A 144179-nucleotide genomic window follows, 5' to 3' on the forward strand; every position below is an offset into this window, starting at 1 on the left:
CCTAGTCCCAAAGAAGATTGAGATCAAGCATTAGAAAGGCCCAAAAAAATATGCAGATGAAACTAGAAGATACCATGCCTACCAAGAGATATGGTCAAAAAGGTAGCAAAGCAACACTTAGAGGACCATGTCAAAACGAAAGAGATGATAAAAAAGCATGAGATGGAAGGAAAAAGCAAAAAAAAAAGACAAAAACCACACTAAGGAGGGTTAAATAGTCTCAAAATAAAGTCTATTCATTTTAAGATGGTATATTTAGCCCACACTCTAGCAGGAGTGTGAGGTAAGCCATACCCTCAATAAAGGAAGGAGAGAAGAAAGATAGTGTCACATCAAGATAGAAAAATCACTAAGATTAAAGATATAATACCCCAAACCTAGGATACTAACTCCATTCCCATGCATAAGATCATGAAAACAAAGCAAAGGAATGTCAAAGAAAAAAAAATGAAATAAAATCCCAAAAGACACAAAACAAGGGTTAGTACAAAAGCCCAAATCAGCTAGTGAAAAAGACCTTAGCTAAGGGAACATCTCACTCACTATATCATATTTGGAATGATATTAAAAAGAATAAGAGATCACATAGGAAAGGAGCAAGCATCACAAAGGACTATATCCCCATGATTCTATCCTACCAACATGAAAGCATTGGAGAGGAAAAGGGAGTGATTATCTAGCCCAATAAGGTGTGTGTACCTTACTATGAATCACAAAAAGGAAGGATTGAATGGTCTAACAAGTTTGTATGCCCAATAGTCAAAAATAAAAATAAAAATTGAGATTAAATGGTCTAGCAGGTTTGTGTGCCATATAGTCAATATTGTATGCCCATCAATAGTTTATGCACACATGTGTATGTGTGTGTGTATCCACTAGTAGATTAAATTCCTAGTATCACCATAGAGTGTGTATGTATGGATGTTTTCTCAAAAGTGGATAAGTATCACTAATACCCATTGAGTATTTAGCAAAAACAAAAAAAAACAAAAAAAATTCATTGGGATGGAGAGATGCATTGAGGATTTATAAAATTTTCATGTGTTGCCCCTATATGTGAGATTTAGCATATGTGCTTGTGTGTGCAAAAGAGATGAAGCAGAAATACATATATTTGTGGATGACCTAGAATTCATACCAAGAGAACAAGGCTAAAGTACTCCAAACCATACTCAGAATCCATATTTGCTACCCCATAGTTGTCAAAAAAAACTAAGGAGGGCATATATATGCCCCCCTCCTTAGGATGACTATGAATCCATAGACATCTTAAGGAAGAGAAACAAGGATAACTACTTCTATCAACAAGGAGATACCCCCTAACAACAATGTATACCATAAACTTAGCAAAGAGTATTCACTCTCATAAGCTAAGTAAATAGATAAATTATGAAAGGATATGTCGCTAATGAGAAGAGGCCCTTGAAAGGAAGAGATATTGTGTAGAAGACATATACCTTCAAGAGGAGTTTCATGAACAAAGATACAACTTCAAGAAAAAGAAAGTAAGAAGAACAATAATGCCCCTATTCATCCCCTTGTGTATAGGTAAGATGGGGATCCTTGGAAGGATGACAAACTTTAAAGCATGTCGTAAGGGTAAATTTTAACTATGAACATAGGTTTACAAATAATGAAAGGGTGGTGATCAAGGACATGCACTACTTTTACACAAGAGAGAGCTATGATTAGGTCATAGAAAAAAATATCACATAATAAAGAGATTCTACTTTACTAGGGAGAGGAAGAATGTACAAAAGGCCCTCTTGCCCCAAGCATAAGACAAGAAAGAAAGCCTATGGTAAGAAAATGCCACAATATCTCATGAGATATGAAGATGTAGGCAAGAACCACTAGTTATGCACAAAACATCCTATAACCAACATAAATACTATAGAATAATGCCATACCATAAAGATATAAAATAAGAAACATCATACAATAACCAACTCTAAAAATCATAAAATAATAATGTAAATATCACATATGACATGAACTATAAATTATTATTAAATTAGGAACATTATAAACAAAGATATAAAAGGGCATTTGCTAGGAAAAAGACACAAGATCCTGGATGTAACAAAAATTATGCATAACCAAAGATTTAAAAAAAAAGAAAAAGTATCATAAAAGAATACAATCTATAGAGAAATAAGTGAAAAGATAAAGGAGAAACATATTATAACTATATCATGAAGAAATAAGATAAGAACATCCTTATAATATGCATAATATTAAGATTAAGTTGCACTTAATCAATGTAGACATATTAAAGAATATGCATCTCAAAGGATAAAAAGGATAAGGGAAATATATGTGACATGACATGATGAATAATAGAAGAGCTTGAATAAATGATAGATCTTCTCCTTAGATCCAAACTCCACTACCACCTTAAAGGAAGAAGTTTGATGCAAGAAGAAGATGCTTAGAATTGAATGCTTGAAGATACTCACTTGAAGAAGAATACATTGATTATGTGCTTTCTTGTGGCTGTCTTATGAAGATGAGCTATGAAAATGAAGCCCTCAAATCTCCTTATATACTAGTTTTTGGGAGGTAAAATAACTATCGCCAACTAGGGAACAATATAAATCAATTGATAAACTAAAATTCTTTTGGGCCCTGAACCCCGTAATTATGGGGGACAAAGTTGACTTGGTTGATCTTAACCACAACCAGGTTGACTTGAAGTCAACCTTGACTAGACTAGGTTGACCTAGTTGACCTAGTCCTAGAGACGGGCTATATAAGGCCCCAAAAAGACCCAGAAGGATGTGTAGATGAAATTGAAAGATAACGAGCCTACTAGGAGATATGGCCAAAAAGATAGCAAATAGACACTAACTCCCTAATCACTTATTTTCTTTTGGATGTCTTCTAAAGATGAGATATGAAAATGAAGCCATCAAGCCTCCTTATATACTAATTTTGGGTCAAGAAAATAACAACATCTGACTTGGGAACAATATAAATCAATTGGTAAACTTGAGATCTTTCGGGCCCTGAACCTTGCAATTATCGAGGACAAGGTCAACCTAGTCATCCTTAACCTAGACTAGTTCCTCTTGAGGTAAACCTTAACAAGACTAGATTGACTTGGTTGACCTAGTCCTAGAGAAGGGAGAGATCAGGCCTCAAAAAGACACTATAGGATGTGTAGATGAAACCGAAATATAAAAATCCTACTAGGAGATATGATAGGATTTTCTTCAATGACCAAACACCTCTAAATAAGTGAAATGATTTCCATAAAATATCTATTGAATATCAAAAAATCCTTGATAATCTCCTCTAATGAAGATCCTATGTCTATCACTCCCTCTAAATGTATCAAAAAGACCACAAATATGCTTCCTAGATAAACTTCATTGACATAGCGCAAACTATTAGAAGGCATACTTTTCTCTTTTCTAAAAATTCAAGTCTCACTGATAAGGAAACTCATTGCTAGAAATTTTCCCATGCTCTCCCAATGAAACCATTATCCACCTTCATAGCCAACCTCATCAAAAAAAATCCCAATGTAAGTCATTGGAGTAGCTAACAATATCAGCCTATGAGATTTTTTTCACCTCTAATAGTTAAGGATATTTTGATGAACCCATTGTGAAACCCACATTTATATCCACTTAAGACCAACTCCCAGAACTTGTACCAAAATTGACATCATAATGTTTATGTTGATGAGTTCCTCAATCAACGTGGTGTTCACTACATATTGGTATGACTTGTGTTGATGAACTCTGTCAAAATAGGAAGGTCTATCAAAGCACTTGTATTTTTTTCATCTTTTGGTAGTCATAGTTATGACAATGAAAACCATTAGAATAGCTCCCAACCTATTACTATAAAAGTAGATCAATTTATTTGTGAGTATGGTGATACCATAGCTTTATCTTTTTGAAATCAACCATGAATCCTATAAAGTCCTACAAGACTATATTAGTATAATGTGAGGAATATTACACTGACTTGAAGAATATCTTCTCTGCAATCTTCTCAATTAAAACCCTACTTGAAAAATGGGATTTGAGCATCTGATGGTGCAAAAAAATGATCAACAGTTATGAAGTTTAATGGTACAATAAGACATGATAAACCTGAGAAGATTGCCACTAGAAATATTAAATACATGCTTCTTAGGCTTTAAGCGAATATGATATAAAACAAATATATTTGAAGTTTTGAAAAAATAATAAAAATAGTCCTTAACTAATATTTTTTCAATATTATCATTGATAATGTTATAAACAAATTCATGGAAGTCAAGATTCATAGTCCATTGATAAGATGCACAAGCATTCTTTAAGACAAAAGGTGTTATATCACATAATACAATATTTCCAAGATGTTAATTGATTTTAATATTTATCAAGAATGTTGTGTAGGAATTTTTTATAAATTTAGAAGTCATTCATTAAAAATTTGTTTCACTAATATGATTGATTCAAAAGTTATATCAATGTTCATAGGAAGTAATCCCCAGCTGAATATTCATGTAGATCATTATTGCATAAACTACAATCGATCACTATCAAACTATAATCTTCGTCTGTATTTGAGAGGGGCAGCTCCCTCATATGGGTGTATTTGTGTTTTCATGTAATTTTCAGAAAAAAGTACCAAAGGAGAGAAAATAAAACTTAAAGAAGATATAAATATAAACCTCAATAGCAGACAACGACTACTACCAGAGATTCACAAATTACAACAATTAACAATGGGGGTTTTGAGAATAAATGTAAGACATCTCCTCTTAAGCACCTAATAAAACACTAATTTTGTGAATACGTTCCTTGTTAGGGGGTTAGATAGGTTGACTATGAGAGACATGATATTTTATGAGAGAGATAAGTGTTGGCCTCCTTGAGAGTATGGTTGTGAATCACATACGGGACTCCATGTGAAAGATTGATGTAATTGTATTTTATATGGGGATGTAATTAAGACAATTTCTAGAATTCTTGGATGTCCTTCCCTTCAATTAAAAAATGAAATTGTGAGAACCTACTTGAGGCTGACATATATCTTTTCACCTAATTTCATGAGTTTCCATTTGGTTAAATTAGGTGGACACATTACAAATTTAGAATCTTTCAGTCAACTAGTTACTTATTATGATAGTATAATTTGGTATTTTCCTTCTTGAGAATTATTGGAAACTGTATATGGAATATGTATGATGACAAAAGTTCTTATATGGTAACTTAATGATAGGTGTTAAAATGATTTTTTATGCAAGTATTTTAATAATATTATGTTGTAAGATGCCAAACTACTAAATTGTGAGGAGCTTTGATTGAATGGGTAAAAATGGGTTTTATATGTTATATGTTTTTTTGGTTTCTTCTTATAGTCTATGTGCTTATACTCAAGTGATTTTATGGAGGTGTACCTCATGTTATTATTTTTTTCCTCATGGTGATAATTGAGTATTTTAATGTTGTGTTATGGTTAATAGATTCACCTAGATGTTATAATATGATGAATATATTTTACATGGAAGAATCCTAGAAATAGAAATTTAGTTCATGTTATCTGAGCATGGTCCTAATGGGAATAAGTAGAAGTTATTATGATGCATCATGATTTGTATTGATGTTTGGTAGCTTCAGTTGGATAAACTATGAGACTGAACTCTCTCTCTCTCTCTCTCTCTCTCTCTCTCTCTCTCTCTCTCTCTCTCTCTCTCTCTCTCTCTCTCTCTCTCTCTCTCTCTCTCTCTCTCTCTCTCTCTCTCTCTCTCTCTCTCTCTATGTTAAATATATGAGATATTATATTGATCATTTGTCATTATATTAATTAGGTCATAATAAATAGACATGTCTCCTAAGGAAACACGTCTCTCCATGTATGTTTTGTAATCTAATTAAGAGTGAAATCACCACTATTGAAAAGCACGTGCCAATCAAACAATACTATTATGCAAGAAATCCTCTAAAAAATAAATGGTATCGTACCCTTATTTGAATATGTAAATCAAACTAGATACAGTAGTGATGGGATAGTTGTTGCACATAGAAGAATCTAACATAGGTCACAGGATTGTCATTCATGGACCAGCATGATTTTATTATGAACCTATTTTTGAATATCAAGTTGTAGATTCCTGAATGAAATGAAGAAATGAACAAAACACAATGATCATTCATCCAAAAAAGTAGTAGGGTCTAGGTCGACTTGAAGGGTTGGATTTCTGCAAGGTTGACATGTACCAAAGGCATTGTAACAAAGGTAAACCAGCTTCTCTAAGAAGCTCTCAGGGACTTATTTCTAGATCCGCATGCAAAAAATTTCTATCATGCTCCTACACACACAAAATGAAGGGTTTTTTTGTTTCTTGGATGAGGGCTTGTCTTGGTTAAGCCCTAGATTGAGAAATCAACCTTGAAATGAAATGTATTTGACAAAGTAAATTCTTGTATGTGATAGATCTGAATAATACCAAATAAGAGATGCAATTACCTTTAAAGATGCAATTGCATTTGAGATGTGATCAAGTATGTGAGGTAATAACTTTGACTCAAAGAAACTATAAGGAATTCAAAGAAACCAAAACCTCATGTATAGAAATATATGTGACATGTCATGATGAATAATAGAATATCTTGAATGAATGATAGATCTTCTCCTTTGAGCCAAACTCCACTACGACCTTGAAGGAAGAAGTTTGATGCAAGAAGAGATGCTTAGACTTGAATGATTAAAGATGCTCACTTCAAGAAGAATGCCTTGATTACTTGATTGCTTATGGATGTCCTCTAAGATGAGATATGAAAATGAATCCCTCAAGCCTCCTTATATACTAGTTTTTGGACAAGAAAATAACTTTGGCCGACTAGGGAACAATATTAATCAATTAGTAAACTTGAGGTCTTTTAGGCCCTAAATCTCATAATTACTAAGGACAAGGTTGAATTGGTTGACCTTAACCTCAACTAGATTAACTTAAGGTCAACCTTGACCAGACTAGGTCAACCTAGTCCTAGAGAAGGGAGAGATAAGGCCTCAAAAATACCCAAAAGGATGTGTAGATGAAACTGGAAGATAACAAGCCTACCAGGAGATATGGCCAAAAAGGTAGAAAAGAAACAATAACTCCTTGATTACTTATTTTCTAGTGGATGTCTTGTGAAGATGAGATGTGAAAATGAAGCCTTCAACCCTCTTGTAGAAAAATAACTTCAACCGACTGGGGAACAATATAAATCAATTGGTAAACTTGAGATCTTTTGAGCCCTCAACCCTACAATTCTTGGGAACAAGGTCAACCTAGTCCACCTTAACCTAGACCAGGTCAACTTTAGGTCAACATTGACCAGACTAATTTGACTTGGTTAACCTAGTCCTAGAGAAGGGAGAGATCAAGCCTTAGAGAGACCCTAAAGGATGTGTAGATGAAATTGGAAAATAACAATCCTAACAGGAGATATGATAGGAGTCTCTTCAATGATCAAATGCCTCTAAATAAATGAAATGATTTGCAAAAAAGAACTGATTGATATCATAAAAACCCTAAGAATCTCCTCTAATGTCGATCCTACGTATATCACCCCCTCTAAATGTATTGACAAGACCACAAATATGCTTCCTAGATAAACTTCATCGGCATAGCGCAAACTATTAGAAGGAATGATTTTATCTTTCTTAACAATTCAAGTCTCACAAATGAGGAAACTCATTGGTGAGAATTTTCCCATGCTCTCCCAATGTAACCATCATCCACCTTCATAGCCAACATTGTCAAAAAAAAATGCCAATGTAAGTCATTGGAATAACTAACAATATCAACCTATGAGATTTTGTTCCCTTTGATAGTTAAGGATATTTTGATGAACCCATTGTGAAACCCACACTTAGATCCATTGAAGACCAACTCCCTGATGTTGTACCAAAATTGACATCATAAGACTTATGTCAATGAACCTCAATCAGTGCATTGTTCACTGCACATTGGTATGACTTGTGTTTATGAACTCTATCAAAATATGAAGGTCTATGAAAGCACGTGTTTTTTTTTGTCTTCTGGTAGTCATAGTTATGAAAAAGAAAAACATTAGTGTAGCTCCCAACCTTTTAGTATAAAAGTGGTTCCTAAAATCTCGTGAACAATTTATTTGTGATTATGGTGATACCATAGATTTGTCTTGTTGAAATCAATCATGAATCCTATACAATCCTACAAGACTATATCAGTATAATGTGAGGAATATTACACTGACATTGTTGACCTTAAGAATCTCTTCTCTGCAATCTTCTCAACTAAAAACCTACTTGGAAAATGTGATTTGAGCATCTAATAGTGAAAAAAATGATCAACAATTATCAAGTTGTATAATACAATAAGACACAATAAACCTGAGAAGATTACCATTAGAAATGTCAAATACACACTTCTTAGGCTTTAAGGGCATATGATATAAAAAAAAATATGTTTGAAGTTAAGAAAATTTATGGAAATGGTCCTTAACTAATATATTGTCAATATTATCATTGAAAATGTTCTAAAAATTCATGGAAGCTAAGATTCATAGCCCATTGATAAGATGCACAAGCATTCTTTAAGCTGAAAGGAGTGATATCACATAATAGAATTTTCCCAAGATGTTAATTGATTGTAATATTTTTCAAGAGTGTTGTGTAGGATTTTTTTATAAATTGATAAGTCATCCATTAAAAATTAGTTGGACTGATATGATTGATTTAAAAGTTATATCAGTGCTCAAAGGAAGTCATCCCTAGCTAAATATTTATTTAAATCATTGTTGGATAGACTCCAATCAATCACTATCAAACTGTAATCACCCTCTCCATTTGAGAGGGGCAGCTCCCTCATATGAAGGGTATATTTGTGTTTTCATGTACTTTTCACCAGAAAATATAAAAGGAGAGAAAATAAAACTAAAAGAAGGTATGAATATAAACCTCAACAGCAGACATATGACTACTAATTGAGATTCACAAAAGACAAAAGTTAACAATGGGCATTTTGACAATATATGTAAGACCCCTCCTCTTAAGCACCTAATAAAACACTAAATTTGTGAAGGTGCTCCTTGTTAGGGGGTTAGATAGGTTGAGTATGTGAGACATGATATATTATGAGAGAGATAAGTGATGGTCTCCTTGAGTATATGGTTGTGAATCACATACTAGGCTCCATGAGAAAGATTGACGTAATTGAATTTTATGTGGGGAATGTAATTAAGACAATTTCTAGAATTCATGAATATCCTTCCCTTCATCAATTAAAAACAAAAATTTTAAGAACCTACTTGAGGCTGATATATAGCTCTTCACCTAATTTTATGGTTTTCCATTTGGTTAAATTAGGTGGACACAGTACAAATTTAGAATCTTTCTGTCAATTCAATTACTTATTATGATAGTACAATTTGATATTTTTCTTCTTGAGAATTGTTGGAAATTGTATATGGAATATGTTTTGTGACAAAAGTGCTTATATGGTAACTTAATGATAGGTGTTAAAAGTGATTTGTTATGGAAGTATTTTTATAAGAATATTATGTTGTAACATGCCAAACTACTAAATTGTGATAAGCTTTGATTGAAGGGTAGAAATGGGTATTATATGTTATATGTTTGTTTTAGTTGCTTTGTATGCTCTATATGCTTATGACTGGAAATTTTGAATGATTAGGGGATTGGAAAATTGAGTTGAGGATTTTCTAGTTCAATTACAATTGACAAGTGTATTGTAGAATTGAATTGTGAGTTGAAGTGTAATATGCATGCATCCTGATTAACTTATTCGAGTGATTTTATGGAGGTGTACCTTATGTTATTATTTTTTTCCTCATGGTGATAATTGAATATTTTAATGTTACATTATGGTTACTAGATTTTCATAGATGTTATGATGTGATGAATGTACTTTACATGGAAGAATCTTGGAAATGGAAATTTAGTTCATGTACTTGGTCCTAATGGGAATAAGTATAAGTGATTGTGATGCATTATGCTTTGTGTTGATGTTTGGTAGCTTTAGTTGGATAAAGTATGAGACTGAAGTGCTTATGTGTATGTGTGTGTTATATATGATATATTGTATAATTATTTGTTATTAAATTAATTAGGTTATAATGGATAGACATGTCTCATGAGGAGACACGTCTCTCCATGTCTATTCCATAATATAATTAAGATAGAAATCACTGCTATTGAAAAATACATACCAATAAGGTAGTGTTATTACATCTGCAAGCGATCCTCAGAAAAGTAATACGATATCAAAGCCTTACTTGCAAATGAAATCAAACTAGATACAATAGTGATGGGACAGTTTTTGTACACAAAAGAATCTAACACAAGTCACATGATCATTATTGGGGCGATGGCTACCTAGCCATATCGTTTGATATGGCTAGATGTATGGCAGGCGTCATATCCCATCCACCTCATTCTTCCATTTTAATTTATGTGCAATTGTACATTCCATCACTCACACACTTATTAATTGTGTCAGGTAAAAAGCTAAGTGTTCCTGTGATTAAGAAATGCATTTTGTTATAGTGAGTAAAAATACATTTTATTTTTTATTATTTAGATGTTGTGATAATTAAAATATTATATAGAAATAAATTTAAGTAAATAGAATGATTGTAGAATATTATATTTTATATAATTTTTCATTTGTTAAATAATCAAATGATATTATAAAAATTTATGAAATAAAATACATCTATTTTTATTAGTAATTTTTTATATTAAAAAAATAATCTATTTTTAGTTCGATTTTTATGTTATTCTTAGTGTTGTTATTTATTAATTTGTATTTGATATTATAATTTTTAAAACTTTACACGTTTAATTATTTAACATAGATTTATTTCTAATTATATTATTTATATATATATATAATACTCAATCAATTACAAATTTTTACTCTAAGAATCTTAATAAAAAAGAATTATTAGAAATACAAATATCTAAGACATCTTCAAATATTTTTGTAACTTTCACATGTTATGTATAGTAAAATAAATAAAATAAGATGGTATTAGACAACTTTTAATTCATAAAATAAATCTTTTAAAAAAAGTGTATTATAAATGGTTTATAATTTAGACTATAGTAGTTTTAAATGTATTTTAGATGTAGTAAAATAAGACAATAATCCATCCTTAAGTACCATATACTGAAATTCATTTATCATGTATTTAACATCATCTTTAGAATATCACAATATTTATATTGACATCACATTATCATGTTTAATATAAATAATATAGTATTTTAAAAAATACAAAATAAATTAAATTTAATATAAACATAATTATAAAAATTGATATATGTGTGCACTAAATTTACATTATAAGCATTGATTAAATAATTGATTTCAATTTAATTTAAATGTGTTATCAAAATATATATATATATATATGTAGTTCTCATATAAAGTATAATATAAATAAAAAAAATTTCAAAAGTAAGAGTGGACTAGCCACCATATATATATTTATAAATACTCGGATTCAAAGACTCATTCTGAAAGAATCGAGAAAGAAAACTCAGAATCCTCATCATTACATACATTAGAAGAGAACCTTGATTTAAGTTTTCCAACCAAAAAGATAAAGTCATATACAAGCAAAGTTGGTAACCAGCAAGACACAAAATATTGTCCAAAAACCCAAATTGAGTCGCTCCACTCCGAAGTGTCATTCCTCCAAAACTCCAAATTCCACCAAGAATTAATTATTTCTCCATATTTACAGTGTTCCCATGTGAATGGACCAGGCATCTTCCCAGCCCTCGGGAGGACCAAAAAAAACCAAAGAGTCTCATCTATCATTATCATATTGCCAATATTGAGTTAGTAGATACATATATAAATAAAATTATCAAAATTATGAAAAGCTAAATTATTTGTTAAATTATATATACTCTTATATGGTAACTTAGATTAAATGAAAATCATAAAAAAAAATTATCTTACATAAAACTATATTGAATATTTGAATTGATTAAATAATGCTACAACTTTATTATAATAATCTATATAATTTATGTGTGTGTATGAATTATTATTATTTTGAAAATAAGACTTAAACAATATTTTCTAAGCTTCAATATCATGATATATTTAAAAACTTAGATATTATTATTGCTAAATATTTTATATTCATTAAAACCATTATATAATATAATAAAAAATAAACATTTAAATACAATTATAAAATAACTTTTAGTCAAAAAAATTAGAACTTCTATGTTTTATGTTACTATTCATATATTATTTAAAATATCTAAAACAAAATTAAAATTCATATATCTACATCAGTACTATTAGGGGAGCCCATGAATCAATGTCAAAGGTACGGTGGCATAAGTCAACTAGAGCATGGATGGGTTTGTCGTCGTTTCTGATGAAGCCATAGCCATCCATCCATATCGATGGGTTGTCGTTGTCTACTTTTGTGTTATCATTTACTAAATAGTTGGTTGCATAGTCACTACTCATGGGGGCAGATGGTATGAGACATACATGCCATATATTTTAATTTAGGATTTAGTCATCGTCTAATAAGATCACCTTTGATGAACTAAAAGGATATATCATAGGAAAAATAAATATATTGGATGAGATGTATATATGGAAGATATAAGTCAATCAAGCAAAGGGAAAACAAGATAAAGAAATTTGCATATGTGTATTAGTTAGGTTGACATCCAATGGCGACACTTGCTTTGAAACCACCGTCGGTATGCCTCCTCCAGTTCTAGTCGATCATCACCCATGAAAGAAAGCTATGGGGTAACAAGTTAATTTGTTATTTTAAGGAAAGTTTATTACTTAATAAGTAAATAGAATTGATATTTAATATTGGTAGGGATAACTATTGAGTGTCTACTAATATTATTATAAACAATAATATGAGATTTAATATTGTGAATTAATTGATATGTTGCAAGATAATAATATAATTTATTATGATATTAATTGAGATGGATTTATATGTAGGCGTATGTGATTATAATATATCTATGGATATAATATGCTTATGGAAATAAATTATGATAATATATTAACAACTATATTGAATATTGGAATAAAATCAATAAGTATAGAATCAAGTTCTAATGCTCTTATATTACTATTACTAAGAATAATTATTCAAGGTAATTTTATTATTGTAAGAGTTATGTGCCTTGATCATTTCCTTTGAGAATGTCTTGCAGGAAGAGAGAGATTGATATTATAAGGGAGACTCGACACTTATCAAAGGCAACCTTGAAAGAGAGGGACTACCTTTGAAGATCTTGGTCGCACCGATTCAAAGGGAGTAGATCATGTCGAGATGGATTCTCCAGTGATCAATAAATTGTAGCAGCCAAGAGGACTACGATTCATGAATATACTTTGTGACTATTTAGGCCTAACCACTATGTACATCATGAGGAAGTGATGACTTCCAAATGATTATCACTTGCATTTGCAGAAGTTATTGAAAGGTGATGATCTCACAATAACTTAATATTCTATAATGATGGATATCTTACAATATCTATGGAGATCGAGATAGAGTATACTTTACATGGTGGATGTTCATATGGTAAGCATTATGAGAATGTGTGTGCACATACCTTATGAACATTTTGAGGACATGGTCAATGCTATGCAAGTTGATGTTTAGGAGGTCATTACATGGAGTACTTGGTGAATATTATATGAGAAGACATTTGGGAGGCCATTACTCATAGTACTTGGTGAATATCTTGCAACTCAAGTTCCAGGAGGTCATTGCTTAAAGAGTACATGATGAATGTCATATGAGATGACATTCAGAAGGCCATTACTCTTAATATCATTACTCGTGATATTTGGTGAATATCATATGTTGATATTATGGAGGCCAATACTCATGATATCAAATGTGATATCAAAATGGTGAATATATTTTGATTTAAAATATTCTTATATTACATTGAGATAATATATGGTCATGTTTTTATCCTCCCTAACCAAGAGGGAGTGTTCACATTCGATGGCTTTAGTTGGATAAACTATGAGACTAAAGTGCATATATATATATATATATATATATATATATATATATATATATATATATATATATATATATATAGAGAGAGAGAGAGAGAGAGAGAGATTATATAATATTTTGTTAGTACATTAATTAAGTTATAATCGATAGACATGTCTCATGAGGAGACATGTCTCTCCATGTCTATTACATAATATAATTGTTGACACAAGAGTTTGCACCCTTGTTTGAGGTATGACTTTCAAATGACCTTGTGTAACATGGAAACAACCTCTAAGTGTGGTACTTGCACTCTGAGGCCAAATCTTTAGAGAAGGTCGACCTCCTTACTATCAGGGTGCACGTAAACTACTACTTAAGAGGAAAAGGAAGAAGGAGAACAGAAATAGATGCAGAAAGGAAAAGGGAGGTGATGCACCAAGATAGAATTGTGGTTACAACTCTACCCACAACAGCACAAAATATGAATGAAATACTCAAAATACACTAAACTTGACTCCAATCTATATCCCAAAATGTAATGCAGGTTCAAAACTGGTGAAATGTTGAAAGGAAAGATAATTTTCACTATGCAACAATTGCCAACAGATTAAACACTACATGTAACTCTAAGAAATAGGAAAGAAACATTCAAAACAAGGAAAAATACATACACAAATCATGAATGGAAAGAAGACGTAAAAGTAGGAATTTCATTAATGGAAGGTAAAGAAATATAGTTGCAGAGCATAAGGCTACTGCCAAAATACAATAGAGAAGAACCTTGAAGAACATATTTAGAGCTACCTTTATAGATTTTAGGCATAACTATGATGTCTACATTGAGTTCAAACCCTGACCAAGGTGGAGTCAAGTTTTAAAGGAAGAAATAACTGAAGAATCAGAATGAAATCTTATCATGAAGTGTCATTTCCCACTGGAAGTGATAGGATGAGAGAAAAATAATTGCACCCAGCCACAAGAGATCAAATCACTAAAATCTAATCATATTATGCATTAACGACGCCTGGAGGGCATTGACGTCATAGAAACAGGTCCCAAGTAGTCACTCAGCATTGAATAACTAGACCTGATGGTGTGAAATGGCCACAAGAAGCTAATTCACGTCACTAGAGAAAAATGCGAGGAGGGATAACAGAATGTTTTATCCGCCCAAAACAAGCAGGTTTGACCATGGGGAGAATCTAATTTCCTCAAAAATGAACATTGATCATCGATGAAGGTTTTCTTCTCGAAAAAGAAATTGAGCATTGATCATTGTATCTATGTATTTATATATATGTATATGTATATGTATATGTATATTTATATATGTATGTATACATACATATGTATGTATGTATGTATACATACACACATATGTACATATACATGTATGTATATGTATGTACATATGTGTGTACGTATATATCATGCAGATATCTAGGATTTCGTTCTTGTGCCCTTCTGATCACTGCATTTCATTATCATGCCCTTGTGATCTCTACATCTCGTTAGCATTTCCTTTTAATCTATGCATTCCATTCATTTTATTGTACCTAGTATGATGACAGTTCTATAGGCATCTTTTGTCATGCCCTTGTGATCTCTATATCCCAAGTATCTATTGTTGTAGTTAATTTGGGCATCACTGTATGATTCATTATGTTATGAAGTACTAAACCCGGCAGTAACTTCTCCCATGTCTCTAGAAAACGTAGCATAGTTTCAGGGTCCCTTGGCTCCCAGGAATTTGTAGTAGCTATTCTCACTACTAGAAGAATAACTTCAGTGAAGAGTTGAGTGTAAGGAGTTGAAGAAGCAAGTTCTTCTTTTGTGTAAATTCCATAATCACGAGGCCCATTCCCTTGCAATGCAGAAGGATGACATAGTTCAATATGCAATCTCAATTCATATGCATACAACATCAGGTGGAGCTAAAAAAACCCAACAAGTTTGCATTTTTGTTAGAGGTTTGCATAGACATATTAAATAAATGTAAATATGTTGGGGTTTTTCAGCTCCTTATATTGTCCATGCATACAAAACACAGCTACACGTGCATTCTCAATATAGAGTGGAAGGATCTTATTTTGGATGAGACGAAAAAATGACATGCGTAGAAGATGGGAAATGATGTCACTTTTGCAGGTCTGGAACCTTTTTTTGTACTTTAAACATTGATCATTTCTTAAAGATTTTAGATGTTAACAAAGAATTTAAATGTTGGGGGGGCGAGGGCCAGGGCCAAATGAGCTTCCACCTTCATGTGGTTGGCCCTGATTAGTAAAGAATATTAAACTATTCTTGAAACCAATTGAATCTCAATATTAACCTATGATTGCATGACAATATTAGCCTATGATTGCATCATAGCTATTTAATGTTTGCTACCAAAATTTTGTTTTATTAATCCAACATGTCATCGCAATTGCGACAATTGGTTATTGATCCTGCAACATTCCTACCACTTGCCCATCCCAATTGCAACAGACATTTCTAACAGCTTGTCGTGGGGCCCATAGCATTTATGTTATACAGACATTGTAATTGCAATGGTGTCTTTGATAAATTTATGTCACAATTATTACAATGAAAATTAACAGTTTTCCAGAATAGTAGCCCAATTTACAACACTTGTAGTCATCGCAATTCTGACGATAACCATTGCCATTGCAACTTGCGACAGCAAAAGTCTAATGCTCATCCGACGAGGGCCAATTCTAACTAATGTTGGTTGGGCGACAAGTTGGCCCAAATATAGTAGTGAGTTAAGGAATTGAAGAAGTGGAGACACTATATTCTACCTAAGGAGTTTATTTTCTATGTTGATCATTCAAATTTGAAATATTTGCATAATCAAGGAAAATTGAATCAAAGACATTTGAAGTGGATCGAGATTTTATAGAGTTATGCATTTATTTTGAAACAAAAGAGTAGGAAGTATAATAGGGTTGCATATGTTCTTAGCAAGAGATAGTTTTTTTTGACAAAGATGCATATTGAGGTAGTTGGGTTCAAGGACCTCAATAATTTGTACCCAATGGATCATAGTTTGAGTGAAACTTGGAAAGCTTGTACAGAACATGTTAGACTTGAAAAAACAAAGTGGTTAGATTTCATCATCTAAGATGGAATGTTATTTGAAGGATTTCAATTGCGTATTCCAAGGAGTTCTATAAGGGAAAATCACATCAAGGAGAAGCATAGTGAAGGACTGGTTTGACATTTTGGTTGAGATAAAGTCATTGCTTTGGTTACTAAGAATTAATATGGGTTGATGTTGTTCATTCCCTACAAGAAGACTAATGATGTTGTTCATGTGGTTGAATTGTTTTTCAGAGAAGGGGTAAGACTACATGGTCTACAAAAGAGCATAGTTTTCAGTCGATACACCAAGTTTTATTGGATATTTTTGGCACACATTGTGGAAGAAGCTGAAGATAGATTTGAAGTTCAACTCATCACATCATCCACAAATTTATGAATGGACAAAGGTTGTGAGTAGGAGTATGGGGATCTTGTTGAGATGTTTCATTGGAGATAAGCCAATGGGATGGAATTTTATTTTACCATTGCAAAAATTACATATAATAATTTTGTCTATAAGATTATTGGTAAATCATTATTGTAGATTGTATATGGGAGTAGTCCCTAATATTCTTATGAATTAAGGAAGTAGGATAAAGGAGATATAAGTATTATGGAGGCTAAAGATTTTGTAGAACATTTGAAGAACATCCATGAAGAGGTGAGGAATCATATTACCAGGATGAATACACAATACATGGCTAAGGAAAATGAAAAAAAGAGGCATAAAGAATTGGAGATGAACTCATGGTTCATTTGAGGAAGAAGATATTTCTAGTAGGTACATATAACGAATTGAAAATGAAGAAGTTTGGACTATGTAAGATACTGAAGAAGCATGATTCAGGAAATTTCTATGAATTAGAATTGCCCTCTATACTAAATATTTCACTAGTGTTTAATATTGTAGATCTAACAGATTATCATGGAGGAGGCATTGAAGATGAGGTCACAGAAGTGGAGTGGAATGTTCAAGCAACTACTTTAGCTACAAAAGAGATTGAGTGTGTACTAGATCATGGTGTTGGAAGAAGCACAAGGAACATGATATATGAAGAATATTTGGTCATATAGAAAGGGTGACTAGGAGAAAATTCGTCATGGATGACAAGGGATGAGGTTAACTATTTTGGTTTTCTCTCAAAACTTGAGACATGGCAGGGTCACTTCTCAATTCACCCATGTGTCTAATGCAAAAGCATCCAGGGTGTAAGAGAAATCTTACATCACCAAAAAAAAAAAAAACTATTTATATCTTTCCAATAAGGGTCGTCCTAGTGTAGAGTTTAGTATAGAGTTGTTATTTGTGCAAACTTCAGTTATTTTTAGTAACTTGATCATAAGAGCTCAAAATTTTCTAATTTCATAGATCGAGGTTTATCTTAGATATATCTTCTTGCTAAATGAGTTTCATTGTCATATCATATGTATTGGTGAAAGTATTACAGATTTTCAATATGATTTTTTGGTATATAAAAACTTTAGGCTTAGTTTTGAAGGCCTAAACAGCTCTGAAATGAGGTCAAATCTTGAGTAATAGACGCTTGGGCAATCAACCATTGTGGTACAAAATTTGTCATTTTTGAAAAGGGGTTATAATAGCCAATCAAGTCAACAGTTTGTAAAGTTATGGTCACTAAGAGTTGGGCTACCCGAAAATATAATTTGTAAATTGTCTTGAGTTGATTCTATGTAATAAAATAATATAATTTTGCGTTGGTCAGCCTCGAGAGTTAGGGCTAAGTGTCTAGAACCTTCTCAGGTGGTGGAAAATGCCTATATAAAGAAGACTCGTAGGTTGCCTAAGGTAGTTTGGGTGGTAGTTCACAACTCTGTCATGAAAAATATTGTAAGGAGGGCGGCCATTTAGGTTTGCATATTATATTTCTAAATTTTGTAATTCCATGTTTGTGGAGATAATAAGACGCCAATAGGAATTTGAGGGGAGGGCACCCCATAGAATTGTAGGGGGGCGTTGAAGAAGTGGATCAGACCTCGGAAGGGTTTCCATTGACCAAGTGTACAAATTGTTATTTTTTATGTATTTATGTTATGTGTTTGTAGTATTAAGAGGAGCACCCCTCATCAAAAGTAAACATTAAACAATCATTCAACACATAAAACATCCACCCAACAATAACACCATATCTATCTCATGGGAACCCAATTAGGGTGCAAATCATAGTGTGAGAATGGCGCCCATAAATATTTGTACTCTTCTAGAATATTTTGTATTTAAAGCATGTTTGGTTAAGAGTTACAAAACATTATTAAATGCTACTTGGTTAAGGGTTTTCCCTAGAGACCTATTAAGGTTTTATACCCTATTAGGAGTAACCTTGTTAGAGAATTTTAAACACTCTTTTGAGAATGGCACCTGTTTAGAGGATTTACACTAGCCCTGTTCAGGCCACCTGATTAAGGGATTTTATTATCAAAATTGTTAGAGAGTGATAGGTAACAAATGATTTTTATTTTGCATTATTCATGCCTAATCAGATCCAATAAAGTTCCTCAACATACTAACATACCATATATATTCTTCAAATCTAATCCTTACTCAATATTGTATCTTCCTCTATGATCACAATGTCCTCTTTCCTTTGTTCTTCTTCACAACAACACTTAGTTACAATTTTCATCTTACATGCAATACCATCCTTCTTTTTTGTCTTCTCCTTAAATAGAAACTCCTCAATTACAAACCCTAAATCTAAAGCCAATGCTCGAGATTAAACTTAACAATCTTGATTATGTCATCCTTCTATTTCATAAGTTGACTACATCCTTGTAGAAACTTCTCCACGAATCCATCCTCAAACGTATTACCTTGATCCTTATGCCATTACCTCTTGCCTTGAACTATGCCTCAACCATCCAGCTATCAAATACATTTCACTCTTTCCACTAATAATTAAAACTTTAGAGTCACACCTCCAATCTTCATTAATTGTTCTTTGTTCACTGATAAGTATTCTCTATTTTCAATAAGCCTTTATTGTTTACCTATTTATCTTTCCATCATTTTGTTCCAATAAGCACTTTTCCTTTTTACCAATATGTCTAGTCTTCCTGTTCACTTTTCAATTTACCAATATGACTAAGGTCTTCCAATAAGATTCTTAGTTTACCAATAAGATACTTTACCTATTTCTCTATTTAGCTTACCTATTAGACTTTTCATGTCTACATCACTTCCAACTTGGAAAATCACTTTTACATAAACTTGTTATAGAGTGTTGTCTTCACTATCTTTTCAACATCTTCATGACCATATCCAACAATGAAATCAACTAATTATTTCATAGATATCAATCAAATCATTCGACTATCCATATGCCAAATAGTTTGACATCAATGACAATAGTATAACTAATTATCCTATTCCAATCATGTTCAAATTTGTATTGTATCATTATCAACAACATGATCAACTTATCCTAGCAATCAACATCATAATAAAACCACTAATCAGTTATGAAATCAATATAAGTACATTGGGATTCCTTTCGAGTACTTCCCCATTTCTCTTTTTGATGTAAGATAACATTAAAATTCCCTCCAAAAATGAAAGTGTGACAAAATAGTAGGCTTAAGTGTCATTCAGTCCCTTCCCATACCCTAAGCTTATCCCAATTTTTGACAGGTCCATAAACATTGATTAACTGGAATTAGAATTGTCTCTTTATACTTCCAATTATCCCACTCATCTAATTTCTTTTATTTTCTAATATTGAAAAGGTTATAAGCTATGGGTCCCAAATTATGGATGAACCCCCCAAGGAACCCTATTCCAAGATCCCTACCATATTAAGAATGCCTAGGTTTTTGTTAAAATTCTCTAATTCCTCTTGGTTTAGTTTGTCATAGTAGAAAGATTTATGCATTAGTTCCTAAGATGGATTTTTACTACCTTCTATGTGTTAGAGGCATTCATACCCCTAACATTCAAGGTACTGACTCTCATGGCTCCACAAAAAGGCCCTTTCACTTTCCTACCTTACTTAGAGATGTAATTTTTGTTTGGTTCTTTGCATTACCTACCTTGGACCTTAATTATGAAAGAAATTGTATACCCCTTTTCTTATAGGCTTTTCCATAATGAGGGGTTTCCTTACCTTGGTCCAAAATAACAATACCCAAGAGAGCATCCCCCTCCTCTTCCTCTCTCCTACTTAATCAATTACGTCTTCCTTTTAAGTTTTTCTTGTCCTTTATCTTCCTCCATTTCTATGATCTTAGAAATGAGTTCTTTATTATATTTCAGGATTTCATATTCATCAATCAAATCAATGATAATATTGTTTATAAGATTGTCTATTACCTCGTTATACAATTGTTCCAATCCTAATGCAACTTCCTTGTCTCTAACTCCTCCTTCTAGTTCAGCTCCTATGTCTCCCTTCCCCTCTAAAATTGCAAATTTTTGCATTGGGGTTTTTAAAACTCACATACAAAGGAGAACAAGACTTAAGATTTTTTAATTTTTGGGTGTTTAAGAATCAAGGAAACATTGTCCCAACTCTCACTAGAAATAATGTTGATATCAACATGTCATCAAACTAATGCCAATTAAATAAAATCACCCCACTCCATCTCCATCCAAAATATACTTTCCTCAACATTCACATACTACTGAAGTGTTGATGTAGTCAATGCCAAGTTAGGCAATGTTATATGATTCCAACTTGGGAAGCTATTTCTCAAAAGGAATCAAAGACTATGAAGACACTAATAAACAAAGCTATCATTGTCATATCAATAGAAATAGGTGATGTACTCCAAGTTAATGTGCAAATTTCATCACTGCTCAACCAAGGTATCTCTAGAGTGATTGACTATCCAAGAGAGACATATGTCAAAAAACCACCATCATTAAGAGTGTGATCAACCAGCTCAACTAAAAACTTTGCATTAGGCAACATGTGTCCATCAATAGCAATCGTATCAAATTGCATAAGTTCAACCATCATAAAAGAGATATCATCAGAATTATCATATACCATACTTGCATTATGTAGATAATTCACAGCAGGAATAGACTCATTACTTTCTTCATAACTATTAGTGGAAAAGTTATGAGAAAAATAGAGTATATTACTATTGTTCCCAGACTAAAAGTGATGACTAATTTTAGTATTTGGTTCACTTCCTATGGGATCTTCCTTGCTAGTTTAATGTGTATACACTTTTTCCTAAGAAGAAATAAGGATCTAAGGTAGTCTCCCCTCTATTGTCTTGTTTGTTCCTCATAATTGTAGTGACTGTAATTTTCCACAATTGTTGTCTTGATTGGGTAGCTCTACACAACCAATTTGCATTCAACCTCTAATAATACTCTATCTTTGTTGCCCCAAAGTACACAAAGTTTATTTTTTGATGGGGTGTATCACACACAACATCATTACTCATGCTTGCACCACATATGCCCTCAATGGTAGACTGTAACTCACTATCCTCTTGTTTAAATGTTGCCATATCTATAAGAAGAGAAGTTATGTCAATATTGACGAAATTCAAAATTATCAAATTTCCTTGGTGATGAATTCTTAGTTGATACAAGAACCTTTTCTTGTATGTTTCATGCTCAACCTTTATATTGTGAATGCCAATGTTTGATCGACTAGGAAAATCCTCTATCTGCAATCTATGCCTAGCAACCAATCCCTCATCAATAAGTGTGTGACACCATTATCAACAAGGCAGATCACACATTGTCCCTAAAGCACTCCAATCAGGGGAAAGGAATGAATCCTAGGTGCTTTTGAGAGTGAGGCAAGGAGTATATTGCACTTGGCTAATACACCTTTCTTTCCTAGCTCAAGCTATCAATTCTTATACTCACGCTTATCATTTTTATCCTCTAAACTGATATTATATGGTATATGTTCATGTTTCGCACTTGAATGCACCTCAATGAGATGTGTCTTGTCTTTCTCAAAACATCAATTCCAAGCTCCTTACACATGAATCAAAGTTTCCTCCTCAATTGATTGCTTGTATCATGATCCATCTTACTCTTAGGTTGTGTAGAGGACCTATGAGATGGCTCTATGCCTCTAGGAGGCTTCTTATCCTACTAATAAGTAGGTGATAGTGAAGTACCCATCTCAAGAGTAGTTTGAATAGCCTCCTCTAGGATCTTAGGCTCAAAAGCCATAACCCAATCCCATAAATTCTCATGTGAACCCTCAATAAATAGAATCACCACACATCTTGGAGGTATTTGTAGGACCATGACAACAATGCATTCAAACTCACTAATGAAAGTAGCAATGTATCAAGTTTGTCTCATTAATGCTAGATCTTTGTACTATAACTCCACATCTTTACAATCAAATCTAGTTATAAGTCGCTCTATAAAATCCTTATAAGAATGTACAAACCCACGGTTCCAGGTGACCAAACCATGGTGTCATCAATCATAAGCCAAACCCTCTAAGTGTAACACATAAAATTGTATATCCTCTTTCTTAAACATGGGCTTAAGTGAAAGGTATGTATCTAGTGTGTGCATCCAAGCTCATACACTAATCTTCTCGCTACCATCAAAAGGAGACAATGTAAGTTTGTCAACATTTGCTTATATATTCATTATATTTTTTTTGTTGTAAGCTTGCCCAAATTACTACAAGTCCACAATCTAAAAGAGACTCAAGCACAACCTTCTTTGTATCAACCATAAAATCTAACTCCATCCTCTTGAAAACTTGCATATATCTGCCAAGAGACTATAACCATTGGATGTCCAATAGTACATCAATCTCACCAAGATCTACAATACAAAAGTCATCTGTCAAGGTTTAATCTCCCATATGTATGCTAAGTCACATGGTCTTAATGTATCTCATTTAGAGCCTATTTGAAACTATCACCAATGACCTAGGAAAATCCTCTATCTACAATCTATGCCTAGTGACCAATCTCTCGTCAACAAGTGTGTGGCACCACTATCACTAAGGAAAGTCACATGTTGTCCCTGAAGCACTCTAATCAGGAAAAAGGGATGAAACCCGGGTACTCCTAAGAATGGGGCAAGAATTATATTGGACTTGTCAAAGACACCTTTCTCTCCTATCTCAACCTACTAAGTCTCATCCTTACCCTTATCGTTTTTGTCCTCTAAACCAATATCTAATGTGTGTTCGTCTTCCACACTTGAATGCACCTCAATATGATGGGTCTTGTCTTTCTTGACACATCAATGTTCAGCCCCTTACACATGAATCAAAGTTTCCTCAACACATTGCTTGATTCTTGATTTAACTTAGGAGGTGATACACTCTTAGGCTATGTAGACAACCTTTCAGATAGCTCTATGCCTTTGGGAGGCTTCTTATTCTACTAATAAGTAGGTGGTGGTGAAGTACCCATCTCAAGAGTAGTCTAAACAACCTCCTCTAAGATCTTAGGCTTAAAAGCCCTTACTCGACCCCAAAACCTCATGGAATGCCTCAATAAATAGCATCACCACACATCTTGGAGGTATCTCTAGGACCTTGACAACAATGCATTGAAACTCATTAATGCAAGCATCAACATATCTAGTCTGTCTCATCAATTCTAGGTCTTTGTAATATAACTCCACATCTTTACAATCAAATCTAGCTATCTTCTTAATCTACTAATAAGTAGGTGATGGTGAAGACCCATCTCAAGAGTAGTCTGGATAGCCTCCTCTAAGATCTTAGGCTTAAAACCCCTAACTCAACCCCATAACCTCATGTTATCCCTCAATAAATAGCATCACCACACATCTTGGAGGTATCTCTAGGACCATGAGAACAATGCATTGAAACTTATTAATGTAAGCATCAATATATCTAGTCTGTCTCATCAATTCTAGGTCTTTGTAATATAACTCCACATCTTTACAATCAAATATAGTTATAAGTTTCTCTATACACTCCCTACAAGAAAGTATTAACCCATGGTTCTAGGTGACCAAACGTTGGTGTCATCAATATTATAAGTCACGCCCTTTTAGTGTAACACATAAAATTGGATGCCCTCTGTCTTAGACATGGCCTTAAGGTAAAGGTATATATCAAGTTTGTGCACCAAGCTCGTGCACCAATCTTCCCGCTACCATCAAAAGGAGATAATGTAATCTTGTCAAATGTTCACTTAATATAAATATCCATTATGTTGTTGTGTGGCCATTCTATCTATCCTAGGCTCAAATTCCCCCTATGTTGTGCACAATACTAGAGTAGGGGGAAAGCATCTCTGACATATTTTTGAGGACTTGCCACTCATCCATAGCTACTATAGCCATGCCTGAAACTCAATATCATCCAATGGGGTCTATTGGTATATGCTCCTCTATGGGAGGGAAATATTTTTTTGAAGGCTTATTTGTTGTACATATGTATTTCATGTCTCGTCTAAGAGAGTCAATGCATGGTCATCGAAAGGAGCCTTGCTACTCCCACAATTGCTTGTAACCAAAATAGGCCTACTCCATTTGTCATGTCTACCACACCTATCTCTATGTCAAATCCAACTGATCAAGGGTAGGTTGGAACTTGTTTAATGCATGTACAATTTGTGATTGTTATCCACGAGCCCTAAGCAACTTTGAGTTTGGATCCTCTTGTTAGTTATGTCTTCCACTATGTTGAGGACACTTACTGCCATCATGAGTCACCTATACTTCTTGGATCTTTCATATTATAATCTACCTCTTCATGTGCTTTCTTTTAGGGCATAATACTTGTATGCCTCAAATATGTCTCGATGCATTAAAAGTTTAACTCAAAACCTTCTAGTTGGCAAGTTTATGCTCTAAAAACATTGAAAAATCCCTAATAGAATTTCTAAGATGATTTATGAAGTTTGTTTTCTCTCTTGTCTTTGGCCAGCAATAGCAATAAGGAATCTTTCTTGGGGATATAAGATTTTTTGATGTTTTTACTTTTTCTTGTTTTTTGTAAGTTTTTGAATGTGCATAGATAGATACACGCATATATGTATCTATGTGAGAGTGTAATTCAAATGCAACAGTTTGAATGATGGTTGGAACGATGAAATGGAAATACTTGGTAAATTCTGAAACTGAATGAATTACAATTAATAACACAAGCCCTAAATAGAAAATCCTGACTTTTATCTATGCTAAACTGAATTGTTCTTGCACAGTTGGGTGTATGATTAAACAGCAATCAATCTCTATAAATTTACTCCTACAAACTTCCAATCTGAATTTTGTGTTAGCGGATCTGCTGATAAGAGTCAGCGACATCTTATTTTTGCGTGATCTATTGTTGTTGTAGCTAAATGCCAAGCTAGGGAGTGACGTATACTCTTCTTAGAACTGTATGGCGGACTTACTAACACTCTGAGTGACTAAAATACTGCATGTATCACTAATCTGCCATTGTCATTGTTATTTTGGTCATAAACCAAGCTATTGCAAAATTATTTTTCTCCAAATATGAGTCAACTTTCCTAGAGTTGTAAGGCCCTTAAAGAACTGATTGCAATTCACAAAAACTACCACCAATACACAAATTTGCCACTTTGATAAATAATATGAATTTCTTTCAATCTAATCTATAAATACCTCCTGAAAACGTTCTAATTATACTCAAATAAAGACATTGTAGATCTTCAATTATAAGTTAGAATTTCATCAAATTCATACTTTCTTCAAGGGTTTTTGTCCTCAATCTGATTTTTGTTGCAACGGCTCCAACCCTCAAATAAAAAATGCTTGTGAGAAAATAATGACCTAAAGCACCCACTTTCTTAAAAATAGAGCAAGTGTCGCTAAGATTTTTTTGGAATATTTAAGAAGGGAAGTAGTCCCATGGATTTATGTGAATCCACTTCAAAAATATTAGCTCCTATATTCAAGGAAGTTGGTTTGTTTCAAGAATTTTAAAAATAAAAATTATATTTCTTCATAAATTTGTTTGGTGGGAAAATTAAGATTAGGTTATTGACAAATGGCAGAATTCTTCCCTAGGATGGTGGGGCTTGTTTACCGTATAGGGTAAGCTGATAGTTATTGCATTAAGAGACTATAATATGCCACAAAACAAGATAGTATTTTTCATATATGCAGAGTATACAATCACGAGTACAATGATGCTTCATAGTTCAATTCAGACGATGTACATATATCTCCTGAAAGGGTGACTCAACTATCACACGACCTTTTGGACACTAACTAATACCGTTGGCTGTAGTATAGCTTTTACCAACAATATCATCCCCCCCACAAGAAAAGTCAACAAAACTAAGAAGAACAAGGGTGTGTCCCTAGTGGAGCGGGTGTGGTAGTCATCCTCTGTGGCTATAACTCGTTCAGTTGTGCCTGCAACTCATGCACCTATTGCGTCCGGGTGTTCAAATCCACCTTAGCCTGCATATGAATCTCTAAAGCTCTCTTCATCATCTCAGTTATGTTTCAGAGCTCCACCTCTTTTGCATCTGACTCCATCTTTGTGTCCTCCAACTGAGATACAAATGTTTCCTTCTCTAATTCCCTCTCAGCAATGAGTATTGCCCACTCTACCTCCCAAGTTGACTGTTGCATGGCCAAACTGGCTTCTACTACGGCTAATCTGATAGTTGTCTCCTCCGGAGCCCTCCGTACTGCTATCTGACCTGCCTCACTCCTTCGTAGAATATAGTATGCATCTCAATACACTTGTACTATCTCTCGCATCAGGTTCGCAACTTTGCTCTCTACTACAAGCTCCTTAGCAGTCCACTCATGTCGCATCTCTAGAGTCTCTATGTTTGGCCATCCTCGTGCCTCGACACATATTGAAAAGGTCATTGGACATCCAACCCACATTAATGACAAAACCTGCTCCAATTCCTGCACCACTGCCTCCAATGCACGTGTCTACGTTGAAATCACTACTTGGCAACATCAAGTCATTGTGTCTGCTAAGTATGTCTTAACATCCTCCCCTGTAGCTGCCAAGGGGCCTAATGATGTGGGGTGCTTCATGGCCATCGCTGACAATATTGCTTCTAACATCCTCTCCGCAATACTTCTCGTTGGAGGTGGGGGTGGTAGCTCAACTACAATGGTAGTATTACTCTCCTATGGTGGAGCTAGAGGATCCACCTCTTGAGATACTTCTCTCTTAGGTGAGAGAGCACTAGTTGTCGACGCTACTGGTCTGATGTTGAATCTCTTACTCAAGTACGTGCGCAAGTCCTTCTCATTCAAGTCTTGTGCTATCGTACCCTCATTGGTAGCCAATAATGCATTATCTATAGTGACCACCACATCAGATCCAACTACCTCCAATCTAACTTGAAGTTCCCTCGAACTCTCAGGAACCTCCTTTGTTGGTATCTCCATCACCTCGTCTGGCAAGGTGGTAGGTGGTGATGGGTGCGACTCTCTCTGAATCATAGCTACGACATCCACAATGGTCAGGGTCCCTATAGGTACTGGCTGAGCCACAACTGTGACAAGGGTCATCACTACTGGTTGTTTGAATTATCCAAATCCTAGAATGTGTGCATTGTGTGTACCCATAGGGGCCAAATGTGTTGTCATGGACAGTGCCGGTCATGGAAATAGAAATGGTGCGGCGGTAATTACTTCAACCTCTTCGTCATCCTCTACATGCTCTTCCTCTTTGTTAATCTCACTATTGTCAACTGATATCTCCTATCGGTCACTATCTATATTCCCATGCTCTGAACTTGCATCCAACTCCTATCAAGGTTGTTGTTGGCCGATTGTGGCCTTTTGCCTACCTGATGTATCTAAATGTCGCCACTGCATGATGGGGGCCTCACCTAGTGCAAGCAGACCAGGCTTGACCTCCAACCTATCAAGAGGAATCATTTATGTTGTCGTATCTAGGAATAATCCAATAGCACGGTGGGACGTGTAGAATGTCTTGTGTTGTAGCGTCATGAACTCATACATTTGTTCCGCCAGTAATTCGGCCCAGTCATAGACCCTCTCGTTCATGATCACATTCATCGTTGCTACCTATGAAAAGGAGATATCAAACGCATGGCTTGATCCTATGGGCCTACTCTTAACCAGGTCCATGAGGAAATGCCAATGTTCTTCCTGGATGTTAAGACTTATTCAGTCCTTTGCCTTTTGAAGTGTCCATCAATGCTTCTTTTTCTGCCTGAGACAGTTCACCGCATACAATCTCTATCAGATGTGCCTTCACCTCTCGACTTAACTTCTTTGGTTTACTATCAATTTTCCTGCCTCCCTGTGCATGGCCACGTATGTCGAATACCCTAGTGAAGTCTAGTGCCCTTAAGGAGATGACCAAGTCTCACCTGAGATAGGAAAATGAACCAGTTCTAGAGAACTAGTCATAAGTCTCTACCATCGTGTGCAAAAAGCCCTCGTAATCATGAATGCAGAAAACTAGCATTTGTATCGCCCACTCTACCTATGCCATTCTAATGTTATTCCTCACTGGATGGTCTGCAAGAGTATCCTACCACCATTTCCTGCAGTCGACTCCATTCAAGCCTTCAAAAGAAATGTTTTGTGGTGAGAGTTGCACTGCTGCAGTCGCTACCTATTTGCCCTTCTTTTTTCTTGTGCTTGTGTTTGTGCCTCTTGCAACACGAACACCTGAAGGAAATTTCTTCACATTTTGATTCATCTTGATGCTCGTAGTTGTCTTCTTCCATTTTTCTCTTCCAAGCTCTCTTCCCTACTGATTGCATAATGGTTTTCTCTTTTGTCCTTTATTGTGCCATAAACTGTTAGGGTTGTCGCTTTCACTTTGGAATGGCTCCTCACAACTCTATACAATTTGTTTGAAGCTTTGCTACCGTTCGTGTAGTGTTCGTACGGTACCAAGAAGTAACCCCACTCCGTTTTTCACTATTGCATTGTGTCTCCTACTCCAAGTCTGCATCTTCTCCCTTCAATGCTCTCGTGTGTCTATGGCCAAGTGTGTTCCTACTCTATATGGTCGTACAAGTAAATTTTTCAATGGGGTCGTTGTCTATGTTGTTTCAATCACTCCTAAATAATGTTTTAGAAACACACACTTCCACCTTTCACCTCCTAGTTAGGTACATCCATATGATCGCACTGCTCACTATAAGTTCTTGTACTGTGTCTATTGTTTCAAGCAAGACCGCATGGTAAGGTTGTGCTCCGTACTGCATCACCTATCTTGTCTTAGTCATACAACCTATCTATTCTCTCTTGTTCATTCCTGCCTAGATGGTCATACAGTATATATACTCGCCCCTCTACACTCAGTTTATAATTGTGTGTCCATATGATATCCACTACGCTACCGTACAGTGTCCCACGTGACCGTATGGCATCTTCTTCCATATACAATGTGTAATCACCATACAGTACGGCTTATGGTGGTGTTCAACATTTCCTTTCATATGTAGTGTGCAATCACCATACTGTATGGCTTATGGTGATACTAATGCACAAGTAACTTTTGTGGTCTTACGGTTATACATTTGATCCTTTTTCTGTTGTCATGGCAATCCTTGGCTGTCATATAGTGTTTTCTTCTTATTCACCCGTATTGTACAGTTATCTCATATATTCTGCCACTGTTGTACAGGAGCACAATGATGTGCCCAAGTATCCTCAATTTTCACTTTTATATTTTTGTCTTACCTTTTATTCTTTCTTTATTCTTTTCCTTTTCCTTATTCTCGTTCCTATTGTTATTATTATCATTCATCTATTTATTAGTATTATGCTTATCTCTATATTTTTTTAATTATTATTATTTATATATTTATTTATTATAAAATATTTATATTCCATCTGAATCGTTTGTCTAGGTCTCCTTATTTCCCCAATCTTCACTCCACTCATGGTAAATTTTTTACTTTGAACCATTTATGATATCAGTCACTTCCTTTCCATCCAGCATCCATAGTTTGATTGCTCTATTATCGCCCACCTTGTGAATCTTGTATGTTCCAACTCACTTTACTTTGAATTTGTCAAGTTTGATCTCGTTCTATCTATTATATTTCAATACTAATTGGCCTAGTTGGAATTTGTTCAGCTTTTAAGTGCTTGTCATGCCAAACCTTGTGCCTACACTGTGAAACCTCGGTGACCCATTGTGCTTGTAATCTTTGTTCATTGAGCTTATTCAAGTTATACAGCCTCTCCCTAAGACTCTGTGTCTCCTAGTTTATTCTCAATAGCTATTCGTAAACTTGATACCATGAATTTTGTTGGTACTACGGCCTCCTAACCATACATTAACCAAAATAGAGTGTCTTGTGTTAACTTTGTAAGAGGTACGGTGTGCTCATAACACCAATGGCAACTTTTCCTCCCAATCTTCACCTTCAACTGCACAAAACTTGTAAATTACTGCAACCAAGATTGTTGTCCAAAACTAAGGCATTGCAAGGTCATTCGGTTTCATAGGAACCTCAGCTTGCATTACCTGTCGTATGATGTTTTGTTCTTCCTAGTTCCTCCTTAAAGTGTAGGCAGTGTCCTTCATTTTTCATTTTTTTCGACCTCCATCTCTTGTTCTATTTTTGTTTTTGCTTGTTGCATCCTTTTCTTTTCCTCTTCCAAATCTGGATATGTTGCCTTCTTTGATTGTGCACAAGTGATTGCTAATGTTTCTTCCTCACATCTTTTTATGGTTGCGATGTTCCCTTCATAGTACAATCTCTAGCGAAGTGGCCCCAAAGGTTGCATGCACGACATTGTATCATTGGTTGTCTGGTTGGATTGTATTGTATCTAACTACAACCCTTGTTATTGTTGTTGTCGCCTCTTCCGCATTGGTTGTTATTTTGATACCCTCCTGAGGTTGTTGTGTCATTGTTTGTATTTGTTCCTGTTCCCGAGGTGGACACTTCTTGCGTTTGTAGCACTTGCTAGTGTCCTTTTGTTTTCATATTGAACGGGCATTCCTTGGTGGAATATCCCGCAATCTAACAAATATCACAAAATTGGTTCTTAGGGCAAGAGCCCTTTGTTTGGCCTTCTTCCTTGCAATTTGTACACTATAGTTGCCCTTCCCTATTTTGGTCAAAGTTTTTTTGCATGTTTTAAAATTCTTTCATCATATGTAGCATTTCTTTCGGTAATGCCCGAACCTTTTTACTCACTTCCTCATCACTACTTTCGAAGGATGAGTCTTCAAAATCCAAAGATTTGTCTTTCTTCTTTTTGTTTGTTTTGTGTTCACTCTCTAAGTCGATCGAGCAGTTATATGCATCAATTTATGATGCTGGAGGTACTATTTTCATCTTCTTTTTGCATTGTTGGTCGTAGCCCTTTGATGAACCATCTTTTCTTCAACCTGTCCACTAGTGGGCTTTCCATTTTTCCTACCAGCTCCTTCAGTCTCCTCATGTATACACAGACTATTTCATTCTTCCCCTACTTTGTACTATAAATATTCACTACAATCTCATTGTCATCCCTAAGTAATCAAAATTTCTACTATAAATTCTTTCTTGACATCCGCCCATGTAGTTAGCTTCTTTAGGTCAATGTCTAAAACCCAATCGATTGCTACACCTTGTAGGTTAGCTAGAAATTGTCAAATCCAATCATCTTGGTCCGTTATGCCATTTGCAATCCATATCATTTCACACATTTTACAGTGTCAAACTAAATTGACTGTCCCATCACCACTAATTTTTCATAGTTTTTCCTTTAGCCCTGCCACCATTATCTTCTTCCTTAGTTGTACTTGTTTCGTACCCGCACTGTCTGGCGCACCCGTGCTATTCTGTACACCCACATTTTGAATACCCGCGTTGTTCTGTGTACCCACGTTGTTTTGCACAATAGCACTACTCTAGACAATTGTGTTACTCTGGTGTGAAGAGGTCTTCTAGAAGTGAAGTTCGATTCTCAACTTGTATCTATTTGTCTGGTGTATCGAGGGCAAAGAGTTCACCCCATGCTCATGCTCCTTCAACACCTTGAACCGTACGGATTCCTTCTCTTCCATTTGGATTCTCTACCCTCGACATATACAAGTTTAAAAACTCCTCCCTAGTCTCTTCAACCAAATTCAATCTTTGTCACGTCTCCTCGAGCAAGTCCTCCACACTTTGCAGTCGGCTAGGTGAATGCACTCGGTAGGTCTGTGCTCCTCCACCACTTCAGTGCCCATCGACGAGCTATTAAAATTTATGCCTGTTGTGTGAGAATTAATGCTTCCCGTGTTGTGCATACATCATCCTTCTCTTTTATTTTGTTTCGATCTTTGTTGAGCAAATTCGACATTAATCTTAATAACATTGCATCTTTTGTACAAGGTTCGATAGGCAACGGTGCCAAATGTTTACCGTACAGGGTAAAAGGATTATCATTGCATTAAGAGACTAGAATATGACACAAAACAAGATAGTACTTTTCATATATGCAAAGTATACAATCATGAGTACAATAATGCCTCATAATTCAATTCGGACAATGTACATATATCTCCTGAAGGAGTGACTCATCCATCACACGACCTTTCAAACACTAACTAATCTCGTTGGCTATAGTATAGTTTTTACCGACAACAAGGCTATTTCCTGCCCCACTCCATTTTCATCCGCTTCAATTGAGAGGGCTAAAAAGTCGAAGCTCCTAGTTTATAAAAAAATATTCAAAATAAACATTTAGCCCCCCCTTAAAAAATTATCACAAGGCCACCCGCTCCTCAAAAATAGAACCCAAGTACCTCCCATGGGACCCTTGCCAAATAAAGGCAATTCAACTTTGATGTCTTTTCTTTAATGACTTAATTCAACTTTGTTTTTATATTATTTCCCTCCTAGGGAATTGAACCATGAGAGCTTAGTTTATATTATAAGAAATGGCCCTTTTATTCAAAACAACTTATTACTTTATTGCCTAGTAAAAGTACCAAGGCCTTATATTTTATTATAATAATAAAGTTGACTATATAAGTTCACTTCAATATTATTTTATTTCATCTAACTTTGGAAACATTTTTATATTTCCAAAACTATTCATAAAGTGCTCACCTGGAATCAGAATTGAAATTTGACTAAAACCACCAATTCATAAATGAAGTCCTGCAGACCAAATTGATGGTCTCCCCTTAAAAAATAGATCCTCCATTAAAAATAGGGATCGTCCACTTAAGTCTCCAGAATGATTCTAGTGGTCCTCTGATGTCTCCAGAATGATTCTAGTGGTCCTCTGATGTGTTCTGATCAACTCCCACGTAATCCCTAAAAATTAGGAATCACTTCCAAAATTTAGAAAACTGTCTCAAACAGCTCAAAATGGCTCAAAAAGTCCCACAAGCCCCTAAAGGGGTCTCTTTAACCATACTGCTGACCCCTGGAAACCAAGATAATAGATCAACCATGCTCACTACCTATCATCTAAGAAGGGGGACATTGCATCTTGTCCATAACAAGACATACAATAGCAGTCAACAAGAACTATGCACCCAATAGTGCAACTGCTGGTATACCATTTTTTCTAAATAGCCATAAGTGCCATGTAATTTATACCATTCTACCATCAATGGATTGAAAAACCATACAAGTTTCAGTAACTTCAATGACCATCTATAATATCTTGTTCCCATTAATTATATGTACATCAAATTAAAAAGGCTTTACTGAGAAAAACAATTTTGCCTTTCACAACTTACTAGCATTCTCAGAGTGCTGTTAAAGATGTGGATAAAGAATCACAGATTTACTTCAACAACACTCTCTATTTCCAGGCACACAACTAACAAACAGTAATCTAAAACTACAATTGAAAGGCCCGCCTGTTGGCCCATCACATGCCAAACTTATCAAAATCTTAAATAGTCTTTGGCATTCCCCTCCTATTTCCCTGCACACACCAAGTCTTATATCTTAACCAGAATGTGCATAACATCCATAACCTTTGAGCCTACCTGGAGGTAATAAAGGAAAACTTGAGGTGAAGCAATGCTTGTATTATGTTCTAAGACATATTACATACTAAATTGGACTGTTTTGTTTTCTTAAATAAACATATTGTCTATTGAAGATAAATATACTCTGCTAATAAACAACCTACCATCTACTGATATCTATCCATGGGTATCCCAACACCTAACAAAGATCAATGAAGCGTTTTCTGACAAAGCAAATGACTTTGTGCTAGTGTGGAAAAACATTCATCATGTTAGCTTCAAAAATAAAGTTGGTTCAAGAAACTCTCTTTTCATTTCCAAAGAACGGTAATTTGTGACAAATATAATTCCACTGGACTTAATATCATATTTCCTTCTGTGTTAGCATTGGCAAGACCATGGCATTATGGGCTAACAGTGGAGCAGGACTTAAATATCATATTTCCTTCTGTGTTAGCATTTGCAAGACCATAATGGCATTATGGACTAACAGTGGAGCAGGTCGTACATACCTTTGAAATACTGAAGAATTGAGTGTGGAATTTCAAAACTTCAAAGAAGGCAGGAATTAAAGCAGTAATGCAGAATCTGATGTAAAACAAAATATGCAATGCAATCAACACTAAATGAGCTCCCCGCTACTACAACTATGAAAAAGGATTTGAGAGAGAGTATAGAAAATGTATATGTATTGCAAGAGCAACCAGTAAGAAAAAAGATTGTCATAATATTTATCAACATTTTCTTAATAAAAACCACAAAAGAGCCCCCCATCATGTAGTAAGTCACAAGTTGTGAAAACATATTTAAAAAATTCCTGCTAAAAGACTCTTAACTATCTTGCGACAATGGTGCTTCCATTACACAAATCACAAGAAAAAGAAACTACAGAATCCTTTAAAAATGAAAACGTTCACCGTTAAGGTAGTATACTCACTAGACTAACAAAAATATAAGAATAAAACCCTAAAGTGGAACTTGTATACGCTTCACATGCATAGGCACAAAAATCGATGCTGAAATTAACCAGATATACAGCATCACACAATAGGCAGACAGATTTGTATGTGAATGCATGAAGTTCAAGCATAGCTTTAAACTTGAGTTATACAATGTTATTTTCCAACACTAATAGGAGCTCATGGTTGACCAGCTCATAATTCATAAACAAATGGAGTTCCATTTTATGATCTGGAAATGCATTTTAGGGGAAAGAAGTTGCACGGGGAAAAAGATTAACAAGATTTCACATGTATCTTTCATTCTGAAAGCCATTTGCCTCATCTATAGGTGAGCTGGCTGATTCAAGATGATGCATCTGAGGGCCACTCTTGAGTTTTTTCTTACTGGTCATTTGTGGCATGCCTGGAATCTGATGAAAGAAACAAGAAACAAAAGCAATTAAGCAAAGTAAATTATTTTAAAACATGAACATACAAATTTTCAAGGCACTTTCTAGTCTTGATATTAAATAATTATTTCACTGAAACTGATTGTATATATCCTGCAATACTCTATCTATCTAAGCTAGCCATTCCTCTATGTATTAGATGGTGCAATAAATATATGCAAGTAATACCTCATCTCCAAAATCTCCCAAACCCTCCTCTTTATCCAGTGGACCATCTTCAATCAGGGAAAAATTGTTTGCAGACCCAATGCTACTTTTAACTCCAGCCTTCTTCTTTGTGCTAGGACCAAGCTTCTGAAATGTTTTGCGTCCCATTTCAGCCTGCATCTCAGCTCCTTTCTCTGATAGCTTCCGTCTCCGCCTGGCTCGACCATTTAAACTCGTCTCATCTATAAGACACTATGGAAGCATCTTAGAGGTGGGCAGCAAATCAACAGGAACAATCCATAAATTGATACCACACAATAAGAAAAAAAACTCTCTACAGAACCTGAATCACATTCACTAGGATAGCAGCATATGCATTTTAAAAATCAATGTTGCAAATTTGAAGTTAAACTAATATTGCATCATTTATCACAATTCAAAATCATGACACATTGAAAGTTACGTTTACAGACATCTCTGATCTAAAGCATGTACAAAAATACACAATAATTGCTAAGCATTTGTATATATCCCCAACCAAGGAGTTAACTACCATGATCATTCTTCCATTAACATTTCCAACTTCATCAATGTATCTACATGCTTTATGTTCCCCACAGCTATTTTGGTGCGTTGCCCTTCAAAATCACACCATTTGTCCGAAAGCAGTTCTATGCAGGATGCTGTTCAGAACCTTACCCTACGAATGCACCATCAAGGTCACTTAGAAAACCATTTCAAAGGGATATTTTTCCATCAAGGACAGTACCTCCTAAGCCAAGCAAAGACGGAAATGTCCAAGAATGAGCTTCAAAGGAAGAAGATGTATTTCACATGCAAAGAACCATGGGGGCCAGTGACAGATGCTTGGGCAAGGGACAAGACAATTATATTGAAGCAGAGTCCGGAGACTTGGACAGACTCAGCAAGTATTGAGTCAGGTCAGCCTTAGTGTGTCCCAGGGGTCAAGACTCAAACTCTGCTGTGCCTGCACAAGACTTGCCAGACTCGTTGAGTTTGAGCAAGTCCCAATGCACAGACTCAGCCAGGACGGGCAAAGAGAAAAGTGAAAAAAAAAACTTCAAAGTTGTTTTTTCATGTATAGGTTGGTAAGAAAGGATAGCTGTGAGGGAAAATAAGAGTGCATTGTAGGGCAATCAGCAAGGATAGAGCAAAAATACATCATCAAATTGCATTTGGTCAGCTGAATAGTCACACTGGGGGCATCAAAAGGTGTCTATATTCAATTGAAAGGAGTTTTCATTTGATTTCACATTTAATTTAAGAAGCTTGATTTCCTTTGTTTTTTTGTGTTTTTAACCAGAAATTGCATTGCTTTTTAACATTTCAATTGTTTTTCATATTTTAGCTTATTAGATCAAAGAGAACAAACCCTAAATTTTTTTTGAAACAAAATTGCAAAACCTACATTTTGTTTCGGAACAAACCTGGTACATTAATTTTTGGAACAAGCCCTACATTCTTTTGTATTAATTAGTTAATATTTATAAATGACAAATCACAAATATTCATTTTTTTGTAATTATATATTAATGCAGCACCCTTGAGCTGTTGAAGTCGATTTTTCCACAATGACTTCTAGAATCCAAGTTAGAAAGGACCCCTGTTGGAAACATGTCAATAAGAGGCATCTTCTATGCCTATATTTTGTCCTAGTGGTTATTGTGCCTGTATTGGTGTTCTTGCTGGTGCGGATGCGGGTGCTGGTGTTGGTGCTGGTGAGAGTGTTAGCTACTTACCTGTAGTCCTAGAATTTCTAAATCTACGACGGAGTTTTTCTTTTGGTAATTCTCAAACGCCATTTGGGAGCATGGGTTGAAACAATGTAGTACATGATGAAACTAGATGTGCAACAAAAGATTTTTGGTAATATATCTATTAGAGTAAATGGTTCTTTTCCATTTCACTCCTCTATTAAGTCTACTTAGGTGAGCTCATAAATTAGGAGGAATTATATATTTTGGATATTATTATTAGAAGGATATTGTTGAGTCACCTTTGACTCCGACTACTCCTAAAATGTCACATGTGGTTAATTCCAATTTGGACACCACCCTTCTAAATTAACGGTTGATGGTGTATGTTGATTCCATCATAACTCTACTTTCTCCAAGTTGAGACACTTGTCTCAATCTTGTCCAAGTTTCCTCCCATCTCATGCCTATATAAGTAAGTTATCTCTTTGTATTTTATATCTCAGATATATATCAAATATATCATAGAACACATTAAAAAACATTGATGCTATTATGCCTTTGAGCATTTACATCAGAAATTAGTCTCATATAATTATTATGTCAATTTCATTTCTTCTTGTTTAATCTAACTCTTTCAATAGATTGTGGATTTACATTTGTTTTCACAAATTCTAACATGGGATCAGAGCAGTTATTGAAAGATTAGATTATCTTTAGTGATCTTGGAAAATCATGTATGCTCTTCTCTTGCATTTTAATATGAACTGGAGAATCAGAAAGGATTTATAAAGACCCATTAATATCTTTTCGATATATATTGTTTTTCTTGATTAAAACATAATTTAAGATTAAAAATGTATTAAATTTTCCTCTTTTTATATTATTGTTAAATGTTCGAACTTGAGACCTAAAATTAAATATGAGATTGATGTTTTCCTCTTTTTCTCATCCTAGATAGATGGTGGCAAATGCTTGGTGCTAAATCTCTAGATCTTCAAAAGATTGGCATTCACATATTGAGCCAACCACGCAATGCTTCAGGGTGTGAGCAATTGGGGCATGTTTGAGCACATACACTCCAAGAGGCACAATAGACTATCCATGGAGAGGTTGAATGATGTAGAATATGTTCATTACAACCCTCATCTTAGACAGATTTTCAACTATGGCTCCACACTGATCACTATAAAGGATGTCGGTCTGGAATCTACGTGTATGACTGAGACTACAGATCTTGTCTTTAGTGATGATGACTTTGACTCGATTGACTAGACAGATCAAGAAGCTGAGGTTGTAGACATGGCAAAGGACAATGATAAAGCTCAAGCAAACACAAGCACAATCGATGTTGGTAAAGGTGGCATGGAGCCACAGCTAGAGATTATGGCTGCTGCATCATCTAGGGCCTACCTTAGATGCCTTCAAGAAGGAATACAGGCTCTTTGTTTGGAAAATTTTCTGTCATGGATTCACATTCCATCTGTTTTACATACATTTGTCATTTGAAAATATTTACTATGCTATTTCCTTTAGGAACTATCTGCATTTATACTTATGTGATTGATGAAGAAACAAGTCTTCTCCTGGGACCTGCAGCATAGTGAGCTTTTGACAACCTCAAGAAGGTATGTGGAGGGAGAATAATGTAGTGGCTGTTATGGGGAAGAATAATGTGGGGAAAATCTTTGCTCTATGATAAATATTAATGCTGACTGGAAGGTTTCTATAATAGTGGAGATATTGACATTTTGGAAAAGAAGTTACAAGATGACAAGTACTAATTCGTGCACAAACTTATTCTCTTTAAGGACCAGACATACCTTGTGCCAGAATCAAAGATGAAAGATTATTTTAAGGGCATGGCATGTGATATACCACTTGCTGGAATTCCAGAATCTTTCAAGACATACAAGTAGGAAAGGGAGTGTGAGTTGCAAACAAAGCAAAGCACAGCATGTATTTCCACCTGTTTTATTGTAGCTATCACCATGGATTCCATTATAGGTCTCCCAAAGGTGTAGGGTAGGGATTGTGTCTATGTGTTTATTGATAGACTCACTTAATATGCTTGTTTTCATGCAGAGTGTAGAGCTCTAAAAGTGACTGATCTGTTCATTGGAGAGATTTTTACACTACATGGACTAAGAAAGAATATTATAAGTGAGAAAAACAGCAGACTTGTCAGCTTATTTTAGCAATAACTTTTTAGATTGATAGGCAGCGAATTGACTTCAAGCACTAGTTATCATCTACAAACTGATGGACAAACGATAATTGTATACAAATGGACAGAAGGACATTTGAGGAGCTATGTCGTGAAGTAGAGCTTGGGTAAAATGGCTCCACCTTGGAGTGTATTGCTACAACTCTGTTAAGTATATAACCAAGATAACATACAGGTCTGAAAGTGCAGACCACACTTGACCTTCTCATCCTATATAATACGTATGACTTTATATGTATTCTTCCTCTCATGAGAAGGCGACTTCCTAGAAGGATATATGTTATTGAAACTAATTTAAACACATTGTGTGTTAGTAATTATGATAACCAACCATGTAAATCACCAATTTATCGAAGAGGCATATGGGCCGACTTAGGCAAGAGACATGCCCATTCAAGTGTCATGTCCTTTAGTCGGATATATAGGAAGGTTAGTATTGCAGTTTGAAGGACACACAAGCACAATTAAGTCTATTTCTTCAATCAATATCATCCTACCGATTTATTGCAGAAATATATAACGTTCTGATCTGAAGTAAAGGTGACAACTTCTTCAATATTCAGATTATTAAGAAGACCACTCTCAGCAACCAAAGACAAAATTAAAGTCTGATTCAAAGGATACAGAATTTGCAAAATCTTTACATGGTATCAGAGCTCTGGTAATCGAACCTAGGCTCTGCAAAATTCAGTTATCAGACTTCATATATATCTAGCAACATTCCCTATCTTAAATGGCATACACAATCAGACCCGAGGACAGGTTTGATGGGAAAGAACACCTTGAGGCCTAGAAATTCAAAATCATGATGATTCTTGAAGAGAATGATGTCAGACAATTCGTTGATAAAGCATCCAAACAACCGCCAGTTGAACCTCATAAATCCATCTGGAACAAAGGAATTAGGAAAGCAATTCAAATCATATTAGATGGAGTAAAAAATGATATCGTACCCATGCTCACAAAACATCAAACTACATTTGATATGATGAATGCATTACGAAATGCATCTGAAGTCAACAATGCAACTAGGGTTCTAGCACTGAAAAGGCAACTAAATCACATTTAGTTAAAGAAAGGAGAATCAATGAATTCTTACTTCCTAAGGATTGTCGGCATTAGAGATGAACTATCCAGAATAGAAACCATTATTAGTGATACAGAATTAACACTAATGGCTATAGATGGATTACTAGATTCATGGGAGACTTTTGCACAAGGAATAAGTGCCAGAGATAATCTTCCTGACTTCAACAGACTTAAGCACGATTGTCTTCAAGATGAAGAACTTCATGTTCTTAATACAAACTCCTATAAAGGCAAAAAGAAGCATTTCAAGAAGAAAAAGGGAAATCAAAAGAATGGGAAACCCAAAAAGATCTATCTAAAATAAAGTGTTTCAAATGTGAAAAATTTGGACACTACAGATCTAATTGTCCTGAAAATTCCAAACAACAAGAAAACTGTACAAATGTTATTAGGGAAGAAGATACCTATGATCATGAGAACCGTGTTTTGTACTCGTCACTATCAAATGAAATTTCAAATAAAGCATAGGTAATTGATAGTGGGTCTTCTGGACATATAACGGGATACAAAGAAACACTAGACTCTCTATCAAAGAAGGTTAACGGTGAAATTACCATTGGTGATAATTCAGCACGCTCCATTGAAGGAATTGGAAATTGCACCTTGAAACTAAAATCAAGAAATACTCTTCTTCTCAAAGGTGTACTCTACGTACCAGGAATTAAAAGAAATATAATCTCAATTACAACACTTGAAGATGATGGGCATAATGTTGCATTCGTGCATGGCAAAGTATTAACTTGGGCAAAGAACTCCTCAATCAAGAAAGCGAAGTTGATTGGTCAAAGAAAAGGATATTTGTATGAATTGAATACAAAATCTAGTCGACCTATTCAAGCCTTAGTTCATAAAGCTGCAGACATAAATGAAATATGGCACAGAAGATTAGGGCATCTAAATTTCAAAACCTTGTCAACTATGGAGAAGATGGTTACTAGATTACCTAAACTAAATAAAAACTGCTCAAGCATATGCAAAGGGTGCGCTCTGGGTAAGAATACTAGAAGTCCATTTCATGATAGCACTAGGAAAACAAATAATGTTTTGGAATTAATTCATTCAAATTAATGTGGGCCTATTTCTATTCCTTCCCTTGGAGGATTCCAGTATTATATTTTGTTCATAGATGACTCCTCTAGGAAAACATGGATTTACTTCTTAAAATGCAAAGAATCAGAAAAAACCCTAAGGAGATTTAAAGAATTTAAAACATTAACTGAAAACCTTTCAGGACAAAAAATTAAAATCCTTAGAGCTGATAATGGAGAGGAATATATCTCAGACTTGTTTAAAAGGTTTTGTAAAGAATCAGGGATTAAAAGGGAGTACACCATTCCTTATAATCCAGAACAAAACAGGGTAGCAGAAAGAAAGAATGGAAGAATTATAGAAATTGCTAGAGCTATGATTTTTTATCAAAATCTAGAATATTCTTTGGACGAAAGCCTCTTATACTGTTGTTTATATTCAAAACAGAAACCCACATTCTCACCTAAGAGATAAAACTCCTGAAGAAGTATTTACTAAGGTCAAACCTAATATTAGTCATCTTAGGATTTTTGGGTGCCCTGTATATATCCATGTTCCAAAAGAAAAGAGAACCAAGTTAGAACTTTCTGAGAGGAAAGGTATTTTTGTAGGGTATAGTGAAACATCTAAGGCATATAGGATTTTCATACCTGGACGAAAAAGTATTGAACTTAGTAGGGATGTGACTTTTGAAGAAGATCTTGCATTCAAAAGAGCCCTAAGTTCTAAAGAACCTTCTCCTTTATCTAGTTCTAAAAGAAATGGTGAATCTAGGTCCCAGAGGGAGAACTTAGAAGAAATTGAAGATGAAATTCAAAATATGAATCTTGAAGAAAATCAAAATTCAAAGAAAAGACCACTTTGGGCCATTAAAACAGTCAAGGCAGCTCAAGACTTTGCTGCACCTTCCAGAACAGTCAAAGAAAGCAAAAGACCTAAAAGATTCTCTAATTATACAGCAAACATGAGTGATTTATCCAAAACAGAACCAACCAATCCTTCTGATGCTATTAAACATACAACTTGGAAAGAAGCTATGACAAAAGAATACCAATCTATTATAAAAAATGATGTTTGGAAAATTGTTCCAAAACCTAAAGAAAAATTTGTTGTTTCTTCCAAGTGGATATTTAAAATAAAGCATGTTGCTGACAATAGCATTGAAAAGTATAAAGCTAGATTTGTTGCCAAAGGATTTTCTCAGAAGGAAGGGATTGATTATGAAGAAACCTTTGCTCCTGTTGCCAAATATACCTCCAAAAGAGCAGTCTTAGCAATTGCAGCATCGAACGGATGGAAAGTACATCAGATGGATGTAAAAACAGCATTTCTAAATGGAAAGATTACAAAAGAAGTATATCTGGAGCAACCCAAAGGATTTGAAACTCATGATCCTAATGCTTTTGTTTGCAGGCTCAAGAAAGCTTTCTATGGGCTTAAACAGGCTCCCAAGGCCTGGTATGAAAGAATTGATAAGTATCTCACTGGCTTAGGATTCTCCAAGAATGAAGCTGATCCAAATTTATATTATAAAAGAGATAAAGATGATATGTAAATTCTGATATTGTACGTTGATGATTTACTAATAACAGGTGACGATCATCTGATAGATCAGTGCAAGAAAGATCTAACTAGAGAATTCAAGATTAAAGATTTGGGACTCCTTCATTACTTCCTAGGACTGGAAGTACGGCAGAATTCTGACAGTATCATACTTAATCAAGGGAAGTATACATCAGACATTTTGAAAAGATTTGGAATGTGGAATTGCAAGCCTATGTCTTCTCCAATGGAGACTAAACTACATAAACTTAAGGAAGCAACAGCAGAATCACCTTCCATAGATTCTACTCTCTACAGACAAATGATTCGGTCCCTTCTGTACCTAGTAAATACAAGACCGGATATTTGCTATACTGTTAATGACTTAAGTCAGTTTATGTGTGAACCAAAAGAGATTCACCTAGTTGCAGTTAAACACATTATGAGATACTTACAAGGCACTCTTAATTTTGGACTCAAATACAAGAAAGCTGGCTTAGACTTACATGGATTCAATGATTCAAATTAGGGTAGAAGTGTTAAAGATAGAAAAAGTACTTCAAGATGTTTTAGTTTAGGATCAGCAATGATATCTTGGATATGAAGAAAGCAATCTTCAGTGGCTTAGAGCTCCACAGAAGCCGAATACATTGCAACAACGATGGCCTCTCGAGAAGCAGTCTGGCTAATGAAGTTACTTGTGGGATTATTTGGGCAAGCCATGAATCCTACGATTATTCATTGTGATAATCTGAGTTCCATCAAGATTTCAGTGAATCCAATTTTTCATGTCAAGTCCAAGCAGATTGAAATTCCTTACCATTATGTAAGAGATATGATAGACAAGAATTATGTAAAATTAGAATACATTTGCACTGCAAATCAGACAACAGACATACTCACCAAACCTCTACCTAGAGTGAAGATAGAACACTTCAAGAGGAGACTTGGTATGGTTGAGTTGTAATCCATATGTACTCTTTTAATTATTAATAAAATAATTTTATTTTATATGTCAAGCTATTGACTATTATGGGCTCCACCATTTGCATTCATTATTCAAAAAGGTGACGATCTCTGAGATAATGAACAATTGTATAAAAGGCATTATGAGAGATGACAATCTCTTAGATATTGCATAAATAGTAGAGTTCTACTATAAGATCTAGTTGAGTTTTTAGATCGTATTGTGATGTGGACATTGCTATGTCTATGAGTCACAATTTGGATAAAGGAAGAATTTTATTATTCTCCAGGTTTATCCTATATTCTAGTAGATCTTGAACTTAGGATCTTGTTGTGATATAGAAATACCAATTTCAATGAGTCACAACTTGGATAAATGAAGAAATTAAATTACTCTTCAGATTTATCTTGTCTGTTATCACTAGTAGCAGTGATTTATCATATCACAGGTTTAGTAATATGACATTATATCATGTGTTCTATGATACCACATACTAAGAAGATTCACATAGCTTTAGAGTATTAATTCTTGCTTATTCATCTGTATTGATGTTGCTAGATATGATAACTCTTTGTATGATTATCAGGTTAAGAGGGAGTGTTAAGTATATAACCAAGATAACATACAGGTCTGAAAGTGCAGATTGCACTTGACCTTCTCATCCTATATAATACGTATGACTTTATATGCATCCTTCCTCGCATGAGACAGCGACTTCCTAGAAGGTTATATGTTATTGAAACTAATTTAAACACTATGTGTTAGTTAGTAATTAATGATAACCAACCATGTAAATCGCCAATTTATGGAAGAGGCATATGGGCCGACTTAGGCAAGAGACATGCCCATTCAAGTGTCATGTCCTTTAGTCGGATACATAGGAAGGTCAGTATTGCAGTTTGAAGGACACACAAGCACAATTAAGTCTGTTTCTTCAAGCATTATCATCCTACCGATTTATTGCAGAAATATATAACATTCTGATCAGAAGTAAAGGTGACAACTTCTTCAATATTCAGATTATTAAGAAGACCATTCTCAGCAACCAAAGACAGAATTAAAGTCTGATTCAAAGGATGCAGAATTTGCAGAATCTTTACAAACTCCACTCACCAAATGACTTCCTTCAAGGCTCTCTACAATTCTGACGCTATTTAATTCATGGATTTAAATCTTTCAAATAGAAAAGTCCTTGGGGCTAGATATTTGGTTCAACAAAGCCTAGATTTGTACAAGCACTCAAAGAGAATCTACAACAATCCCAACAAATTAAGTATGCTAATCGTCACCAAAAATAAAGGGTATTTGAGATGGGAGATAATTTTCTTGAATTTGTGGCTCTATAGACAATCTTCCCTCAAAGGAAATGGTGCTGACAAGTTTAAGCCATAGTTTTACATGCCTTACAAGATAGTAAGGAGGTTTAGTGAGGTAACTTGTGAGTGAGAAGTACTAGAAAACAACAAGATGCATAACATTCTTTATGTGCCATACCTGAAAAAGTCCCTAAGAAAATCACTCCCTCATTAGAGTTGCCACCCCTTCACAATGAAAGGAAATTGGTTTTGGAACTGAAATCCATCATTGATAAGAGGGAAATAAGCTCACAAACAAGGTCACACCAATATATTTGGTTAAATGGAAGAATTCGCCTATTGGGGATACCGCATAGGAAGGAGCTAAGATCTTTAATCAAACAAATCTGAGGTTGCTTCAGGGTAAGCAAAATTCGGGATGGAAGGACTGTCCTGTCCCCTGCATTCCCTAAGCCTGGGACTCTCTTACTAATCTTGGACTCCTCCCTGTCCACCAACCTTATGGAAACACTTGTCGTCTCATCATTAACCTAATCATCTCAAGTTAAACATTTCATTCGTAGAGAAACAGATTATAACATATTTAATGATGATACCAAGATAAACAAATGGGATATGATGATGTGCACAAACCTTATTAAGTATGGATGGTTTACTTGGACTACCTATTTGTCTAATTTTGTATTGAGTTTGAAGCATGGCTCCTTATGACCACCTTTGCCAACAACAAACATTTAACAATAAATATGAATTATTACTAAATATGATTGAGTATTGTATCTTTATGTGTAATTGGGGGATAAATATATGATGAGCTTCATGATTAGCACCCCAGTTATAGACACAAAAGTAGGATATTATTTAATATTGCTATTGTGGGTTTGATTTTTGTCTGATAAATAATGTGCTTCCGAATATATATTTCTAAATAATAATTTGTATGAAATGAATGGAGTTGATTACTTCACAAGTTCGTATTTGTTTATCCATATGTGTTGAGTAGAGACCAACACATGTGGATTCACTTTGTGAAGTGTTAGTAATTTGATCTCATGATCCAGAGTGACCAAGGACATCAGACTGAAATGATTTTTTTATTTTTTTTAATTCATATTTTTTTCAAGTTTTTCTAGACAATGGCATTTTTGGAGATCTTCTGGTCCAAATTTGAAGTTGCGACTTTCATCGGTCCTTAAAACTGGGCAGCCGAAGGTGTTTTGAGGACTGAAACTAGATTTTTAGTTTTTCTTTCCTACGGTGCATACGGTTTTGAATTTCGAGTACTAGGTCAATAGTTATGACCGCGGCAAATTGGGGTAAATAAATACCTAGTTTTTTTAAGTTTTAGGTAAATTTTGTTATTTTATTACAGCCAGATATTTATTTCGAATCCTTGATAAATTTCCAACTATCAATGACATACCCTGAATTCTTGATATTTATTTCAAATCCTTGATAACTATCAATATTCAAGAATTCCATCTCATTTTGAATATATCTATCAAGCCCATTACGATATTTCAAACTTCAGTGCTTCTTTGAATACTCAGGGTATGTCATTGATAGTGACGATGTTCATGTGGATCCTACAAAGATACAAATAATAGAGATTGGCCACCTCCTAAAAATTTCACAGAACTTTGCAGTTTCTTAGGTCTAGCCAACTTCTATTGCAGATTTGTATTTGGTTTTTCACATTTGTCATGGCATCTTAATCAATCACTCAAGAGTGGAGCACAAGCAAAATTTCAATGGATAGAGGAATAATAGTAATACCAAGCGTTTGAGGAATTAAAACTAAGATTATGTTCAGCACCAGTATTGTACCTTCCAGACTTGCAACAATCATTGAACTAGAAACACGTGCATCAAATTGTGCCCTTGGTGTTGTACTCATGCAACACGGGCATCACATTGCATACCATAGTGAAACATTTTCTGCTATGTACGAAGGTCCTACCTATGACAAGGAATTGTATGTCATTGTCCAAGCCTACAATCAGTGGAAGCATTATATCTTGTGAAAGGAAACTATGATATATACAGATCATAAACCTCTTCAATTCTTACAAACACAAGGGAAGTTGCAAAATGCTAGGTGTCAAAGGTAGTCAGCTTAGTTACAACAATATCACCTCAACATTCGTCATGAAAAGGGAAGCGGTAATAAAGTGGCAGATTGTTTGAGTAGGCCTCCAATCATAGGTTTGACAGTGGTGTTGGATTCGTGTGGCCATCAAATAAAAACTTACATGGTAATCGTCCTGATTTTTGTGACATTCACAATAAAGTTTTAGAAGGGAAACATGTTCCTGATTTTCAATTATAGAATGGTTGCTTTGTCATGTTGGTCACATATGTGTCCCCAGTGAAGCAAGGAAGGAAAAAAATGGGAAGCACACTATAGCTGGGTGGCAGGACAGTTTGGTATTGGTAAGACTATTGTCATTCTCTAAAAGTATTTCTATTGGCCAAAGTGAAACAAGATAGCATTTTTTATATACAAGCTTGTGCAGCATGTACAATTGCAAAGCCTTCAAATCTTAAATTGGGCCTCTATTTACCATTACCTATTACTGACAAACCATGGCATTCCATTTCAATGGATTTTATGTTTGGACTTCCAACCAGCAAAAGGGGAAATGATTGTTGTATGTGTGGTGGTAGATAGGTTTTCTAAAATGGTTGTCATGGTGGCTTGTAAAAAAATAATTGTAGTTGAGGAGACTGCCAAGCTATTTTTTTTAACATGTTTGGGTTCATTTTGGTTTGCCAAAAAGCATTATTTATGACAAAGATAGCGAGTTCATCCATAATTTTGGTCTTCACTATGAACTAGAATGGACACAAAGTTGATAAAGTCCACAGCATTTCATCCTCAAACAGATGACCAAACAGAGGTGGTTAATTGAATAATTATTCATATCCTACAAATGTATCACTCCAAACACCCTCGTACATGGAATGAGTGCTTTCCTTATTTGCAACATAGCTACAACCGCACACTCCATACTACTACAAGGCACAGTCCATTTGAGGTTTGTCTTGGGTATCAACCATTGGCACCTATAGATGTAGCACTAATTGTTTTGCAATCTAGTAGTCCACTAAATACTAAAAAAGAGGCAGATAAAGAAAAAAAAAAATTATTGAAAAGATCAAACAATTTCAGCAACAAGTTCATGATATTTTGGAGCAGAGCAATAAGTATAAGAATAGAAATGATAAGCATAGAACTCCCCATCACTTCCAAATTGGTGACAAGATATGGCTACAATTTCAAAAAGAGCGTCTTCAATGACCTAATAGAAAGCTTTGTCCTCTTGTTACAGCCCATGTAGCATTAAGAAACAAGTTGGTGAAATGCTTTTGAACTTGATTTGCCACAGTTTTTGGGGTTACATCCAATTTTTAATGTGGAATTGATGTGACCTTATTTTCCTCTATTATTGGACATCTCTCAAGCTGCTGAACATATTCATGCTACGGATTTGAATCCATCCACTACAACTCCATTACAATGTGACCATGTCACTGAAGTCATGCTAAAAACTTTGAGAAATCAGATAATTCCTCTTGATCGGGTGGTTCAAGTTGGTCAGCAGTCTCATTGGGGCAATTGGTTAACCAAGGAACAGATTGGAGCACAACTCCCTCATCTATTGTAGAAGCTTGTTGCAATAGGGCCTGTTGCCTCTTGGCGGGGGGGGTGGGAATGATCCAAAGTGTACAAGGAAATCAGACTGAAATGAATCAAAAAAATTTTAAAAATCTCTTTTTTTTCAGGTTTTTCTAGGTCCTAACAAATACAGAGGTCTTTTTGTCAAAATGGGGGCTTTTGGTTTGCATAAGGAGGAGGCTTTTGGTTTGCATACAACTCTTTCGAGTTTTTGCAAGTTTTTCCAAATGGATAATAGATATCATAGGTTTTTTTTAATCACACCAGATATTGTTGTTTCGGCCCATTTCTTAAATTAGATCATCTCAAGACCTATAGATAGCTCCCTTGTTGGGCCATTCAGGGACAATGCGCCCAAGCGCAGATTCAAGGCAGCACCCTAGAAAGCCACAATTTTATGTAATTTATCATTGTAAATTTTGACCATTTATGTTTAGGTCAAAGATCTAAGGATGGATATTGTGAGTGCTTTGCTTGCACAAGAAGGCAACCCTATTTAATAAGGGTGTTGTATTATGATTGTGTATTGTGATGTATTCAGAGACTCTAACAACTATTAAGCTACCTTCGGATGTCCACTGGCAATACTCCTCTAAAGAAGCTTGTAATGCAAGTATATTGTAATGTGTTGATTCCTGAACAATTATAGGACAGCCTGTGGTGTGGCATTTCTCTTCACAAAGGCTTTTCCCCACATAAATCACCATGTTGTGGAATGGAAGTTATCGGTGTTGTTTAATTTTTGTAACCCTTGTAAAGATCTGAAAAAAATTTGTATAACTCTCCTCTTAAGGTTAGTGTAGGAAGTTGTTCTACTACCTGGACTTCCTTATACTAAAACTAAGTTACCAGATCCTTTAGTTTAGCACAGAATCCTGACTCTGATGTGAGCCTAATCCTAATTTCTTCCTCATGCCTAGCTGGAATCCAGGCACACTCCAGAGGAACCCGAGGGCATCCAAGGTTGTCGGTACCCAAAAACAGACCCCACATGCCATTTTTATCTTTTTTTATGAATCTAGAAAGCACCTAAATCCTAAATTCAACCGATTAAGCATGCATTTGATCATTTGATGATCATTCATTCATCTCTCAAACAGTATGTTTGCTTTGTTCTACAGCTGTAGCATTTTTCTTTGAAAGTGTGACCTGCATTAAAAACTTAGGAATTGTTGGAGAAGGTAGATTTAGTGGTCCAACATAAGTGAATCTTCATTATGTTCAAGTTTTTAATGAAATTTTCAAGATTTTTTTTAATATTTCAAGTTTTTCTTAAAAAACATTCAACAAGTTTTGAATACTTGTTTGGTACTTTGTATGCATATTTGTTAGATCTTGGTCATTAATGTGAAAACAAATGGAATATAATCTGGAAATAAATAATAACATTCTATGTTTGTTAAATAAATATTATCTGCTTACGGTTAAGTACTTCTATGAATGTGCTGGCGGAAGATGTCCGCACTGGTTACATCACTGGAATTTTGGGAATGGTCTCCAACAGCTTTGTATGGTGCACAGAATGAGTTTTGGAAGCACTGAACAGTTCAGATTTTATCTTCTTGATAAAACAGAGAAGCCTTCAGTGGTGGATGGTTCGAAGTTCAATCTATACGTATGTCAAAAGATAATGTAATCTTTAACCAGAACAGTGTCAATTGGGATTGTCGAATACAAATTGCTTTGTTTCAATGTATATGCTCAGGGACACAGTTTCTATCATCCTCACAAATCTTCTACAGTGGTCAAAATATAAATACACACAATACAATGAATACTGTGGGCTGTATATTTATTTAATTTGCCTGATACGAGTCGGGTTGCCAAAATAATGTGAAGACAAATATAATAGCATCCGAGTACAGTGCCTGCTTTCTTGCTAGCATGATAAAATGTCAGGTTAAGTGACAGACAGATCTCTGAAGCATCGTAATGGTTCAAAATTGGAGGTTATTAGTCAGCGGGTGTTTATCTTGAACAAAACAAAATTCCAAGTAATGACTGACACTATTGTTGTAACGCCCCGCTCGGGAACCCAAGAGAAATAAACCTAATATGTTACAATGTTATTGAACTATTTTATTTTTTTTAATTTAAACAATATCAAGATAACATTAATGCGGAAGCAATATGAACATACACATCAAATACACATCAGCAATTACAGATACAGTTTCAATTCCTCAAGGGTTCCTTTACGTTGAGTCACATTTAAAAAGTTTTAAATTAATTAGTTTAAGTTCCAAGTACAATGTCTCAAGATCATAAAGAAATAACAACACATAATCACATAAGCAAAGCATAAGTATAATACCATGAAAGTACATCCAATTAATAACATCCACTGCACATGTCGCAGGGTATGTAAAAATAGATACAATACATCAAAATACATGATAACATATATACATCAACTGAAAAGAAGTCTCTCAGATAAGAAATAAGAATGTTAAAGGTACATCTCCTGCAACAAACATCCAACACCTGGCAATGTGAGGGGAACCCAAATGGTAAGAAGACACTACCTCCCAACCGCGTGGTTACCTAGTCAAGCTTCCACTCCCACCGTGCAAGGAAGATAATGATCAGATCCAATGCCAACCATAGCCTAAAATACTTGTCCTGCAAGGAGGACTCGTAACAGACTGTCTACCCTTTTTAAAACCTGTGAGTCTTCTGTGCCTATGTTGTTTTATGAGTCTTTGATAAATTTTCTATTAATTAAGTCTAATTAAAAGATTAAATTAATGATTTAATTTAATAGAAAATTATTAAGACATTTTTAATATTTAATTATATTTAATTAATTGATAAATTAATTAAATAAAAAAAATTGAATTCAGAGATAAAAGTTATAAGAATAAATTTAGAACGTGATGATATTTATTTAATTTAATAATAATATATTTAGAGTTCATTTTTAAGTAAATGTTAAATATTATTGTTATGTAAATTAATAAATATTTATCAAATTAAACGTTCAAAAATAAATTAAGAAGTTAAAAGATATTAATTTATGAAAAAAGATTTAAGTTTGCATGATGCATGTATGAGATTAAAATATAAGAAATTAATATGTGAACTTAATAAGGATATTTTAATAAAGTGCACATGAGATTCAAGTTAATAAATTAATTAAAAGCAAATTAATTATGCACGAAAGAATTAATTATAATTTTAGAGTTGTGGACATAGAAACCCTAAAAGGTAATTAGAGTTTATATTAGAGGGTTTTCGAGTCATTATGACACACACAAGTTCCAGGAACACACAAGTTTTGGAGAGCAACTCGAAGGGTTTGGAAAAGAAAGGAATTTTCATGGCTTGAATGATTTTGCTTAGGAATTTCCATCTAGCTGTCAAAGTTTAGCATCAATACGAGGTAGGGTTTGAAAGCCCATAAATGCATTTCAAATTGGAAAATATTTGTTTGCTCCGTGTTTGTTTGGGTGGTTGAAATTCTGTTTGTCGTCTGATTGTTGTCCAAATTTAATTGATTGAAATTAGTCTCTCATTATTTATATTTACAGAAGAAAATCGTAGAGAAAATTAATTTAAATCACGTAGGGTTTGAAAGAAAAGTAAATTCTAATATAGAAAAAAATTCGATCATTGCCCATATTCGTCCTATCAGATTAAGATGGCAATTGTTTATTTTAAAAAAATATAATAAATTATAAGGAAATAAAAATTATTTATTTGTTAAAAATATTATAAAACATTGTGTTGGCTATTTTTATTAATTATGAAATTAATATAGATAAATTGATTTTGTTTATTAAAAAAAAAAGAAAGGAAAAACATTTTAAAAAAGTTATGGGTGATTTTTATTAAAAAAAGAAATTTTTATATTAAAAAAAATATTTTTTTTACACCCCCACCCTGTGGTACCCATCGGCAGCTTTAATTGGCCGCGGCAGCCGGTACCTTTGTACTGCTGCTGCGCGCAGCAAGGTACCCTGTTGTCGCAGGTACCAAGACGACAGGGCTTTAATCACGCATATTTTATATATTTTTTTAGTTTTAAAGTTTTTAATAATAATTTTTATAAGTATATTTTATAAATAGATTATTATTATTAATAAATTTATTTATTATTTAACAATTTTTATGTATGAACTTTAATATTAATTTCATTATTTAATATATTTATTAATATTTATTATTTTTAATAATTAATTAATAGAAGAATAAGATTATCTTATAAATTAGTTTAATTAAATGCAATTTAATTAAGATTAATTAACATAAGAGAATACTTGGAATTTAGATTTACTTTTGAAAATAATGATATTGGCTTAATAAAATTGGAACTTTTATGGAAGAACAATTCGTTATTATTTTAATTAATTATCCTTAGGGTATGTTAGGGAGATTGACATAAAATAAATGGGGGTAATTTTATATTTATCCAAATTAATAAAAGACTTGACTTGTGGAGTAAATTGAGAATTCATCTACTTAAAACGTCCATTGAAAAGCAAACTGAAACTTTACTTTTGACTCTATTGTGCATTCTCAAAACAAACCCAACTATGAATTGTATTGTTTGTTTGTATTGTCTATGCTTTTGGATTTTGGAGTGATTAGATGTTGGCCAGTTTAGGATGTACACCAGAGGTTTTGTGAGATTTCTTTTATATCATTTATGTGGTTGGATGTCATGATATGTCTTGTGATTCAGATTGGAAATTATATTTATGAAATTTACTTTATGGAGCATTTATGTGTACTTGGATGGGAGAATCATCTTATTATCAAGTTCCATGTTAAGGAACCGAGTTTGATCATTATGAGTGTTGTGGTATGGGACACAACTGTGTTTATGTTCTTAGGAGAGGTTGTCTAGGTACATGTCTTTGGGAGTGGCTTGCAGTAGGGGTCCAGGACCCAAAGTGGTCAGTGCCAGGGTAACCTATTGTAAGTTATGTAATAAGTGATAATTCAGTAATAAATATTTTGGGGGGGAAAACACACACTAAAAAGATAAGTTAGAGAATTTGATCCACCCACGCCTTGAGTGCTTGTATAGACTAAGGATGGGAATGGGATGATTGCCTCGTCTTCTTGAGAGGGCTTTTTGGTTTCCACATGTGTCATGTTCAGGGTCCGGGTTCAAAATAACCAATCCAGGGTAACTCAATGCTTGAAGGTCTGAGGTCTATTGAGAGACCAGTCCAAGGTAACTCAAGCAGCCATGTGATGACACTCCCTAGTAAGTAGCCTGAGTTTCCTCTATAGATTTTGTGTACCTCTAGTGGTGTACTTATTATTGGATGTGTTTATTGTGGTTATTACTTTCATTAATGATGATTGGTGATTCATGGATGACGTACTTTTGACATGTGGTTCTTGGCTTGAGGGAACATCTTTAGTTGACTTTATCTTATGATCTTGGTATTTGGTTTATACTTGGTTCGTGTATGATGTTTGGTTATGTGGTGTCGGTATTGGATGGTGTGTTCTTTATTTTTGGATTATCTTATCTTCTTGAGTAGTATGTGTTATCTTTGAGGTAGTTTTGGCTATTAAGAATTCCATGCTTAGGAATGATTTATGTTTGATTAGCCGTATGTGGATCGTTCATTATCTTCCCTACACGGTGGGAGTGGAAGCCTGACTAGGTAACCACGCAGTCGGGAGGTAGTGTCTTCTTACCATTTGGGCTCCCCTCACATTGCCAGGTGTTGGATGTTCGTTGCAAGAGATGTACCTTTAACATTTTTATTTCTTATCTGAGAGACTTCTTTTTAGTTGATGTATATATGTTATCATGTATTCTGATGTATTGTATCTATTTTTACACACTGTGACATGTGCAGTGGATGTTATTAATTGGATGTACTTTTATGGTATTATACTTATGCTTTGCTTATGTGATTATGTGCTGTTATTTCCTTATGATCTTGAGACATTGTACTTGGAACTTAAACTAATTAATTTAAAAAATTTTAAATGTGACTCAACGTAAAGGAACCCTTGAGGAATTGAAACTGTATCTCTAATTGCTGATGTGTATTTGATGTGTATGTTCATATTGCTTCCGCATTAATATTATCTTGATGTTGTTTAAATTTTAAAAAAATAAAATAGTTCAATAAACATTGTAACATATTAGGCTTATTTCTCTTGGGTTCCCGAGAGGGGCGTTACAGTTGTGGTCTGCCACTTGTCATTCTATTGGAATAAGGTAGTTGCAACTTCAACTTGAACCTGCAATTATAAATCATCCACGCATTAGAATATTGGCATATCAAAAAGGACGATTGTGCATGCATTGATAAAAAATTATTTTTGTGCTGTATGGCTGTGGAAGCAGTCTGAAACAATAAGTATCAGAAGACAAGAAATTTTTGACATATATGAAGGCGCAAAGAGAGGAGAATAAAAGAAGCACTGCAGATGCTTGCAACAGGCTTCGATCAAACACTTGTGATAAGCCTGAGAAGTGTTTTAAAAGATGTTTTTAAGCCAAGAAGAAATGACTATTACTAAGTGGAAAGAGATGTTGAAGACAACGTTCTGAGGAAGCTTCAGGTATATTTTCATGTTTCAATATCTGTCATTCAAAATCTGATACTACTGCACAGAGAATTCTTCAAGTAGTTCCAATTGTATATTCAGATTTCATGATTGCAGAGATTTCGTCATACTCAGGTTATAACAGTGACTATTCAGATTATCATCCTTCAGCATCTGTGACTGATTTGCTTCAATTTAGATAACAAAAACCTTCTTGATTGTAAATGGAAATTTAGTTTTAAAGGTTGAAACTATATCTGGAATGAAATAATGTTTGCAGAAGTATTATCAGAAGTGTTTATTCAAATCAAATTTTCACTATATCATTGCTTGTGAAGTTAAACCAAAAATGGGCAACTGACACCCCTGAATGGGCTCCCTAGGGTTAATCTTAACACTACCCATTTCACCAGTCATTTGGGAAAAATCACAAAGTGGATGGTGGAAGTGTAATTTCGATGGAGCATCCAAAGGCAATCCAGGACCATCAAGGGCAGGTTCCATCAAGGGCAGGTTTCATCCTCAGAAACGATAATAGAGACATTTTACCTCTAGGGGGAAAAGGCTTCAAAATGGGACAAATAATGTTGCAGAAGCAGAAGCAGTGTTGTTGGCAATTAGAGCTTCTAAAAAACTAGGGGTAACCAAACTTCATATGGAAGGGAACTTGTTAATTATCATCAATGCAATCATTAAAGGTACTCTGGAAGCTTGGTGCCTTCAAAATTACATTTCGAACATCATTGGCCACCTTGGAAGACTTAAAAATCTCCCACATAAAATGGGTAGGCAACATGGATGCTGACAGAATGTCAAATTAGGCACTAAACATTACCATGCCTGAAGTAGTTATAGAAAACTTCCAAAATGTACATTGGCAGGATAAGAATGAAATAATTCCTTGAAAATTAATTGATAGAGGAACACATTTCAAAATGCATTTATTAATTGGTTGGCAAGCTCTTTGTAGAATGTGCTGCATGCAAGACAGTTAAAGTGATGGGACTTGCAGTTATGGTACCATAAACTTGCAGCCTTATTCATCCCTTTCATCTCATCAAACAAGAGTAATCACCACAATTGCAGCATTTTCCATCTCACTCTTCAGATCAAACAAGGTGTGTTGGGTCTAGCCGGGGGGTTTTGCAGGGAGCAACAATGAAATCGACTTTTACCCTTGAATGCACCAAACAGCAACTTTGTGCATTGTTGATGTTCTTCTATGTTTTGTTTTTATTATTCAGACTGAAGCATCTACAGTAAATTAAGTTTAAACAGTATACAGTTAATCACTACTAATTCGTCCCCCTCCCCTCTTAGTAGTGTAATTAAGTTTTACAATTGGTATGAGAGCAGGTTCTTACTACAGGACCTAATCAGTCTCGGTAGATCCTGTGATTAGATAAGATAAGATAAATTTATTAATGTCCAATAGGAGACCACAAATTGATCTAAGGGATTGCAAAGAATAGAACAGGTCTACAGCCAACAACAGGAACACCAAATGGTCTACACGAAAGAAAAAAACAAGAAAGCAAAAAGCAAGGAAACAGAACAAGAGGCAAGAAGAGCCTGAATACTTCCCACAAGCAAGAAGTAACCAAGAACCAAAGGATAAGGCATGAGGCAAAGGCGAGTGCAGCTCCTGGGCTACCTTGAAGAACTGTCAAAGGTAGGGTGGAGATACCGAGCATAACCACTGCGAGGTCTCACAAATCTGGTGTGACTCTGAGAAGCAAAGGGACAACCGAGCGGCCTCTTCATCCCACGGACAAGAGGTATGGGAGTGAAAAAGGTGATGAGTTGGTGGGAGTCCTACCTCAAAGGTACTGAGACAAAAATGTGGACCCGGAGCCGCATGGCTTCCTACAAGTAAAGTGCAACGCACCGCTGATCAGTGCATTTGAAAAAGGGGGAGAGGTTCCCACACCCTCTAAACAAAAGATAAAATGTGTCTTGGACTCCACCTCCCCAAGAGAGCAGAGGCGAGAAATCCTATCCTCTTTGGCTATGTGATGGTCTGTCTGAATGCAAAGCTGATGCGAGCCCACCCTGAACCATTCAAGGTGGGATCGCATCAACTTCGCATTCAGACAGACCATCAAATTGCTAGAAAGGATAGGTTTTGAAGAACCAATGGGCCCAGCAGCAAGGTACCAAGGGCGAACAATGTTCCCGTCTTGAATAGCCATGTAGTGCTTAGTGTAGAAGGCCATCCTCGGCTGGAGACCCCCCATAGGGGTAATCCAAGTCGTGCTAATGTATTGCCTGTAGATATTTGCTCTGACAATCACATTCAGAACATAATGGGAAGGAAGGAGGTGAGTTGAGGCATCCGGGGAGAACTGAAAAGGGGGTAGATGATCAATCAAGATCCCAATCAAACTAAGAAGAGCAGAAGCTTGAGTCAACTAGCAACGAGCCCTGCAAGCAGGGTCAGACTCAACGACCACCACAGAGGACCAGTAAGTCGCAGCCCTCTGAGGAGTTAGCAAAGCCCTGTAACCATTGAATAAGCCAAATCAAATCAAAGTGGTCCCAAGCTTGAACGGATGGGCACCGAACTCTGCCAAAATAATACTATGGGGAGTGGATTGATGACATCTAAAGATGCACCAGGGCATGAGGGTCTGAACTCTCTCAACTGAAGCCCAATCAGACTCCAAGAGAGACTTCTTAGGAGTTTCTTCCAATAAGGCACCTCTGTTTGATGGGACTAACTTGCTTTCTGGAGTATCCGAATGGAGAGTTATATTACCTCTATAAGCTATGATGTCTAGATGTCAGTCGAGAATGGTTATACTTCGCCTAAAGCTGCCTTAAAAAATGTCACAAAAGAGAAAGACCATGAAAATAATGCTAAGGCTAGGAATGCTTTGTTATGTGGTTTGGCCAATAATGAATTCACTAAAATTATGCACTGCAAAACTGCAAAAGAAATATGGGATAAGTTGAAAGGTGTATATGAGGGAGATGGCAAGGTCAAACGGGTCAAACTACAAACTTATAAGGTTAGATTTGAAGAACTAAAACTGAAAGTGTTAAAAATGCTCAAGAGTATTGAAAAATACTGAATATAAATTCACAGGATTGAATCAGAACTAGTGGTATTCGATCTTCAGGAGGCAGGACATTTATTAATTTCAATGATCTCCTCTTTGTGATCGGTCAACATATATAGTGCCATCAAAAGACATGAGGAGAAATGGAAGCGACTATTCAAGCAAATGTCTCTTTGAAGAGACATGAAGGGAAATATTAATTTAACAAACAAACCAGATAATGTGTGGATTAACCATTGTGTCTTTTGCAAATGCACCCCATGGTTATCGGGCATGATTACATGCTAAACAATTCATTCATATCCTCCAGTCTGTTTGTGGCAAAGGATCATTTCACACGATCCATCCTAATGCACATATGATCGATATAGATCAGGAATTGACAATCTGATCGACGAGATAACAATAATCTGATTTCTCAGATTTCCATACTTAGGTTGATCAGTTAGTGTAAGGATAATCCTAATGAATTTTATGGCAAGATAATTAAGTAACAGTGTGTGTATGCATGTATACCAATTCATATGATGAATTGGTATACATAAATGCACACACATATGCATACAGTTCACTAGTTTATCCTTGAATTCTGACCGAAGCAATCACATTTTAACAAAAAGAGGAAAAAGGGTAGATGAAGATGTAAATGCAATTAAGGGTTTGGGTGAAAAGGTGAAAGAACCAACTATTGTTCAAAAGGTTTTGCGATCTTTACCTCCTGGATATAATGCTAAGATATATGCTCTTGAACAAGCTAGGGATTTTACCAGAATTACAATAGATGATTTACATGGCATACTAACAGAATATGAAATGAGATTGGCAGGCGAAACAGAAATCAAAAGGGAAGTTGCTTCCAAAACAACTAAAAAGGAGAAGGTATAAAGTTCAGAGTCAGAAGACTTAGAGGAGCAATGAGCAAATCTGGTAAGGAAGTTCAAAAAATTTAATAAGAAGAAATCACCTTTGAAAAGCTTTAATTGTGGTAAAAGCAGTCATTTGTTGCTAGATGGCCTAATTCTAATAGTGATGAAGAAGATGTTTTTAAAAAGAAACCATCCAATCACAAGCCAAAGAAATTTGCTAAGAAAAAAAAGGTTTGGTTATTAAGAATGATAGTTGTGATTTTGATAATTATGAAACACTGTATTGCTTTAGGACCTTGTTCAACAGATTCTAGCAATGCTGAGTTCACCAGCAATGCAGTCGATGAAGTTAACACTGAAACAGAATTAGTGTGTGCTTTAGAAGAAATCAATCGATTGAAGAGAGTTATTTCAAGTAATGAACTTTCAAAAGATATTGAAGCCAAAATAGAAGCTATTACAAACTTGAATATTGAACTTGAAGAAACTAAGAGAAAACTAGATGTTGTAAATTCTGAACTCACCCTAAAAACCGGAAGTTGATTCAAATTACAAACCAAAGTTGTTGGTCTAAGAAACGAAATAAGAAACTCAACTTCATACCCCATAAGCAAGTAAAGTTTGTAAAAAGTTTTGAAATACCTAGTGATATGTTGGTCGAGCAACATAATTGTAGTATCAAAATTGGGTTAAGTTTTAAGAAAGCTGATAGTTCAAATAATACAGTAAATATAATGAATTCTGAAGTCAAGAGATGGTTTCCTAGAAGAACATGCTCATTTTATGGCTACTGTAACTTTTGTAATTATTTTAGTCATCAAGCACTGAACTGCAGGGTTGTGCCAAAACGGAGAATCAGCTTTGTAAGTCCAAATTCTTTTGGTGCCTTAAACAATTTTTTTAAGATTTGGTTCAAATGTCAAAATTTAGGACACATTTCAAAGAATTGTCAAATGTAGACTCAAAAAAAAAGGTTGACTAAACAAAAAGACATGAAGGTTTGGAGGAAAAAGGAATACAAATCACTTGTTATTACAGAGTTGCATGCTACCAAAGAGAAATTATGGATTGTTGACAGTGGATGCTCAAACCATATGACTCGACACAAAAGCAAGTTCACTACATTTGCCGATTGGAATGGTGGTCCAATATATGGTATGTCGGAGGTAAACAATGTTTGGTTTGTTGATGAATTAAAATATAATCTACTGAGTGTTAGTCAGTTGTGTGATCATGAATATTCAGTAAATTTTAATGATCAAGGCTGTGAAATCAGAAAAACAAAATTAGGAGAAGTAATTGGAGAGAGTAAACATAGTGAAAGCAATGTGTATGATTTAAGATAAGTAAAAAGCAAGAATTGTTTATTGAGTCAAACTGATGAGAGTTGGCTATGGCACAAGAGATTGGGACATGTTAACTTTCATAATCTTGTAAAAATCATTTCTCTAAATTCAGTTAGACACATGAGGTCAATATGAAGAAATTCAAGAGGCTGTAAACATGAATATTCTTCAGGTTTAAAACTTAGCCTTCTCAGTTTTCCTTGCCAATACTCCTTGAAAACAATGTTTTTAGGCTTTACAATTTTAGGATGTAGACCAACCAAAACTAAAGGATTGAAAAATGGAAGGTATTTCATGTTCTTTGTAGATGATTGCTCCAGGATGACTTGGGTAACATTTCTAAAAGAAAAATTAGAAGGTTTTGAGAGTTTTACAAATTTTCACGCTATGTTTGAATAAGAAACAGGTTATAAAATTAAATATCTTAGATCACATAGAGGAGGTGATTTTTTGGCTGAAGAGTTCATTGTTTATTGTGAAGAAGACCTCACCAACCAGAACACCTCACATAATTGTTTATTGTTTAGATCACATTATTCAACAACCAGAACACCTCACCAAAATGGGGTGGTAGAATGAAGAAACAGAACAGTAAAAAAATGGCTAGGACATTACTCGATAAGTCAGTCTTTCTGATAAATTTTGGGTAAAAGTTGTTCATACAGCAGTTTATACTCTTTGAAGGTGTAGATTAGACAACATAGCATGAAAACTCCTTATGAATTGTGGTATGGCAAGCTAGGTTCGGTAAAATATTTTAAAAAATTTAAAAGTAAGTGCTATATATAATGAGATGAAAAAGGTCTAAATACTTTTGTTTCAAAATGTGACGAGGGAGTATTTTTTTTGGTTATTCAATTCATGGCAAAGCATACAAATGTTATAACAACTGACTAAGGAAAATTATCGAATGTATCAATGTAAAATTTGACGTACAGTTAAATATAATTACGATGAGTGTGTATAATTATGATGAGTGGTTAATACTGAAAATATATATGAAAATACTTCAACAAATTGTACTGATAAAACAACTACCAAAGTTATAATAATAATGTTAAAGTATGGTCAAAAAATTCTAGTTAAAGTATGGTCAAAAAATTCTAGTGAATTTTCCTTTGAATAAATCGGTGGAAACAGTCCAACTAAAAGTCCATCTAAGTTTGATAAACGCAATCATCCTTGACAACAAATTATTGGTAATAAAGATTATGGATTCAGACTAGAAAAAAGACTAAAAAATTATAATGAAGAACATTTTGAGGAAGCATAATGGAACCAAAAACCTATAAAGAGGCAAGTACTGATGAATAATGGATTAATGCAATGAAAGAGGAGCTAGCACGAATTGAAAAGAATCAAACTTGGGAATTAGTTCCACAACCAACTGATGAAAATGTAATTGGGGCAAAATGGTTGTTTAAAAATAAGCTCAATAAAAGTGGTAAAATTGCTCAAAAGAAAGCTAGACTTGTCTATAAAGGATATGCATAGATTGAAGGTGTAGATTTTGAAGAAACGTTTGCTCCTATAGCCAAGCTAGAAGTCATTTGTATGTTTCTGGCATTTTCAGCATATTAAAACTTCAAAGTTTAGCAAACGGATGTTAAATCAGCCTTTCTGAATAGTTATTAGAAGAGGAAGCTAATATGGAACAGCCTGAAGGTTTGTTTATGCAGGAAAGGAAGATTATGTGCGCAGGCTTAAAAAGGTATTATATGGCCTAAAGCAGGCACCTAGGGCTTGGCATTCCAGGCTTGATCAGCATCTTCTGCAACAAGGTTTTCACAGAGGTAATGCAGGTAGTAACATGTATTTCAAGTCTATTAACAATCAGATCTTTGTTGTGGTTGTATATGTTGATGATATCATTTTTGGGGGTAATGATAAACTATGTAATGATTTTGCTAATCAAATTCAATCAGTCTTTAAAATGTCAAATATTATCTTGTATTTCATGTTTCTTAGTTAGATATTGGTATTTTTAATCTGAAACCATGTATACAAAAGAAATGTTGAAGAAATTCCAAATGGATTCTCGCAAACATGCCAATACTCCAATGATTACAGGATGTAACCTAGTAAAGATGATGACTCTCCTACGACAATCAGAATATATACAAATCAATGATTAGTAGCCTACTTTATCTCACGGCATCTAGACCAAATATTATGCAGGCAGTACGTATGGTTCTAACGTTTTAGGCCTCTCCTAAAGTTTCTCATCTAAATGTTGTGAAACATATCTTCAAATATTTGCATGGTACTCTTGAGTTTGGCTTATGGTATCCACATAATGACAAATTTTAACTTGTTGCAAGTACAGATGCTGACTATGCAGGTTGTTTGTTTGAGAAACACAGCACCAGTGGGGAAGCCTTCTTTTTGGGCAACAGGTTAGTCGCATTGTTAAGCAAGAAACAGGAATCAGTTATGCTTTCCACTGCAGAATCTGAGTATATTGTTGCAGTTTCATGTTGCACATAGGTTTTATGGATGAGACAACCCTTACGGATTTAAAAGTTTATTTTGATGGACCCATTCCTATTTACTATGATAACACTAGTGCAATCAATATTTCTAAAAATCCTGTTTTACACTCACACACTAAACATATTTCTATAAGATTCCATTTCTTGAAAGAATGGGTTGCTGATGGTGAAGTTTGCCTGGAATATGTTCATACTAAACAACAGTTAACTCATATCTTCGCTAAGCCTCTTCCTGCAGCTACATCTGAATGTCTTCGATAAAAGCTTGGAGTTGTGGCTTTGCCACACTAAGTTCTTGCAATAGGGAATGAATGTAAGGGCATTCATTGTTATATTCCTTGTACCCCGACCTCTTGTCATTGATGTCAAAGGGGGAGAAATGATTTGGTTCAGTTTTTCAGATTGGTTCTGTTTTGCAGAGTTACACAGAGATCAGAATTTGTATACATTTGCAGAGTTACACATTGGTTTTGTTTTTCAGATTGCTCTGTTTTGCAGAGTTACAGAGATTAGAATTTGTATTTGAATGATATTGCCGATGTTTTGATGTCATTGCAGATGTTGCTACTGAGGTCAATAGTTTATATTATGGTGAGAACTGTCTTGCCATCAATGACAGGTAGATTGATTGCCAGATCTTGGTCATTGATGTATGGAATATAATCTAAAAATAAATAATAACATTCCATATTTGTTAAAAAAATATAATCTGCTTGCAGTTAAGTACTCCTATGAATTTATCTGCTGGCTAAAGATGTTTGCACTGGTTACATCATTGGAAAGTTACTGATGATCTCCTACAATTTTGAATGTCACACTAGAATAAGTTTTGGAAGCACTGAACAGTTCAGATTATATCTTCTTGATAAAACACAGAAGCCTTCAGCGGTGGATGGTTCAAAGTTCAATCTATGCATATGTCAAAAGACTGTGTAATCTTTAACCAGAACAGTGTCACTTGGGAGATTGTCGAATACAATACGCTTTATTTCAACGTATATGGTCAGGGACATGGTTTCTAACATCTATCATCCTCAGAAATCCTCGGAGATGGGATTCCAAATAAGACACTAAAATTAATGAAAGGCAATCATGATTCGGAGTAGGAGGAATTCTGGGACATCTGATGGGACAATTGAGATGTATGACAAAACAAGGCTAGCCAAACAAAGTCCCAACATTGATTGCATTAAGTATGAGGACATAGCTGTAATTGTGTGAAGCTTGTTAAAAAGTGGATTGAAGGAGTTTAATCATTACATCGTCATTCACAGCAGAGTGGACAAGGCATCACTAGAGAGAGACAACTGTTATTTTATTCTCAGAAAATTGGGAAGTGCCATAACTAACACAGAACAAAGCGAGAGAAAGTGGAGAGGGTAGAACACAACACTACATAGGGTGTAGTGCTTGTAGCAGACCTAGAAGAGAAGTCGGGTTCAGTGTTAAAGAAATATTTATGCTGTGTGAAGAAGGAAATCAGTGAAATGGAGGCCAACTTCTCTTTGAAAACCAAGTAGCAACAGTTGGCATTCAAGGGCAAAACAACTGATCACACGTTGAAGAAGGCGTTTAGTATCAAGGACCCCATGTTTTCGCAGATGGGGAAGATGCTATTGGGGAACAAGTTCCTAGAATCAGACTACAACTACAGAACAAATACAGACATTGCAAGATGCTCCTGGCCTGACATTTTAGAATTGGATGGAAAAGAGGACTTGTAATGGATTGTGAATTCCTCTGTGAGAGGAGATGGTGTTTTAGGCTAGGAGCATTTATTACAATATCCATCTCTGGTGGGGATTCAAGGCTAGGGGTGGAGAATTGGCTTTACGTGCTGGGATTCAAACAACCATTATGCCTGTTTGGATTACGGAGTGCCCACCAAAAAAGAGAACAGAAAGGCCCAAGGATAGGCAGGCTGGCAGCACATTGAGGAGTACCTGAAGGAGCCAGAAGCAGATGTTGATGCAGGGACCAGCGAGGACCAAGTGAAGAAAATGAATTGCAGATTCAAAAAGCATGATTGTTAGGAGGTGCAGAAAAATAAAAGAAATAAGAGTGATTTCTGCTGATATTTTGTAAAATTTTGTTATATAGAATGCATGGTATAAAACAGAGTAACAGGACTCGCCGAGTCAGCCTCGGACTCTGCGAGTCCGAGGCAGACTGCCTCTGGACTCGGACTCTGCCAAGTCCTGGCAGAGTCCAGTCAGACTCGGCGAGTCCATGGACTCGCCAGACTCGGCGAGTCCCGATGCCAAGACTCTCGCCGGCGGGTGAGATGGAAAAGACCAAAAAAACATTAAAATGCTTTGTTTAATAGGACTTTTTTGGTTTGTATAACATGTTATTGACCTAAAAATGTCATTCCACCATTTGCTTGTGCTCACAAGAGAGAGGAAAGAGTTAGAGAAGAATATTGGGGTTTTGAGAGAGAAATAAACAAACCGGTTTGCTCTCCCGTATTGATTGCTAATGGTTTGTGCATCTTTCTAGCTTGCATTAAAGCATTGAGAGGAGCTTAAGGGAGCATTTGGAGGAGGTTTCTACAAACTTGCATTTCCATTGCTTGTGCAAATTTGAAGAGGTAAGCTACAAGTTGTTGTTGCATTTCTTTGTGTTGTTTTATGCTATGTTTTAAACTTTTACATTCGTATTTTTTTAGTATTTTTACTTCTCATTTTGTTTAAATTTGTTTGGTCTCTACTCTTTACTACTAGTCTACTGTTTTTTTACTTCTCATTTTGTTTACATTCATATTGCAGCAGGCTGGCAGCGAACAGTAACTTATTGAAATTTGATATAATGTCTCAACAACAAGGTGAGGGAAGTGGAAATAGGCCTCCACTTAACCCTAATGCAAACCCAAGTGCAATAGCAAGGGATAGGGCTTGGAAACATGCCATCCCAGGGCACAAAAAGGGGGTTGTTACATGTTGGCATTGTGGTGTGGTATATAATGGGGGAGGAATAAATAGATTGAAGTATCACCTAGCACATATACCTAGACGTAATGCTAAAAATTGCAAAGATGTTATGCGAGACATGCAAACTCTTCTAGAGGAAAAAATGGAGCAAAAAGAATTGAAAAAGAAGCAACATGAAGAAATGGCACAACTAGCCGGAGCCCAACAAGGGTCTTTTAGTTTTCGCTCTCCATTATTCCCTACTCCACCTACGGATACCACTGCTTCTACGAGTGTGAGCATTGGGCCTTACATTCGTAAGCAAAAATCGACACTTGATTCTATGTTTGCTCCACGCACGGCTCCAAGTTCACAACCATCGCTTGAGGGCATGGGATGGAACAAGGATAAACATGATTATGCAAAATTGGCACTTGGGGACTTCTTCATCTACAACAACATTTCATTCAATGCAGCAAGGTAATTATTTATGTAAATTTAAATTTACGTCTTCTCTTGCTTTCAAAGTTACAAGTTTCAGCTTTCAACTTTCAGCTTTCAATAATATGTTTATTTTGTTTATTTTAATTTGTATTTTGTTTTCAAATTTATTTATAATATACTAATTTGTTTAACTTTAAATTTTATTCTATTTGTTTTAGGTCCCCTTATTGGCAAATTGGAATCGATGCTGTTGCTATTTGCGGTCCGGGGTTCAAAGCCCCTAGTGTTGAATCGCTAGGAGGCCCTATTTTGAACCAAAGGGTGACTGATGTACAAGTTGAAATCACAGAGCAGTGTGAGGTGTGGAAGAAAAAAAGTTGCACCATCATGACTGATGGTTGGACTAATAAAAGGAGTAGAAAACTCCTCAACTTTCTTGTTTCTTCATCAGGTAAACTGTAATTGTACTTAGAGTCTTAGACATTAAAAATTTAGAAGTAGAACTTGTACTTAAGTGATTAAGTTTATAAATTTTGAATTTATAAATTATGATTCATCATTAATCATTATACTAATTTGTTTCTTTTTCTTCAGGTGCCATGGTTTTTTTGAAATCCATTGATGCCTCTGGAAAAACAAAGAATGCTGAATATTTTTGTGGGATAATGGATGAAGTGATAAAGGATGTGGGTGAGGAGAATGTGATGCAAATAGTTACTGATAATGCAGCAAATTATGTTGCTGCAGGAAAGCTTCTTATGGAGAGACACCCTCACCTATTTCGGACCCCTTGTGCTGCTCACTGCATTGACCTCATGTTAGAGGATCTTGGTAAACTCCCTTGAATCAAAACAGTTATAGAGTGAGGAAGGAGTGTATGCAAATTCATATATAATCATACATGGGTCCTCAACCTCATGAGGAAACACAATGAGCAAAGGGAGTTGTCTCGTCCAGAGGTCACTAGATTTGCAATCAACTTCCTCACATTGAAATCCTTGCTTGATTCAAAGGGAGGTTTGAGACGCGTGTTTGTCAGTGAGGAGTGGTTTGCATCATCATATGCAAAGACCACTGCAGGGATTGCTGCAGCTGATCATATTTTTGACGAGCCTTCTTTTTGGACACCGATTGTTGATATTGTGACGGTAATTTTCCTTTTTGTCCTCATTTCAACTTTATTTTGTTTATGAAATTATGTTATAAATTATTGTTCATTTTTTAAAGAAAAAACTTAAAGCTGATTATTTCTTTTCCAACTTTGATAATGATTTCAGTTTGTAAAGACGCTTATTGTTCTCCTACGAACTGTTGATGGAGAGAAGCCCACAATGGGCTACATTTATGAGGGCATGGATTGGGTGATGGAGGCCATTCGCTCTTTTTTTGCAGGGAATCGAGATAGATATGGGCCTATATGGGATGTCATTGATAGACGATGGCACAATCTACTTCGCAGGCTTATACATGCAGTGGCCTACTTCCTTAATCCAGCATACCAATTCAGCCCACATTTCAAGGCTGATGATGAAGTGTGGAGTGGCCTCTACGATGTTGTAGAGAGAATGTGCCTGATTCAGCAGTTAGCACAAATATAGTCCGTGAGATTGAGCTATTTAAAAAAGCTCAAGGGGACTTATTTGCATGAGAGTTGTGCAAGAAAAATAGGACAGCATTGATGCCTGGTAAACACTAAAAATCTTTGATTCTATATCCTATTTTCTAATAGTAATTTTATTACCATCTTAATTTGATAAATTCAAAGTGATTGATATGATTCAAAACTTTCTTGTTTTAGATGCATGGTGGGAGATGTTTGGCACAAAGGTGCCAAATTTACACAGGATTGTGATTCGCATCTTGAGCCAGCCATCTAGTGCATCAAGATGTGAACATAATTGGAGTCTTTTTTAGCACATACACTCAAAGAAGCGCAATAGGTTGGCAGTGCAAAAATTAAATGATCTTGTCTTTGTTCACTACAACCTTCGCCTTCGCCATAGATAGATCCTTGACACCGATACAACACTGATTGTATTAGAGAATGTTGATCCTCATGCAGAGTGGAACACAGAGATGGGTGATCCTGTCTTCAGTGATGAAGATGTGGAGTGGGTAGATCAGGTGGATCGAGAGGCTGAAGCAGTAGCGATCGCATTTGAAGAGGCTAGAGCGCGAGGAGACAGAATGGAGGACCCTGAGGCTAGGAGTGATGGATCCCAGGCTGATGACGAGGATTATCTGCGTGAGGAGGAGAATGATGATGAGGATGAGGAGGAGGTTCAGGGTCAGCCTCAGACACAGGCAGAGAGGATGGCTCTAAAGTTTTCCATGACTTATCTTAGGCGCACTTGTAGGAGGACATAAAGGATGGCTCTAGTTGTTATTTTGATATATGTTTTGATCATTTGAATTTGATACCATGGATTTTGTAATCCATGAATGTTGTAGACATTTGAGTCTTTGATACTGGAGTGACACTATGTTTATTAATTTATAGTTTATAACTTTATATTATGTTATTTAGTTTTTTTTCCTTCAAAAATTCGTTTTTATACTTATGTGATCTATGCAAAATTGTGTATGTGGATTAAGTAACTTTTATTTATCTCAATTATTGTGTATTTGATGTTAATTGACAGAAGATGCATGGAACAATCTTAAAATCCTTAAAAATCTTTGAATTTCATGAGTTTTTCAATTTTCCGAGTCCTTGCCGAGTCCGGTCGCCGAGTCCAAGTCCGAGTCCGAGTCCGAGTCGGATTTTGACTTTCCAAGTCAGAGGCGAGTCCGAGTCCCGTAACACTGGTATAAAATGAAAAAAGGGCTGAATAAGTCAGCCAGAATATAATGTTAATGTTACTGTTTGGAAGGGAAAAGGTAAAGAAAACAAGTCGAATTTTATACAAAGGAAGTTATCAGGACTAGGTAGATGCTAATATCAGTGAAAAAGCAAACACACAAAATTGTAAGGGTTTTTTTTAAATCAAAATAGTAGGAACCATTTTACCAATCAAAAAATAATAATTAAAACCAAGCCTGATTTTATAGTTTACTCATAATAATTTTATATAATTTATTTAGCACACAAATTAATAGAAATTATTTATGTTATTTAACAATATAGAACTTAATCTTATTACTAAGAACAAAGAAAAGATGAGTCCAATTCCTCAAAAAGTTACATATATGCAAACCACTCTTTAAAAGATGATATACAATCTCATCCTCCAACAGAGAAGAACATCAGACAGCAATGGAGACAAACAATAACAGTAGCAGAATGATTGAACCCAAGATGGAACAGATCAATGTGGGAACAGATGGAGCAGGAGATCCAGCCAGTACAAGCAAAGCTGCAGAGATGTCAGAGAACCAACAGACAACTACAGGGAGCAACAGAGCTATCCCCTACTTGCTGATGGGAACCCCTCCATGACCTCCTGCCCTTCCTCCTGTAGTATGGTCCAGCAATCCCAGAAATGTCAGCATTGATGAAGGACTTAGACTTAGATGGGTGGATGGGCTTTTCCCATGGGTCGCCTGGTTCAATATAGAGGTATAAAGTTTATGTTGATATAATTAGTTTTACCTCAGCTCACTGTAGTGTATCATTAAATCTATTTGAGCTGCAGATCGAAAACTGTATATTTTTGGCTTGGTTTGGTAACTGGTGAACTCTCGACCACATTGTGGATGTAAAAGTTTGAACGCTTACTTTATAATTAATAGAAAAAAAAAGATGATATACAATTAGCATAATGAAAATGTAAAATTTTATTTTACATTTTAGATTTTACTTCTTTGACCTTTGATATATTTTTTAAAAATACTATCTTGGAGATATTGAAATACTATACATGAGTTAGATTTTTTTTACCATTTTATACATCTCTTAATTATTAATAGTTTTTTTTGGCTATAAACTTATTTTATTTAATATTTAGTCATTAACATGCTCACATCATTACACTCCACCCCCTATTTCCACTATAGCTACGCCTCTCAACATAATTATGTGGGATTTGTAATAAAGATTTACTCCTCTAGACAGTCTATCTTCAAGAGATCAAGGTGGTTGATTTTCTAATATCATTCATGTGTTGATTTACAGCCAAGTAGCACTTGTTTCAACAATGATCATGAGAAAGGAAGGGGCAACATGGCAAATTTAGTGAAAACCAAATGGCACTCTCACTATGTGTCATGTTATTGCAACCCATCTAGCAAGGCCTTGTGAATTATTTCCGACATTGAGAATGACGTGTTTGACATTGTTAACATTTATGCATTAAATGATATAATTGAAAGGACTCCATTAGGGTAGTGAATTATTACATATGAATTGCCTAAAGCACAATGGGTTTTTAATAGTAAATTTAGTATGTATAAGATAGAGTCTAGACATTGACAAGCAACGACACCTCCTAATGAGAAAGACAAAAGGCATGATTCTACATGCACAATAAATTAACCCTTTATGATTCCAATCTTGGCTGCCAAGGGGCATCTTTTATCTAGCATGCATGGTCCAACTTGAATAGGGATTCTAAAAGAGTCATTAATTGACTTAGATTTGCTATGATGTCAACACAACTACACTTCTCCTTTGCCAATTGTTATTCTCTCCTGATTGAGCCCTTGCTAGATTTTGTGCTTCGTCACTATTCTCCAATTCATTCCAAACTAGAATAGGATCTTTGTAAATGTTTAGTTGAAAAAACACAATTCTTTTCAAATGCATCGATTCATGAGTCCATAGTTGGGCTTATCTAACAATTCTACAATCTTAGTACTATACCCTAAAAATGCTACAAGTTGGACTGCAAGGTACACTAATGCCATCACTTGCTTTACTAATTTCTTAAAAAAATTGTTGTCACTATCTGGCAAGTATCCATTGGAAATCATGTGTGTCCATGTCGTCCAAGCTCAACAATCTTTGTGCTCTACTTGAAGTGGTGCCTTTTCATGAACATTTGCAAGTTTAAGTAGCCAAATCGCACCACAAGATACAAGTAACCTTAAATCAAAGTGAGACTTCACTTGTTAGATGTTCACAGTATACTTCCCAAGGAAATTTTCCAAATCGCCAATGCCTAGGCCCTAAACCACCTACGGAGCTTCAATGAAAGTGAAACTACACTTGTTAGGTGTTCATAGTATACTCCCCACGGAAATTTTCTAAGCCTTTTAAGCAAGAACTTATGCTCAAAATGAATCAATTGTTAGAATGGTTGGGCTTGTCATTGCACCAAAAGATCGATCCATCAATGCTTGATACAACCAATGGTCATATAGAACCACAGGAGGCAGTTAAGCCATGTCGAGAACCCTACAAGGGACACTAGCCTACTACCAACAATCTGAGATGACCCTTACTATAAAGGTCGTCCAAATTGACTTTTGGCAATTCATCAAACACTTAGCATGCAACCATAATGTGTGAAGATGTAATGTTTGAAACAATTCACCAAGTAAACAGATGAACAAATGCAGTAGATACCAACAATATTTAGGAAAATTTACTGTTATTAGCATTCAGAGACTGATCTGTACAAACTCTAGTGGAAATAGAAATTTTTGTAATATTTCAATTAAAGGTAACAGCATCTGAGCATATACAGTTCTGATCTTAATTCTAAAACAATGAAGCAACATCAAGAACCTGGGATTTTGCATTCATGAGTTGTCACATGCACGAGTCTTTATAATGGCACCTCTTCCTGCCAGTCTGCAACCCTGCTGGTGTAAATCCCTGAATGGTGGCTCAGGTCTGCTCCTGTCTGGACATTACAGCACTGCCGTACCTGTACGGCTCTGGTACAATTTTATATATAATTTCTCAGCCCTCCAAACAGTCCCCAAACTGATATATGATGAATTGCCTAGTGTGAATTAAATAGCCCCCAAAAAATATCGAAGGCAATTCTGGACAGTTTGTGAAATGGAGACAATTTTGTGACTTGTGCCCTGGTACGGCTCTGACATGTACGGCCCTGTTCAACAAATAATTGGCTGTGTATTGGATGCTTTATTTGGTAAAATTTGAGACGCCTTAGGGTAATGTATAACCCTTCCCGAGCAAAAATTCAGACTCCCATGCTGAGGAAAGTTATGAGCAAAATATGAATTCAGACCTGATCACAAACTCATCCGAATATGCACAGATTTCTCCTGAACTTGACCAATTGATCCTGTAAAAGATGATGAACTCCGAACCCTTGCAAGAACTCAAATCCTCAAAACTTCTTCTCAGATTTATCCTTCATGAAATGGTTGAATACCATCTCCAATGAGCAACCCTTCAGAAGATATCTCACTTCCTCAGTTATGCAGATCCAAGGGAGTTTTCGTTCCCAAAGACCTAATGGAAATTTGCAGACCGAAGACCACAAATTGCTCCAATATGATAAGTAGTAGAATCCACAAAATCGCTTGTCCAAATGGGTGCCTACCGCCCTCTATTTATTCATCTTTTTAAGAAGGCACTAGGAGCTTCTAGAAACATATTTTTATAAAGTCTTATTATAATGCACTTTATTAATGTATAACTTTATAAAATTAATTAAATAACTTTATAAAATTAAAAGTGCAATCTCAATTCAAAATTAAAACATGTAGGCCCCAACTTACTAGATATAGGCTCAATTATAACACTCCGAGAGCAATATGCAGTCAACTGGCATAGGATGACTCTCTCACCAAAATCATTTGCCTACGAGAGTCAATGATAGGCAAATCTACTGTAGAAATCATGTCACTGGGAAGGGGACATGACACAATCCCCCTCCCAATATCACTCATCATGGCCTGCATGGTTTCGAACCTATGTCCAAGCTCTAAGACCACTTGTTAGAATGGTCAGGGGGGTTGTTGCACCAAAAGATCGACTTGTCAATACCTAATACAACCAACAGTCTTACAGAACCACAAGAGGCTTTTAAGCCGTGTCACAAACCCCACGAGTGACTAGCTCACTGCCAACATCAATATCCAAATTCCAAACAAGACAATGAAGTAATAGGATGTGCTAAATTTGTGCAATCTAGCATAGGAATGGAGGTTTGTGAAGAGTGTGAGCATGCAAGTATGGTAGGGCATGGGTTTGATGTAGTTTGCAAGGGCAAGGGTTAGGAGAAGACATGAACTAACACTGACCACAAACAATTTTATCTCTTAGCACCTACAGTAGGCATCTCTCTTCGAGCAGACTCATGGGTGCCTCGGTTAGGTTTTGATCCACTTAGGGCTTGGACAAGCAACAAACTCCATCTCTCTCATTTTTTGATTTCTAACTAGGTTTTGCCTAGTGTAGCTCCCTTCTTTGCCAAGGGCTACAAAACCGGTGCAGCCCTCAACATGAGTGACCCGAGTTCTCAAGTCCCAAATCGTAGCAACTGGCCCTAACCCACCTTATAGTCCAACTATGGAGGATTGGATCCATTGCCCTCTTAGGAAATAGATCCAAAGAGCACGTAAAACTACAATCTTGGAGACTTGAAGGCTTTGTTAGAGGAGTCTCTTGTTAATTTTTCATGCATTAGATTCGTGCATTGATGAATTTTATGAAAAGGTTGGGACTCAATCCCTCTATATTAGATCAATTTGTTGCTTTGATGATGACATTGGAGCAGTGTGACCACCCTAGAAATAACATTTAGGATTTTAATTTTTTTCTCCTCCATTTGATTTATGTGAAAGATTTCAATCATGTGAAATAGAATGTCCAATGAGGACTTTTTATTTCCCCTTGGTCCCCTTTCTTTGATCAACCTAGGGCTCAAATCACTTCCATCCCCATTTGAATCGGATTGTATAATCTCCCTCTGTTCATGCATGATCTAAGGCCCATTAGCAATATGATTGATCAAATTGATTCCTTTGTGAAGTTGGATGTTGATCCTGGAGTATATCATCACAAATGCACAGGGTTTGGGATATCATTGACATTTCAAAACCAAAGCACCGTTTAGTCACAATTCATTCTTCCCACAACACTTGGATCCATTTTTTAGACTATGAATTATTCCCTTCAGATGTTTTTGGTGCAATATGATTAACACAAGATTGTAAGATGTTATTCTCCTAGGAAAATTGCTACAAGGAAATTCAATCTGAAAAAATGGATTATGAAGCCAAGCACACCAAATGAGCATTTTATTTGGTGCAACAAGGGTAAACTCTTTGCACCCAATTTGGAGCCCAATCTAGTTGTGAGGTTCCCACAATTGTCTCTTCTCCTTTAATGTCTCCCACATCTTGGCCCAAGGGTGACTTCAACACTGTTTTGGTACCAATATCCTCTCAACCCAATGATGATTTCCTTGGCATTACTCAACTAGATGAGGATGTTAATGACTATTTTGATTCTAAGGCCCATATACATTTATGGAGGATCTTGTTGAAGATTATGCATATTCCATAGATGATTTGGTCATCCTACTTAAAAGATGTACCATTTCCCAAATTGTTAGCATCATCTCTAAACCAAAATTCCTAATCAAAAGAAAGAAAGGGTGCAAATCTGAAGCAAAGATGCTTCGTATTGAAAGTTGCAAAGCAATTAGCAATAGAATTCAATGAGCCATGGATGCCCTCTTGACTAGGAGCATGAGGAATGGATTAGAAAAAAAAGCTATGATGAGTTCTTCTTGCTTATTGGTCTAGTTGGGAACTCAACAGCATTGTTCCTATGTTGTATTCTTTGCATTTTTAGCTCTCTTTTAGTTTCTTGAACTCTTCAAGAATTCTAGTGATATCTATCCTCTTTGTGCTCCCCATTCATGGATCTAAAGCTCTCTTTATTCTTTAATTTTTTTGTATTTGGAGTGGACCCTAATCCCACAATTTACCAATCAAAACAAAATTATGCTCAAGAAGTCAAAACTATCAAGGGCATAAATTCATGAAATTCTAGGTATTTTTCATTTAGCCTTAAGGGTCTGTTTGGTTCCTCGAAGATGACAGGAATTGGCTTTTTCAAAATCTAGATTTGAAAATTTTTGTGTCTGTTTCAAAATTGGCAAAATGGAATTAGCGTACTGGACTTCCAATTTTGCCTCAAAACCAAGTTTCCCAACCTCCTACTAGCAAGTAGGAATTGAAAATCAAAACTTGGTTATGTTTTTTAAGGAGTGTAAAAACAATAGATTGGACTACTTTTTGAAATTTACCTTCAACTCCAAGTTTACGCATAAAAATGTGTCTTCACATGCACCTTCTGAGTGAAACAAATGGTTTAAGTAAAATCTCAAAAATCAAAATGAAGATTTGCAAAACCTTGATTTGGCTAAACCAAGGTTTATAAAAATTCTGGTTTTTTAAATTCCACGAACCAAACAGACCCTAAAACAACGTTTTCAAATGCTCAAGATCTTTGATTTGAGAAAGAAGCAAACCAAATTTTCTCAAAGGTCCCTTGAAGCCTTGCATAACTCAGGTTATGACCTACAATAAACTTGTTTCACAAAAGGATCTCCATTCAATAATGCGGGGCATGATCAATTTATAAAGCTCTTGGATGCCCTTGTGAATTCTACAATATCCTTTGGGAAGAATTTGACCCTAATTTGCATAAAAGTATATCTTGAAGCTTTTTATTCTAGGTCATTAGATTTTGTATTACAAAGAATATATCAAATTCATGCCTAAAGCTAGGGATGTTGAATTGATTCGGAATTGCTATTCATCACCATGTTGAGTGTCTCCTATAAGATCATTGCTAAAGGCCATTTCCCTTCACATTAGGAACTTCCTCCCACTGATTGTCTAACCAAAGAAAATTGATTTTATATGAAGCAACCATATATTATAAACAATCTCATTGATGTCTAGGAAGGTGGGGAATGGGTAATAAAAAACCAAGGGACAATTTTAATTCAGAACGAGTTTGAATGAGCCCATGACAGAATTAGGTAGCCTTCATCCTATTATGCTTGATGCTCTTGATTTTGGATCCAAGTTATTCAATTAATTCAGCCGCCATTTCCAAATGCTTCTACATGCAGTATTATCAACAAAATTTAATTTGAGTTATTTGGTCATTTTAGGTCCATTAATCAAGAATGTTATATTGGGTCCACCCCCAAAATGGTAGTTGACAGCATTGACCATCTTGCCTATGCCATCTAACAAAGATGAGAAAAAGGAATGTGCCTTCTCGGTAACAATTCCCAACAAATGGTCAATGCTCACTTTGCCAACAAAGTGTTCCTCAATTTGCTTGAAGATGAAGACAATATTCAATAATCTTTCAAGTATCGTTACACTTTTTTCTTAGCATCTATTGTAACCATTGGACTAAAACACAATATTGTAGGTAATCCTTTTCTCTACCTCTAACATGGCTTAATTCTTTTGATTGGAAACCTTTTGACAATAGAGAGAAATTCAAGTCATTAGGAGCAAAGTAATGAGACTTGGACCCGGCTCTAACTCAGCAAGGGCAATTCAACTCATGACCCGACTCAGACTCGGTCATGACTCGTCAGTGACTTGGCGAGTCAGGGTATATTAATAGAAATACCTTAGAGAAATAATTAAATATTTGATGACTTGGCGGATCAAGGTCATGGGTCATTTTGACTTGGCAGGGGTATCCTGACTTGCCAACCTGGGTGACTTACATGACTCGCGGTGAGTCTCATTACTATGATTAGGATTCTCCACTTCTTTTCAAGCTTGCCAATCTATGTTGTGGTAGTATATTATTTATAGAGAGGGGAAAATGGTGGCATGATGGACTACAAAGCCACTTCTCCTAGTTGGAAAGTTTAAAATATGCTCTAAAGTAATTGTAACTACACATGTTTATTATGCATCATGTACGGTGCCTTCTAAGTCTTCATACCACAAGCTTGAAAAGCTTTTGCAAGCCTTTAGGCCAATTCAAACCACAACAAAGGCGTTCACAAAGAGGTGTGAGAAATATGTTGCCTTCACAAATAGTCTCCAGGGTTAGGGGTTATTGATGTCTATAGACAAGGAATAGAACTTTGCACAAAGCAAATTGTCAAATCTTATGATGGCAATGAATCTAAGAAGTTTTGTTGCATAACTTTATTTTATCTAGTTCCCCATATGGAAGTAATTGCTAGAATGGCCTTGGTTTCCTTTGCATTGTTATATTCCCATAAATAAATAAAATCACGCTTTTGTTACCGAAAGTATATGGAAAGTTTGGAAAGCCATCAGAACATGGCTGATGTGGAATTGAGCTGGACTACATATTGGTCTGTCCAATAAACTAGCAATTCTTATTGTGGACTCTCGCGGTTCTTTTGAAGACAAGTAGTTGGTTGAGATTTCTCAAATGCAATTCCTATATTGTTTTTGAAAGATAAGTGACATCTACAAGATTTGTATTTGAAGGTCTAGTCCACTTTAACTCCTTGGCAAAAAGCAAAGGCTATGTTCAATTTGAACCTTATGGACAAAGATAACTTCAAAATAATAACTGAGGATGTATTGCTGTAGCATTTGGACAAATCTGTGTTCTACTCCGGATACTCTACTCTGCAATTACACCACCCCCACCCCAAGAATGATACCGATTGCTTTTGCCACATTAACCTATGCTTTAGAAACTAGATTCTAGAAGGTCCTTTGAGTCTTCATCTTTTATGTGTAGTAAAACAATTCAGATTGGTGTGGAAAGCAATTGTGAGTCCCAAAGTTACCAATTATTTTGTTTAGTTGCTTTACCAAGGTCCTGCTATTGGCAAGCATCCAACACACCATGGCATTGCTAATAGTAGATGCCCATTTTGTGAGCAACTTAATACTTTGTTTATCTTATTTTATAAGCTCGTGCTGAAATGGCCTGGCAGTGGATCCATGATTTTTTCAGCCTCTTCAGCCAAAGCCTTTATTTGGCACAATCTATGACTGGCCAACACTACCAAATTTCCTACTAAATTCTCCTAACTATGCCATGATTTCAAATTGGAGACTCATTTTTGCATCTAAAAAGATAAGAATTTTGCTAGATGTATTATTAATTCTCATTTTAAAATTCACTCCAAAGCATTATTTGTCTCTCATGATCATACAAATAACAGTTTCAGCCAATAGCATGGCCCTTGAAGTTTAACATTTTTGGAACCTGCAAGATCGCTGGCGAAATGCTCCCTACATTATTTCCAGCAGTTTAGCCCTCTTCACCTCTCCACAACAGATACACCCCCCTACATACGCAAGGGCAGCGCCATGGTGGTTTATAGTCCTCTTAATGCCACTCTCATTGCCGTCGACAGGGCTTTTTTCAACCATGCACATGGCATTGTTTTCTATTTACTGACTACCAAAGTGGATGGTAGCCACCTGCTCGCCACTTTCCTATATCATCTCAACAATGTGAGAGACCCACAAAGCCCAGGGCTCATTTCCTCACTTGGTACTTACTATTTCGTCACCAAGGAGTTATCAAATTATATCAAGGGTTCAGGGTTTGTATGCCCACAACAGCCACCGAAAGGGAGAACACAGCACCCTCTCCAATTGACTGCCAATAGAAGAAAGGAGAAACTTGCTTGATGGAGGATGCAGTAACCCTAATGATCAGGATCCTCTCCCAATGTTGATTTTATAGTTTTAACTGCTCAAATTTGTTTATGTTAATATGAAGCTTTGTCGATGTATATAGCTATTTCCTTTTTTAGGATAATTTTATTATGTTTGTTTCCCTTTTGAGGCAACATGATCCTCCGATTCCCAACTACACCAGTTTGGTTGGTTTTGAGGCATGATATCATTCTACCAATTGATTTGAGCATCAAACATACACCTTTACTTAATATTAGTTTGTGGCTCTAATTCATCAAATAAACTAACAAAAGTGAACTTTTCCTGCTGCTTCATGAAATAAAATGTGGTTGACATAATCAAGTAGCCACAAGCATTGGTTCCAACAAAGAAATAGAAAATCACACTAATCTTCTTGCCTACTATAGAATATAAACTAGATGCATTTATTATATTAATGATTTCTATATAAACTGGATAATACACTACAGAAAAATTACTTGAAGCATTAAAAATATTACCTACTAGAGAATCCGGAGTTTGACAGGTGCTCTGCTCTGGTGTTTTATCTTTTCCTTCATCTATGATAGGTGACCTATCTGACTGAGAAGGAGTGCTATTTTCAGGTTTAGAAGGGCTTTCTGAAGATTGATCCTGCTGTTTAGGACTGTCTGGCAATGGTATTGTAGGTAAATAGTATAGTCCTTCATGTGAGTCATCTGAATCACTATAATCTAAATAGTTTTTTCTAGTCATTATATCAACCTCCTCATCTTCATCCGCGTGTGCAGTAGTAACCTGTACAAAGAACATTACAAATTGAAATGCACAGTTTAACAATTCAAGGAAAATGATTAAGATGCATTCACAGAGATTGAAAAAGTAGTTCATTGGTAAATACCCTCTCAGTATCAGGCTTCATGTCAAACTCATCTTCTCTTTCAACATATTCTTCATTCTCCTCAAGCTCCTTAAAATCTGGAGCAAAAGCACTCCAATTTTCTGTATAATCTTTGGCCCATATAAACACAGCCCCTCCTGAAAGGGAGACTGAAACCACCAGCGGCCTTACAGGATGCCATGACAAATCTGTCAAGCTGTCTTTCGGTCCTTCTAAGATTTTGACAAGTTTCCCTTGCCTGTTCCATATGCATATCTTGTGCTCCCCTTTGCTAGCAGGTGCACCAACAATCCACTCACTATCACCACTGAAACATGCAACCTTCCATGGGAGACGATTAACTGCATCCTGGAACTCCTTAGAAAGTGTTAGGCATTGAGATCCGACCTGCTTCATGATTTCAGTCACTGAACTCTCTACTGAATCATTAACTAAGTTTTCTAGAGCTTGCGCTGCTTTATTGTGTGGTAAACAATTCTCAAAAACCCGAATCGTACGATCCCCAGAGTTGGTAAGTAGATACTTTCCACTCTTACTAAAGACAATCTGTCTAATTAATGCACCTCCAGGAACCTGAAATAGAGCTTGTATTCTTCTGGTCTGTGTATCGATAATCAGAATCTCCCCTTTGGCATTTCCAACATAAATTAAATCGCCTTTTTTGTTAAAGCTTGCAGTAGCAGAAGAAAAAACTACACCTCCATCAGAATTTTTACTCCTAGAACCATGAACTGGTTCTGTACCTGTAGAGTGTGCTGTGAGAGGAAGTGTGTATTGATTGCCTGAATTGAAGTCCACAAGGATAGGTGCACTTGACATGGGACAAGCTAAGCCCAATAAGGGATTTGCTGATCCAGGATGAAGACGAGCATACAAGGCTGTCTGCTGGAGGATGACACGTGTCAGTTTTCTCCCCTCACAAACATCCCACAGTGTCAAATATTTGTCCACAGATGATGTCAGTATTCTATATCCATCCTTAGACCAGCAGACACTTGTTATGGATGCAGTACAGTCATTATCACGGAGTTCTTTGGCAACTCCTCTGGTTTCAAAGTCCCATATAACACAGGCTCCATCTGTGCAGCCAGCTGTTTCATTTAAATAAAGTAATCAGACTTCTACAAACGCGAAAGTCAACGAGCAAAAGGAAGCTAAGAGATATGACATTTATAATCCTGTGGAGAAAGGTTGAGACTGAGACACAAGAGAGTATGGCAAAATGGAATGGCTTGCTCTATATCAAAAGCATATTATTAAGTTAACAGAAACTAGGTATGGTTTTTCAGACATGAAAAATATTACTTTTGTGGAAATTATGGTACATTCACTTACAGATTTTGCTGATTCCCTTTCATGAAAAGAATAAAAATATCTTCAATTTATTGAATATGCAATTTAGAGAGCTCCTGAGCTTTTATATGTAAGCGTAGTTTCCATTTTCCAGCTTTTAAATTAATGATCAAGCTTTATTAACCATTTAGGAATCGCCTGAATGACTCTAAACATGCTAAATATATACCAGTCAAAAGCAAATCTTTAGCAGCGACCAGATTACTTTATCTCTGTTACTAGTCAAGCACTTTTCTGTCCGGTTAAAATCCACGGCATAAACTTCTCCTGCTTCGTTCTCTTTAGAGAATAACAAGAACATACTATAATATTTTACAGTCATGAAGTACGCTACAATAAAGCAACCTTCCCTTATAAACTGTTTTCCATCCTCTGAAACTTATGAACACTCCACCTAAAGGTTAAATGAAAATCACTACTGTTGGCACACAAAATACTTGCTCTGTAAAACAAATTTTCAACCTTTACATTATTGAGTCAGCAGATACCTAACCACATGCACACACACCCATGCACAATTGCAAATATCTGTGATGCCATAAAGTGAGGCCGTATTGCTGTATTTAAACATGCATTTGTTTAACCACACTAGTGAATTTTTTAATGTGTGAATAACATTGTGTGCAGGTTTTGACTGTATGTATAGCGACCAAATCTCTGAGATGCCATAATGTGATTGAATTTGCTAATGTCTGGTAAGCATTATGTGCAGGTCTTGACTTGCCTGTATAGCAGTCACACATCCCTCACAGTGTATCAGAGCAATTCCAATGGATAAATTCCAGATTTATTTGTCTGAATGCCTTGGCCATCACCTGCCTGCCTTCTATTACAGATGTGGCCCAAATTTATGGAAGCAATGGAAAGCAGGCACCCCATCAAAGATATTAGCTTGTTCTTTTAATGGAAACTCTTATTTTCAACTTCAGAGACTCATGTTAATAATAGGTTTCTGAGTTATCCAGAACTTCTAGAGGGGAAGTAAACATACTGCTTTGAAAGAACAGTGCATCTGTGTATTTCACACACAAAAGCTGCAAAGAGATGTCCTTTCGAATCAAATGCACCCTATTGTCCTAGTAAAATGAGTGCATATAGGCTTACAACTCTAGTGACATAGCTTTCCAAACCAACAAAATATATTGTACCGGGTTCCAAATGATGGTTAGCGTTGAGAATCTACAAAGAGAAGCTAGTAGAAGCTCAAAACAGAAAAATGTATAACTCAATAGCTTTCTATGTCTGATTTCACACAAGCCCCGGACTCTATTATGTTCCCCTAGAAAAGCAATCCCGCTAACAATATCCCTCCCCAGTGCCCTGTTGGACGTTCAATCCAATCTACCAACGCTCGGACTTGTTAAGGTATTCTAGGTTAGTAGCAGAGCACCAAGCAAAGTCAATTATCTATGTGAGCTCTACAGTTTAACTTACCAGAAAACCAAGATCTACGTGTCGGGGACTAACCACGGGCTAGATTCTAATGAAACCAAAACATAAGACCAAAGGTATTATGAGAAACTAGCTATCCGAAGCATTTAATGCGCCCGTATGCTAGCTTTCCTATTGTTACATTCTCCACTTAACTTTCTCGTTTTCTTATCTTCTTCATCAAGTTCCTTTCCTGTTTAGCATTCAAATTTAACACTCAACACAAATAATTTACACCGTGCCTGAATAACTCATATGGGCATAGCTGAAACAGGTTCCCCAACAAACCCAATACTATGAGAGCTTCTCCGAGAACTTGATGACAAACACACTCGAAAGTAAAAAGCTGTAGTCCATGCCCAAGGCACCCAAACATAAACAAACAAAAAAGCATGAACTCTTTTCCATTTATATAATGACCTTTCACTCAGAGGGATTCCATACACAACAAACGAAAAAACATAAACACTTCCCCATGTACTAAATGATTGGGAAACTCCGACCAACCTAGCTGGAATTGAATAAAAGACATGCCTAAATGAAAAATTATCCTAAAAGAACTCAATTCAATTCCGACTAGAATTAACGAAATGTGCATAACTGAAATCAAGTACCAAATATAACAAAAAATTACAGTTAGAGGAACGAATGTACACCGGACCTGCTAATAAGGTTCCACGGCGATTGAACGCAATGCATCTGGCCATGCCCTTCTCCAGAAACTCTTCTATCACTTCAGGGAAATCCCCCTGAAATGGGTCTGCCAAAACCAGAATTTTAACAAAGGAAAAAAAAGAAAAAGAAAAACTTCAAGCGATTGACTTCCAGTTCACTAATGCAAAAAGAGCGACATTAATAGGCCTTACCAATGACTGTGGCATTCATGACGGCCTACACTCATAAGACGACCTCTTTCTTCGTTGCAACGCCAAGCCTGCACGACCTTTCTTCGCAGTATAAGAGCCAAAAAGCGGGAACGAAGAAAACAGAAATAAATATGGCAATAAATATTTTAATGGGTAGCTACCTATTTCAACAATGAACTTCCAAATTGTTCCCTCGTCAAGACAAATTGCATTTCTAATTACTCTCTACCTAAATCATCGTCCTTGGCAGAAAAATTCACGACTGTAAAAATCTTATGTTCTATGGTTTGAACATTGAAATCCTGTCAGAGATATCGCCCAAGACAAATTTATATGCCCCTACGGCTATAACCTTGAGAATGGAGACTTTGAAGCAATTGCTATGGAATTTAAACGGGTTAAAGCTACATGCAAATTATACAATGCAGAATAAGGTATTTTTCACATATTATTATTAGCCGTGACTATTTTTAGATTTTGATACAAACAAGAGAAGTTCCTGCATTTATAGATGTACATATATGAATAGTTATACTAGAGACATATTTAAATTTCAAAAATAAGTTCAAGAATTAATAGCATCATAAAAATAAAGCAATTTCTGATAAAAATAATTAGATAGATAGAAAGACCATCATTTTGAAACTTCAAGATTTGTCGCAAAAAATATATTTACAAAATTCAATTTTATGCAAATTTTAATGTTAAAATATATTAGTAAAGCGTTATATTTTTAATATGACCTATAAAAAAAAATTATCTCTAAAATCTAAATATTTGTTAAAATTATTTAAAGTAAATGTAATTTCTTTTATTCTGCAAAGTTTTCTTGATCAAAAGAATAATAAAAATTGGCAAAATTTTGTATTCTGCCACATTTGCAATTCATGTCTACTAGGGCAATCACCACTAGATACAAAACACACTTCATGTCCCTTCCATGCACTTTCATAGTTTAACTCTTCAAACCGGCATGTCATAAATAGCTAAAGCTCTTGTAGCGTTGGACATTGTTTCTAAAAAAATGGGGACATTCACTTTTTCCACTTAAGTTGAAGCGAATATTATCTCAAACTCGTAAATCTAGTGAATCAGAATATGAAAGGTTTGTTGCATATGACCTACTATCTTAAATGTTCTATGTGTCAAAAGGACAAAACATTTAATAATAATAACTTTGCATCATTATGTCCGCTTGTAAAGTACTCCATAATTTTTTTCCGAATTTTCTGGTCTAAAATTATTTTTTACTCCTTGCCTTTTTCGATAAGAACCAATAAGACATCATATAAATAGTATTTTTTTACTTTTAAAAATACATTCAAAATTCAAACTTCTTAAAACAGTTTGAAGGTTAAAAAATTCTTTTAACTTTATTGGACAATAACAAGTTTTTAATAGTTTTTGATGAAACTCAACGATTCCATAAGATTTCGAAGGAACTAATAAGGAATGGAGTACTTTTCTATTTTTGGTTTTCTCAATTTGTTATTTTTTAATTTTTTATAGTAATTATATTTTTTTCTTTTTTCTTTTTTAAAAATAATTGAATTTGTACAATTTTAATTGTTAGTTTATATTCACCCTTTGTCCCTCTCTTCTTCTTTCTTTTATTTTAATTTTAGTATTTATCTCATTTCTATTTTCTCTTACTTTCATCCATCTTCTCCCTCTCTCTACAGAAATATTAATGTTAAATTTGTATTTGAAAATAAAATATATGTTATTTTGTATTCAATAATTAAAATTATGTAAATAGAAATTGAATATAAATCTAATATAGATTTTAACATATATTCATAAATATAATTCTACTATAGATTTTATATAATAAATTTATAATGATATTGGATATTATGATATAAAAAATATTTTTGAAATATTTTTAGTGATTTTATTACTACCATATCTCGCACTAGTAAATATATTTTATTAATACAAAATTAAGATTTCAATCATTCATGATGGCATCTATTATGAAATCTCTAGGAAGCAAATTCAAAAATGGGACACAAAATTTACAAATCTATGTAAATATATTTTTTGAATGTAATATGTTTATACAACACAATTCTACATTGATGAAATGGTGTTGTTACGGGGAGGTGGCACTTAATGGATTCTTATTCTTTATGTAAGAACAAATCCTATTATTTTTAGGATTCCTACAAAACATTGCCTTCTTTGTAGATTTATTGAGTACATGTAGCCATTTGATATTTGGTGTCATGAAACTAGGTTGCCCTTTGTGGAAACTATTTGGATGCTTTCACTAGCAACATTTGCACCTAAAATTTTACCAATTTTAAGTTGTAGGAAGCAACAAATTTGCCATCGTTGGTAGTTAAATTTAAGGAGAAACTCTACTCATCCAAGAATGTTAAATTGAAGAAGAGTTTCTACTCATCCAAGAATGTGTTGTTCTACCAAATTTAGCTTTGTTTGTGTGTCATTAATTGTCACATGCATTTCTTAAACAATAAATAATATGACAACACAATTCCTGAATGTTGGGAATTGAGACTAAATAAGAATGTTGTGAAAAATACAAAACTTGGTCTTTCGTGAATTGCATTAATGGAGAAAAATACAAAACTTAAACTTTCATAAATTGCATGAATGGAGAACCATTCTCCTTCATTTCAATGCGCATTAAACTCATAATCATTTTAAATGACCAAGACGAGGTCATGCCAATGAGTAATCAATCCTCTATTATTTAGCAAGGTCTTTTATTCTATTATGAACCAACTCATGTGTCTCTTCCTCACTCTTTATAATCAAATTGTGATCCATTTATTTTTGGAGGCATTATCAAAGAATTACAAGAGAAGTGAATGATATAGATAACCATGCAAAATGTGAATGTAGAGATTGGCACTTGAATCATCATGTATGGATTGTTTCGCATTCATGATTGTCGGTGAATTAAAATCATCTCCATTTGCTTTTCTACTATCAATTAAACACTAACTACTGTGCTAATATTTTAGGAAGAGTATATGTTAATTGCTCACCATCTTAGATGTATTACCAACTAGTTGTGATATGACATGTCACTTATACAAAGTTATTCACACAAACTTGGATGCTAAGACATCAAAATAAATAGATAATCCATATACTGACAAAGGGTTTCCCCTTCACTATTGTAAATGCCTTTCAATGTAATAAAAACTCAATGTTGACATTATTTCTCTATGCTTAGCTTTGTGGTTAGAGTTGGGAGAAAACATGTGTAGACACTTAAAATCGTCCTAAACACTATATTAATTGATTTAATATCTCGCTTGACACTATAATTAGTCATTTATTAATTAATTATATTTGTCATGTTCCTCTACTTATTTAATTAAATAAATAGGTTCACTTCCCTGATGTATTTAAATTAAATTTAAATACATTCCCTCCAATGTGTTGAATTTTTTTAATACATAATGCTCCATAAATCCCCTTTTAAATAAATTTCAATTTATTTAATTCTCTACACTTTATTAAATTTTACAATCATGTGATTAAGTTAAATCCTATTTAATTTAATCCTAATCCCACCTAAAACCTAGTCTACTACCCATCACCCTCATCCTTATAAGCCTACCCACTAGTTAATCCCACTTAATTATCGTAAACACCTTTTAGTCCCTAAGTATTTGCTCACACATGTGTGAACAACTCAAAATCCAAGAAAGCCTCCCCTTTATTATTGTATCCAAAAAGTCTCTTACACACTTGTCCCCTTTGCTTTCTCCAAGGTTGCTCACACATGTGCGAGCACACCTCGAGCCATCTTAATCACCAAAAAGGCTTATGTTAACCTTTGCATGGCTTGTCTCCTTAGCCCATGTGTCTCCCTTGTGGCACCTATGTCGATGCCACATAGATGCCACCTCCTCAAGGCCTCTCTCAAGCCTATAAATAGAGCCCTTTGTCTCAAGCATTTATCATCTACTTCATTTGCATTGTTATCATGCTAGTATAGTGTTAGAGCTTTCTTAGAGATTTGCATGCTTATTACTAACCCTTTGGTAGATCTTAGATTTCTTACATTTATGCTTGCATATTTCATGATAGCTTACTATTGTTAGTTTACTTCATTTCCATATTCACCTCTTTAGAATCCTTCGAGATTGGCTTACTCATAGCCATTTCTTGAAGGTATTCTACACTCATCTTAGTTTAGATTCATATTTCATATTATATTTTCATTTTAATCACTTTGGGATTCCTCATAGTTGTATTTGGGGAGAGCACATCCACATCCCTTGTTCTTGAGCACACCAACTGTAATACCCCAAAATTGGCTCATTGCCAAGATACCAATTCTGGTCTATTTCTGATCAATCTTAAGTCCTATGTCACTAGGCAAATTCTTATTCTGCTACTCACTACTTGACTTAATTGTTAGATGCAGAAAACCCTAATCTGCATTCATCATGCTTATTATTTAATTCCTATAGTATTTACTCATATTAGTCATATTAAACCTATTGATTAATATTTAATTTAATTATTAAGTACTTATACTCTAATTAAATTAAATTATATCCTAAGGCTAATGTACTATGGAATTAAATTTATTTAATTTAATAAATATGCCTATTTTAATTAATTAAATGAAATTATTTAATTAAATGGAGAACTTACTTCTAATTAATTAAAACAAAGTTATTTAATTAAATGGGAAGTTATTCCTAATTAATTAAATGAAGTTATTTAATTAAACAAGAAAAGTGCCTCTAATTAATTAAGAAATGGGAAGTTATTCCTATTTAATTTACCTCGCAAATCAGCGAATTAAAATCTAAAAATTTTACTAAGACTTTATTTTGATATTAGAATACCTCAATAAAAATTTCAAAATTTTCAGATTTAAAATAAAATAAAAATAAGTTTTTTATGCTTTTCCATATAAGAATTAATTTATGAGATAAATCTCAACATTTTGATCTAAAAATTTTATTGTCAATTTGGGACACTTTGAAGAGCTCACAGTAACAATTTAAGATTTTTTTGATTAGAAATTCATTTTAAATATTTTTTAAAATATTTTTTCATAAAAACATTAATTCATGATGCAAATCCTTGAGTTTTAATCGAACTTTTTTATTGCAGATATGTGGAAAGTGACAATGAAGGATATGGGAGGATTTTAAATTAGAAAATAATGAACTTGAATGATTAATCATTTATCTTTGAATGCATGTTGCAATTAAATTTAAAATCCAAACACACTCTTGAATGCCTTGAAATCTAAAACAATCAAATTCAATCTTGAGTGCCTTAATAAATTGACAAATCTTTCTTTTGAATGAATGCGCTAAAAACTCAATCTTGAATATCATGGATTAAAATTTACATGTCTTTCATTGGAATGAATGCTAAAACACACTCTTGAGTGCTTAAGGATCAAAGAACCATTGCGATGAAATATTTGGATTTTGGTGCTTAAAATGAATACATTCAATCTTGAATGCATAAAGTAATTGACTCTTTTCTCTATCAATTTCTTATGTTGATGACGCTCGATTTACTTTTGTTGATGAACTCTCGATTTATTATGTTGACAATGTTGTAAGTTGGAAAGAACCTTGCATGCTAAACATGAGTGTCTTCAAGAGTAGATTACAAAATCTAAAGATTCATTAGGAAAGAACAAGTGTCTTTTAAACCCCAAGGCCACTTACGTATTCACTCCTCTCACGCCTTTGGGTGATCTTGAGTGCACAAGAAATAAGTGGACTTGTTTTATTTTTTTAGGAGGCCTGCTTGGGGATTTCATCACCCCTTGGGATGACCTCAACTCCCGTGTTCTAGCGGAGTATAAATATCGGGAGGTGAATTGAAAGACACCTCTCTTGGAAGTATAATCTTGTCACTCTTGGCTAAGCCCCAAAGAACTTTATACCTTTGGGAAGTGAAGGTGGAGATTTGGGTTACCGTCTCCTCCCAGCTGTGTGGCATTATTTTCTTTCATCTACAGATTTGGGCCTCACGTACCTTGTGTATATCGAGGAAACCTTATAGTTGATCTTTGTATATCCTTGTTGAAAGCCTTGATAGGATTGTTGATGTGTTTGGTGTGTTTGAGTATTCAAAGTCCAAAATCTGCATGAACATCAAACAACTCAAAACTCTTGAAATGGTGAGTTAAACATCTGATGAGAAATTGCTTGAAAATGTTAACTCTACTATCTTCATGAATCTTCACTGGTCTATGTTAAGAAACTTCATACACAACTCTATTTGCAACTATTTGAAACTAAACCATCTCAGTTGAACACTTGTGACCCACATCTGAACTAGTCTCTTTGCTCTATTATTCTACTTGATCTATTGTTTTGTTCTCCATTATTGTCACGATAGTCAATCTCTTGGTTGTTCTAGCCACTGACTATTCGTACCTTGGAAAACATCACCCTTGCTATCACTTACATCTACTTTGAGACGACCTATCAAAAAAATTCTACCTGTGACTATTGCAACTAAGGGTGGAAGAGAGTTTTTTTGCTTCACATAAACCTAGGACATCGCAAGGGCTAACAACAAATGCACTAAATCCAATATTCCTAGCGAGGAAGAAGAGATACTTATTGCAAACATGAAGAAACAAATCCAATCAATGAGCGCTCAACTTCAAAGAATGAAGGAGGAAGATGACACATCATCGAACAAATTCTCCTTGCAAGATTATTTACCTTCCTATAATGTTGAGTCCAAGCCATCTCAAAAAAATTTGCAAACACCTAAGAAATCTCGAAATATTTTTGAAGAAAAACCTTGGGAACGTAAACCAAAGCATGATTTCATCCCTTTGGGAAGATCTTATGAATCAACTTTGGAATAACTTCTTCAAAAGAAACTCATTGTGTTACCTAAGGTCACTTTGGCTGGAGTTTCCTTTATGAGTAACTATTGTGCCTATCATAGACATAATTTACATAAAACTTCGCATTGTAAGGAGCTGAAAAACAAGATCCAAGATCTCTTTGATAATGGCATAATTCAAAAAACTAAGCTCTCAGCTACTAAAGATTCTACTCTCAATAAGGATCAACCTCATGAAACCATGTCTAGTAATGGTTCAAATGCAACTTTTACTTCTTCCAACATGCAGCCACCTTTTAAATTGTCCAATCTTTCCAACACACATCCGTCAAAAGAAGAACTCGCTACTCCCCTTGTTGACTATGTGTACCCTCAAGGTTTGCCTTTGAAAGAAACTCAAGCCAATAGATACTGGGCTACAAGTCTTTTCACTACCTTCACTGATCATACTTCTTCATACCCTGCTATGCCTATGAAGTCCACTCCAAGTAATTTTCCTTCTGAACTTCAAGAGCCCATTATGCAGACTCCAGAAATAGATTTGAATACAGATTCAGATACTCCCTCATCCTTGGAATTGGTTTCATGTCAAGAGGACCACTTAAATGATGAAGAAACAAGTGTTGATCAAGACCAAGATTCCTTCATCCCCTTTCAAGTCTTCCAAGATCTTGTGCCTCCATCTCAAGAGCCACATAGTCCTCCATCTCCCATGTCATGCACCTCTACTAAGCAAGATCAAGATATTCCTTCCACCATCCTTAAGGAGATTATAAAAGACCGAGAGAAGGATACTTTTCTATGTTACCCAAAATTCCTTTTGAAGAGAAAAGTGTTCCCTCGCTCTCTTATTCTACCTTGATACATTCACTTCCAAACAATGCTCAAGCTTTAAATACTCCTGTCAAAGGTATTGCTCCTATAACAGTTACTCGTAAATCTATTGATGGCTTTGGTCATATTGCTCACTCTAAAGATGCTGATATTCGTACTCATGGTCTGTTCACATCTTCTAAATCCATCCTTGGTCCCTACCCATCTAAGCTAAAACCTTCAAGTCTTCCATCCATATTGGGACCTTATGTTCCTCTATCTCCTACTTCCACTCTTAGCCCATTACACGTTCCTCCTACCCTACCCCAAGATCAACAAAGATACACATACTTGAACTCTTCACATCCACCTTTCCGTCTAAACCAATCACATTGGCCTCATTCATCCATAAATCCCAAGTCCTTTGGAAGCAATTTGGATGATCAACTCAAACACAAATGCATGAATCCATCCTCAAAAGTTCACTATGTCTCCTCTAATTGACATGTGAATGTCAAGAAGGAAAATACACAAAAGAGACTACAAAGGTCCACTATTCAAAGAGCTCAACCAAGGAAAGTGTGGATTCTTAAATATGTTATTGAAGAAATGTTTTCCAAAGCATCTAATGAAAAATCAAAAGCTATATGGATTCCCAAGTCTCTTTTGAAGGACTTGAATATTGAAAACAAATCAAAGTTGACATTCAAGCTTCCAAAGGTTTCCACTCCATCTCCTTCCAAACATCTTCCTAAAAAGGTTTCAAAACCTTCTACTCCACCCCTCTCCAAAATGGCTTTGCTACCTCATATATCTAAGCCTCAATCTATTTCATCCATATTTCCTCCATCATTCCACTACCCTTCAAGGTGTGTGTCAATGTTGATCTTGCCTAATATCTCATCCACCCTCATGAGATCCTCTAAATCTTATGCCTGCTTGCCATCCTTGCTTGTTTCAGTCTTCCAAAACCAACAACCATATCCTCCATCTACCTCTCATTTTCCTATCATTTCCCTTCCATTACCTTATCAACATCTTTGAGTGTACCTTGCTATGGCCTTGGCTTATCATAACTTATCTTTCTTATAGGCATGCTATATAACTTGAGAAAAGCTTGAATTCTTTCCAAAAACTCTAAAAATTCAAAAAAAAAAGAAAAAGAAAAAAAATTTACCTTGGTGAAAACTTGGAAGCAGGCACCTTGGTAGCAAAAGTAAAGAAAAATAAATCCATCCTATGGTGAAAACCACTTCTTGTGGCACCTTGGATAAGTACCATGATGAAAACTTGGCAAATAAGCGTCATGTGTAATTCTTCCATCCATAACATCCTATTGTGATCTTACTTATCCTTCATATGTCCTCATTCCTGAAGTCATTCACTCATAACCTCCATAACAAACTTTTCTGTCCTATTCAGTTAACCCTTTGGTCTTGATCAATGAAAGAAAGAAGAAAACTCAGTTCTTAGCAATCTCTTGACATGGTCATTTTCTTGGATTACTTACGTGACACTTTTCATTACAACATGAGCTTATATTGTTATATCCTTTTCCCTAGCTTGGGTAATCTTGTGAAGGCTTTCCTTGAAAGTACCATTCATCGCTTCATACTCCTTGCCTATCCATCTCCACTTATCCACCAGCTTGCTACTACATATTGTCCTGCACCTTACTAAGACACTGGAACAAAATCAAGGTAATTCTTCTTGAGAGCTAGTAATCTTTGAAAAAGTTCTAAAAATTTGAAAAAATCTAAAAATTGCAAAGTAACACCAAAAAAATTGAAAAAATCAAAATACAAAAAAAGAGAAAAATACAAAAATACCAAAAAAAAAAAAAAAAATCCTGCCAAGAAGGTGAAAACCTAGTAAACAGGTGCCTCTTGTTCCCAATGCCCCATCTTGCAGCGCATCTTTTGGCTATTTTGTACAGTCGCTTTCATGCTTTCGTTTTCCTACTTTTCCTACTTTCTACTCACGTATCCATGGATTGAGTCTTGTCACAGCCTGAGGGCCTTCCTCCTTAGTGTCACTATTTTTGAGATTCTCCTCATAGAATTTCCTTCGCGACAGTCACCAGTGGTCCTCGCTTCATCTGCCTACTGTCACTAGTGTCATTATTTTTGAGATTCTCCTCATAGAATCTCCTTCACGACAGTCACTAGTGATCCTCACTGCATCTGCCTACCGTCGCTAGTGTCAATCTTTTTAAGATTTTCCTCATAGAATCTCTTTCGCAACAGTCACCAATTGTTTCAGCTGTGTCTGCCTACTATTGCTAAGGTCATGTCTCCATATTCCTTTTTGGAAAATCTCTCTTGCGTCGGTCACCAGTCATCCTAGCTATGTCTATCTACTGTCACTCAGTCCTTCTTAGGTTCTTCATCGTGAAGATTCCTCTTTGACCTCAATCACCAGTCATTTTGACTGCGTCTGCCTACTGAAGAGATTTCTTTCAAACATGTTATGGACACTGACACTTGACATCAATCCCAAAACATTGAACTCAAAAATGATATAATTGTTTGGATATGCTGAGCATTTTCTTTGTTTGTTTTGTTTTGCTTTATCATATCTCCTCGAGCAACTCGATGATGTCATCTTCGACTAGAGAAGCAATGACTGGGGGCATGATCTTTTTCTTTGCTTTTTGTTTGCGATTTAGTTCCAATAAGTTGATCTATTCCTATAAAAGGGATATCCACTATAAGAGCCTCCATCTCATATTGGATGGCCGTGTGTACCTCGACTCCTTTTATACGAATACGCCAATAACGTTGGTTCTTCTCCTTGTTTCTTGGAGTGAACTCTTCATGCTATAGTAAATACTGATACTCGTGCTGCTAAGTGAATGTATGGGTCACTACGAGTATATCTAGCACACTTCTATCTCAGGTTACGAATGCAAGGATTGTTGCAGACAGAATAAATACTGAATACTTAGCATAAGAGGGATCTCTCGTGTGTTTGGTGTGTTTGTCATGCAAGCAACATTCTGGTCATCCTAGCATTTATGCTTTGATGCTTATGTTAACTTGCTATATTAAAAGGGACAAATGTTCTGGTCATTTTGGCTTCTTGTGCCTTGAATGCTTACATTTAATCCCGACAAACCTATAACGTATGTTCTATTCATATTCCCATGATTGCAATGTCAATGGAAATTGTATAATGTACGAGCTTTGTTCTATGTCCAGTGATGATAAATTGTTGAGGCTTGGTAACCAGACCTAGGGTTGCATTTAACATAGTCTTGCATTGCATACTTCACTTGCATAAGCATGCAATTCAATTGCAAATCTACTTTCACCTTCTCTGATGAGGGATTGTTGATCTCTTAAAAGAATTATTTTCTTTCATGAACTGCACAAATGATTGATTAATCACCCTCTTGGCTACTTTGGCTGCTCATAACCCATTTTTCGGGATCGAATTCGAAATTTGACACAATTAAGTGGCTCAAAAATGCATTTAAAATTTTTTGTGCAATCCAAATTCTTTTGATACTTTGCGATTCTTGGAATCTTTTCAACTCAAACTTGGACTTTTGGACCTCGAAATCACTTCGGATCAACTTCCAAATTTCTTCAGATCGTTTTGATCTCTCCATATTTCTTCAGATCGTTCTGATCTCTCCATATTTCTTCATATCATTCTGATCTCTCTTTATATTTCTTCATATCATTCTGATCTCTTCATATTTCTTTAGATCATTCTGATCTCTCCAAATTTCTTCTGATCATTCCGATCTCTTCATATTTCTTCAGATTGTTCTGATCTCTCCATATTTCTTCAGATCATTCTGATCTCTCTTTATATTTCTTCTAATCATTCTGATCTCTTCATATTTCTTCAGATCATTCTGATCTCTCCAAATTTCTTCTAATCATTCTGATCTCTTCATATTTCTTCAGATCATTTTCATCTCTCCAAATTTCTTTTGATCATTATGATCTCTTCATATCTGTTTAGATCGTTCTGATCTCTTTATATTTCTTTTGATCATTTTGATCTCTTCATATTTTTTTTCAGATCATTCTGATCTCTTCATATTTCTTCAGATTGTTCTAATCTCTTCATATTTCTTCAGATTGTTCTGATCTCTTTACACTCCACTACATCTCGAATTTCTTTTGTATCTCTTTGTATACTGCTTTACATCATATTTCTAGTGTGTCATCTTTCAATTTCTCTCCCGAGGGGGCAGGATGATTACATCATTGAACTTGAATTTCAAATCAATTTGAATCTTCATCACTTGGGGCATCTCATCATTCGGGGCATCTTGCTCCCTCCTATTTGGCATCTTTGCTATATATCTTATCTTTTCATCAACTAATAAATCTTATAACAACTCTTCTCAGAGTTTGATGGACAGGTATTGGGACAGTCTAAACCCCGACTCCTAAGGATCAAGCCTCATTCTGGAGATGATTTTATGACTTATAATTCGATCTTGCTATCTTTTATCAATCTCAAGTATCTAGACGTTCTGTTTGGATCCTTAAAGGTTAAGCTTCATTCTGGAGATAATTTTTTAAATGCTTTCAATCTCAGGTATCTAGGTGTTCTATTTGGATCCTTAAAGGTTAAGCTTCGTTTTAGAGATAATCTTTTAAATGCTTTCAATCTCAGGTATCTAGGTGTTCTATCTAGATCCTTAAAGGTTAAGCTTTGTTCTATAGATAATCTTTTAAATGCTTTCAATCTCAGGTATCTAGGTGTTCTATCTGGATCCTTAAAGGTTAAGCTCCATTCTGGAGATGATCTTTTAAATGCTTTCAATCTTAGGTATCTGGGTGTTCTATCTGGATCCTTAAAGGTTAAGCTCCGTTTTGGAGATGATTTTTTAAATGCTTTCAATCTCAGGTATCTAGGTGTTCTATCTAGATCCTTAAAGGTTAAGCTTCGTTATGGAGATAATCTTTTAAATGCTTTCAATCTCGGGTTTCTAGGTGTTCTATCTGGATCCTTAAAGGTCAAACTTTGTTCTAAAGAAACCTTTTAAATGCTTATCAATTTTAGGTATCTAGGTATTCTACTTGGATTCCTTGGGATTAAGCTATGTTCTAGAGATAGTCCTTAAAAGCTTATCGATTGGTATCCATGTCATCGACTTCGGAACCAATCTCATCTTCGCATCATGCTTTCTAATTTTTCTTTGAATTGAACGTGTTGCTCGCACATTCATTCAAAGAGGGACAAAATGTAATACCCCAAAATTGGCTCATTGCCAAGATACCAATTCTGGTCTATTTCTGATCAATCTTAAGTCATATGTCACTAGGCAAATTCTTATTCTGCTACTCGTTACTTGACTTAATTGTCAAAAGTAGAAAACCCTAATCTGCATTCATCATGCTTATTATTTGATTCCTATAGTATTTACTCATATTAGTCACATTAAACCTATTGATTAATATTTAATTTAATTATTAAGTACTTATACTTTAATTAAATTAAATTATATCCTAAGGCTAATATACTATGGAATTAAATTTATTTAATTTAATAAATAAGCCTATTTTAATTAATTAAACAAAATTATTTAATTAAATGGAGAACTTACTTCTAATTAATTAAAACAAAGTTATTTAATTAAATGGGAAGTTATTCCTAATTAATTAAATGAAGTTATTTAATTAAATAAGAAAAGTGCCTCTAATTAATTAAATAGAATTATTTAATTAAATGAAAAAGGTAATTATGAGAGCATACCTCATTTTATTAAATTAAATATCTCTCCAAAATCTCTCTTCGGTTCAAAAAGGAAATTCCCAGTTCACTGCTGATCAAATTAGAAGTGACCTAGATCACTTGCTTTTACACTAAAGTCTATCTGAGTTGATTGACTCTTACACTCAGATCTAAGCCAATTAACTCCCTTTGATTTGGGAATCTTCCTTTATGACTGAACTTCATCTTCAATCCTGACCGTTGATTGAAATCGATCTCAACCGTTGATGGATTCCAGGAAAGTCTATTTAAGAGACCCTCATTTCCTCATTACAGAGGTTGGAATTTGAATAGTATTGAATTGTTGTCGAATTGAGTACTCAACTCTCTAGCTTTCATATTGTTATTGCATTAAATTCTCATTTAAAATAACAATGCATACATTTAGATTAATGCCTTCTATTTCCTAGATTAATTGCTTGCACTTTATCTAGATTACTTGCATATCATATATATTAGTCACATTTTCTTTTAAATCATTCGTTCTTAGAGGGTCTGGTTGCTTAACACCTCAAATATGAGGATATCTAACAAGCAATTCCCTTTAGATAGAAGGCAACAGGTCACTTTGCCGGCTGATTTTTGGATGAACAATCCAATGTTCATTCCGAGATGAATCCACAAATAAGGACCATGTTGAAGTGTGCGTGTTAGCATAGCCCACATTTTCACATATACACCAACAAGGCCTCTTATGGGCACCCTTGTTGAGTTGCTTTGAGGTTGCATGAGGATTCTAATCTTCTGGTTGCATAGTTTTAAAACTCAAGTAGAATAGTTGTATTTCGATCTTGTTTGAATCTTTGCTATACGTGTACAACTAACTTTACTTGTTTACGCATGCCCCCAATAGGTTAGGTTTTCTTGCATAAATTTTGACACGCCTAGTGGGACCCACATCCCTTTTCCATTATCAAATTTAGTATTTTAAGTAAAAATCATGTATTATTGTCTTCATTAAGATGCAATGTCATATATGAAAACACTTTGTCATCTTTGTAGATCGTCATCTCTGCATTTTAGTGTCTCCACTAGCGACAGACTAAATAACCCACTGAAGAAAAAATCTATCATCTACGATGTTTGGACTTCTTTGCATACTTAATTGTTGTCTCTGCAGTTTAATATTTTGTCATCTGCATTGTGGGTGGCTAAAAATTAGCATTTTTGCTTGATTGCCATCTCTACCTTTAAACCGGTGTCTTTGCATGTAGATTGTCGTGTACAATTTCTCGACCACCCACTGTTTTGGCATCTGTAATTTGTCGGTGACTCCTAGTTTGTCGTCTGTGATTTTTTGGCAACTACAAGTTTTGTCATCTACGTGTTTCAGCACCTCTACTCTACTACTGTCGTCTGCAATTTGCAAGAGTAAGTATCAGGTATAATTTGTTTGATTCTATTATGTCATCTCTGTTTAGTCATCTATGATATTTTGTCATCTGTGTCTGCATTTTGTTGTCTATATTTTTATTTTATTTTTTAACAAAAAATTGACTTTTAGTGGTTTCGTAGGATATGGGTTATTCTAAGTTAATTTACATGTATAAACAATAAATAAAAAAGTGAAAATAAATTTTCCCATAATTAGGCTTTCATTTTGGGGATTTTGTTGAAGCTAATCAAGTTTTTTATTGTAGCATTGCAGAATGGAGCCTTCTAGAAACACCTAACCATGCTTTCTTGTAGATTTTCTTAAAGTTTTGTTGCTCTTGGGAAATGAACTTAAATGCTTAAACACTTGTCTTTGAATGTATATTGCACTTAATTGAATAAATCAAACACACTCTTGAATGTCTTGAAGCTAAAACAATCAAAAACTCAATCTTGAATGCCTTAAGAGAACTTATAGTCTATCATTGGAATGAATGCGCTAAACTCAATCTTGAATGTCATGGATTAAAACCTACATGTTTCATTGGAATGAATGCTAAAATACACTTTGAGTGCCTTGAAGAGAACACATTTTCCATTGGAATGCATGCTAGTGAACACACTTTTGAGTGCTTAATGATCAAAGAACCATTGCGATGAAACACTCAAGTTTGGTGCTTAAAACAAACACTCTCTCAATCTTGAACGAAATAAAGGAACTTTTTCTATATCTATTGATTTCCTTATGTTGATGACTATCGATTTATTTTTGTTGATGAACCTCAACCCTGGCATAATGATAGAGTATAAATATCGGGAGGTGAATTGAAATACACCTCTCTTGGAAATAAAATCTTGTCACTCTTGGCTAAGCCCCAAAGAACTTTATACATTTGGGAAGTGAAGGTGGAGATTTGGGTTACCATATCCTCCCAGTTGTGTGGCATTATTTTCTTTCATTTATACATTTGGACCTTGCGTACCTTGCGTATATCGAGGATACCCCCAGTTGAGCTTGTATATCCTAGTCAAAACCTCATAGGATTGTTGGTGTGGTTGACGTTCTTGAGTGTTTGAAACCTTCCCTAGTTGAAGGGGACACACCATATAAACTTTTCTTGTATATATTTTATTGTATGTTTTGCATGTTATGTTTCAAAAAAAACCAAAAACATCATAAAGTTCAAAACGTAAAAACATTTCAAAACAAAATTACAAAAGAAGCTCTAGTTTTCCACATCACTTCTTCTATCTATAAAATTCAATGTCATCATGCATCTCTCATCTTAATCATTCAACTCATTCCTCAAAATTTCAAATCCTCCTAATCATTGTCGCATCTTCTTAATCATTCAATCAAATCCCTAATCTTCACCCTAGTCCTAATTCATAATCCACATCGAAATCCAATTTCCTCATCCAATGATTCATACTCATGATTCTTAATCCAATCCCTTGTCAAGTTCATTCCTTTCCATCTAATCTAGAATAGACAGTTAATACTAATAAACCTTAACAAAAACTTAAAACTTGAAATGCAACAAGCTTAAAGACATTCAAACTTGTAAACCATGATCATGCAATGTATTATTCAACTTAGTTGCAATGTAGGTAAGTCTTATGTGTGTAGATGAACTTGTTGTATTAAAAAAATATTGGTGTGTTTTGCCCAAGTTTTGGGCATGAGTGCGTGATGATTTTATATTGAATGTTTATACTCTTGTTGATTGGGTAGGAAATATTCATGAGACAAGACTACAAGTGGTGGACCATTCTTTCTCGGAGGAAGGTTAGTTTCTTGGATAAGTAAAAACATAATTGTATATCTCAGCTAACAACTGAAGCTTAATATGTTGCCACCTCAAATAATTATTAACAAGAAAGTATTCGAAGGGATAAATAAGAAGGTAATTGAATCAATTATTATCTATGGTGATAAGACAAGTGATAGTAACATATTAAAGAATCCAATTCAACATCCCAAGACAAAGTATATTATAATTAGGTATTATTTTCTAAGGGAAAATATAGAGGAGAAGGAAGTGAGACTGGATTATGTGACATAAAAGGAGCAAGTTATAAACACATTCACTAGGTCATTACCTAAAGATGCTTTTGAGTATCTAAGAGATAAGCTAGTGATTATCCCTCTACTCGATTAGGACAAAGATGTCATGGTTGCATCAAACCACCAAGCCTAATGTTTATCTTTCTATGGGTTGTTGTAGTGATGACTACTTCTCAATGAAGAGTGAGTATTTGGTTTATTATTTTTTTAAAAATATCAAAAAGTTGTTGGAGATTTAAAGTATGAAGGTGAACTAAAAAACAAGTGAAGTGCCTTTGGAATTATTGTCAAAGGGGGACAAGAACTTGCACTCATGCCCAAAACTTGGGCAAAACACACCAATATTTTTTTAATACAACAAGTTCATCTACACACATAAGACTTACCTACATTGCAACTAAGTTGAATAGTACATTGCATGATCATGGTTTACAAGTTTGAATGTCTTTAAGCTTGTTGCATTTCAAGTTTTAAGTTTTTGTTAAGGTTTATTAGTATTAACTGTCTATTCTAGATTAGATGGAAACCCAAATTGCAACAACTTGCATGATTCTTGATTTCACCTCACATTGATAATAAGGTATAGATATCGTATAAATTTTCTACCATTTAAGTAGTTGACACTTTGGTTAAATCAAATGCCTTTCTTAAGTAAAATTCCAACCTAAAGTGCACATCCAAATTTTCAACACATACCCTTTTAATTTAAACATTAAAACAATAGATAAAACTCATCTAAATTATTTGTGTTAAAATGTTCGCTTGATGGTCATATGCATTAACTCATATGTTTACTTTTAGAACATCAATCTATTAATTAAATGTATACTAAATCATACGATTACATCCTATTAGACAACAACATTAACTAACAATTATTACTCATTCCTTATTAAAATAATCAATAAATATTTGGCCAAAAGATGCCTCTTTTAGTTAATTTGGGAGAAGGATGAAATAATAAGCACATTGCATGTTTTAATATTATATATCACGTGTATATATTATAATAACATATAATTTGATATCCTTTTTATACTAACTTAGTTTCACTTATTAAATTAATCACTAATTGTTCATCCCATATATTATATAATAAATCTTTATTTATTAGGTTGTATACTACATTAAATATGTTTATTATATAATATATGAGATGAACAATTAGTGATTATTTTAATAAGTGAAACTAAGTTAGTATAAAAAGGATATCACATTATATGTTATTATAATATATACACATGATATATAATATTAAAACATGCAATGTGGTTATTATTTCACTATTCCTTAGTTAAATAAAAGAGGCATCTTTTGGCCAAATATTAATTGATAATTATAAGAAGGAATGAGTAATAATTGCTAGTTAATGTTGTTGTCTAGTAGGTTGTAATCGTATGATTCAATGCACATTTAATTAATAGATTGATGCTCTAAAAGTAAACACATGAGTTAATGCATAGGGCCATCAAGCAGACATTTTAACACAAATAATTCAAAGGAGTTTTATCTATTATTTTAATTTTAAAATTAAAAGGGTATGTGTTTAAATTAACATATATTAATTAATATGTATGCATTATATATTATATTAAATAATATATATCATATTATTTTAATATATTAAAACATATCTAATTAACTTAAATTAAATATCATTATTAGTAACTTTTAATAAAAATATCATTTAATAAAATTTAATCTAAACTAAATTTAAAACATATTTAATATAAAACAAATAAAACTTACCTTGGTTAGACACCCTGTGGTTGTTGTGGGGCCCATGTACCCTACAAGTGTGGAGACTTACACAACAGATATTGTTGTTGTCAAAGCACACGACCTTAGGTCGGGTCAAATCCCCTCCCTCTCACATATCTTTTTTTAATATAAAAAATTTAAAAGAAGAGGAACAAGTTTCTATAAAGAACTCTCCCCTCTCCTCCTGAACTTTTTAATATAAATATATTTTACATGTGGGGTAGTTGGGATTTTTAAAGGGGACTCCCCCAATTTTTAATAAATTAAATTCTTTAAATAGGGAAGGAGGGCTTATAATTTTTTTATTGTAGACAAGTGAGAGATTATCTATTTTTTTAATCACTATTTCTTTTGGAATGGGAATTAATTTTCCTTCCATACATTTTCTAAAATCATGTAGGTGGACAATTTGTTTTGTTTTTGCATTTCCATTTTTTTTCTAACACTACTTTTTTTTGTTCTTTAATTGCTTGGTTTAAAGGTGTTCTTTTTCCTCAATATGGGTATTTGTCTCATAAACTACCAAGTGATCTTACCATAGATCTAATTGACCTAATTTATTTCACCATGCTTTTGAACTTCCACTAAGAAATGAACATAAAATGCTATAATTACTTTAATGGTATTAACACTAATCTATAGTGCCAATACAAGGAGTATTTATTCAAATCAAGGCTTATTCTTCTCCAAACCACATAATGATCATATACACTTGAACTAGATTTTTCCTTCTTTATTGTACAAACTTTTATTTCCAACATTTCAATAAGAATGCATTTTATAAAATGCAACTCAAATTCCTCAATGAATTCAATGCTCTTTCCAATTGAAATAGTCTTACATTTTATACAACAACAAATACATTTCACAATGAATCTAAAATCCTATCTTTCATTACAAGATTTCAACAACACAATACAATAAGGAAGGAGAATTCTCCAATACAACATGACAACAATATTGCAACCAAGTTTCTCTTCCATAATGACACCAATAGGAGATCATATTACATAACTTTTACAATTTGCTTTTATCCACAAAACCTGCAAATGATTTGAGCATAACCATGGAGTTGTCACCTTCCAACCTATGTCTCTATGAGACCACCCCCGAGCTTGGAGAACCAAGGCTACATGAGATACACACATGTTAAACTCACAAATACAACAATATCACATGAACAAAAAAGAACTGTCATCATTTGAGCTTCACAAATGAGTCACCCAAGGACCCATAAAAGAGGGTGAAGGTGGACCTATCCAAGGAGAAGATTGACATACAATTAATAAAAAATAAAAAATAATGTTATGCCTTCTCAAGGCTTCAAGAACACTTTTTCCTTCACAAATTTCTCTCCTTATAACCCCAAAATACAAGAATAACAAGTATTGGCACATGGAGCCCATACTCCATGCAATTCCTCTTTTCTCGAAGAGAATATGCTCTCAACTACAATGGAAAGGCCAACCAACCCTTTCAACCACAGGGTCACTAATTCCCTTCCAAATGTGAGTGATGCCTCGCTCACCCAAAAATAACATACAATTAAAATAACAATAAGAAAAATAACTCAAAATCTAGATAACCATACAAAAAAAAAAAAAAAAACAAATCTACATAACAAGAATGCATTACATGATATACATATTCATCACATACAAAATGACAACAAGCTAAACTACAAAATATGAAATTCCTTCAAATCTCTTCATGGAAAGAGTGCCAACCTTCCTCCTATGCAAATAGTAATGGGGTTTGAGAAGAGCTTTTCCCTTTTCTTTCTCCTTAGATTTTTTCAACTCCAAGAAACTCTAAGTGTCTCTAAAACTAGCAAGTGGATGAACACCCGCTAAGTCTCACAAATTCCACTAAGAGGGCCTCCAAATTCATTCCCAACCATTGGACATAAATACGAGATGACTACAAGTCCTTTCCCTTCCCATTTGTCCCCTCTCACTAATGAGAGTTTAAATAAGAATGTGGGATTGGTAGGATGCATATGACTATCTCCATTTTTACACTTTTGGAATATGTCATTTTGGAGTGTCATAAATGTGATCTAGACATCCCTGTGGCCAAAATTTAATCCCTCACTCATATCACCCCCACATGGTTAGTTAATTTTGACTTAAATGACACCCTAAGTTCACTTTTAAGCCTTCTAAAGTCCACTTAAAGCTTATCTAGTTTTTTCATGTTGACATAACCACATTTAGGTATTTTTAAACAAGTGGGTTTACTTAAGTTACCTATAAGGCGTACCTTAGGTTAGGTAAATCTTACAACTCTAATTGACATGTCACTATCACATACACAATACAAATGTCAAGAAACACTAAAAAAATACACTTTAGAATTACAAGTGACATGTCATATTGACATGGTGCAAATAAATCTAATACATTCACTCAAATTACGTTTACCAAAAAAAATACATCACAATGAAGTTTAAATCTCTTTTTAGATCAAATCTTGGCTTCACAATTTGCATATAGGTCTAACCTTGGTTCTTCAATTAAATTCCATGATAAATTCCCCGTGCACTAAATTTGAGCATCAATAGACCAAGGGAAAATCATATTTTTTATGAAAACAACATTATATGATTTAAATTCAACATTGAAATTCATAATTCAAATTAATATAACCTTTTCATCTCTAAGCAATGCTCATAAATAATACTTGCAGAATTCTAGCATTGCCACTTTTGAAATGTGGCCTTTCTGGAGTGTCATAAATGTGATCTAAACATTCCTAAGGAAAAAATCTAACCCCTAACTCAATACCCCAAAATGGTTAATTAATTTTGACTTAAATGACACCCTAGGGTCAATGTTAAGCCTTCTAAAGTCCACTTAAAGTTTTCTAGAGTTCTCATGTTGACAGGACTGCATTTAGGTATTTCTAAACAAGTGAGTTTTAAGTAACCTATTATGTCCACCTTAGGCTAGGTAACTATTTCCAACCCTAATTTACATGTTACTACCACATACACAATACAAGTGTCAAGTGACAGTACAAAAATACACTTCATGATTACAAGTGACATGCCAAATTCACATGATGCAAATAAATTTAATACATTCACTAAATTATGTTTAGAAAATAAAATACATCACAATAATGTTTAAATATCTTCATTAGATCTAATATTTTCTTCAAAGTTTGCACATAGGTCTAGGTTCTTTGATTAAATTCTATGGTCAATTCCCTGCACACTAAATTCGAGCATCACTAGTCCAAGGGAAAATCATGTGCATATGAAATCAACTTTATTTGTTTTAAATTCAATATTTAAATTCATAATTCAAAATTAAATAACCTTTTTATCTCTAAGAAACATTCATAAATTATACTTGCAGAATTTGAACATGATGCAATACTCATCAAAATCAATTTAAACTTAAAGCATAATACATATAAAAATTTGAATCTATCATAGCTCAATTATATTCATTAACATAAACTTTTGAATGTCATAATCATCATAGCCATAAATGCAAATCAATATAATTTAAACCATCATAAAACATTGAATGATATGGTATCATTGTCCAATCAGTCTAAAGTGTGTCAAAATATCATGCATCATAAAGTATCAAAATCAAATGTGTCATTAGTGCTATGATAGATCTAGGTGGGACCTCATAGATCTAAGAATAACAAGAAGACCTACATTAGGGATAAGAACCAAGAACAACAAGAAGAACTAAATAATGGAAAAGAACTAAGAACAACTAGAAGAATAACGAGACTACATTTCTAGGGGAAGAAGTGTGAGATGAACTTATTTGAGGATGAATTAGCTCGTGGGGAGAAATAAGTTAGTGTTGTAATAATTATTTTAGTCAGTGTTGTCATCAATACCAAAGGGGGAGATTGATGGTGTAATTGATGCTTAATGTCTTCAGGAGTTTATAGGAGAGTTTGAATATGTCTTGAAGTACATGATTGATGATGATTTGATCAATTATTGTGTTGACATTGATGTAAACTTTATTTTCAGTGATGAATTATTTATTAGGAAGTTAAGCTCTTACTCTACATGTGACAAATCAAGTGTGCAGTTAATATGTGTAATGAATTAAAGCACACAATTGGTATGGGAGACTCATGTTTCTAGTTGTTATATATGAATGAAATTTAGAATTGAGTGAGTTGTGATTGATTAGAGTGAAACAATTTAATCAAGTCATTTAGTTTATTACAAACAGTGAATGATTTTATTGGTTTATCAAGTTTGTGTTGTTTCAAGTGATGAAATTCAGGGTTTGTGATGTTTACTTAGTCATTGAAGAAATATCAGTGTTATATTTGCTTTGTTGTACATGAAGATATGTTTTAGGTCAATTGAATATAGTTTGTGACAAAAAATGGAGAAAAGGTTTAATATTTGTGTTTGATCTTGAATTGGTAACATGTGGGCCATTTTTGGTAGATCTTTCATAATGGTGAGATGGTTGATGAGGTAGAAATGAAGTGTAAACATTGAGATTTGAAGGATCATATATACATTGGTGATTGTGATGGAATCTCTTGGAAGAGTGTATGTTCATTGAAAAAGTGAAAAGTATATATGTTTGATGTTGGATCAATGCGCTATTGAAGTGGTTAATTGTGTGGTTCTAGATGATGATGAATTAGGATTTGGCAATATATTTTTTCAAACATAGATGGATCCCATGGTGTAATAGATTTAAGTTTAGGGTTGCCTAGCGATGAAAAGTGCATGTATATGACAATGATTTATTTTGCAAGTGTAGGTGGTTTATATTTGTGATCAACAAGGGTTGTGGAATCAAGCTAGTAGTTAGATGTATGCGAGGGATGTAGATGATGAACTAAAAACAATACATTCATGTAGTATTAAAGGGTTATTTCCTGATCATTCTACTTGGTTAATCCTAACATGTTGATAAGTTAAAAATCTCTCACAAGGTCACTTTTAACATGGTGAGTAGGATCTGAAGTTAATTCCTTTAACTGTGTGACTTGTTAATTTAAGCTATAAAATCCTTTCACAAAGCTAATTTCCTAATAGGGTAAAGATCCTAAGAGGTCTGGAGGTAAATACCTTAATTTGGTGACTCTCAAAAGGGTTTTTTCTTAACTAAACATTAATATTGTAAACTTCTAATAGGGTTAAGCCTTTAATAGGACATATTTCACAACTGTGCAAAATACTTGGGGGTATCAACTTGTCATGCTTTTTCCCTATGACCAAAAGTTTCCACAATAAAAAACTTTGTGTTATTGTGTTACTTGTGTGGATGCTTTTATGAGTTGGTTTTACAAGTTAACATAGAATGAAGTGAGAAATGAATTGATGTTAGATTTGATATTGATTAATTTTGATAAGTTGTGATTAAGTTTTAAGTTAGTGGATTACTGATTCAAACCATTTTCATAATCTAGGACCTTGAATATATTAACATATTCATCCTTCAATTTTCCATTCTCACACAATTATCCATAAAACTATTCAATTGAACCCAACCCTAGTTCTTCAAATTACAATGTATGTAAGCCCTAATGTCTTCAATATGCAATACACCATATGGAAAGATTGAAAAATCACTCTTTGGATCATCTTCTAGAGATTTATAAGGGTTCTTAAATTTATGTATAAGGTGATCCTTTACATCCACAATTTGAAGTGTATTCATGATCTGAAATCCAAAATATCAACCACACAAAAAATAAATACATGTCATGACAAGGGTTTGTTACAAAGATGTTTGTTTTAACGTCTTTTAATCTCTTCCAAATTTCCTCTAATCACTTTGTATTCGGTTTATACATGTTACAAGATGAATAATAAAGTATAGAAGTATCTTTTTTAACCTTTATAAGCCAAAAAGTAAAGTACATATAATTTGTTGTTTCATATCTTTCAAATTGCATTCAAAATGTAAAATTTGAAATCCATCAATGATCCATAGAAGTCTATTCATAATCCATCGAAGATGATTTTATTGCATTCTATATTTGCATTCATCAATCCTTTCAAATTAGGGGTGTATGCTGCAAAAAACTAGTGTGTAAAGAATACAAAGATAAATCAAGCATTCACAAACTAATATCAAAGAAACAAATATGATAGACCAAAATAGAACGAAACCCTCATGAATCCCTATAGCCTCCTTGATGCCCTTCATGCGGTACAATGATCATGTATGTGTGCTCAAGCTTCAATAATGGATAGATGCGTGGAAATTTTAGTTTAATAATAGTGCTTTGATAAAAATTTAAATCTCAAAACAATATAATACATTTCCTCAAAAGGTAGATGGATTGTGAAGGATTGGGGGTTTAATTTATAGGGAAAATGTGAGGTAAATGGATGGCCAAGATGTAAAGTAGAGAGATCATGAGGGAGGGCTAGGATGCAAGGAGAGATGAGCACATTGATTATTCTTTCTCAAATCCATAGCATTGTGACAAGTGTCACAAGGAGAATGAGTGTGAGGAGATATGATTTATGGAGGACCAGTTAACTAGATGGGGTGTAAAATAGACTTGAGTGGTTAGAAGTCTAAGGGGTAGATGTGGCATGAGAGTGGACTTGGGCTTGATTTAGGAAGACGTAAATCATGCCAGCTAACTTGTGCAAGTGATCTAGAGAGGAAATTTAGACATGGACAAGGGAGTGATGTGGCTCAATTAAAGGGGGTGATATGGCTGGTGGATGGATTTTTTAGAAAAAAGGTAGGTGGAGGAGTTAATTAAATAAAGGAATTATTTGATTAAAAGGGGAGTTATTTGTGCATGAGTTTGGTTTGAAAAACTGCTAGGTTGAAGTGTTAGTTTGTAGTTGAGGGATTTAATTAATTAAATTAATTAAATAGAAGGGAGAATTTGGGATTAAATTAAATGGTTTATGCATTTATTTGATTTCATAGAGGAAGGGGGATTTAATTAAAAAATTATACTATTGGTTGTCATTCAATATATTAATTGGACTATAATTAATTAATTAAATTGATTACTTATGGGATAACATAAATTAATTAAATATTAAATATTTAATCATTAATGCCTTAGAAGATAACTAAATATGACTACATTATTGTGTGATTAGATTTAGCTGTCTACATTTTGCCCCTCTTTGACATAGTATTGAGACAACACTATTTCGAAGACATTTTTTAATAATAGATGGCACAAAAGAAGGTTTTTAAATCAGAGAGAGAGAGAGAGAGAGAGAGAGAGAGAGAGAGAGAGAGAGAGAGAGAGAGAGAGAGAGAGAGAGAGAGAGAGAGAGAGAGAGAGAGAGAGAGAGAGAGAGAGAGAGAGAGAGAGAGAGAGAGTGGATTATGTGATGCCTCCTTGAGAAGTTTATTGAATACAATTGATTAATTGTGTATTGTCTTTGATGTTACACAAAATGTCATATCATTGCTAGTCAGTGTATGCCGAGCTCACTCAAGCATTGAAGACAGTTTTTGGTGTCTACCGAGCATTCCAGTGTTTGCCTAGTTTAGAAGATAGTATCTACTAAGTTCACTTGGGTGTCAAAGTAAAGTTTGTGAAAGTTGAGTGTTGACCGAGCTCACTCAATTAATGAAGGAAATGTTGGATGGAACCAGTGTTAACTAAGCTCACTCGATTACCAAAGGAACTTTGAGAATATGCATTGTTAACTGAGTTCACTTGGTTAACATAGGAAAATAATTTCTAAGTTAGTGTCTACTAAGCAGGGTTGGCTAACAAAGGATTTTCTTGTTTTGGCATATTGAGTTTAATTGAATTGTTTGTTGGTTCTAGCCGACAGAGGAGATGAATATTAATTATTCTAAGTTATATTCTAGCCAACTTGACAATATGAAAGATATAAATATAAGGTCAAGTTAAGAATTAGAAAGATGAATGCGTGGAAGATAATTGAAGATTTAATGATGCTAAGAGGAAGTGAATCAGAAGGATAAGCATAATATCCTTGTGAAGCTGAAAAGATACATTCGATCAAGAAGGATTAAGTATGCAAGCTAGAATTAAGATCTGTCATCAGTAATTTAGTTGCATCTGAAATCAAGTCATCTCATTGTTACTCTCTAACCATTGTAGCAGTGATCTAAATCTCTTAACAAAGTTGGCTTAACAACTATTTGTAAATCCTCTAACAAGATGGCATTTCTATTGAATTATCCAAAGGCCTCTAACAATGCCACTCCTAATAGGGTGATTAAATCCTCTAATAGGGTCACACCTAATAGTATGTTTTGTAACCTTTAATAGGGTTGGCTCGTAACAGGGCTCACTTTAGAAGAGTGAAAATTAGTAACTAGTTGCAATTGGTGGTTTTTCCCAAATCGGATTTCCAAGTTAAATCTCGGTGTCACATGTGTTCATGTTTTTTCTTTTATGTGTTTGAAACTAAGTTAAAGTAATATTAATCATAGATAATATCTTAAATATTTTCATATTATGCATTTACCGAGCTATTTTAGTGTTTACCGAGTTATAACATTTTTTTGTGTGTTTGTCGAGCATTAGCAGAGTTAAGTTTCCATAGAGTTGTTTTGTACTAACATCTAAGGGATTTGGGATTTATTTTTGGAGAAATTGATTCACCCCTCCCCTCTTAGTTACTCCTCTTATATTTCCAATAAAGGCAGTGGGGAGAGAACAAGAGGCTAGATGTCATCTCAAAAAGTGTAAAAGATGTGGCAAAAACACGATGTAAAAGGGCTAAGAAAGGGTTAACTTTGAGATCATGATGCAAAATTAGATGGAACAAGGTGGAAAAGGGTCATCTAAAAGGGAAAAAATAGAAAAGGGGCTCAAAAGGGGTCCTATATAAGGTAATGGCAGGGCTGAAATGGGTCATTTACCTTCATTTTTCTTATTGAGATATTTCCATTTGGAGCTCTGGTTTTCAATGGTGAGATGGCTACGTAGGGACCCAATCACCAAGATGAGATAGTGCAATGTATACAGGTGTAGGGATTAGCAAAAAAAGCAATAATCTTATTTTTTTTCTTCTTTATTATGCATTTATTTTTTACATTCTTGGTCTGTCAAATCTTTGTTCCCATGGACATAGGTTTGATAATTATTGAAAGGATTCATGGCTGGAAGGATTTAATGTGGGAACATATTCTCAAAAAGGAGTTTTGGTAGGATTGTGTTGTCACTGAAAAGAATGCACTCCTGCAAGGTAAAGAGGAAAGTTAATGCAGGAAAGGGCTAGGGTGCTAACTGAAGAGAGAAAAGTATTGAAAGCATTCTCATTAGATTGCATGTATGTGGGAATGTAGGAGCTTGTTGGATTTGCATGGGGGTTTGATATGGTAGAGAATAAGTTGGGTGGGTTTATAAGGAACTAGAAGGTGTGGTAGTAATGTAGGTGTTTGAATAACTGAGATAAGAAGTAATAGTTTTATATTTGTGGATATACTAGTTAATAGACATCCTTGTGTCATGAGAGAGGCAAGTGATAGTATTTCAAGCTACAAAGCAATTTAAACCATCTTAGTGGGTGCATGTAGAGGCCATAGGACAAGGATACCTGGTGTGGATTCCTCATCGGGGCACCTACATAGCCAGGGTTATCACATTATGTCAGAGGTAGTATATAGAGACAACTAATTTCAATCTCCTTATAGGGAATATGATAGTCACTTTGGAGGATGTATACAAGATCTTTCAATTACTTGTGCGAGTGAAATTTTTTTTGGCAACCTCAGACATGACTGGGGAGTAGGTAGTGCAAATGTTAGTTGGTGATGGTGTCTAGTTCAGGATCTAACATGAAAATTTTTCTTTGGATCAATACTTGGATGCAGTGTTAGATAGGCATGTTTATTTATAAGTGTGTAGATTAGTGTCTAGGTACCTTGTCCCAGACACAGGTAGGATGAGTGTGACTCTTGAATTGATCCCCACCATAATGTGGATCGTGGATATAGGTGTTCCAATGACCAAGGGTTCTTTGATACTAGTAGAGCTATACAAGGACTTGCATCAAATTTTATATCATGGAGATGGACCTAGTATGGGGAGCAGTATTGGGTTTTCTATGCTCTTGCATGTGTGGGCTTGAGAGCCTATTATTGCAATCAGGCCAGTGGGGTGGCAAGATAGGTGTGTTGATGAGTGAGTTGTATTTAATTGGCCATATCCCCTTAAGTATCACCACATCGATGAACTAGATCACTAGAGGGTGAGATTTGATGATATTGGAGTTGTTATATAAAGTCCCTATATGGGGTTAGCTCCATGGTCAGAGGATCAATTGCAGCTTTTGTATACTATTAGACCTAGTTTTATTTTCAGCTAGTAGGACTACATAGTAGAGTAGTATTGACCATATAGGGTGTTACACTAGTTTGGGTGGTCATAGGGTGCTCTGACTAATCATGTGTAGTACCAGTGTGTGACACACAAGCCCGTGACTACTTTTGGGCCAAGGTTATAAAGAGATGGTTTTGCAGGAGAGTGGTGAGAGTTATAGTCATAGGCTTGAGACTAGTTCAATGGTTTAGCCAACATAGGGGTGATAGAAGAGTACTTGACTCAGTGGTACATGTGACCTTTTGAGAAATCACTAGTGACATAGGTTGTGGGAAGGAGGAGAGAGGATACACATGCAGAGAGGCAGCGTTGGTATGAGACTCATGGTGCTAGACATGTAGAGGGTCTAGTGCAAGAGCATCAGAAATAGAGAATGGTAGGAGGAGGAGAGGAGGGGAGATAAGAGAAAGGAGAGGAAGAGAGTAGAGGATACATGGCCAAATCATATGGATGTGGACAAAGGACAAGGTACGTTGGTACCACTTGCTACACAGGTACCTATGGGGGGTTCAGGAGTAGGTTCATCCATAGGAGGTGAGGGTAGTGGGTCAAAAAAATGTTATGTTTCCTTAGAGAAGACAATTGTTGTGACTAGTCAACTTTTGCAAAATATCTAGAGGGAGAGGGATGGACTGTAGACCAAGAGGGATCAGTTCCAAATAGAGCGATATATTTTGCAAGGCCATTTGATATATTACAGTTAGAGAGAGATTGGATCTGAAAGGAGAGATACATTTTACAAGAGAAGCTAGAGGCAACACCGTGGGAGAGGAACAAATTACAAGATAGGGTTGGATACTCTTTAGATAAAGAGGGATTAACTATTGGTAGAGTTAGTGACCATTAGGGAACAAGCTGCTAGAAATGTTTCGAATAACTGAGAGGGGGGGTGAATGAGTTACCTAAGGTCAATAAGTACCATTTGAATAATTAAACATCAAAACATTCATTTTTCTACTTATCATGTTGTTTCTCAGTCTCTATTGTACTAATAAACAAATTACTATCCTAAACATAACATACTTTGTTCAATGTCAACATGGAAATCTAAATCACCATAAAAAATTCAACACAATTTGCACTAGGAGTTTATGTGGAAATTTAATTTGGGAAAAACCACTAGGAACACGTCACCACTTTTCACTCTTTCAAAGTGAGCTTTGTTAGGAGCCAACCCTATTAAAGGTTACAATACTCATTGTTAAATGTGACCTGGTTAGAGGATTTAACCATCGTGTTAGGAGTGGCCTTGTCAGAGGACTTTGAACATTCCATTTAGAATGTTACCTTGCTAAAGGATTTAAATAAACTATTAATCCCTTCAAATGATTGTTAGGTAAACCTTTGATTAAAAGGATTTCAATACAAACTATTTATAATTATTAGAAAGAAAATAGTAGGGTTTTGATTTGTATGTTTACAACTCACTTTTGCAAGTTCAAATCATTGTTTGGTTCATATGTTGATTCACTGATAAGTCCCCTTGTCAACTCTGTCTCTTAACTCTCTTGGAAACCCTTCAAGTAGTCATCCCCCTTCACATCAAAACCCATGCCTTTTGCTCAGGTTCACTTATCAACTTCAACATCATTTGTGCAAGCAATTTCCCTTTGCTTCACTCTCACTCTTATACACTTATATTTACCCTTGTGCGTCTATGTTCCACATTTCTCTATATGCATACCTTCTAAACTTCATCTCTATACCTCCTTAAATAGGTAATTCTTTCTTTGTCATTTTACATGATCACCGTAGATCTTGGGGTTTACTATTGGGTTCATTGCATTTGTTCATCTTCTTCTTTTCTAGAAACTTCTCATCCATTGAATTTGATCATAAGTATTATAATTAATCCTCTCCTTTAATTTAATGATCCAAGTCATCAATCTTATCTTCAACACGGTTTCCATTTATCCCAAGAAATCAACTAAGTCAACTACAAATCATGATTCTCAAACACATTCAAAATAATGTCACTCAACAATCACTACGTTCTGACACTCAATCATCACTTAATCACTCGATTATTGTAGAACTTATTGGCTTGACATCAACTAACTTGCTCTGTCAATAGTAGATTTTCTTGACACTTCCTGTAATTGGGTTGCCACTAGCATCACTCGACATTCCTTGGTCTTTTACTATATTGCTTGGCTAAGCTTTACGTTCATGATATAAATAATCACTTTGTCCTGACAAAGTCTAACTAATCAAATATCCATTCTAGCTTCCTTTCCATATCTCAACCTTTCCTCTAGGTGCTATTGTTATGATAAATCTCTCAAATCATCTTCATCGATCAAATAGGTATGACATTTAGATCATATATAAACATGTCTTGTCAGTAGATTTGACATCAATAACAAAACAACAATTGTTCCAATTGTAAGTTTCCAAAACAAGTGACAATAGGTGGAGGTAGAGCACAAGCAGACATAGATGAGATTCATCAACTACAAAGTCTGAGGGAGAGAGTTGGATGCTACTAAGGTAGATATCATGAAAATGTGTCAGTTGAGTAGGTAGAGCACTATCAATAATCGATAGAATCTGAGACAACGGGGACCTCGATAAGGATAGGTGGTGTCAGCAATAATAGTTTTGGATCTGGTGGATCTCAGTGAACATGACAGATCTATTGGCAAAGGCATGTGGTTACTGTGATGGATGAGTTTTATAGTTTAGGGATAGGTGGTGGAGTAGCGAAGGGATCTCAGGGTAGAGAGAAGGTAAGGAGAGTAGTGGCACAGGTTATGAAACCACCACCTCTAGGTCCTACCCAAATCATAGTTGAGCCAAATCCATATGCAAAGGGGGCATCACCTTCAGAGGAGTAGTGATATGTTGCATTTTGGGGTTATGTATAATACATGTTTTGATTAATTTATGACATGATGTATATAGATATTTAGGGCACAAACCCTGATGTACTTTATGATGGACATTATTGACATTTGGACAAACACTATATTTATTCATGGGTGGGATATATTCTATATTATTTGAGAGATGATATATATATTGAGCATTGATTGGGTGGGATGTATTTGTGTTATGGATCATGTACCTCTTTGCATTTTGATGATATGCTTAAGATTTTTTATGATGCAAATATGATGTTATTGATATATGTGAGTGCAGGATGTGATGCTTTCTATTATGCTTTGTATGATGGATTATGATACTAATGTATTTTTGTAGAATGCGAAGCATTCATTTTCCATGTAGTATATGAAGGTTGATGCGGTGTGTATGCCAATATTCATGTTAAATCATAGGTTTGACAAATCTGAGCCGACTATTGTGCTTTCTTGAATTTTATGAAGCGTGTGGAAGATAACTATGATGAGTTGGTGGCATAGAATTCATGGTAAACTGTTTTGAGGCAAATTCAAAGAGGATTAAAGAAGAAATATCCAGAAGGGACTCAAATGAAAAGATGGGTAGATTCATTGAATCCTACCTAATCCTACCTAACCCTAAATGGATGATAGAGGTTGAATGATACAAGATCTTAATTTTCAATTTATAGAGATGGGTAGTTAGAAGCAAGGTGGGTAATGTTTGGGAACCTAAGCTAGACAAGAGGTCTAAGGTATTACTTCATTCAGTGACTGAACATAAGAGACTACTATTGGCAAGCAAAGAAAGATAGATTAAGAGTGAATGCTTGAAGGGTGAACAAGTTATTAGAGATGAAGTGTATGGAAGCCAAGCAAAATGGAGGAATGAAACAAAGATCTGTAATATGCAAGTGAGTTGTAATTTGTTATCAAATCAAGCCCTACTGTTACTTTCTAATCATTGTACCAGTATAGGGTAAATCCTTTTGATTAAGGTTGACCTAACAATCATTTGTAAAAAATTTAACCAGGGGACATTCCAAGTAAATGATCTAAATTCCTCTAACAAGGCTCACTCCTAAGAAGGTGATTGAAATCCTCTAACCAGGTCACATTTAACAGTGTGTATTGTAACCTTTAACAAGATTGGCCTTTCACAAGGCATCACTTCAGAAGAGTGCGAATGAGTAGCATGTTACTGATGGTTTTTCCCTAATTGGGTTTATAAGTAAAATCGTAGTGTTAAATGAGTTATTTAATCTATTATGTTTCATGCTTTTATTTCTGCAAAGTTGTTTTGACCTATGACAGTAATCTAGAAGTTTAAGTGATTGTATGATCTAATGAATGCATGCATGAATATATTTTATGGATATGGGTTCACTAAGCTATGAAAAGTTTTATTTGTACATCTGGACCTTGGATAACCGATTCACCCCCCTCTCAGTTATTCTAAAGAATTCCAACATGTGTGACATTAATTTTATGACACAAAATGTGATTTAATTTATGTACGATGTGTGTACATATGTTTTATTTCTTTATGGATGACATGTAGATGTATGCATGCATATATGAACTTGCACATGTATGAGATGCATATGTATTTATGCCAATGTGGTTTATGAGATATGTGTACTAATGTTGATGCAAATGTTAGATCTATTTGTAACTAAATGAGAAAAGAAACAAATAGAATGTAAAGATGGAAATGAGATGATTTTTTAAAATGCAAATAAAATTAATGACATGATAATGATATAAATGCTATGCGATGAATGAATGAACTAAAAGAAGATGTTGTTCAAACAATTGATCAATTTCATATTATCTTTGATGTTACACAAAATGTCATATCTTTACCAAATAGTATATATCGAGCTCACTCAGGCGATGAAGATAGTTTGTTGTGTGTGCCGAGCATTCTAATGTTTGCCAAGTTCAAAAGACAGTGTCTATCGAGCTCACTCAGGCATCGAAGAGAAGTTCATAGAAGTTGAGTGTTAACCAAGCTCACTTAGTTAACAAAAGAAAATTTGGATGGAACCAATGTTAACCGAGCTCACTTGGTTACCAAAGGAAGTTTTCAAAGATGCAATGTTAACCGAGTTCACTTAGTTAACACATGAAAAATCATTTCAATGTTAGTGTATACCGAGCAGGGTTGAGTAACAAAGGATTTTCTTGTTTTGGCATATTGAATTTAATGGATTTGTTTGTTGGTTCTAGCCAACTAAAGAGATGAATATAAATTGTTATAAGTTATATTCAAGCCATCTTGACAATGTATATGATATAAGTATAAGGTCAAGTTTTGGATTGAATGTGTCTGAGTGTATGGAAGATAAGAAGATTCTTAGAGGAAGTGAATTGGAAGGATAAGCAGAATATCCTTTTTGGGCTGTAAAGATTAATATAATCAGGAAGGATCAAGTATTCAAGCTAGAATTGAGATCTGAAATCAGCAATACAGTTGCATCAGCAATCAAGTCATTTTATTATTACTCTATAACCATTGTAGCAGTAAACTAAATCTCTTAACAAAGTTAGCTTAACATCTATTTGAAAAATCCTCTACCGAGGTGGCATTTCTAGATTGTAGTGTCTAAAGACCTCTAACAAGGCCACTCCTAATATGGTGATTAAGTCCTCTAACAGGGTCACACCTAATAATGTATTTTTTAACCTTTAACAGGGTTAGCTCCCAATAGGGTTCACTTCAGAAGAGTGAAAAACAATAACTAGTTGTAATTGGTGGTTTTTCCCAAATAGGGTTTTCACGTTAAATCTTGATGTCGCTTGTGTTCATGTTATTTCTTTCGTGTGTATGCAACTAAGTTAATTAATTTTAATCACACCTAATATCTTAAGTTATGCATGTTTAGTATTTGTTAAGTTACAATTGTTAATTCAGTGCTTGCCAAGTTACAACATATTGTTAGTGTTAACCTGTTGTGGTCCCACAAGATACGCCCCATTCCTTACAAGGAATGGGGGCCCCCTCTTTTTTGAGACCTCGAATTAACCATTCAGGATTCAAAAAAAAATTTAAAGTCAAAAGGTTGAAAAAACCTAAAAATTAAAAAATCAAAAAGAACAAAAAAATCAGAAAATGGAAAAAAAAATGCACGAGCGACCTGCAAGGTGCGCATTGTGCACCGCACGGAGGGGTTATAAAAGCCCCCCTCCCCCCACAAGACTTCATAATTTTTTCATTGCAACTTTGGATCTCATTGCAGGTCACACACAAGGTGCATTCAAAATTGCATATGTGTGCACCCTTTCTATTATGCCATGTGCCCTTGAGGATAGAGCTGCACACACCGTTTTGGATGGCATTGCGCATGCCCTTCATGGAGGCGCTATGTGTACCCTCCTTAGTGGCATCGTGCATGCCCTTCTTAAGGGCGTTGTGTGCACTCTTCATGATGGTGTTGTGTATGCCCTCCTAAATTGCATAGTGTGCACTCTCCTTGATGGCCTTGCACGCGCCCATTATAGTATGGCATTGTGCACCCCTCGTGACATTGTGCTACCCATTTTGTACATGCGCACCCCCACACTTACCCACTTCATATACACTGCACTCAATGTGCCACGCTCATATTGAGTCTTGCCACGTCGCTCCTCACGAGCAGTGCACGCCACACCGTGGTGCACTTCGTCACGTGCGACCTACTAAAATGCATTGAGCACATGCTACCAAGTCATGCCGTGTGTGCATGTGACCTCCGAGGTGTGCAGGTGTGCCAAAATTTGTCTTTCAAAGATGAAAGACATCCTTAACTTGTCAGGGTCATAACTTTTGACCTAAAGCTCAGAATTCAAAATCATTTACATTGTTGGAAAGAAGAACTAAAAATCTAATTTTAGTCCCTAAAACAACAAGCCTTCAGCTGCCCAATTTTAAGGACTGATGAAAGTTTCAAGATGAAATTTTGAGCAAAAGACCTCTGAAAAAGCCAATTAAGAGGACATAGAAAAACTTGTGAAAAAATATGGAAAAGTTTCAAACATATGATCAATTTGGATGATCTTGTCTCTAATCGAGAAGGATCAGGTAGTTGGAGAGAAGACAAAGATTAAATATATAGAGGTTGGACACATGAAGTGGAACAGGTTCCTCATCTTAAGCAACTGTTAATGACAAGATTCAACGGAAGTGCCTTGGAATTTTAGATTGAAGAAGCAGAAGGAGGTCAAGTTTATGAAAGTGATTGGCTATAAAGAGGGTATAAATCATCAAAATGGCGCAAAGTATGTACACAAAAAGTGATATAAAACCCCATTTGAGCATAACCTAGAAACCGTTTTCAAAATTGAGAACTTTGATTTTTTGGCAATTTGAGCTATCGAGGTGCACAAGTGTGTAGGTCCACATCTTCATAAGTGTTCTAAAAGTTTTTAAAGAGGTGTGTAGGTCCATAGGTGCATTTTTTTCCACAGGTGCACCGACAATTAACTACTAGTTCTAAAAATAGAGCTTTCCATGCATCAAAAATGCATTCTAACAACAGTTTAACTCCGATAGATGCCCAGTGAAGGATTAGTTTCTATTTTTGACACTTTCAGACACTTCTACTTTGACTGAAAGCTTTCTTATTCTTTTTCTCTCATAAATTATTTGTTTATGACATGTAAAAGCTCACGCATCCAATTAATGAATTAAAATATGGATGGAGTCTTACTTTGCACCAATTAGATTGTAGTTTGTATATAATTAGTTTATTTTGTTTATTAAAAGCATTTTATTGCATGAATATATCTCTCACTCTCAACACAAATTGAGTGGACAATTTCTTATAAAATTATTTTGCAATAAAATTATACTTTTGGTGCTTGCATTTGGAGTGTAGTGATTCTTGCTTGAATGTGTCATATTTTTGTGAATTTTTTTCATGGAATTATGATTGAGCCGAAGGTTTATTGCTTTGTTTCTAGTTGTGTGATCTTTTAGTTCTCGTATTTGCTACAGTTTTACAAATTTCGTTGATGTAACGAGCTTGAGAAGAAATCATCGAATTGTGCCTACATAACTTTGTCTCGCATGAGCACACTTTCCATGGCCCTGTGATTTTATGAAGAGTGAAATATCATATGATCATTAAAGTTTCTCATTGACGATTACATCAATGGAATCTAGGAAGCATTGCTCCTATTTTCATTGGTTACCCACCAATTTCTTTGAAAGCTTAACTCGCAGTGTGTTATTTTCTATAGTTTATGTCCGTTAGGATTTCAATTTCACGTTATTTGCTTTGAATTTCATGTTATTTTGTTTAAGTTCTTGTTATTTTCTTTATTAACCCCTTTGTTAGAACAAGATTTCATACTAGCTGCATGGTTAGATTGCATTCATAAAAATCATACAAATATAAAAAAACATAGTTCTTTTTTAGTGTTATTTTTGAAATAGTGTGCAAATTCTTCATTTCATCCAAAATCAAAATGAACCAGCAAAGGCCTCCTCATGAACATTCACATTTATCTTCAACTAAGCAGATTCTAGTAGGTCGCAAAATTGCCCGAAACCTTGGAGTCGATTCACAAAATCAACTTTTCAAGAGAGGAATTCGCAAGAATTTCTACCATTTAGCATGGTGTAAAATGATAGCTCAAGAAAAGTGGTTCTAGAAGGAGGGCCACACTTTTGATTCTCAGAGAAAGAAGGAAAATTTGCCAAAGTTTCAAAATTTTGCACTTTTTTTGGCAAAAATTTGTGCTTTCCACAAGTTCAAAAAAATTATGGGTTTTTGAGAAATTCAGGTGCGTAGCTCCATAGGTCTACAGGTACATAGGTCTGTAGGTCCACAGGTGCATAAAATTCAATGGTGTACTTGATTTGTGAGAAAGTGTACTTCTACAGAGGTGTGCTTTTTCCAGAGTTGGTGCAAGCTGGAGGGTTTTGATCAGAATATCCATTTCAGCTAGCATTAAGATCTTCACCAGGTATTAAGATCTTCACCAGGTGCACATGAGTTTCTTGAGCTTGTCCACTTCCACAAACCATGCAGTGATAAAGGGATACCAAGAAATCCACCCATTCACATTACACATTCCAGCATCATCGTTTTCTTTACATTCTACTTCACACATTTCCATCATTATGCACCATGTCTTTGTTCAATGCCCAAAGTTCATCTTTGAACCTAACTGGACCATTACATGAATTGCCCAAAAATCGTGAAAAGTTTTGACCGCAGTTCATCTATGGAGAATCACGAATAGTAGAAGATCATATTAAAATTTTCAAGGAGATTTATAATCGAAACTAGATTCAGCATTGTCTATGATGTCACATTTTGTATTTCTTTGAGCATTTTGTTAAATGGTTACTGCACTTTGTCAATCACTTCTAGTAGTAGCAGTTGTTGTGTGCGTGTGTGCGTGCGTGTGTGTGTGTGTGTGCGTGCGTGTGCGTGTGCGTGTGCGTGTGCGTGTGCGTGTGCGTGTGCGTGTGCGTGTGCGTGTGCGTGTGCGTGTGCGTGTGCGTGTGCGTGTGCGTGTGCGTGTGCGTGTGCGTGTGCGTGTGCGTGTGCGTGTGCGTGTGCGTGTGCGTGTGCGTGTGCGTGTGCGTGTGCGTGTGCGTGTGCGTGTGTGTGTGTGTGTGTGTGTGTGTGTGTGTGTGTGTGTGTGTGTGTGTGTGTGTGTGTGTGTGTGTGTGTGTGTGTGTGTGTGTGTGTGTGTGTGTGTGTGTGTGTGTGTGTGTGTATGTGTGTGTGTGTGTGTGTGCAAGCATCTAAGACAACTAGAAAGAACATAAGGGTCAATTATCAATGCCTCATTAGTAAAGTGTGAGAGTTTACCATGTACTTTACCAATTCAAGACCTTCAAGTTTTTAATGCAAATTCTTTTTGTTTAACTCACTCACGTTGGTCTTCACAAAGCTTTATCATGCCAAATAGTTTATTTTTACTTCACACTTATTGATTTTGCAACTTTTAATCCAACCCAAGTTCAAGTTTGCATTTCAATTATACATTAACCAAGAAGAATTTTGATGAAGTATATCATTTTCTTTTCTACATCAAACAACTTCCTATATTTACAAACTCTTTTGCGTCATGCATACTCATAAAGAATTGGACATTGGAAAACATCAGCAACACAAAGAGTTCATTGGAAATTATGATTGTTGTATTCTAATGGTGGCTAAGACTTTCAACTCTATTTACATTTCAAGATTCTCATTTAGCCTAATAAGCAAAAAAAGCTAGTATGGGATGGTGAACATGTCTTTTTATTATAGGAAGAATGACCCTCTCCAAAGGATTTCAAATACCTATCAAAATGATAATCTTACATGTATATTGCAATGGAAGAGCTAGTATGGGATGGTGAACATTTCAAGATTCTCATTTAGCCTAATAAGCAAAAAAAGCTAGTATGGGATGGTGAACATGTCTTTTTATTATAGGAAGAATGACCCTCTCCAAAGGATTTCAAATACCTATCAAAATGATAAACTTCATGTATATCATAATGGAAGAGCTTAGTTTATTTTACTCATGATGAACTACAAATTTTAATAACCGTTTCTTGAATCATGGTTAGAATTTAAGGTTCAAATGCTCAAATTTGGATCATCGAAAACCTCCAAATTATTTTTGCTTGCTCAATTTCAGCATACACAACCTTTTAATTGATTTTGATTTAAAAATTTCAAGGCATTTTATAAAAGTTTATTGTGAATGCTAGTCATTTTAGTATTAATAGTTTGAACTAGTTATGAGTTTAACTAACTTTTTCAATCCATTTGTAGTCATAGGTTATGAATGCTCATGTTTCAAACATTAAAAACTCATAAGTTATGGATGTTTAATTTTTGAGCTTTAATAACCCTATGGTTTTGTATCTCAAATTTTGAGCACTCAAAACTTATTTAGTTATGAATGCTCAAATTTTGAGCATTAAAAAAAACTTTTATAGTTAGGATTCTTAAATTTTTGAACTAGGCATAAATTGGGAAGTTTTTATTAGTTTTTTGCACTTATAGGCTTGTTTCAGAGGTAAGGGCAAGGGAGTCAATTAAATAATTGAAATTGTTTTTGATTTTTTAAAATTATTTATCATTTGAAGTCGATCCATATATTTATCGAAATAAATGAACCCCAAAATTTTTAAATTTTGATGATATAAGAATCAAGGCAATAATTGTCTCTAACTAGGGACAAGGACTAAAAAAAGATGTAGGGAGAACCTAGCAGCCATTAAATTATTAGTGATTTATCCATAGGGATATAAAGTCATCAAAGGAGGCAACATAGGAATCGACAAGAGAAAGTCGATAAAATCTAGAAATAAGACAGACAACAACAGTTCAACTATTTATAATATGTATAATGTAGGTTCCTCTACCCCATGTAGCTATAGAATGATCATACAAATCCATTCATAGGTTGAGAGAAGCGGACATCTTTTTAGAAAAGAGATACATGCACATGTGTATCACATGCAACCTTAGTCAGTTTATCATATTGGCATACTATAGATAAGAAATACCTTTTACCAACCAAACAACCAATGTTCATCATAAATTTGGAGACCTTTTTTATCACATTAGTAAAATCTTGCATTTGGTCATAGATTTTGGCATATTTTTTATTGTATCAAAATCCTCTATTTCAAGATCCATTTGATAGTTTGTATTGAAAGACATAAGTTACCCATAAAATGGACAAGCCTCATATAGTTTGTGGAATTATTTGTACAAATGTTGAGTATAGTTTTTGAAATTTGCCTTCATAGAAACCACTTGTAATGATGCATTCATCTATATAATGAGACTCTACTTTATATCAATCCTTCACTTAATTTTTTTTTCTTTTTTTCATATTTATTGTAATGTTTATCATATGATGAACCAATATGACAAGGAATCAAGCATTGACATCCATCCTTAGGGGCATCCAAAAATATATTATCAAAATGAAAAGATTTGAAAATTGGGAAGTCAATTATCTCCTTTCTGAATGCTTCTTTATTGTAATCTTTGTTAATGAACTCAAATGCTCCATATTCAGGTTGTGAGTATGACAAAGAGTAGAAATTTGGTGCTTCTTCTCTTACTTGGAGGTGATTTTTAACTCTTATGTCTATTATTCGAGTCATTAAGTTTTCACCAATATTTGCATTATCTCAGTTCATTGATTCTTCTTCCTACATTCTTCATGAAAGAGGAAAGCTTCATATTTTATTTTCATGTAATCTTGCAAAATATCTCTTGATGATTCACAATCTCTCTCTTGGAGGTGATCTTTTACTCATGTTTCATCATACAACTCACTAAAAAATCATGAATATACTTGAATATAAAGACCTCCATTTCTAAATCTGAGGATTATATCAACAAGGTTTTACTTAATATTTCTTATTCATTAATCATAGGAGTACAATATTCTCCAATAGCCATTGGAGACTTGGTTCCATCAACAAAACTTTCTTCTTCGCTGATTACCGGTGGATGGATATAAATATCTTCACTAGAAAGAAAATAATCATCAAGAGCATTAAGGCACCAACTAGGAACAAAAGATATAGGGTAATCATCTTTATATATTTGTTCACCATCTTCTTCAATATTGTGATGTTTGCATCTATTGAAAATATTTGATGTTTATTCTATAAACTCCTTATTTTTTAGTGGATGAAAGACTTATTCTTTTCTATGATGGTCATTATTATCCTTTTGACATGCTCTAATGAAATTGTCTTTTTATATCTCTTCCACTTTCTTGTGGTCTTTCTCTCCACAAGAATTCTTGTGAGAAGATGTAGCTTCACCACCTTGGATACATGCATTTTCTAATGAGTCCTTCTCAAGATTTATATTGTAGTTCTTCTCATCAAAATTCAACCCACCGTCAAGAAAACAATTCTTCCCTTTATCTTTTTGTTCAATGTTTTGTAGTCTTTCATGCAACGAAAGATAAATTTTATTAGTCCATAAATCTACATATTTTCATAAAACCTTTAAAAAAATCTTCTTGGGATCACCCAAATATTTATTTCATCGAGCAAAAGGTGCAGGAGGGGCATGTGTATAATCTTTCAACATTGACTCAAAATCTTCTTTGTTTATGTACATTTAATCTCTCCTTGATTATTTTTTTTTATTATGAGCAATACAATTATTTTCTCCCCCATCTCTTTCTTTGATCACTTGTAAAACATGGAGCACCCTAGGATAAAATTTATGAGGAAAAATGACATGGTACCATAAAAGCTCTTCAAGAATTTAACATGTATGGGTTGATTGAGAACATACTAATTTTGACATTAAAAGGCATCATCATCATTACCACTTTCTACTTTTCTTTTCTACCAAGCTGGATGGATTCCATAGAATTGTAGCGGTGCTAAAGTAGTTAGAGCGTCGTTCTTTCCAAAACAAGAAGAGGTCTAAGTCTTTTGTTAAAGAAAAGGAATTGTGACCGCGCCCCCCCCCCCCCCCTCCGTATCTATAGTTGGGCGCCCTACTATCTAGTCGAGTAGGGGGTTTCAAAAACATGCATGGGGCCATGTAGATATATGGGGTGATGTAAATGATAGACTTGAGTCAAGCCCCCTTAGAATAGTAGGGCAATGATAGGCCCATCAACAAGGATGAAAATGAGTTGCTAAAGAGAAGGAAGCCTTGGCTTAAGTAGATGATCGAACCTATAGAAATGGGAAAGCCCATTAAATTATAGGCCTATCTATTTCTTTGTCGACCCTACTATCTATAGGCTTCCTTCCATATGGTCTCAATTCCACCTCTTTCTCAGTAGCTTTTTAATGAAATGATCTAGTGGATGGCCTCACTCAGCTAATAAATTTCCTAGAGCTAACTTATTGGGTTGCTTGGAATCAATTCCTTGATGACGTGGATGCCCCTACTATCTATAGGTAGTAGTTAAGATCCATTTCATTCATCAATTCACCACTATCTATTGGCATGAAAAGTTTTCCTTGGAGCTATTGGGTAATTTCCTTGATGTGTACCTGGGCTAAGGCCTTGGCTAGATCAACATCCTACCCCTAGCTATATTTCCTACCATCGCATTGACCGATGGGGTACAATTTATTCGTTGTTGTTGGAAGCTCCAACAAAATGGCCTAAAATAGCTTTATGGGCCCCTAGAATTTTATGGGGGGCCCTACAATTCTAAGGCAAAAAGATCATTTTCCTTTCTATTCCATACAGTGCTAAGCTACCTATCTATATATGGGGTTGAGGATAGAATTTTATGGCATTCGCCTATAGGCTTCATAAATAGTGGAAAGGCCCTCTATTTGGAAAGGGGAAAGGGAGCAGCTAGATTCTAGATGTAATATGACTGATCTTAGTTTGTTGCCTTAGTCCCAATGTGGCCACATCATGTCCAAGATATAGGAAGGGTTGGTGCACTGGTCTATTCCATGGCCCCTTCCTTCTAGTTTTCTATTGGTCGGGCCTCAACTCCACTCAACTCTAGGAGGGGAACTATATATAGTTCAACACTCCTACCTTCTATTTTTTTATTGGTCAGCCCTATATATTCTATCTCAACCCTCTCGCCCCTCCTTTTTTTATTTGTTGGCTGGCCTGTCTATCTCGGAAGAATATTTAAGCGAACAACACCACTCTGGGTCTATAGGCGCTCGAACTAAAAGAAAGCTCGTGAAAGGAACAAGCTAACTCCTCTTTATACCCAAGTAGATAAAATCAAGGGAACAAGCTTTGTCCAGCTTTAACTAAAAGAAAGTCATGAAGGGAACAAGGAAGGGTATAAAACCGGGGATAGGATAGGGAGGACCAAATGGAGCCCTACTTTTCTATACTCGAAGGGAGTGAGGAATTTAAGATTCATCAGTCTCACCAGATGAACTAGGCCCACCGGCCCCTATCTTTTGCACGTCAAATAGGTATGGCAAACACTACTTTTAAGTTAGATCAGGACGCTTCGGTTTAGGGTGAAATAAGCAAGAATGAGAGGAAGGGTCTATCCCATGTATATTTTTGTCCACTTCATTAAGAGGTCCATCCATAATTCGGAAAGCAAGGGATATTGGACTTATTTCCTCGACATATCATCAATCAAAGGCTACTACTTGCCTTCTTTCCTTGGCTTTCCTGGATATGGCACTTTCTTCTAATTTCCTTATTTGGTGGAGGAGCTGCGAGCTCTTTCGTATCATTTTGGTAACTAGAGAGAGAAGAAATAGAAGAAAAAACTCTATATCTTGAGATCTTTTGGAGGTTATGGTGAACACTGGCGGAGACTAGCTTAAGTAAGCGGAACTTACTCTGCACCCGCCCCCCCATTAGAGAGTAGGTCATCGTAAACTATGGAACTTCTAGAGCACAATGAGTAGAAGGTTAGGGAGTTGGACAGAGAGAAGTACATTCAACTTGACGTATATACGACTGGAAGAAACATACAACAAACATGTTGTCGTCATTCATTCACTTCAAGGTTGGACTCTTGCTTGTAGCTTGATCATAGTAGCGAGCTATAGTGGGTGACAATTCTATATGTAATTTGGCCAGCATCGCATCAGAGCTTGACGCGAGGAGATCAGTGGAGAGAAAAGAATCTTGTGATCATAACACCCCCATGCTTCCTCGGTGAGCCAGCTCTTATGCCTAATATAAGTTGTATAGGTTATTCTTGGCATGGTTTTTCCCTAGAATTCTATGGCTTGGATGGGTATGCATGCAAGATTCTAGTATGATAAATGGAGAAAATGCTATCACCTAACCCCGTTGGGTCTTTTATGTATAGGCTTTTGGTTCATAGGGTATATTATATACTATCAGTATGCTATCTTGACTTTTTTGTCGATGACTGGTTGCTCCCTAGTCTTTAGTTGCCCTATTGGCTGTCCATGCTAGCTCCCCTTTGGTTCCATTCCCTATTCCCTGTTGATTGTGTTATGCCTGTCGTCGAGGTTTCCTACTTTTAGGAAGCATAGGCCTATACTCTACTAGGGCTAATGAATTCAATAATGGGAAATAACTCTATGCACTACTAGGTGAGGGCATGATTTGAACCTATAGATTTAGGTAGACCTGATGCCTACTATTCTAAGGGGCCATTTATTCTACCTCACCGTTGGTTCGTCGATCACCTAACTACCTCCAGCTGGCATAGAGCCAAAAAGTGCCTATGCCTGAGATCCTTTAGATTAGATCAAATACTCCTACGTACCCTTCACTTCTGCACACACACCTATAAGTCCAGTGAGGGTCCTATATCACTTGCTTATTGGCCTAGTGTCAAGTGCAGAGCCAAGAGAACCAATAGCTTCGGTAGGTGCCATTGATATTGTCTCACCATAATTATAATAATAGGCTCCTCTCGAGTTCAGAATAATAGTTGCCCACCCCTATTGAATCTGTTTAATGTGTTCATTCATAAAATAGCCTATAGAATGGTAGGGTGCTTTGTAGATGAAAGGTTCTTGATTACTAACCCATAAGGGTGAGGAGAGCAAGGTACAGAGTCACTCGCCTAACCTAAGAAGGGCGAGGAGTGCCCTACCATTCTATAGGCAAGCTTTTTTCTCTACAGATTATGGCCCATAGAATTGTTGGGGGGGTCTGAAGGTAAGGTCAAGCTTCACCTTCCAACTAGGAAAAAGAGAATCAATAGGTTAGGCAAGAGTTAGGCAAGAGAGAGAATTCCCTAGAGTATTCCCCTCTATCTCCTATGCAAATTCCATAAAAATGGATGGATCAACCAACTCCATGACGAGCGATGATCCTATGCTTACCGACCTACTCGTCTGCCCCTACTATTCTATGGTGACCCCCCTACCATTTTATAGGATCTATAGGCTACTACCAATTATTGACAATAACTTTTGTTTAAGGGCCTCCTCAGGCCACCAACACCTACACCAACATAGTCCTGGAGCTAACCTACTCAACTCAACACCTGTAATGGCTAGGTATTCACCTACCCCCAGGCTTTTGCAATAGCCTATAGATAGTAGGGTTCCCCTACTATTATTAGCACTTTAGGCCCCCTTACCCTTACCCTTACCCTTACCCTTAAAATATAGGGGTGGTACCCCTTCTATATTATTGTAGGGCACTTAGAAAGGAGAATGCATCTTTACCAGCCAGGAAGGGATGACTCCAACCCACTTTACATGCCAGCAAAAACAAAGCAAGAAGTTTTGCCACTTCACCACTAGAGTAGCAAGAATGCTATAGGCACCATAAAGTACCATAGTTGAATCAACTTCCCTTAAAGGTCCATTATAGGTAGTGGTATCCCAGTAGATCAATACCCAGAACTATCTATAATTGATCCTCCCACATGCATTGTCATATCAGTCGATGGAGTTTACCTAGTTGACTTAATTCATATGGTTGAAGGAGATCCAGTGTGGGGCAAGGGGATGAGAGAGAGAGAGAGAAATAGATACCTTACTCCATTACCTGGATGGGGGTGAATGGGCATTACCAGCAGGAGATACATGGATGCTCTTCAACCTTACCTTACCTTACCTTACCTTATAATAGCGGGGGTGGGGGTGTGGTGTGTCTCCCATTTCCAATTGCCACGCAAGTGCCCATCAACTACCTCCCCTACCCTCGAGTCCCAGTTCTCAGCTCTATTGGGTCAGATTGCCACTCAATTCGGTATTGTAGAAATATCCTTGAAAATTATATGGGCATTTGCTTCCCCCTAGCAAGCCTAGGGGCCGCCCCTACCACTACAGGCTCCATCCATGGACTTGAACCCCTATGATGCATGTAGAGGGTAGTTAGTTTGGTAGTGGAGGAGTACAAGGAGCACAGCTAGGGTAGGAGCTTGTGTGGCATACAACATGATGGTCATAGCATCACCGAATACCCAACTATTATTATTAACCTAGCCTACCCTACCCTACAATTTTATGGGTATGGGTATGGGTCTCCCTACAATAATCTGTTTGGGGTCCTTTCCTTACCCTTACCTTACCTTACCTCATAATAGTGGGGGTGGGGGTGGGGTGGGGCCTATATTAAATGAGGAATGGGGAATGGGCTGCCCCTACAGGGCATTCATTGCCAATGCAGTCCCATGCCTTGACAGCATATTCCCCTACAAAGGATGCCTATTGGATCTAGTCATTGATGGGCTCTTTGCAGTGTTCCTACAGTTCATCTTTCTCCTATTTTGGTTCCCTAGAATAGTAGGGAGCCCTAAAATTATAGAAGGATAGGCCTAGGAGTACACCTTACAATGGTAGGATCAGGCAGCGTGGGCAACTATAGTTCAATAATCACATCGAGACCTTCGTTGATCAGCCGCGCACCCATCCTATGATGCATCTCGTAAATGGTAATGATGCCAATGCATATCGATCAGAATAATATATGATGGGGCCCCGAGCCAAGGCTAGAACTGGACAGGCTCCAGCTCTTACTTCGTGCCTTATACTATTAGGCTACGTGGGTTGTTCCAATGAACAAAATGTGATGCTTAACACTTATGGGGACACAAGCAATGGAACACTGTGCACGGGGAAGGAACAAATACCCTAGCAAGCAGGGTGGGCCCCTACAACTAATCTACCTCAATAATTTTGTTCAAGGCACCGATAATAGATTAAAAAAAAACCTAGGGGAGGCTGCAGGTGCGTATAGAGGGCTACTATTATATTGCTAGGGGATACTATTTTAGTTTTAGAATTGGTGCATACTGCATCCCATTAGGTACAGTCATCTCCAGTTACGAACAATTGTTTGTTGCTCTAGACATCGGCCAACTGACTGGTAAAGCAAAGAGGATGGAGAAACAACTCAATCTAGGGCAATCTGCCCATGCACAATGATGGAAAGGGGGGCCCTGCATCTGCATGCAGGCAGCACACCATTGTTTTCCTATATAATGTGGGGTCCCAATTAGTAGGCTTATTGCTTTGCGAAGTAGTAGGCTCCCTCTAGCGATCGCTCAGAAGAAGAAATTCCCTGAACTTTATCCTTCCATCCAAATCTTGGCTTGGTGAAAATTCTAATGTAGATGCTTGGGAACTGAACTAATGTATGTCATTTATTTGGTGCTTGGTCCCATTGGTCATCTCTATATGGGGAAATTCTAGGGCATCCCCAAATATTCTTCTATGTTCTTCATGATAGAAGCATGAACTACCTACCTAAAATTATAGCCCATAAAATGATAGGGGGCCCTGGTTCCTCCCATAGAATTGTAGGGCCTGCCAACTTCTTTCTGTCTGATAGCTTGTTCCCACCAATGAGTAAATGTAGCTTGAGAATATAGAAGGGGACCTGCCCAATAATAGGCTACCGGGGCAATATTATATAAGGGGTTCCCACCCCAATGCCCCATCACCACTATTGGGTAGAGGGAGAGGTAAAGGTAGCCCTGGGTAGGAGGAGATAGCGGTTGATAGGGCCAAAAGCAACCACCAAATTAGTTGATACCAAGGTAAGGACCCTTCCTATGCTATCGGTTGGGCGGAGAAGGGAGAGTTGGTTGACCTCAAAGGAGATGGCAAGGAACCAGACTTTGAACAGGCTTTCTGCATTGTTGCTTGACCGTTGTAATATAGAGATAAGGCATCGGGGCCCTTTTCATGCGTTGCTTGACCGTGGGGGCTCCGGTGATTCATGAGCCCCTACCTATATAAATAGAAGGTCCACACATAACGACCTGGGGGTGACCCCTACTATCCATAGTGTATTGCACTTGGCATGAAATGCCAAAGAGAGATCCAAACATCAAATTTTTGGAGTTGTTGGCATTGCTCTGTTCTCCCCTCTTTTCCCATCAACAAGAGGGGCAGAGTGAATAAATATTGTGTGCATGCAGTCTAATAGTGTCAGAGGGGCTCGGTGTGTCGAGGCATGCTTTGACTCTCTCTTCAGAAAAAGGGGGCAAGCTGCCCCCAAAAATAGGGAAGAGTGAAGCAGGGGGTGAGAATGGGCCCCTCAAAAAGGAATTTTGGGTTCCAACCCGGTATGCCAAATTCTATATGGAACATGCCCACCCTACTAGGATAGAGCTCCCTACTCTTTATAGGCTATCACAACTAGTCCTACATAAGGGTGGGCATCAGCTCAGTCAACTAGCTATACTTCTAGATATATTGTTGGACCTGGCCAATATATAGATAGGGCTCATGCTGCTACAACTATCTCCTCATGCCTTAGAATAGTAGGGGCCCTATTGGCGGTAGAGAAGCTGGTGCTACTGAGTATGGATCCAAATCTAGAACATCTAGATTTGTATCTTGAACATCCAGCTCTAGATCTAGAGTCTCTATATCTGCTGCTGGTGTTGCTACCAGTCTTTCTGTTGGATCTGCTGGTGCTGGATCGATTGACTGGAGAATCTGGAATTGCTACTGATGCTACATAAACAACAGAGTCAAAAGAGTCAAACTCATAAGCAATTGGATCTCTTTAGAATAGTAGGGGTAGGGAACTTGGTCCACTCTTTAAAATAGAGTTTCTAACCTTTATTCTGAGAAATTTATCTTAAAATTTGAAAGGAATAACATGCATTAAAATTTGTCATCTCCAAAAAAGTCAGAAATAATCTTTTGGTAAATATATTTCTCATTTTAAGCGCTTTTGTAGAATCAACTTTATTTTCCTTGCAGGTACTAATAACTGTGGTAATAGTTGGATAGATTGCAACTCGATCATTATTAGACTGCAATCTTCCTCCATTTGACAGGGGCAACTCCCTTGTATGATGGATGTATTTGGGAGTTTTGTGTACTTTTCACCTAAAGTACAAAAGGAGAACATAAAACTAAATAAGATCAACAATAAAAATCCCAATGATAGACATATGAATACCAAATGAGATATCACAATGGATGACAACTTACAAGGGGCTTTGAGCACATAATAAGTCATATATGTAATAATGAAAGAAGGTAAAAAATTAACATATGAGGAAACAAGTTAACTAATCATGCTTAGACCAAAATACCAGGGCCTATTTGTATTTCACCAAATTACATATGCTGCTATAACTTAGAACAAGGGTACGAACTTAACATATTTTGCACAAGAATAGTCAATTTGCTAACTTTGACTGTGTGACAAAAGTCACTATTTACAAAGATGGACGATAAAAATGTATTGCATTGTGAAAAGAGAAAGATATCATTCATGTCAAAGTGAATATATCTTTGTGTAACAATGAATAACATGTTCTTTATTGGAATCCAATACAATTGTGAAATAGCAAACATTATAAGTAAAAACATTTGGATTTTGTTCCTTTTTTTACACTTGAAATTTCTCCATTTGTCTTCAAGCTCTATTAGATCAATTATTTTAATGTCTTGAACCACATCTTTGTGTGTACATTTCTCTTAGGATTTCCTATTCATCGTGTTCAAGAGGGTGCTTGTACTCTATTTAAAAGTTTTCATATTATCGCAAGTAAAGAAACCATGTCACAATTTGCATCACACGTGTCACTAACATTTGCTTTGAATTTTCCAAAATCTTTTTAACAATTTTGATTTTGTGATATTGATAATGATGCAACCAAATTTTCTATAAATAAATATTATCAAATATCTTACATGCCAAGTATACACCTCTCCATTTTTGTGAGGTCTTTTGCCAATCAACTTATCATAGTAGTCATGATTCCATATTTTGAACACAAATGTTGATGAGAGTTTTTTTTATGTTTTTTTATGGAGGGTTCATACTTGTGATGCATCACAATGGAGGCATGAATCCTATGAACTACCAACTAGTGAAGGTCAACACATAAATATTTTAGGAATCCAATATGGACTCACTTGTGCCTAAAACCTCTTCGTCTTGGAGCCAAGGATTGAGGGGTATCCACAGTGCCAAAATCACCCAGGGTACGATCCCAACCTCATCTCCTATGATGTCAGAGCCTTTCACTCAACAAGACTTGATTCCCGATGGGCTGATTTATAACCTTTCAACTTCACCAATAAACCAAGAGACCATTGACATGAAAGCATTTTTTAATATGATACTTGATGGAAAACCCTCCTTTATAAAGCTTTTTTGTATATTTAAAACTTCGTCAATCAATGCATTTTGAGAGCTTTGCTTCAAAGGGAAATTTGTAAATATTTAAAAATCATTCCATTAATGTAGTAATGTTCATGTGGGGTATTTTGTCAAAAAATTTACATAATTGGTCTTTGATCCCACATTTTTTATGAACATGCATTTCTCTTAATTTATAAGTCTTGTTCAATAAAACTACCCATAGTAATTATAATTCATGAAACACAATCACTTTGAGGAATTACCATCAAAGGTATGCTTTGTCTATAAAGTTAGAAAGTGTATATGTGAGAATCTTCAAGACAACCCAAAAGGACACAAGGGTCAATCATTAATGCCTCATAAGTAAAGTTTGCAAGTTTACCACGTACTTTACCGATTAAAAACCTTCAAATTTGTAATGAAAAATCTCTTTGTCTATAAATATTCATCCTTTCATTTTATTCTTTAAGATCATGTTTCTTGAGGTATTTAACTACATAGTTATCGTGCTCAGTCTATAGTTCTTTCTCGATGCTCATCAACTCTTCGACATCATGACGTAGGTTAAGAACATTGTCTATTTTCTATTAAGGGAAGGCCTATGCACTATTCCAAATCACTCGAGCCTATTGTATCATATGAAATTACACATAGTCAGAATTTTTCTTAAATTATTTCCCCATAATGTCTTAGACTCCACATCCACAATCTATTTTGCATCTGGGAGAACAATGACACAATTTATACGAACTAAATCCTGCTTTGAATAATTTTGTCAAACATAGACTTAGTTGAAGTAAGGAATCTCCCAAGCATGTCCATACTTCACATACAAGAAGGGAAGTCCCCTTGTTTCGAATATTCATACAAATTGTGAGTAAATTTGGTATTTTTATAGTGCTGAACCAATTCTATTAAATTTTTAGTCAATTCAAATGCCTTTATCATTTATGTGTGCGTGTGTGTGTGTGTGTGTAAATATAATTGAATAAATTAATATATTATGATTAATATTAAGTATCTGATTATCGAATAGACATGTCCCATGAAGATACATGCCTATTCATGTCCTATGCTTAGTATAAATTTGAGAGGGAGCTACATTTGAAACACACACACCTTATCAAGCAATGAAATCACATATGCAAACAATCTTCTACAATTTGACACTATTTTCTAAAAAAGCCATAACTATACTTCTAAAAAATAATTAAAAGGTATAAAGTGGCCCAAGTAAGTTCATGATTCAACATCATTTCTTATAGTTATGCCAAAAAATGTCAAGTTCCTATATTAAGTTGTGACTATGAGATGTGCGACCTACAAGTCAAAGATAAAGCGTCTAACCAAGCTACCCATTTTAGATATGGGACATATTTAGTAGTCAATCCAAGGTTGTGAAATTGAAATGTAATAACATATTATATGTTACATACTCTTACTTAATTGCTACATATTTTACTATAAATGAAATTTCAAGAAAAAAACTATTTACTCCAATAAAATTGCAATCAATATATTAGTAACATCTATTGTTATGATATAAATCTATTAATTTATGTTCGAGTGTGATAACATATGACAGTTGAAAAAATACACTTGAAATTAACCAAATTCACTACCTTAGCAACTCAATGATAATTCTCAATGCTACAGGATTAACATATAGTCTAGCAATATTGTTCAACAAATCCAATAACAAACTACAAACTAAATTAATTGCTCATATTTATGATAAAATAATCATGAAATAAACATACCTCAAGTGATCCCCTTTAAGTACACTCCAAATATAATCAAAAAAATATAAAGAGTGAAACAAAACTTAGTATATTCTAAGATGCACAACATCAATATATTCCAAACTTTGTATTCGTAGTTACAAGAACACGAAGTTGTATTGTATGAAGTTGATGAAAATTTGCATTATTTCATTACATAGGAGATTAACTTTATAGACCTATAATTTCCAACAACTACAAGAGATGATACTATTAGGGTTATAATTGCTAACATGAACCATAAATAGTTTCTTATTAACAAGAAACACTAACAGAACAAGTTTTTGTCATTTCCATGTCTTGACAAATCAAAATAACACCTTGGCTTGTTAGATTAATTCAACTCTACAACCACGCATTGATGCAATATTTTTACAAGTTTGAAGTTACAAGATCCAAGCCACTTTACTATGCTCAAATGCTACAAAACTAGTTTGTATGCAAGTAACATATTCAAAACATCTAAACCCATTGTCATCATATTTATTTTCTTAATTGACCATATAATTGTATTTCTAGATTATATACGTATGAGAATGGTAGTGCAGTATATATGTCACAAAAAAAATCAAAAGATAAAATTCCCAACACTATGGACTTGGTTCAATAGTTAAAGAAGTCTTAAACAAATCCATGAAACCCTTATTAAAAGAATATAAAATCATCCCATCAATGCTAAAGTCTCAATTTCTCTATTTGCATACCTTATTAGTAAGGGTACCTTGGGAATTGTGATACTTGGGTGTAAAAATTTACGATTTACCTTTACCACATATTTATCTAATGCATGATAGCCATCAATGTCATGTTACACAAGCTATATAATGCACTCCTTAGTGCAGACATATAAGTGTGAAGCAATGTCTAAATGTTTCTGATTTTATAGCTTCAGTACATTCATTATTGTTCCTCCCTTTGAGTCTTCGACTTGAAATAGTCTGCAAGCAATCCATAAAATTTACTTTATCAAAAAATAATTCCTCTTCTACTAACCAAACTAAACAATAAAAAATAACTAATATCATGTGTTTTAAATAGTACCATTTTCAATAAGCCATGTTTAAATCTCACATCTAGAGATTATAATTTAGTGTTTCTTGACCTTTATAGAAGGGATTTTGGTGTAAATTTTGTTTAGATGTTACTAAATACACATTATTTCCTAGAAATATAAAATGTTCTCATGAAAAATGGAAGCAATAAAATTTAGCAATGTAAACTAGATGAGAAAAAATCATTAACAATATACTTTCACACTAGGTCATTTAATACAAGGGAAAGAGAGGCTTCTAAACATAACTCTCAATATAACTCAAGTTAGATTAGCAAAAGCCGAATAGGATGAAGGGATGCTAATCCTAAACCCAAGTTATGCTAAAGAATTACTCAAGCAACCTCTTTCATGCAATTTTAATTAACTTTAAATGTAAAACATAATGTAAATTGAATCAATTGATTAAATGAAAAGAGTAAAATGGATCTAGGAGCCACGTATATGCAATCAACCCAAATAAAACATGGAAATAAGTATAGGCTAAGAGATAAAAAGAAGTGTAGAAACCTGACCTCAAAATATGTAAAGGAAAATGCCTTTTTTCTTTGAAAAGTGTATATTTGAATTTGTTGCTAAGAATCAACTATGGATTTTTCATCAGAACATAAAAACCCCCAAAAATATTAGTTCTCCAAGTACAAATCAATTTGGGTGAAATACAATGGTAGGTTTACAAGATGATGAAAATGTTCTTGGAGCATCAAAATAAGGTTGACTCTGACTTTCTTGAAAGCTTGTGATTGATATTCTATGGATTTGAATCCATAAGTTTGATACCATATTCCTCTACACAATAAAAATTGATGTTTGTTGGGGGAGGGGCTTACCTTAGTCGAGCTTCCATTTAGGAATTAACCTTGGAAGGATATAAAATGTAAAGAATGTAAGGAAGTAAGATAAATATGAATATTCACCATGCTAGATGAAAACCCTTGTTAATAATTTTTTTGCAATGCTCGAATGTTGTAGATGTTGAATCTTCAATGAAGGATGTATGAAATCTTCACAAATGCAACAAATTGCACCAATATCAAAACATGGGGCTATGGATGTAAACAGGAACAATAGAAGAGGAAGAATATGAATGCCACAATGTCAATCACCTCCCTTGATGGCCTGCATAATGCTAGATCTTGAAGAGGAAATGCTTGCAGAGGATCCTTAAATCTTTGAAAATACCTTGAATGCTTGATGAATTCTTGAAAATGACTTGAAATATACTATCTTAAGTATCCTTAGGCATGAAATAGATGTCTTTTGGTTGCTTAGGGATGTCCTTGGATGTAAAAATGAGGTGTTTAGGCTTCCTTTTATACTAGTTTTTGGGCATGAAAACAAAGCAAGCAGACGAGATCACAGGATTTTCCAATTCACACCCTCGACACAAAATTGGCCCTGGGACCAAAAATGTCTAGGGTACAGATCAACTTGGTTGACCTATACCAATATAGGTTGACTAGGTTAACCTATACTAGTATAAGTCAACTAGGTTGACCTATACCAAGGTTTTTGTGAGAAGGGGTAATCCCAAGGTCTAAAAACTACACAGATAAAACTGGAAAATAAGGAACCGGGTGGGAAAAAAAGATGATTGAGCACAAATACATCTATGGATGATAAAATCACTAAAGGGAAAGAGCTAGAAGCTCTTAATTTTTTTTTTCATTTTTAATATGGTACATTTAGCCCCCTCTTTAGGGAGAGTATAAGCTAATTCATACTTGTAATAAAGTAAATCGAAAGCAAGAGCTCATCTCATCATGACTAAGGAGATGAATAAATTGCCAAGTCCCCAAAGGAATTAAGTCTTTATCATATCCAAAATCATAATAAGGTAGATGTCACTAACAAGAGAGAAAGAAAGAGAGTATAGTTGACTTGCCCAATAAGGTTTGTGCTCCTTATTGCAAACTACACAAGAAGGTGTGTTGTTGCAAGAAATGGTGTTGGATGGTAGCATGTATCTATGGGATGCTAGTCAATAAATTGAAGAGATTCATCCTAAAGGGAACTCCATGTCCCAAAAGAGGAATAAAAAATGACCCAAGCATAAGGATGTGTGTTTCCTTAAGGGATAAAAAATGAGATCATGACTCCTAGACTATCAGTAGTCTAAAGAATTATCAAAAGAAACAATCAAGCCTTTTAAACTATTAATAACTAAAAGAGGGATCAAAAGTAGGGAGCAAGCCTCTTAATAATCCAAAGATGGATCCAAAAAAGAACCACAAGGATTATCCGACCCCCCAAGAAATTGATAGTTTGATGGAAGGATCCAAGAAGAGCTATAACGATCAAACCCTCAAATTGTTAATAGTTTGATAGAGGGATCCAAGAAGATGAAAATAACTAACCATCAAAGTGTATGTGCATGTGTATGAGTGAGTGAAGTGTATTCCCCCATGTTAAAGTGATTGTAGAAACCTCAATAGGAGAAATAGCTTTAACAAAATCATGTGTATATCCACTAGAAACATTTTACTACAAAATGGCCACAAGAGAGAACATCTAAAGGGGATTAAACACGTGACAATAAGAGAGCACAAAAGGGATCTACCAAATTTGGGTTCAATATTATCATATGATAATACATAATATTATAAATATGAAATATCATTATTCCCCAAAGGAAGTGGAACTACAACATAGTGGAGGAAAAATGATATAAGAGATACAAAGAAGAGTCTTTTTGGGCCAACAACATAAAGACCAAAAGAATTGGTGCTACCATGTCACAAACATTTGAGTAAACTACACAAGGGCACATATATGAATAAAAAAATATATAAAAGATAATATGTAATGAAATATAGAAGAAGATAAAAATATAAGAATGTGTACAACATTTTAGATTACTTTATCACCTTACACAAATAAAGAAATAATTATTGTTTAAAACAATCTAGATAGAACATATGACAAATACCATAGTATGAGAGAAACTAATACAAATGCACAAATTCTACCATATTAGAGAAGTCCACTTCATGTGTGTTACCTGCTCCCCCAACCAATGTTTATATAATTGGGAAAAGGTAGGAAAATCGCAAGAGGAACACCATCTAACAACATAGGAACAATAAACAAATCCAAGAAAGGACTGTGGTAAGAGTCTTTGTATTGGGTACTAGGAGTAAGTGTCAACTATTTAGAGAGAATGTGAGGTAGATCATAATCCATCTCAATATTCTCGTATACATCATCACTACCACATACATTATCTTTAGCAATATCATCATCAAGAGTATCTTCCTAATCAAGATTACTAAAAAATAAAATCCAAGACATGATTAGAATCATCATGTTCATCCATAAGCATGTTATTACTATGATGAAATTCATCTAAAGGCTCAACCATGGGTTGGTTGAAGGAAGGAAAAGGTAGAGAAGAGGATGTAGTTTGAGAAGTAAGAGCGTGAGTCTTGGTCTTACCTTGATAGTTCTTGCAATACTAATGAGCATGTTGATTACAAATAGTCTTATGAGATAAAGTTGAAGGATTAGGATCAATGGACATAGGCTCCTTATTATAGAATGTCACTAAGGAGAGGGGAGGAGGGTGAATTGGTACAATAATTAATCTACCAATTCAAACCACCTAACATCATCGATTATACTATTTAACCAAATAATTATTGTAATGAAAGAAAATAAGCTCACCAACCATTCACAACGCATATAACACCAATATTTTGGTTTTGCAAAAAACTCCTGTTAGAAGGTACAAACCATAGTGGGGATGGTACCCATAAATCCTTTTATTATAGTTAAAAGATTTCATTATTAGGAGTTTTAAAGATACATGTCCTATGGGTTCACCCAATTAAGAGTTTTTTGTACTTTTTCAGGAGTACAGTAAGATCTATTAGGATCTACCTCAATCAAAGGATTTATAACTCTCGAGAGTTCACCCTGTTAAAGGATTTTACGATAACAACACTGATTAAAGTCTAATTTAGGTATTTCTCTCATTGTATTGTTGTGTAATAGTAAGTAAATTGACCTATATTTGGCATCATTTTTCCTATTAGATCCTCTTTTTTTTGCTTCTCATTTCATCTTCACTTTGCTTGAGCTTTGCTTCTACAATCACCTTCCTATGTATGTCTTCAACTATCATTATGTATTCACTACTTGCTTGTTCTCTGTCATTTGTACCTTTCACTCTTTGTACCACCTATATGTTTGGTTCATTCTATATATTTCTTTCACCTTTTGTCCTTCCTTTACATATTTTCCTTTTTCTACTTAACCTCTTTTTTCTGCCTAATCTCTTCCCTACATTCAAATTACTTGTTTTTCATGCATGCACCTTATTTGCTTCACACACACACAGATATATATATATATATATATATATATATATATTCCCAATCCTTACCTTAGATCATCATTAGCTCCTCTTGTATAACTCCCAAGACAAGTACAAACATTTTTGAACTATTAAGATTCCTTATCAATTCTTTTATACCTGTCTAGTTTCCTCTTCCCAACTATTAATATGATTATTCTATCTTGAAGAAACTTTGACATTGTTACTTTTTCTTCTAGTGCATTTATTATGTCAATCACTTTATCGTATTAGTTGTTATTTTATCGTATATTATTGGTTGTTATTAATTGTCACCGATCATGTCAATTTCTTCTACACACATGTTTCTATGTTTCTATCAATGACAACCTTTCATTTATTTGACTAGTCAAAGTTAATAATCTCCAACCTTATTTTCCATATGCCTACGTTCCTAAGAGTGAACAACTTTGGGTTGAGAGATATTATGCAAAGGAGGAATGATTGGAGTAGGTGATATAGCTTTAGGAGGATCAACATTAGGAATGCTAAGCACATGAATCTTATCTACTTTGTATCACTCATAGGATTAATAAAGATGATCATAACAAGTAGGTAGTTTTTGAGGGAGATAAGGAAAAAATTAAGTCTATTTCAGCACAATCTCAAGGATGAGGGGTGATAAAGAGAATGATTGATGGTGACAATTTCTCCATTGCATGGAAATATCATACTTTTATGGATAGGAGAATATATACAACTTGCATGGAAGAAATCCATGTGATACCAAGCTTAACTTAAAATTGGTCATAAGTAGGAATGGCAATAAAGGTAGTATCCACAACTTTACCATAAGGGTCATGGAAAGAGATATAGAACCTTAAGGGAAATAGAAGAAACCATTACAAGTTTGAATCCACACTTTATACGTGTCATGTGTATTCTTATGTATTTTTTTGTTAACAAGATACTCTTTAGTGATAACATTAATTATGGAAGATGAATCAATCAAAATACTACGGAAAAAGGATATGAGCTACACTAGTAGTAATGTAAAGAGGACCATCAAGTTCCTTAATCATCTCAAAATGATCCAAGGTGATGAGAAGTGAAGATGTAGGTTCAAGCAGAAGAAAAATTAAAGGTTGAGATTGAGATTAAATATAATTAACCACATGATTAGCTTATTTTTCCTTGTCATTATAACTAATATTAGCAACAAGAGAAGAATATTGATTAATGCCATTTGTTTAATTTGAAGATAACAAATTAGTGTAAATTTGCAAGTTCCTATTTATTCATACTATTAACCTCAACATCAACAGATATAACATCAGAATCAATAAGGTCTTGAATAACATTTTTCAAAGCAGAACACCTTTGAGTATCATGACCAGACAAATGATGATATTGACAAAAAGCATTTTGATGAAATGACTTAGGAATTAGTTTGCTAGTGTCAATAGGATGGATAAGATAAAGTTTAATAATGTTATCATTAATTGAATTTGACATCACCACATGCAAAGGTTTACATAAAGTAGTGTACTTACAATTAGGATGATACACATGG

At 35.0% G+C, this 144179-nt stretch overlaps 1 protein-coding gene across 4 annotated transcripts; it reads right to left on the reverse strand.

Annotated features, from left to right (window-relative positions):
* Positions 1-35942: 35942 nt before the first annotated feature.
* Positions 35943-85149, reverse strand: RBL (Transducin/WD40 repeat-like superfamily protein). Of its 4 annotated transcripts, none has more exons than XM_089822375.1 (7): positions 85011-85149; positions 84782-84849; positions 84577-84675; positions 81132-82222; positions 80752-81028; positions 36522-36742; positions 35943-36314 (listed from the first exon to the last, which is right to left on the reverse strand). In XM_089822375.1, exons 2-7 carry the CDS (start codon positions 84798-84800, stop codon positions 36189-36191), a joined length of 1833 nt encoding a protein of 610 aa, XP_089678501.1. In that variant the 5' UTR covers positions 84801-84849; positions 85011-85149; the 3' UTR covers positions 35943-36188. The 4 variants fall into 4 exon arrangements, with proteins under 4 accessions (XP_089678501.1, XP_089678500.1, XP_089678499.1 ...); XM_089822374.1 differs by having other exon boundaries at positions 84943-85142; XM_089822373.1 differs by having other exon boundaries at positions 84782-84858; positions 84943-85142.
* Positions 85150-144179: the final 59030 nt, after the last annotated feature.

This window comes from Cupressus sempervirens, chromosome 3 (assembly GCF_028749045.1).
Source record: "Cupressus sempervirens isolate cs-2001-9-10 chromosome 3, ASM2874904v1, whole genome shotgun sequence".
Lineage (NCBI taxonomy): Eukaryota > Viridiplantae > Streptophyta > Pinopsida > Cupressales > Cupressaceae > Cupressus > Cupressus sempervirens.

Excerpts from the sequence above, each read along its gene's own strand:
- RBL (XM_089822375.1), bottom strand. Across the intron at positions 82,223-84,576 it reads CCGTGGAACCTTATTAGCAG|CTGGCTGCACAGATGGAGCC; the intron begins GTCCGGTGTACA and ends TAAATGAAACAG. Across the intron at positions 81,029-81,131 it reads TGAAGCCTGATACTGAGAGG|GTTACTACTGCACACGCGGA; the intron begins GTATTTACCAAT and ends TTCTTTGTACAG.